At 40.0% G+C, this 144179-nt stretch overlaps 1 protein-coding gene across 2 annotated transcripts; it reads right to left on the bottom strand.

The window, feature by feature from the left end:
• Positions 1-30072: 30072 nt before the first annotated feature.
• fibcd1b (fibrinogen C domain containing 1b) lies at positions 30073-139233 on the bottom strand. 2 transcript variants are annotated; one of them, XM_063888872.1, is made up of 8 exons: positions 138530-139233; positions 107219-107302; positions 101876-102355; positions 91383-91542; positions 80933-81069; positions 60926-61022; positions 33808-33987; positions 30073-30454 (listed from the first exon to the last, which is right to left on the bottom strand). In XM_063888872.1, exons 1-8 carry the CDS (start codon positions 138575-138577, stop codon positions 30189-30191), a joined length of 1452 nt encoding a protein of 483 aa, XP_063744942.1. In that variant the 5' UTR covers positions 138578-139233; the 3' UTR covers positions 30073-30188. The 2 variants fall into 2 exon arrangements, with proteins under 2 accessions (XP_063744942.1, XP_063744943.1); XM_063888873.1 differs by lacking the exon at positions 107219-107302 and having other exon boundaries at positions 138530-138595.
• Positions 139234-144179: the final 4946 nt, after the last annotated feature.

The following is a 144179-nucleotide window of genomic DNA, read 5'->3' as shown; positions in this document are numbered from 1 at the left end:
AGAGAGAGAGTACATTTTTAATGCAGATGAAGACCCACTTATTGTGATAATCAAAGCAGCAATGGCTTCTTGCTGTGTGTGCTGCAAAATTAAACAGAGAAATACATTTGAAATGTAAGCTTGAATAAAATGAAATGTGATTCTCAGGATGTGCAACTTGGCTGACCTCTTTCTTTTACTCTAAAAAAACGTTTTCCACAGTGAGTTAAGCATGAAACAACCCCTACGTTTGGATCATGAAAAAGGCGTGCAAGAACTCTGCGAAATTAGGGTGAGGAAGATCTGTGGAGGGAACCATATGCGGTAAGACACTGTTGTTGACTGTGTTTTAAGAAAAATATATCGATTTTTGATGTGCTTTTATCACCGCTCATTCTCATTAGCGCCATTTTAGTAGCGGTCGAAAAACGAGTGTTGTCACTGAGGTATATCTTGTAGCGATGTTTGTGAAGATGATGAAGAAGTCTCCAGAGACACCAGCTTGTATATAATAAGGTTTATTACAACAGCATAGTATCATACACCAACACGGGCAATGCGGGGTTCCCAGAGCCAATTGTGGAAGTCCCCCGTTTGTGTATGCACAAAACGTTCTTTGTGCATACACTTTATAGGAGAAATGTGGGTGTGTGTCAAAATGCGATGTTCTATGAGGATGTGTACCCAAATAAGGTGAGATATACGTTGGTTTTTTGTCTTACTCATCCCTGGAGGTCTTCTGACGTAGTCCAGAGGTTTGTTCTACAACCTCCTGTTGTACCACATCACTTTCTGCACTCTCTATGTCCTCAGGGAGTAAACAACTGTATATGAAGTGATTTAATACACCACATCACCCTGCACAAACTCAACGACACAGCATACTCTAAATATATTTGAAGTGTAGTTTGTAGTTCACTATTTTATACTTTGTAGGCTATTTTGGGGCGTAAAATAGTGGACTGATAATCTTTTTTTTTTTTTACTTGACTTAAGTTTCTATACAAGATCATTCAGAATCTCTTTTTTCCATCCTCCCTTCACATAAGCTCCCAAAAAACAAGTGTGTTATATTTTTAAATTATAGCCACAGATTTTTTCTGCACACCACTCTGAGGAAGATTCACGCCTCGAGACAGTAGGTCACCATTAACATAAAGAATACACGATGAGAGAACTGAATAATAACTCCTACACCCTTTCGGACAACCAGTAATGTGCTGACTAAGGTACAGAGCACCAGTGGAAATACACATACTTTGAGCTCTTTAATGATCCCTGGTTACCATACATCTGATGTGAAAAGGGCTGCAGGGCCACGCAATGTAAAACGGTCCACTCCATTAATATCACATGAGCTGTAAAGCTGTCACTGCCACTCCATGCTCTTCCCACATAAAGCTGATTTGTGACGGCTCCAATCCGCCAGCCCTCAGTCTCCCTAATGATGGCGAGATCCATCACACTCATTTAATCAGAGCTGAAAGGAAAGCAAAGAAGATGGATGAAGCCATTGTGTGCCTCAATTGGTGCTTTATAAAGTCACTTTCGAACAACGTCCCACACCGCCCAGTCTGGAGGATCGTATAATCAGTAATTTAGAGATTGCAGTTGGAGCCGCTGTTTCTTTGCTTTTAATCACTCGCCTCAACTGTTGACGCTAATGAGCACAAACAAGTTGCACTCCCAAATTGATGGTTTCCTTTGATAAAATATCCATTCTTCCAAAAGGTGCTGATGCTATTTAAAAAAAAATAGATAAGAAAAAGAAAGAGAATGTGACTTATCAATCAACAAATCCTCCAAACGCAACAAAACAGGTTTGTTACTGCCTCCCAAACAGACCCTTATGATCGTTTCATGAATGATGAAGAGTGTTTTGACTGTTGTGGTGCAAAGGACTATTGGAAGTGCCATATGAATTTATGATGGTATTATTCCAGAGTGTTTCCTTATTTGCCAGCAGTATGGTTAAGGTAAGGTAAGGAAGGATCCAAAGGCAGTATAAAGGAGGACAGGCAGATTTAAAACGGAGCCCAACAAACATCATAAAACCTTAAAGAGAATGCTACGTAGAACAAAGGGAAAGTAGCAACACAAAAAATAGGGACAAACCAAATGGACATGGTAGATAGATAGATAGAATCGGAGGATGAAACCCTCTTTATTTGTCACATGCATGCACACAGCAGAGCACACACAGTGAAATTAGTCCTCTGCATTTAACCCATCCTAGTACTAGGAGCAGTGGGCAGCTATCGTGCAGCGCCCGGGGAGCAATGGGGAGGGGGGATTGGAGGTGTCCGGTGCCTTGCTCAAGGGCACCACAGCAGGGCCTAGGAGGTGAACTGGGTGGTGACACACAAGGAGCAAAATCCAAAGGTATTAAACGAGACAGGAAACATGGACACGAACCTTGACAAGAAGAACCAGATCAGGGGGAATGAAGATGAACTGACAGACACTAGGACAGACATATGTAGGGACAGGACTAATTACATTAACAAGACCCAGCTGGAGAGGGCAGGTAAAGACACAAGGCCAGCAACAAGATCCCACACAGGTGGAAAGAATCAGGGCAAACCATTACAAAAGGCAGGCAAACCTAATGACAGAAGGTAAAACACGACAAGACACAAATATAAAACTGAAAATATTAAACACAGAAACCCAGATCGTGACATTTCCCGAGTTGAGGAAAGAAAGCTGAGTGTGGTTTCATGGTTGAAAGTCAGATGTCACCTGTTACAAATCAGGTTGTGGCTGTTTTTGAAAGGTTAATATTGGCTCAAACACAAAAGGTTTCTTGCACGAAAAACTACAAAAATGGATGACTTCAAATATCTAAACAAAGGAAAAATTGGAAGAGGAAATACTTTCTTACAAAAAGTTACTAATTTCACAAGCACTAGTCATTGATATTTCTTGAATTTGTGTTTGTCCTTGCATGACCTCGTAGCTGTACCAATTCCTTGAGCAAGTCACTGAACCATAAACTGCTCTGGGTGACCCACCATTCCGACATCTGTCCACATTGATGTTGCCTGTGCATCTGTTCATCAAAAACAGGATAAAACTAAAATAATTTTCCAAAAGGACAAATAGAGTACATTGCAGAGACAAAGATTCTCTGTTAACATCCCTGTTCTTTCCCCACAGCAAGTATAACTTTGCAGCAAGCGTGCAATGCAGCTAAGTAGCAGAGACACAGGCTGAGGTGGTGGACTCGTGCCCCTGGAGACCCCGAGAGTTCACTGTGCAGTCAGCTGCAGAAAGTTAGAGGAGACAGTGTGGAAGTAGTGTTAAAAATATGGAAATAAGCCTGTAAAGCTCCGTCTGTAGGAAAGTCTGTTCATGACCGGATATGAATAATCTGTCATGGGACCTGTCCTTGCACACACACACACACACACACACACACACACACACACACACACACACACACACACACACACACACACACACACACACACACACACACACACACACACACACACACACACACACACTTGGTGTTGAAGTAGTAATGGCAGAAAGGATGGTAATAAAAAGAAAATCGACCTCCAAAAGCAACTGATTAGAGACAAGTGGATCAAATAAAACCCTAAAAAGTGAACATGGCAGAAGGTTGTTCAGTTCTTTCTTGACTTTTACTAATGATAAATGATTACTGTTTCTTTCCTCTCCTTTATGCTCCGTCACGGCCATTTCAGTTGCTTTTGGCCTTTACCTGTTCATGATTGCAGCCATTTCCACACCATCAAAGGCAACGGCTGCACTGTGTATGGACATTGCGTCTGCAATTCAGCAGAAACTTGACAATGTTTTGCTTTTGCCTAAAGCTATTGAACCATATCTGTCTGGGCACAGAAAGCCACTAAAGCATCTGGAGGTGTGTGTGTGTGTGTGTGTGTGTGTGTGTGTGTGTGTGTGTGTGTGTGTGTGTGTGTGTGTGTGTGTGTGTGTGTGTGTGTGTGTGTGTGTGTTTACCCTAGGGTGGAACGGTGGGTTGATATGTTGGGAAAACAAATGGGAGGACAGAGGTGGGGGTGGGAACAAGTGGAGGGGCAAAGGGGGAGTTGGAAGTGTGCAAGCAGCCAAACAAATAGCTGACTCTGTATTCCTCCAGGCAAAATGAGGTTACTTCTGCTGTGAAGCTGCCCAATAAACTCTGCAATGAGGTTAGGGTCATAGCAAGACCGAACTCAAAGATTATCACTTTATGCATGTGTGACTGTGTGTGCGACTGCGTGTGTGACTGTGTGTGTCACTGTGTGTGTGACTGTGTGTGTGACTGTGTGTGTGACTGTGTGTGACTGTGTGTCACTGTGTGTGTGACTGTGTGTGTGACTGTGTGTGTGACTGTGTGTGACTGTGTGTTTGAATGTGCTTTGCGAGCATCAGGGTTACTTTAAAAATGTAATCAGTTACAATAAATAGTTACATGTAAGAAAATGTATTCAGTAACGTAATATATGTATCACAATATTAAAGTAATGTAACCTGAGTACTTTATGTTACTTTTGGATTACCTAAATATCAAATGCAATGCACAATAAAACAAGAGAAAATAAACAACAATAAGACTGAAGTTGATGTAACAATGTAACCTTATCAACATATCAAACATGCATCAAAAATGTAGTTACAGTAATAGTTCACAAATGCTGTTTAAGCCTAATACATGAATCAAAAGCATAGACTGTATTATTGTTTAATACATCCATTTTTGTAACCTACTGCATTTTTTAAATGTATTTGAAAACAAAACAATTAAAGAAGCCCAAATTGAACCCATAAAGAAAATGCATTCAGTACCTATAATATAGCAACATGTATATCGAAATGTCTTGTAAGACTTCAATCCTGCTATAAAATATTTTTTTAGAAGCAAAAAAGTAACAGTAATCTGATTACTTTAAAACATTTTTTAATTGTAATCGAATAAGATTGCCTTTTTTTTGTATCCTGATTACGTAATCTAGTTATATGTATCCCAAGCCTGATGAGCATTAGTCAGTGCCAGAACCTGATGTGAGGAAGAAAAGGAAAAAGGCTGAGAGAAAGTAGAGCAGAATATAAAGGGGGAAAAAAAGAGGAGTCACACACTGAGTGAGACGCCTACCTTCCCTGTGTGAGAGAGCTCAGCCCAGTGGGACAGCCCTTACCACCATATTAGATTTTCTGCCTTATTGCCTCAGCCAAACTCTCTCGCCTCAGGTCACTTTACTGTACGAGGGGACGGCACATTACTCCAACCTCCTGGAAACCTCCCAGATATGTTGATCCAAGGCCAAAGCTTTAATATCAGCCGGCTAACCTCTCCACATCCACCCCAGGTTAATTTAATTCAAACAGCATTTAAGGCGAACATGTCAATATTGAAAATATTAACTTCAGTAACACATGTGGGTATTTCGACAGGCCCCGTCCTCAGAGACCAGGAGGATTCATCTTAATAGGGAGCTGCCTCAGCAGCCGCATCGGTACTCGTTTATTTAATAAATGATGAGGGGTGGGTTGCTAGACAAGCTTTCTTCATCCTTTTTCACTCGGTCATGGGCAGGATGAAAGCAATGCAAATGATCAGGGAGGGTAGCTGTAATCTGCAACTGAGACTGATGAGATCGCAGTGGTTTGAAATAAAGGGCACGCAATAAAATCTATATCAATACAGAACAAATGCAGCATTTCCTTCATCTCCATCTCTCTACTTCTACTTCTTCATTTGCCTTAACCTGAATTAATGATAAAATGTAAAACATCTGCAGGAACACACAAATGTCTAGAGTTCGACATCCCAAAACGATATTTTTTAACACTGAAACTCATCGCGACTTTACGATTAACATAGATTATTTCATGGGTTAAGCCAAAACTCAGGCCCACATTGAAATTATTTGGAAAGCAAATCAGTAATCTAATAACATCAGAGTTGAATGAAAAACAATAGCATTTTCAAATGTAGTTGTTGTCTTTCGTTATGTGTTGACAATTATATTTTATTGCAGGCGCTGGTGTGCTTTCTATGCGTCCGTATGACGTTAGAAAGCCCATTACGAATTGTTTGGATTGTCAATAGATGGGTGGACCCCTTCACCCTATGTGCTGTTATAGTAAATGGTTTGCATTTATATAGCGCTTTTGTAGTCTTTGCAATGTACAAGTCAGTATACACCCAGTCACACACATTCACACAGAGGCAGATGCTACCATTCAATGTGCCACCTGCTCAGGGGCACTAACACTCACACACATTTACACACCATTGGCCATGCCATCGAGAGCAATGTTGCATTTTTTATGGGTGTTTTGTTAATTTTCCTACATTTCAAGCGGTACTCTGTATCTTTAGTTACACTTCCAATCACTGTAAACATTGTTTCTGTTGATGTGTTGGCAGTTACTGTTCATTTAATGACTGTTAATGGTGCTGAAATGCATGCCCATGACAACTTTTTCCAAATATGAAAAGCTAAAAGTCATGTAGGCTATGAAGTTTATCCTGTGTCTGGGTAGCAATCAACTCCAGAACACCAACTGGCAGAAACATAAGAAACAAAACACAAGCGCTCTGGATATAAAATAAAAAAACACATCTCAAAGTGCTGCATTTGAATCTTTCCAGAAAGCATTTCTTCTCAGAAACACAGAGCTGGGTTAAAGCATGCCAATCATATTCTCATTATCTTCTTATGCAGATAACCTTCAGAACCACAGTCACATTCATTCAGCAAATGTGCTACAGAGGAAATGATACGGATGAACTCCTGACATTCAACAGCAGGCTACAGATGGAGAGTGGGCTCTTTGTGTGATTGGTGATGCCTGGAAACAAATGAGGAAATCATGAACACACTCCATATGACTCATCCATCATGTGAATGTGTGACATGGCTCAGCATGTGGAGGAATCTTCAAACCTTCCTCATACAAATTCATACACTGAGCCGTTTTCTTTTTTTCAAATCACATGTGAGCTGATCCATGAATGAAGATTTGCAGCAGCCTCATCCACATCACTGGGACAACTTGTCAGATTATTTGTCATTTTCAAAAGAGGAATCACCTGCATTGTGTTTGTTCTGTTTGAAGTCCATATGCTGAACATGTACCTGGATGAACTCAAAAGAAGACTAAACATAAAAATCCATTATTTTCCTGTCATTAGGATTTTCTTTAAACAGGAGCATATCACGCAGCAGAGGCAGTAAATAAATGGCTGAACTCTGCATGGCATGATATGCAGAGAAGCTGAAAGGACAAAGGCGTCTGAAAAGACATTTCTGTGGCAAATTAAATAGAGATAAGTGCTCTCAGAGAAGAGAAGAGGCATTTGCCAGAAATTGTGAAGTCTCACAGGAAGAAGGAAAACAAGATGAGGCTGCTTTTGAAGCTGTATCAGCTCCACTATTAAGAGCCCAGGGACCAGTAACAAGCCTTTTCTTCATACAGTCAATAGACCAATGGCGATGTCACCAGGTCTGAATTGATAGATAGTGTTTTCTGAACAGTAACAGATTAATGACTCGAAAAAGTAGCTGAAGGTAATGCCGCAGCATAGTTGTATGAAACAATTGGAGTCTGCATTCCTTAATGTAATTACTGCATATTCTAAGGTAATCTCAGACGGTGGACCTCAGACTTTTCCCGAATATCATGGAACTAGAAAAGCTATCAACGCTCCAAAACATACATTGGAAATATTTAACAGCTATGTTTCTTTCCAAAAATCAGAACCCAATTCCTCAAGATGATCCACAGACTTTATTGGGAGCACTTTCCCTTATGTACTATGTTTTTGCTATCGTCCAAAGGCCCTACTATATCGCCTTCCACAGCCCATAGTCTTCTAAGCCCCCCACACCTGCACCCTCCCACACACAGCTTCTCCTTTCGGCCTCTTACAGAGGGGGAGGTTTTAAAGGAACTGTCTGCTCTAGACCCCAAAAAATCAGCTGGGTCTGACAACCTTCCCGCATTTTTTATTAAAACTGCAGCTCCCATCATTGCAGCACCCATAACCAAACTCTTCAATCACTCATTCCATACGGCTGAAATACCCTTTGACTGGAAAGAAGCCATCGTCCTGCCCTTGTTTAAAGGTGGTGAGCAGTCAGATCCTAATAGCTACAGACCCATCTCCATCCTGCCCTGTGTGTCCAAGGTATTTGAGAAGCTTGTGAACAATCAGCTCACTAACTATCTTAATACTTTTGGTATACTCTCTGATGCACAGTCTGGGTTCCGCGCTGGGTATGGGTGCACAACAGCCACTTTAAAGGTATTAAATGACATTACATCCACGCTAGACACCAAACAACATTGTGCTGCTATTTTCATTGACCTTGCAAAGGCCTTTGACACTGTTGACCATCCCACCCTCATCAGCAGGCTGAGTAGTATTGGGGTCATAGGTCACTCGCTGGCTTGGTTCTCTCACTATCTATCTCACCGGGTGCAACGCGTAAGGTTCGATAACTCACTCTCTCACTCCCTCTCTGTCACAAAGGGTGTTCCTCAAGGTTCTATACTTGGCCCATCACTGTTTTCCATCTATATCAATAACATTCCCCTAGCTGCTGGCAATTCACTCATTCACCTTTATGCCGATGACACCATCTTATATGCCTCTGGTCCTTCTCCCTCCTCTGTCCAATCCACGCTCCAGGATAGCTTTCTCCAGGTACAACATGCCTTTACACAACTGAAACTGTCACTCAACACAACTAAGACAAAAGCCATGTGGTTTCATCGGAAGGGTGTACCCTCTCCGTCTCCCTTAAACATCTCCACCTGTGAGGGGGCAATCTTGGAGCAAGTCTCCACCTACAAATACCTGGGTATCTGGTTAGACACTACAATATGTTTTTCACATCACATCTCCCAGTTACAGTCTAAGGTGCGGGCTAAACTTGGTTTCCTTTACCGCCACCGCCACTCTTTCACTTCCTCTTCTAAACTCACGCTTATAAAAATGACTATTCTCCCCACACTTGATTTCGGTGACACTATCTATAGAACTGCCTCTAAGGGCAGTCTTGCAAAACTGGACACACTCTATCACTCTGCCATCCGTTTTGCTACAAACGCCCCCCTAAATACTCATCACTGCAGTCTTTACTCTCTGGTAAATTGGCCATCGCTTCATACTCGTCGTCATATTCACTGGCTCACTCTCATTTACAAGAGCATCCTTCATCAGACACCCCCCTATTTGTCCCGCCTGCTGCATCGTCTACCTACCACATATAACACTCGGTCCTCTCTTCGCATCCTGCTAACAACCCCTCAAACTAGATCCTCACTCGGCCTTGCATCATTCCAGTCAGCTGCTGCCACAGACTGGAACGCACTACAAACACACCTCAAACTGGTCACTTTCATTTCCATTCCGGCCTTCAAACACTCCATCTCACACCATCTCACTGATCCCTGCAAGTGTTTCCCCTCCGTCTAATCCTTCAGCTCAGTCTCCCATTTGTGCACCTAGGCCCGCTGATTTAATGGTTTTAATGATTTTGTATAACCAATCCTTGTTTTCTATGTCTTTGTATGTTTTTTAAGTGTCACCTATTTTTGTTTTATGTCAGGCCATCTTTGTAAATAAGAACTTGTTCTTAATGATCTGCCTGGTAAAATAAAGGTAAAATAAAATTTAAAAAAAAACACCCACTAATTTAACATCGAACAGAAGGATGCTACTCAGAGAGGCTCTTACTCTTGACAATGTGAGAGGCGAACAATGATGACATCTTTCTGATGGAGACCCTCTCTTCAATAAGTAGATGCACACTTGATAAGATTGGTAGGTGGATTACTGGAGGAAAAAAATAGTTCCTACATAAAACTCTTCATAAAAAGGTATATAGAATATCTTCAGTAACCAGGTGATGATTGGTGGAAAGAGAATCTGCGGTTGAGCAGGGTTACCATGCAAGGTGCTACCTGCTCAAGGAAGCTAACATTCACACCCACTCACATACCTGCCCAAGCATACATCAAACATGTGAGCGCTTCCTAAACTAACGAGTGTCATCTAGTTCCAATATATTGAAGAAAAGGAAGACATCTCTATGGCCGATATCTCAGAAATCCCACCAAAACAATCTAGATTGACAAAAAAAGACACCAGGTAAGAGGTCAAATATATCCCTTGCTCATGTGTGCTGCAGCACTAAGGTAATGTCAACTTGTTTTATCAGCCTCTTCAGATCAGCAAGAGGATGTAACGGATTTTCCTCAGATGCTCATGTGAAACCGTGCTCCAGGCACCTCTGGAAAATTCCTCGCTCCTTTGAACAACATTAAGAGATGATAATGATGACAGAGCTTGATCACATTCAGGGTCATGCATGGAAGGGGAGAAGTCAAATATGCAACCGCACGTCCTTCTTCATGTGCAGATGTTCAGGCTTCCTTCAAGAGCCGTGTTTAGAAATTCTGTTAAATCCATGTTGCCTGTAAAAAAGCTAAAATCAATAATACATTAAGCATATCTTCCATGCTTTTAAGGTTTTCTAGTATTCTTTGCCGCCAAGCCAACAAGAACCTTTACAATGCTGCACATTAGCCTCAAGACAACACAAAAAGCAATGACGGTTACATATCTGAACTCTGCAGGGTCAGCGGCAACAGTCAGAATAACTCCGGGTTTCTTGGACACTAAATGATTTGGCAGGCTGGAAAAGGTTTTTCTGCAATAACCAACGAATGGTTAAAGACAATGCTAAACATGTCTTGTTCCTTGAAAGAACACATGAGAAAGACAAGAGTAGGAGTTTAATTTCTAAAAGCTGCGTCTTTTCCTTTGTGATTGTATTAAATGGTGTAATTAAAGAGATGTGTTAGTGTCACCAGCTTCTTCCCCTTGTTTGGATACAGCTGACTTTGGAATTATGCTGCATTGACTCAAGTGAGAAATGGGTTCTCTGCAAATTTAAATGAGAAAGCCAATAAATGCTTACAAGGCTAAAGAAAACTGCCTCTAATAGGACAATTTCATCTATTACATTAATAATGGATTTATAGTTAATCAGGGATTCCTATACACATTGTCTTCTGAACTTTGTTGTATGTGACACATCAATTAAAACGGGGTTCCTCGACCATATCTGCCCAAAATAGGAATACAAAATCAATAAAAAAATCTCTGCACTCATGGTTTTGATACTCCTAAAAAAGTTCAAATATACTTCACTTTCAGCAGTGTGTGTTCTTTCAGCTAATTTGTGTTTTTTTGTTGTATTTTGTTTTGTTGTCATTGATGCAGATGTGAGGTATCTTGATGTAAAGCACCTGGAAACAACTGATCATTTTATTCATCCATTACAGCCTTTATACAGCATGTAGCTTCAATTTGAGAAACAGAAATTCGAAACTTCTATCATTTTTAACATTCACATGTTGGCGAACGAGTGGGGTGTGTGGGTATAAAATTGCCTTCGGCTTTACTATCCTCTCTCAGAATGACCCTTACATTTACGGTACTAAATGCCACCCTATAACATGGTACATCTACACGTACGAAGTATAAAGCGCTATCAATTTCCCACTAAATTCCCATGCTCAGTGCTTCATATGTAATTTCACACAGGGATACGGAAGACATCAGCGGTGATATAAATAAATGAAAGGCACAGGCTTGTAAATGTTCCTAGTCTGTGATTGGGTGGAATCCAAGAATGGGCAACAGGATCTAACATAATAAAAAATGCCACTAAAACCTTTATCTTCTTGGCATTTTAGCTGTCTTCACACGCATGCCGAAACACTCTTTTCTTTGTGAAACTGACCATGTGTAGAGTCAGCTGGAACTTCGAATGTCAGGCAATGCAATTCTCAAGGGAAGATCCCCATGCACACATTCTGATACGACATGACAGATCCTGGGTGGCACAAAGAAGCAGAACCCTGCCTTAAAACACAAGCCGAGGATTTTCTTTCTAGCTCAGGGTACCTTCTGTTCTAGTGAAAGATGGCAAGTATCAAGATAATAGACAACACCCTGGACTCACCAATATCTGCTGTAATGATGAGAGATTTCAAAAATATAAAGGGAGTCTTGATGCTGGGAATCTGCTGACAGATGCAAATGCTGCCACCATGTCTGTGAGGACTTTGATCAAAAAATCTACCACAAAAGATGATTCTGCCATGAAAAGAGCATTATACAGAGGTTTGGTCATTAAACTGTTTGAATCCATTTCCCACTCATCTGTTTCGGAACTTTTTCTTTATGTTGAGTCACTGGATAATCAGCGGAGCGGTGTTTATGTTGTCTGAACAGGATTAAAGCAACACTGTGCTGAGCATTTTGCAGCATATTGGAGGCTTCCAATTCAAAAATTGTGATTGACTGATTGTATCCTTATGCAACCGTGTTTTTTACCACACATAAATGCACACAAGCATACACACATAACCCTGACGGTACAAAGAGCAGCTCTGAGTGCAGTAAAAGCTCCATAATTACCGCCTAGCAGGGTGGTTTTTCGGTCCCATTTGTCTGTTTGCAGCATATTTAAAAAACAACTTAACACCTTTGAATAGAATTTGAGGCAATACTTGACAAAGCAGATGCAGGCATCATTTTCTAAATAATATACTATAATGTATATTAAGATATTTTAAAATAAAATATAGAATTTTTAAACGGAAATGTCCTTTTAAATAAATATTTCATCATTATGTTTATTCATCTCAGGGCACCTAGCTATTTAGAGCTCGAGAAAATTATCTTAAACAAATCTCAATTATTTTGTTTCCTTCGGAGCTACACAAGCACTTATTGACTTTTATGAATATACACACCAAAATCTGTGTCTTTGTTCTTTGCAGTCAATTAAGCTGATGCTTTTATTCAAAGCGATTTATAACAAGTGTATTTAACCATGAATAAAAACATTTAAAAAAAGCAAGAATTCTGCTTCTTTAAATCAGCCAAAGCTTTCTATTTCCTATGAGAAGAAGAGAGAATTCTTGATTTGCATTTATGATTTGTTCGAGTTAGTTATGTTATGGAATATGAGTATTAGCACTTTTTTGATTATTCTGAGAAAGAAAACCTTTATTTATTCCCATGAGGAAATTCAGTTGTTCACTGAGTTGTATTATGAACAGTACAAGACACACACATGCACAGGACAGGACCTGTACACGTTAGGCCTGAATACGTATATAAACAAATACAAACACATGCATCATTCTGTTACGGAGAGGTGTCAGAGAAAACAGGATGCTAGTTTTTCTGCCGCCAAGGAGCATTTGGGGGTTCTGTGACTTTTATGACCAGGAGGTGAACTGCCATCACTCCAGCTTCCAATCCACACTATGCATTTTTTTGGCCAGATCGGGACTTGAACCGGCAACCCTTCAGTTCCCAAGTCCCTAAGACTGAGCTCCTATCTCCTATTTGCTGTAACAAATGAAAATGTCCCCTCTTTGGGACGAATACAGGTATTCTGATTCTGATACTGGATCCAGGATCTGTCTAAAACTCAACAATTCAGTTCACTGAGGATCAGCCGGACAGGGGTGTGGAGGAGATGCTGATCCCAACGCCACAAAACAGATTTCAAGAATTGTACAGCCTCAGCAGAGATATTGCCCTTTTTACTGGGCTATTAAATAAATGTTTTACCTTATTCCATTGTAATGGAAGCTGTTGCAATATTCATCCCTAACATTTAAGCCATCCGTCCCCTTATCAGGGTCCTGCTGTCAGTGGCAGCATAGTAATAAGGGCAGCTCAGGCATCCTAATGCCAGAGCCTTTATGCTCTGAGCTCCTTCTAGGGGATCCTGAGGCATTCCCACACCAGTTGGAATATATAATCCCTCCCGAGTCTTCTGGGCTTCCTCCCAGTTAGACGTGCCCAGAATACCTCCACAGGGAGGCTTCAGGGAGAAGTCTTAATCAGATGCCCTCAGCACCTCAGCAGCCTCCGTTCAACATAAAGGAGAAAGGAGAACTGTTGCAAGAGAAGGTTATGAGCTTAGATGGAGTATCAGAGAATCTGAGCCCCCCAGCGTCCCTTTGCAAAGAAAACTAATTTCAGCGGTGTGTATCTGCAGTTTCATCCTTTTGGTCGCAAAACAAAGCTTGCGAGTTAAGGTGAGAGTTGGTGTGTCGATCAGCAGGTGAATCTCAAGCTTCTGCTTCAGGCTCCAAGAGAGGCCTGAAGGAAGCCAGGACGGCAAATTGAATTGAGAACAGAGAAACAAATATATAAAGAGACAATCACTGAGGTGGATAAACGAATGGAAACGCAGATAAAAAGTGAAGGAGAGAGAGACAAAGGAGGTGGTATTAATGTCCCATTTGCTACGAGCTGAGACACAGTTAAATGTTACTCATAATCAATTAGGCCTCAGACTAATCGGCAGTGCTAAATCTCTTATTCATTGTTTTATAAAAAGGACCAAACTTCATTTCGAGCTCAAATGGGACCAGTCATGCTGAGCGAAGAGACATTTGACTTACCAAACAAATGATTCAATTGTCACACATTGAAAAAAACTCGAGAGACTCAAGAGGAATAAAAATGAACTGCTGAATTAGCTGAGGTAAATGTCAGCACAAAGACAGCTTTTTTTTTCAGGAGATAACGTTGGGTGCATTTTTGGGTCGAGCATCACCAGCTACATATAGAACATTTGTGACAATATATGGAGCGATATCACAAGAGCGTTAGCAATAAATGAACACATTATTCCCCATCCACGCGGGGTAAGCAAGTTAAGCTATAAAGAACGCTTATTGTAATTCAGCCTGAAACACAAGGAAAGAACACTTTGAAATAAAAACTTTGCTGCTGTAGTGTGACTTTTGGCTATATTAACAATTCATTGTCTGGGTAACAGCCATTGAAAAGTGTGGCTGTGTTTGTTGGTGGAGGAGTGCGTTTTTAAATGTGTGAAGAGAAGTACGCTGGCCCAAAGTCAGGGGAAAGTAGACAAAGGGGTATTGTTTACAGAAAGTGATGAGTTTGGTGGGCACACAAGGGAATAATGAAGGCTCCAGTGAAATTGTATGCACATAGCTTTCCACTTAAACAACAGCAGCCGTGCTATATATTCCATTTATTTGAAAGGAAAACATTGTTTTATGAAAACTCTGTTGAATGAGCTGAGGTTTATATGGTGCTGATGTAGGGTCTGTGAAGCCTGTAAAGCTGCATCAGTTCCCAGCACAGTTAACACCCTGTGTCATGCTGTTCAAACTGAGGCTGTTCAGAAACTAGATGTTAACCAGTGGAGTCCAAATTGTTTATGCCTGGGGCCACATCAATCAATCAATCAACCAACCAACCAACCAATCAATCAATCAATCAATCAATCAATCAATCAATCAATCAATCAATCAATCAATCAATCAATCAATCAATCAATCAATCAATCAATCAATCAACCAATCAATCAATCAATCAATCAACCAACCAACCAACCAAACAATCGATCGATCAATCAATCAATCAATCAATCAATCAATCAATCAATCAATCCTTAAAGCCCCTTTCAGACAGGTAAGATGAGTTTAGAGAACTTCACAGATGACTGGCAAGCAAAATCAGACTTTAGTTCACCTGGAGTAAATTCAGCAGCTACCCTGCAGTATACAAAGCCATTCAAACTAGCTGCACCTTTACCAGCTCTGAGAACACTTTAATGATCAATCATTATAAAAGATATCAGAGATATTATTCTGAAATGGACCAATCAAACAATGACTACTTTTACTGTCGCTACTTTAAGTACATTTAGATGAGAGTACTTTCTACTTTTACTGGAGGAACATTTTGAATGATGGACTTTTACTGTGACAGAGTATTCCTACACTCTGGAACTTGAACTGAGACTTCTTCCACCTCTGAGTAAAAAACATATCTTGCTGGCCCTAAAGGAGAGGTAACAGGAGCGCCAAATGAAGTATCCTCATATCCTTTATACCCCGCGGATAAATGAATGTCTTGTCAATCCATCCAATATTTGTTTGGATATTTTAGTCTAAATGAAGGTGGTGACGCTATACAGTAATACACATAAAGAAAGTAATTGAACTCACATTGTCATTATGTTGTTGCATTATGTATTTTCGCCCCTATTAGGTTTTAGGATTTAGATTGCTAACTAACACACCTTTTTGCTATTAATACAGATTCAAATGACTGTTTACTACCAACACAGAAAGAAACAAGTCTACTCTACACTGACAAAAAAGAAGACAGAAAAGCTTTAGTAAGTACTGATTTTTATTTCTTGTGTCACTATTTTAAAGGTGTCCATCTCCACAGTCATGACGGATGCTCTTTTTACGCTCAAAAGACTTGTGTCAATATGTACCGTCTTTTATCCTGCGCTGGCACAGGACAGAGATGAGGTTTGATATTACATGTACACCTAGATAGTCCCGTGTATCCCAAAGCGTAAGCCAGATCCCTTTGTGTAATTTCAATAAAAGCCTGTGAGCCGTATCCTCACTCTCCGCTCCCCAACATCCTCCCATCACAGGCTCTCTTGGGGTCTGCCTGGTTATTAGCCACTGCTCCATATTTGTGAGGTGTCACCAGTAATAAGCAGGTATCAGGTTACCTCTGCCTCGGTCTGTCAGGTGGAATATTGGACCCACAGCCCCCAGTGGGACCTTCCACCTGCCAGCACCATCAATTAGCTTAACGCACAATACCGTCACATGCCACAGGGAGATGGAGCTCCTGCAGCCGGGAGACAGGAATACCTGGCCTGAAGAATTTCCCCTTCATCAATCAAAGAAGGGGAGCTGCAATGAGTTCCTGCACAGAGTTGCAAGATTTGATGTACAGTATACTGAATTATTTTGCCGTTCTTGCTCTAAAAACAGTGGTACATATTTAATAAAGAAACAATGTTGCAACACCATATAAGGAAGTCTTGGTGATAAGTGACTACTCTCTGACTGAATTAATACCACCATACACAACACCGCCATAGGAATTGAAAACACATTTTTTCAGTTTTAACTTCGACTGCTGCATTTTGGTAATTTCACATGAGAGATTTTTGTAAGGCCTTCTTTTTCTTTTTCAATAACTAGTTTCCCTTGCTTGAGGTGGGCAGTGGTAATTTAAATGCCAGCTGCATGCAGTTAAGCACCAGCCTGTAGACGTTTTCTAGCATATAGGGCAGCCTTTATGGCACTGCAGCACATTTTATCAGCTAGAAGGGAAGCCTTGAATTTATCATATGTTATCTCCCATAGGGGCCCTATAATGCCCTGCGGGGTTTTCCCTTTCATATAGTGTGTTATATAGGTTTTTGTGCATATAAATGGTCTGCAAAATCCCAACGTTCCCCCTTGGCCTGAATGCCTCCATTGGACTCCTTTGTTTACTTCCCTATCATAGTGACATCAAGGAACACTCGCGCTGCTATTGGCAAGCTATCCAACACATTGTAGGTGATAGGCTAAGAGGTGGGACATCTCTAAGCGGCCAATCACAACATAGCCAGCCAGCTAACCAATCAGAGCAAACTGGGCTCTGGTTTCAGACAGAGGGTGAAAAGAGGTGCTGCAGCACAGGCAGTATGAGAAAAATAAAGAGCTTTCTGGACATTAAAGCAGGGAGTCATGACCGAAAGAACGAGATTGCGGATACAAGCGGCCAAAATGGGATTTCTCCGCAGGGTGGCTGGCATCTCCCTTAGGGATAAGGTGAGAAGTTCAGTCATCCGGGAGGGACTCGGAGTAGAACCGCTGCTCCTTTGCGTTGAAAGGAGCCAGTTGAGGTGGTTCGGGCACCTAGTGAGGATGACACCTGGGCGCCTCCCTAGGGAGGTGTTCCAGGCACGTCCAGCTGGGAAGAGACCGAGGGGTAGACCTAGGACCAGGTGGAGGGATTATATCTCTTCTCTGGCCTGGGAGCGCCTTGGAATCCCCCAGTCAGAGCTGGTTGATGTGGCCAGGGAAAGGAAAGTTTGGGGCTCTCTGCTGGAGCTGTTACCTCCGCGACCCTGACGGAAAAGCGGGAGAAGATGGATGGATGGATAGACATGACCCAGGAGAGGCGCAGAATACAAATATGAACCTGGAAATGTTTAAGCCCTAATAAGGCTGGTTAACTGTTTACTACGTTATACACAGGTGAACGTCACATGAACAGACCATCTTTCACCTCCAGAGTCAGGTAAACATCCAGCAGACTCAGCCATTGCAGATAATGTAAAGACATGACAAAATCTGCCAAAATTCACAATATTTGCAAGATGAAATCTTGGTTTTGGACAACGGTGGAAACGTGCAAGTTGAAAATGTTTTAAAAAAAATCTATTTCAGAACCCAATACACATTCATCACCAGCAGTGTTGGTGTAACGTGTTACAAAAGTAACAGAGTTACAGTAATGTATTACCTTTTGCTGTAACGCAGTAATATAACGCATTACTTCTGAAATTTGGGTAATATAATACCCGTTACAATTCTCAGTAACGCAGTTACAACACAATAGATAGAATCGGAGGATGAAGCCCTCTTTATTAGTCACATATATGCACACAGCAGAGCACACACGGTGAAATTGGTCCTCTGCATTTAACCCATCCTAGTACTAGGAGCAGTGGGCAGCTATTGTGCAGCGCCCGGGGAATGGGGAAGGGGGATTGGAGGTGTCCGGTGCCTTGCTCAAGGGCACCACAGCAGGGCCTAGGAGGTGAACTGGGACCTCTCCAAGTAGTAGTCCACTTTCCTTATTTCAAGTCTGTTTGGGGACTTGAACCAGCGACCCTACGATTCTCAGTCCAAGCCCCTACTGACTGAGCCACTGCTGATGTGGTGTTTTGTTTTTAAGAATTCACAAACACTGCGAGACATTCCGACACCAGAGAAATAATTGTGCAGGTAGAACAGTAAGTCAGTAAGCATGTTTACTATTGGTTAAGAGGGCTGCAGAAACAGAAAGAAGACAGGAGTGCGCGCAGGCCGAATTTAACAGAAGGTCACTTTCTAGAAGAAGTTCAGAGACTCGTGGCGGAGTGTTGAAGAAATGCAATCTCGGTCAGCTGTGGAATCGCCGGCTTTCAGAAAGCTTGTCAGCCAAATCCCGTTAACACACCAATGACAAGGTGAGCGAACGTTGCCATAGAGACTCGTTCATATACAGCAGGTCACAGGGCCGTGCAGAGGCTCCACTAACATGTTATTAATAACACACAGAGACGTGATGTTACCGGTATCACATATTATTCAGCCCACTTAAACAGAGCATGAGTTTAATTTCAGCATACTGCCATAGATAGCTTTAATTAATGAGCTGCAATAAACTACATTTCAGCATTTAAAGCCAAACTTTTGCAGTTATTTTTGGTGAAAGTAACTCAAAGCAACGCAAAAGTAGTGTAACGCATTACAGTTCAGAGACAGTAATAATGTAATGTAACTTATTACTTTAAAAAGACAGTAATAAGTAATATGTACTGTATTACATGTGGGAAGTAACTTGCCCATCACTGTTCATCACACACACTCCTATATGACTTACCTCAGGTCGTCTCAGTCTGATTCGATCCTGGCTCTCTGGGACGTCAGTCTCAGTCCTTCAGTCCTTGGCCTTAAAGAGAGAAAGACGATCAGACTGAACCTGCAGTAACTTCACCTTCATCAACCTGCACAGAAACTAAGTTTATATTTAAGGCTGAAACAAGTTTCCATTGAGACAAGTTGATAAGGAGTTCAGATATAGTTTTGCCGGTAGAGAGATGTTTGTACTGTCTGAAGGTTGTGGGTTCACCTTCCTCCTGGACTCTTTGTGTTTTCCTTCCGTCAAACTTCATAGGACTGGTTCAATAAAGTGTCTAAAAGTATGAAAAACATGTCTTGAACGAGTGAAACAAACAGAACCGGCATCAGTCTGGTTCATAAAGTCGCTCAGAGCTGATCATAGCCTGCATTTATAAAAAAGTCATGACAACACAAGTTATATAGCAGCCCACGTACACACTCCATGGCTGTCACAACACCAGACAACTTCTCACATGCATCATGTGGAACTCTGCTCACCTTTCTCTGTGCGATCCCTCCTCCTGCATGGCTCTGCTCCTCTCTGTCCTTCTCCATGTCCGAGCACTCATTTGAAATGAATGACTCAGTTGCTCAGCCTGCCTCTCCATGTCACTGCTGCTGTGAGTGTTTTTCGGTTATAGTGTTTGTCCCTGTTGCTGCCAAAGCCGGACCCTGCGAAAGGTTCCTGATTGTGGTTGCATGTCTGATGGGACAGCGAGGGTCGGAGGCAGGCTGTCTCAGACTCCTTTGTTCGGGAGGTTCAGTTTGATGCTCATCTACAGGGTCAGGGTGGTTGGCTCTTTCTGCTGGGAACATTTAATGGACACAGGTGGAATGAATTCTTTGACAGAGAAAAACCTTTCTGCTGTTTTATAATTTGGTCTTTTGTGTTGTCAACAACTGAAGTCATTTACTTCAGGAGATAACTTCAGTGTGGTGCAAAGAACCATCATTAATCAGAGACAGACATTGAATTTCATGTCTACATAGTACCTTTCATTACAGTACAGTCTAATGGGAAAATGGATTTTCATAGTGTGATTCACATAATCGCCTGAATAGGTCTTGGATTTGAAACAGAATAAACATAAACTTGTTTGTAATACAATAAAAGAGAGATGACATACATCATATGCACAATAACAAAATTAAGCAGTGACATGGGTCAATACATCATTTATTTAATAAAATAATATTTTCATCAAATCTCTGAATTGCTGAAACTCTTCTAAGGCACACCCCAGCTGTGGATCTGCTTATCTATTATAATAATTTACACTCAAGGGAAACATTTTCTTAAAATGGTTAATAATCAGAATAACTGTTTGTTATTCATTTAAAGGGGCCCTAAAAAAAGCAATATCTGCTGCTGCACTATAGGAACGCAAATACATTGCTTGTTTATGCTATCTGTGAGATGTAAATGTGTACAGAGAGGGATAATTTAGTCTGATAAACAACTGATCAATCCCAAGTTTCATGAGTTAGAAATGCTAAAATGGTTTGGTAAGTGGCTTCAGGATTCAGGTTAGTTAAGTGGGAATGAGCTGATGTTATTGTGTTAGACTAGACATTTCTCAAACAGACAGCAACTCTTTACCATCATTTCCCATGTGTGCGGACGACAGATCCTTTTCTCTCCGTACACTATCAGCTGTCCAAGCAAGGCGGGTGACATGGAGCGATGGTGACACTTACATCAAGAAATACTAAAGAGGGGTCTCTGTGGCTCCAACTGCAAAACTACTGTAGATCCAGACAGAGTTGCAATATTAAAAGATAACAATACTTACAAGGAAGGTTTTAAAGGTCCCTATTATATTCAACAATACATTATAGGTCTCAGATATATAGAAAGCATGTCTCTGATCATTGTAGCATACCCCTCTGTTTCAGCCCTGTTCCAAAAGTGCTGATTCTGTGTCTGTAGCTTTGTGTTGTGTCCCTGTGTTGAGGGACAACAGATGGAAATTAGCATAGCAGCTAACTCTGGCTTATTTACAGCAATTTGTCTGTTAATCAATGAGCACTGTCCCTACCAATTAAATAAATAAATAAATACAAATGCTAATGAGCTGCTGCTGGCCACGCCCCTCTGTGAGAAGATTGGTTAAAAGAAACACAATGGTGCTCTAGGAGGAGATTCAGGTGATAAGGTGGGTGGGTGTTACCTTGGTTTGTTAGGGGCTAATGGTTGCACAACCCAAAAAACATTGTGACATCACAAAGTAGCCACAATCTGATGAGCTCATTTTCAGACAGGTTTTTATAAAGATGGATCAGAACAAAAAGAGAGAGGATATTTTATCCTCAAACTTTCCGTATCTCTTTACACAAATGGGACACATATGTAAGTACATCTGTTGTTGGTCCAGTTGTACATTCAATTCGTCCCAATTTTGCATAAATGTGGCTTAATTATTATTTTTTTTGTTTGCATGTTAAACTGCCTACAGTAGTACAGTGAAGATTGCTTACATCTGTGTTTGCTTAAAGAAAAGAAAAACAGAACACACATTTGTACTTTCTTTCTAAAAGGAAGAGAGTGGCTTGGAAGTAATATATGAGATATAATATATGAGTAAGATATGAGAACCACCTACAGAAAAATATTGACTTTTAGGGACGTGCATTATCTCTATTGAAATATGTCTGTACTACTGCAGTCACTTGAAGGACACACTGAAGCAGGTTGATATGGGTTACTTTCACGCACAGAGGAGAGTGTGATTAAATCAACCAATTCAATGAATGTCCCCTCAAAGTGACAATAAAGAACAAAGAAATGCGATGAATTGAGATTTTAGTGCAAACGCACAAACAGGTCCACACTTCAGGGACAGCAATAAATGTTCCGGTCCACACACACACATATCTCTGATGTTTTGCAAGTTCCTTCAAATCACTAAGGCAGTCATTGAGAGGTCATTACTCAATATGTTGGAAATGCACTTACTAATCACAAATAAAAAAGGAGAAAAGAAAAGCTGGCTTAGTCTTCTGTCGGCACTGTATTGTTTTAAGCACTTTACTGCATGATATGCATGACATATGTATGATCTTACACGTGCATATGCAGATCCTGAGGTTTTATGTGTGGTGTGGTGTGTGATGCAGCAGCTTTAAACACAACAAAAAACATATATCTCATTTTTAGGTTAGGTTTCGGGTTACCTTACTTACGGTTTAGGATTAAGTAAACTCCATCACTAACATGCCAGTCAATATACCAAACCCTCTAAAGCAACACACATTAACTCCATTTGATATTCATGTATCTGCAGTAAGCTGCCCCCTGCCTTCCCAAGCATGCAGCCAGGCTGTAATGCAAATCCCCCCACGGGTGTTCACAGAGCACAGCCAGCGCAACAACAGTACAGTGTTATCGGTGTCAGAGCCACTGGTTAGACTGTATCAGATAAAGACTGGGGGAGGTGGGAACAAGGATTTACTTTAGAGCTAAATGGGGTTACAGCGGTTTACAGAGCAACAATCAGTGAACAGCAAGTCATCTAAACACACGGATGGAGATTGGTGTGTGTAGGATTTAACTGATAGATTAGAAAAGCATGACATCTTGTGCTCTGCCTGAACTCCTACAATGCTTTCTTTCAGTCAGGTGTTTAGTTGGTTTTCACGGCTCTGCGGTAATCTGAAAGCTTCCCCTGCTGGCATGCTGAAAGGAAATGCTAATAAACCCAGAGGTGTGAGGCAGAGGTGGAGCAGAGGATTCTTACTCAGCATCCAACAAGTCTTCATACCTAAAACAAAATATGTTCATACAAGCCCGGCATCTCTTGAGTTTACCTGTGTTTTGGTGAGGTTTTCATCTACCAGTCTTGATCTAGCTTCCCTGTGGCAACCCTTATTTGGCAGATTTCTGCTAATCAGTAAGAAGCATAAAACACATCCCCAATCTGCATACAAATTAAAATATATTTACTTTAATCTCAAAAGTGTTTTCACAATGAAAACGATCCTATTTAATATTACAACAAATCCTCTTAAATAATATATAAATTTCTCATCAATGTTAGTGGGGTTTTGATTAAATTAATCAAATAACAACAAAAAGCCTGCGGGCGTTAGGTAAAACCTCTTGCATCAGTAGAACCAAAAATCTACCCTGAAGCATGGACTTGTAGAAAGCTGTTTCGGAAAATAATTACACCATCTAGGATTCAGTCAAATCAAACCCAATCAGAAAAGGAAAGACAGCTCAGAAGTCTCAGAAGAGCAAAAATAGTTTCTGGATGACGATATTTGCTGAAATTAGGTTGCATTAAGACAAGGAATGATCAGAAATCCCTTTGTGTTCAACACCCTGATTGGCCAAGAGGAGAAACACATCAAGCTCCTCTCAATTCGTAATCAGGAGCCAAAAAGTGATCTGAATCACCCTCCAATCAATTAAGCTGAAATATGACAATTAGCTTAAATGAATAACATAAAAGGGAAATAAGAAAAGGTAGCAAACAATGAGCAGCTGCCACATCCCCCCCTGCATTTTCTCTGCTGATAACATTCACGATTAAAGTCTGACATTTTAGGAAACACACTTATCTGCTTTCGTGTTGGATGAAGATATCCAAACTTTAACTGTAAGCTGGAGTTGAGAGTCAATTAGCATAGCATCTCAAGTTTACAGTAGGTTTGGAAACGAGTAAAGTAGACATGTATTTCAGTTTCCTTTCACAAACAGAGAACCTAAAGCTAGACAACATGCCTCTTAATACATGTAATTTCAAAAAGGAGTTTTCTGCATTGTGTGATACTTCAATCCAAGTGTGACCACCCCAGTGTGCCACAATTAGCTCTAAGTATAGGGCTGTTAGCGGGGGCTTGGGTGTATTAATATGTACTGGAATTATTTCTCCCCTAATGCAAGGACTCCCTGTTGTCAATGTGTCAAAATAGTCCTTTAACGCTGGAACAAACACAGGCTTAAATAACCTTGTTAAAATGAATCACTTACTAAATGAGTAATATATCGCACAGATAGTACACCGGTGATGTATCATACTTCCTTAACGGAAGTCTGTTTGAGGAGTTGGAATGGTATTTAAAAGCAATTGACACGTTCCACATAGCAAACAACATATTTGCGGCCAATTCTCCGCTTTGAAGTAGATCGCACACACACAGTGTCAGGAACACACTTTAATGCCTGGTGCATGTATTGGCTCTACAGAGATTGGAACTGAGTCACTGACATCATTTGCTGTCTCGTGAACTATGAGAGCTAGATCACACGGCTGGCACCCGTCCCCGATGTTAACTTTTACCCTCCTGACCATGACTGGCACTCCTTCCAGGCAATTAGCAGATGCACCATATTGGCTTGGCTTGTGGCCACATACAGACTATCCAAATTTGATCAGTGACAAGTTGCATTGTCTTGGACTTCGAAACGCCTACGAATCTTAAGAAGCATTGGGATTCATTTGAGTTACCCCGCAAGAGAAGACCTAACAGTGGTGTTCCTGGATAGTAGCTCGTAAAGCTAATTATCAGCCGGCTCTGAGATCTCTCTGGATTTACAACAGAGAGGTGTATTAAATATGAAAATAAGATGAAATCAGTCATCTGTATAGTTTGAGTAACAGTAAAAGCAGTTAGTATCAGTAAAATCAGTGAAGCAAGACTTAAAAAAGAGGGAGAATTATACCTTTTATACATACCAGAATAGGATGAGCATTTTCAACCTTTAGATGTGGAGAACATTCTAATACTAACATTTTCACAAAAACAATGAAAACACTTCAATGGTGAGTATACATTGTTAGTTAGTTGTTATGTTCCCTAAGTTTAGAGCACATTTTCATATCCGGCAGGACTCTGTGTGATGTTGAATATGTGTATTATTATCTTCATATCACAGGACACTTCACTACTTCACTTCATTACTTACTGAAACAATAGTGAGACAGCTTATCAGGTCTTTTGAAGTTGTTTAAAGAGTCTACAGTGATGAACGCAGTTCACAACATTGAACTGATCACTGCTGGGAGTCCTGAAGCAGCTGCCTTTGAAATTAATATCCAGCATCTCATTTCATTGAACATGTTTCCATTAATGATGAGTTCTACCGGCTACCTGCTATTTGTTAGCAACCCTGTCTGGAGTCAGGATGGAAAAGAAAATGTAAAGTTTATTATCCCTTAGATTTTTTTCGTAAAATGATGGAATATAAATAATTGATATCATTCTTACCCCCAGCACATTCTCTAAAGGCTTGCTTCAGGCTATTTCCATTGTAGATCACTGTTTTGAAATACTGTAGCAGTAATCCTTGATTCTGATTGGTGGGTTTCATATTGTACATAGTAACCAGAGACCTCTGATATGGGTTTATTTGCCATGTTGAGTTACAGCTCCAGCATTAAAGCTGAACTAATGCCATTTTTTCATTATTATCGAAGATCAAATGACCGCTTAGTTTTTGCATGTATGCTGAATGTCTTTCATTAGTTAACATCCTGTGATCCTCTGATCTTAATCCGCTCAGGGAAAGGTTAGTCATTATTATTTATGATATAGAAACATGCAAATAATCAAATAATAATAATCAAATGACAAAACGTGCAGCACTCACAAGCATCCAGTACCAATTGCGTCATTTTCTCAGTACTCTGTTTATGTATGGGCTGCATTCAAAATGCATTTAAATATCACTTTATACTTACCCTAAACTGCAATAAAAAAGCAGGCCCATAGAAACTCCACCCATGCTGCCATGCATCGGGGCCAAGGCACTATCTGTGGAAATTAAGATAGTACATGATTTAAGGTTGAGCTAATTAAAAGCTAATTAATTTGCTCTGGTATCTTCACCTACCTTATTAATAAGGCAATTCTATTTAAATATATTGCAGATTCCTAGGTGTGAAATGGCGCTGTATAATCTTGTTCATTGTGAACAGCACCTCACGGATAGATAAAGCAAAATGGGAAATAATTTAATTTCCTTAAAGATAATTTCTTTGGTGTTAATAAGAGAAAACGTTATACAGTGGGAGTCTACAGTAAAGTGGTATAAGGAAGTTAATGCTTTTCAAAATGGCATTTCTAAAAAAATGTTTGAGCTCCACAACTACAATTCAATTACTTCTATTGCTTTGGAGGCAGAAAACCTTAGGATTTTATCACAAAAACTTGGCAGATAAAACCTAGACTCTCATGGCCAATAAAAACCAAAATCATTTTTACATTATAGGTCTGCAAAGGCTGCCTTTCTCACCAGGCTGCATGTTCTTCTGTCTTTTATTTACCTTGATGCTATCTTTTCTACATGGAAAAGTCTATCAAATGTTCATTCCCTCAGCAAATACCAAACACACTGACATGACAGATGCACTGATAAAACCCCACACTCTTCAAGATGTTCCCCATTTATAAAATGTGAATGTTTATTAAATGTTGACAAGAACATTAAAACACAGTATCAAGATTCAGCAAAACAATCTATAGTACTTCACCAAAACTAAAAGAAAAAAAAGAAAAACAGAGTTAGTTCTGCGCTGGGACTGAGAGTGGGGTGAAAAAGCGGAGCAATAAAGAGGCAGGGAGTCGGGGGCTGGGAGCAGAATTTAGGAGCTTTGGAATGAGGAGGAATTGGCAGCAGAGGCTAAGGCAATTAAGGAGGTACACAGTAAGAAAGATAGGAGGTTTGGGAGACCGGGGGGATCGATCAGGGAGTGTTGATGCACTGTAATGAGCGGGATAACTGGGAATGATTAGAGCCTCTGATTTCACTTTTTTTGTCATCAACCTCCGTTGGAAACTTAGCAAGCCGCAGCAGAGTGACATTCACTCAACAGAAACACAGAAAGGGGGGCATGGCAAATTATATTTTTACATTTAAATAACAAGGAGGGGGGGGGGGGGGGGGGGGGGGACATAGCATCAACATATACAGTGGGCACAATGCTGCGTTGAGGTGGAAGGAGATTTCGGGAGTGGGTTCTCAGGGATTTTAAGGGTTTCGAGCGCAGTTCAACACAGTACCAGAAGGTGGTGTCCACTCTCATGGGTTCACAATCACAATAAGTAATAGTTCATTATAATTATGTGAATCTCTCTGTTATCAACACAAATAGCAAGGAGGGGGGGTTGTACATCAGCATCACATTACTTCAAAATTTCTACAGAGAGACGCACTCCCGCTCTGTCGTCTGGCTCATGCACCTTGGGCATGTACAAACCAAAGCATGTGCGTATATGTGTACACACAGAGACACTGTAGACACACACATGTGCACACACACACTCACACCCTCTGTCTAACACAGGGATACACACACTCTCACATTCATCCTCACACGTCATTCCCCTTCAGTGGCTTCAATCATTTGCAATTTGCTCTGACATTATCAAACCTCACACTCTGTGCCATAGTAACATCAGCGAGTATTTGTAGCATGAGTCTGTGCTTTTTGATGTTGAAGAGAGGCGGCTGAAGTCCTCAAGAGGCGTAGATCTGTATGCAAACAGCCGAGGTGCTGCAGAAACACACTCAGCATCGGGAGATCCTTTCCAGAACCGGTGATGGCGGATCAACCCGCAGCAGGTCCGGAGTCAGAGGCGCAGCAGTGCTCGCTTTAACTCACCGTCAGCTGGGGCAGCAGATAAAACTGTCTCCCGGTGCCACGGAAATGCCAAGATGTCAGAAGGATCATTTATGTCCAGCTGGCAGCAAAATCTCTCTCTTATTGTGCCTCAATAATATTTAGATTTGTGCTGCAGATTTGAACAGGTTGTTGCTTTAGGGATAATCAAATTCCTCCTTTTCAATCGAATCCGACCTTCAGAGCGGCACGGGCCACTCCCATTTGTGGATCAGGTCGAGAAAAGTTCTGTAAATACTCTTTTTTATTTTCTTTTAAACTGGTGGATTTCGTGAGGTCCATGTGCTTGAGTATTCTTTGTGTTTTAGCATAGTAAGAAAACAGTTTCACATGCTCTAAAAGTCATACACACTGTACAATAGAATCTACAGATTTTTTTAAAGCTTTTAGTACATCCAAATAAACTCGATGAAACAAAAAAAGGTTGATTAACCGACTTAAAAATAAAGATAGAGACAGGAAATCAGGATTGCACTATTTTTTGCCCACATTGCCTTTGTGTTTTTTAACTTTATGACATTTTTTTTTCATTTTTTCTATTATTATTCATTTTTTAAGTTTGCGGATTTTGTAACACATTGTAGGATTCCTACTCAGAAGACGGCGGTTGAGAGCGTCAAATCTTATTTTACAGCAACTGTCTCGACCTTTTTGCATGACAATAGCAACTGTGTCACGCAAGTAAATCCTATAAGAAGCAACAAAAAACAAAAAGACGACAAATAAAAAGGTGGGAATGGGATGGGTTGTGTCAAATATGTAATATTTCCTCAACAGGTCCAAGAAAATCAAATAAACTAGGGAAGGTCTGATACCGTTTTGATTCTTCTTACATTTTGTCATCCTTCTTGAAATGAGTTTTTCCTTTCTATAACATTACCCTACATTCCTGGCGTTATCTTACAAACACCCACCTTAATGAAGGGAGTGAGAGTGTGCCAGTCATGCGTCATGTTTACTCTGTCTGTGCTAAACATGTTTGGTGGAGACGCTCAACTGAGCATGTGACAGGAACTTGAAAATGTTAGAGAACTCTGTCGGTCGCTCCCTGTCGTAGAGACACACACACACACACACACACACACACACACACACACACACACACACACACACACACACACACACACACACACACACACACACACACACACACACACTGGGTTGCCATCTGTGAGTGCTGCATCAGTTGGCCAGTACTCAGCTGGCAGGCAGATCAGACAAAGTGCCCAATATGCTCCCTAATGGCCCAAGTCAGATGAATGAGATCCTGCGTTGTCTCTTTCTTTTTCCCATTTTCTTTCTGCACCTCCTCTCCTTCCACTTCCTCACTCGCCTCTGATTTACACCGCCCTTCCTTCATTTCGACTAATTTAACTCTTGTCAAATTGTTTCCCGGTTCTCCGTCTCTGTCTCTTTCTAATTATCTGAGTTGCCGCACTTGTTCCCTCTAACCCTGCTGGGTCTCATTCACACGGGTCAGGGATGTGAATGTGACATAGTATACCACTGCGCTGCTTATTTTCACTGTTGGAGGATCTTGTATCTGCTATTTCACTTTTTGTTGTGAAGGGTTTGTTAGTTTCTACTATGTTTGGAGCGTTCACAGATTATACAGCAATGGGCAGTGAGACTGAACCACAATTGAAGTGCCATGTCAGCGCAGATGGGAGGTCAGAGCCACATGTCAGGAGCGAATTACTGGTGTGTGATCCTGCCGGCGATGCTTGGACCGCCATGTCAGACTGAGTAAAGCTAGCTCACTGGACTGTGGATTTCAGAGCTCTGGTATGTCGCTTTTGTGAGCTGAGCGATCAGAAATATGCATGATGATGGTTATTTTTTCAACAGAGGGACCATGAGGAAAGATAATGGTAGCCTGCATGACACTAGTAGCTGAGTGATGGGGGTGCAAAAAGGAAGCGAGACAAAGGGAGGGATAAAACTCACAGAGGTATGTTTTAGTGAATAAACTATATCGAGAAACTCCGCCTAGCTGTCAGAATTTGTGGTTGCAAATGTTTCAAAATAAACATTTTCCTGTTGTTTTTCTCATTTTTTATCTTGGTCACGGGTAGGTCGTATTTTCATCTCAGAGAACTTGAGGGAGTACTGCCACCCGGTCCAGGTGGACCACTCGATGCCGTCAGCGTAGGAGGTGTGCTGGCCGCGCAGGTACTGCCCATTTAGGTTGGAGGTGTGGCAGTTGCGGTACCACCAGGCCCCGTGGTAGAAAGAGGCACAGTTGTTCTCCGAGTGGTCGTTATCCCGGTCTTTGGTGGTGAATTTCATCCCATTGTGCTTCAGCAGAGCGTCACCTGGGGGGGGAAACATTTAATTGTCAGTACATAGTGTATTTAAAAGAATAGGCTAAAGGCTTTATTCATTGTATGAAACAAGTCGCTTGGTTCAAACGTTACCAGCCGATTAATAGACCATATCCATTGGGTAAGATAGCGGGCTGTTGGACAAACTAGAAAGTTTTAAAATCTACTCACAAGCTTGATGAGAAAAAGATCAAATACAAAAGACATAGCTGTAGCTATAACAGGAGCTAAGGCGGAAATGAAAATACATCAATAGTTTCAGTCACATGTCATTTTTTCACATTAGGTTTCATTTTCACTTCTCAAATGTTGTCGTTTTAACCCAAACCATCATCATTTAGGATGAGCATAACGTTTTCATCACTACTTTAGGTACAGTTGGGCCCATCTGGCGTATAAGAATAGCAGTGATAACCACTGATAACTTCTATTTATCAGGCTGATGAATCAAAATGTGAAAAGCTCTCATAAAAGTTTTAAGCAGCAGTTATGCATCTCTTTGTTTCTTATAATTACATGTATTTCATTCCGCAATCAATAATAGAGACAATAGGAAAACAATGTTTTTTATAATAGAAAATAAAGGCAATAACTTAAACACCAGAGTTAACAAACACATCATCAATCCTACGAGATCCTTTGTGTCTTCCACAAACACTTTCTTGGATCTGATACCAGAAACCAGTAATCCTTCAATAAATAATTTCTATAATAAAGCAGGGAATGATCATCTCCTTCATAAATAACACACATAAAAACTTGTCTCCACAGTTCTCCAGAGTATTGCCACTTATTATCTATTGCAGGAGGTCAAATGGCTTTAAAGCCAATTTATCAAAGGTTATCTTTTTAATACCACACTCCCAATGATTTCATAAGGGATGCTGTTCAGGGATTAGGTTTATGGAAAGACAACCTGTTAATTAAAAGTCCACATATATTAGATTTATATATATATATATATATATATATATATATATATATATATATAAGGGAGCTTACTGCGAAATGTTAAACATAATTCATGTAGATGTAGTGGTCAGAGATCTTTGGGAAGAGCCTACATGATGTATTTATAGAATCATTGTGTTTAGCAGCCCTGTCACCTTTACAGTTTAACAACTAGCCCCGTCCCCTGGGAATATCCCCGTTTCTCCTGATCAGTCACTGCCGCATCCCCATTGTGGTGAAAAAATCTGTTCAGATTATCCAGAGTTTTCGCTGGCAGTTCACTACATCAATAACCAATTTGCGAGCATTTACCTTAAGAGTTTAACAAGTAAAACAAAACCAACTTCACATAATGCGCTAAAAAGTTCAATGTTTAAATCAGATTATAATGTTTAAAAAGCTCTACATAACCAAACCCCCCCACCCCCCACCACACTCGCCGTCCTTTCCTTTGTTTCTAAAGCAGGCTTCACACTGTGCCCAGAAGTGGATGAAGGATGGAGCTGAGAGCGGAATGAAAGCGCTCTCACCAGCCATCAGATGCTAGCTAACAGCTTGTGAGGGCATCAAACAGCCCTTAATTGCTTGGGATGTGGCCGCCGAGCCCCTGACTCTCTCACTCTCCCCTATACTCTGCTCTCCATTTAGTATTACCATGGTAACCAGTCACTGGAAAAATAATCTGCTAGGCCCGTCTGATATTCATGTTGTGTGCTGCTGCACGTTAGGAGAAAGAAGAGACGCGGGGAAGAACAGAAAGGAGACGCTCAATGGCATTGATGGTGAGATGATATCCGGGGGATTTAGAAAAGAAGAAAAGGGAGAAAAATACCGAAAACAGAACAGAAGCACTTAAAGGCTCATTTACGCCGCGCTGGTTGTCACCTTGGTGGTTGGGGGCCGGCAGCCTCCATTGATGCCCATTAAGATCCAGCTGCTCCCAGCCCAAATGAGCACCTGTCAGCTGATCGGAAAATAGCCACGGCAGAGCAAAATACTACAAATAATAATAATAACAATAACAGTAACTCTGCCTAAAGGGAGTCCGAGGTGAAAGTATCCAGAGAGAGTTTGAAGACTCTTCATTTGACTGGATTGTCCAACAGGCAGATGAGTTCAAGGTCAGGCTGTGCTGAGGATAAACCTATTACAGGACACCATATCTGTGGAAAGAGTTGTGCCACATCTCTGAGTCTTCTGCCCTCCTCTTTCCCTTCCTACCTCTATCCTATTTTTTATCTTCTGTTACTCTTTTCCTTTGCACCTGTCCCCCCCCCCTTCTTCCTCTATCCCAGTTTCTCCTAACCTTTCCTCCTTCCCTTTCCCCTTTTTCCTCTTGCGCCATCCCTCATATCTGTCCCCATTCTCTCGTTGTGTTCCTGCACCAGGTTTTTAAATTGCTTCTTCATTTCCACAGCGGGTTTTCTGTTTACGCTGCAGGTCAACCAGTGCAATTAATTGGCGGTAATCTAATAAAGGTGACAGGAAGCTGGCTCAGATGTGATGTTTGGGGGGCAGAGGTAAAGACACACCTTTTCCCTGTGCAACAGTCTTCATGGTTTAAGTGGAAACGCCTCACTGTAATAAAGAACATACAGTTTTGTGTACTACAGTCTCCTTATGTAACCTCAGTGAAGAAGAAAGCAAGATACTCAGTATGAAAAAGATGTCCTCTCCTGATTTCCTTTATAGGAAAACCTGCCTTTTATTAAGCACATTCAGGCAGGGGCCTATACACCAACAATGAAAGCACCAGTTTGAAAGAGCAGAGATCAAATCTGAGCTGACAGAAAATGCTCCATTTTGGTTTAATACACACATTTAAGCTCACACACACTTTATGAACATTTTGGTAACATATATTTCTTTGCACCCAGCCATGTGTTTATTTATTTTCTTATTTTTTAGTCCCTATTTGTGTTACTGTTTTCCTTTTGTCCCCCCCTACGGCCCCTCATTCTACTTATATAGCGTCCTTGGGCTTCGTGAAAGGTGCTATATCAATCCAAGTTATTATTTTTATTATAATAATTATTATTATTCTAAAGGTTCACCTACTGAATTAAAAACATAACAAATGATCCAAAGAAAGTGAAAACCCTAAAGCAGATTCAGACAGTAGGCGTATAGATTCATACTTAAGGTATTAGCTTACAGAACAGAACATTTTACAGGAAAGAATCAATCTGATCCTTACACTATATGCTCCTTTTAGTTTTTAGGTAACATTTAAATTCTACCAGTAATCCCATTTTTGTTGTACCTGTAAGGGAATACAGTTACCTTTGTTCTGTATCCTGATTATGTAATCCCGTTACATGTAATCTGGTACTCCCCAAACCTGCTATTCAACCAGAGGCAGGAAGTGTAACTAGCTCACTGCGCATACATACCTGCATTGCCAGAATAGTCTCCCACAGTCAAAGGATAACCGTCATCATCAGGGTCGACGGAGAAGAGGCCCACTCCAAAGGTTCCATACTGGGCGTAAGCGGTGCTATTTTCAAAGTCCTCCAAGTCGATACGCAGCTCGTAGTTCCCCTGGATGGACAGAGCATGGATCTGCTTCAGCCCTGCAGGGAAAAAGAGAGCGAGACACAGACCAAAACAATCCATTACAAAGTAGTACCGCTGTTCTCTGCAAACAATTTAAAGCTATTTCAGCAGCCTCTCAACGCCGTACATTTTCTGGAAATAAGATGTAACATGGTTTTTGGCCCATTTAGAGGCTTCCTGTGCATGTGTAGGGTTTCTTTCCAAAAACAAGATTAGAGTTTTTTTTTACAAAAGTGCACACTGCTCTCAGAACTGTTTGCCAAGAGGATGGAAAGACCAGTTTAATCTGCTGAAAGCGTTCCCAATGACATTCTCTATGGATTTTCCAAGCAACACATTTTTATAAGAAAACCTGCACAAACATTGTAAAATAACTCTTATGTATTAACCATGTTTCAAAGATATATTTGTATCTATATTTTATCAGGAATAACCTAATTTTGAACCTCAGTTTCAGTAGTCCTGGGTTAGATGTTAACCACTTCCCATTCTTACTGTAAGAGATTGGGAATCTGTAATGGCTTTAAGACACGGTTAAGTTTCCTCGATAAAGGAGATACATTGAACCTGGCCGTGAACTACAAGTAATGTGTTGTTTTGTCCAAAAATATATTTTTTAGAGCATACTAGCTAAATGGTGTATTGATGCAAAGGTTTCAGAAACTTTTTCCAGGAATGTGAAAATTAATTTGAACAACCTAATTCTTTTAAAACGGGTTATCATTTTGATATTAAAGATGGAAATTTACCAGCAGGGTCAACAACATCTTTGGCCTCCTGGTAATAAAACATGCACAGTATTCTGAAGTCAATTGCTCACGGTGCTTACATAAATTACAGGTTTGAAAGGGACCTCAGCTTAATTCAAAAACACACAGCTCTCAAAGCAGATCTAATTTGTTCACTGGTTGCCAGAATCTGCTTCAAGGTACTGGCCTACTGAGCTATGTGGGGATCAGCCCCTTCCTACTTCCAGGGCCAGGTTAAACCATACACTCCAGCCCGTGCACTTTGCTTGGCGTCAGCCAATCGGCTTGCACCTACATCACTGCGAGTGGGACCCAGGTATCCCTCAAATACACGCCTGTTTGCTATCCTGGCTCCTAAATGGTGGAATGAGCTCCCCATTGACATCAGGACAGCAGGAACTCTGCAAATCACGACAAACTGAAAATGCATCTGTTTCTAAAATTAAATTCTTGCACAAAAGCACTTACAATGGCATGACTTGCTTGAAGTGAATATATCTGCACTTTCCTTGCTGTTCGGAGTTTGAATTCCTATGTTTTTTGCGCTTATTGTAAGTCGCCTTGGATTAAAGTGTCAGTCAATTAAATGTAGCGTAATGTTTATTATTGTGCCCTTCAGTTCAGCTCTGACCAGAAAAGAAACGACAGTTGTCTCTCATTGTTGTTAAACATATAAAAGCTCAATAGGCTAACATGATGCATTGCTGGAGGAGACATTAACACGCAGCACGAAGACTTAAATGTGGTTAGAGTTAGTGCAGCAATTAAGCATAAATAGGTTGTTTTGTTAAGTTGTGCCAAAGAGTTTTCTTTTTTGTAAATAGAAACAATCGTATTATCTCCCTGCCGGTTCAATTCCTATCTTGGTTGGTTTGATAGTTAGATAGATAGATAGAATTGGAGGATGAAACCCTCTTTATTAGTCACATACATGCACACAGCAGAGCACACACAGTGAAATTGGTCCTCTGCATTTAACCCATCCTAGTACTAGGAGCAGTGGGCAGCTATTGTGCAGCGCCCGGGGAGCAAGGGGGAGGGGGGATTGAAGGTGTCCGGTGCCTTGCTCAAGGGCACCACAGCAGCGCCTAGGAGGTGAACTGGGACCTCTCCAAGTAGCAGTCCACTTTCCATATTTCAAGTCTGTTCGGGGACTTGAACTGGCGACCCTACGATTCCCAGTCCAAGCCCCTACTGACTGAGCCACTGCTGGACAGTTTGTTTGTCAGAAGGATGAATTCAAATATATAAGCCTGATTTTATATTAAACTTGCTGTAATATTGTAATATGGGCGGAGGAAGAACCCATTACATTTCAGATCTACACGGGGAAGATACATTTATTATTTTTCACTTCACAGCCTTGGCGAAGTAAAAAATGTCTTATGTAACTTTTAATTTCACACACATTATAGAGCATCAGTTATAAGCTCATTAATGCACAGCCTTAAATAAAAGGAACCCCCCTTGAATCTGATGTTGTTTGCATAAAAGTATGATTTTCCCTTGAAACCCCCACCCCCATGTCATAACTCCGCCAATCTGAAAGTTAAACTGTCTGTTTTTGTTGTAAGACTGTGTTTGTATAGTGTGACCTTTGTTTTAAAAAGCGCATAAATCCTCGATGTGTGCATGAAGTCACCACTCATACAATCCCTTCTGAATCCCATTTCATTAATCAAAGACATACAACTTGTTCACATCCACCTGTCTCAGCAATTTCCAACTCCATCCTGCCACCGCTTCATCAGATGCCCCGAACTACTCTTTTAATTGTTGCTCAAACCTTTGGAGAGAAATGTGTAAGACAGAAAGTGCCAGAAGAAAAAAGGATTTCCATCCCTTCTTCCTTGCCCCCTCCTGCTCTATGTGCCCCCCCCCCCCCCGCTGCGTTGGAGTGATGGTGTGTCCCTAGGCATGTTTTCCTCTCCTGAGTTGATCAAAGGCATGAGATGAGTAGTGTGTCAGGCGGAGAGGAGCAGGAGGAGCTCAACCTGGGTCCCTCGAACACAAAATTGAAGGGAGGAAGACAAACAAAAGTGAACTCAGCCTCAAGACTGGAAGAGTTAAGCAGCCTTCCTCCATGCCTATAAACACACTCTATACAGTGTTTATTTGGGAGACAAAAAGAGAAGAAATAACATTTGAAAGCCACACTGATAACAGGGCTTCAAAGACTTTGTGGTTCATTCCGTTGGAATTAGAGCATGTAGGGGAAGCTGTATGCTGGTTTAAGGTTTGTTTTTCTGTAACGTGAATCACCATGAAAGCAGCTGCACCACAGGAAGCAAGGTGTCTTTATGAACTTAAACACTGTCATTTTACCTCCTGCTGCAATCATCACCTTCACAAATGAAACTCATTCTCCTTTTTAATGCTTAAAAACCTCAAACTGACTTTGCCTAATTTGAATTCCGTCGTTGAGAATTGCACTCTGCGAGCGGCTCGCCTGAAGTAGAGAGCTAATTTGATGACAAACACAGCTGAAAGAACCCATTATTATTCAGAGAGAGGAGCTTGCAGGCTGGGCCCTGGCACTTAGTTAGGATTTAATCTAGCCCAATGGGAGTTGATCCTGCTCTTTTCTTTTTCACAGCGGATCAGTAGAATTGGAGGTGGAAAATCAGTGATTAATACATTAATGGACAGGTAACTTCACGCACGCCGTTATTTTCCGTTAACTCCTAAAATATATATACACTCAAAGTGTTGTGGGAGAAAACACAAATCAAATGCAACACATCTTGACGCATTCAAAGGAACAGAGATGGCTCATTTGCAGAAAGTTTTCTTGTCGCAGTCCTTTGAGAAAAAGTATCAATCCACACAAACACCTAAGGGAAAAGCACCAGAGTCATTCCACAAACTTCAAAAGACTAAGGATGTTTTCTCTTTCGGAAAAAATTAAATAAAAAAATAAAGTACCAGATGCAACACAACTCTATTTAAAGACTATGCAGCTTCCAAGTGTATTTACATAACTTTAATTCAGTCACTAATTAAAGCCCCAGAGAATCTCCTCGAGACTCAGAATCAGAATAATTAAAGGGAAAGACAAACGCAACAACAACAGAGACTTCTTTGGTTAGAATCTAAATGCTCAGGTGTACCTCGCTGTTAATTAAACCCATTGTTAGGTTATTTAAAATGAGCTCTGATACAAGGGAGAATTTGGAGGTGTTTTGCTTCAGTATTAACATGCTGATTGCTCCGTTGGGGAAAACCCTTCTCTCTTGTCACTGATTTGCCGTTTATGGGAAGCTTAGCAGGAGAGTCCAAAAACTTCTGCCCTCCCACACGCTTTAGAAGTGCAATTAGGGTTTTCTTTCGTTATTACTGCTTTTAAACCAGGCCATATTAAGGCACACTGTTTTTAATTGCTGATTGTTTCTATTGGACATTTATAATAGTAAATAAAGTATTACTGTTATTATAATATTAATATTATTTTCTATTTCTTTTTTTTAAAGAAAAGAAGGTCTTTCTTTGAAGTATGACAAATCCCCCGAGGATACTTTCCCCTTAAGTGTGTGTGGTTTGATACTATTTCTGAAACGACTACAACAAAAATTCCTGAAATGAGCCATTTTGGTTCATCTGAAAGAGTGTTAAAGGCAGCGTATGTTTTATATATTTTTTGTGTGTGTGTCTCTAAAGCCATGCTTGTTCTGTATCTGGGCACAGTGAGACTCAAACGCTAAATTTAGCATGCTAACGTAGTGACAAAAACAGCGGTAACATGCTGTTGTTAGCAGGTATAGTGATTACTAATGTTATCATCTAAGTTTAGCATTTTAGCATGCTAACATTTGCTAATAAGTACAGAAGCGGAGGTTATTTGATCATTAAACAATTTATTGGATAAATTACAGAAATGCTCTAATGATGGATACAGGCTAAAGAGGACATGTTATGCTCATTTTCAGGTTTCATAATGAAAATATATAACACCGCCCCTTAGACTATCATGAACAATGTGTTGGAACACTAGCCAATTGAAGTGCAAGTGTTACGTAGTGATGTCACTTTGTAATGGAAGTAAACCAAGGATCCAATGGAGCGGTTTTAGGCAGGAAGGAGAGTGTGTGGGAGAGAAACTCCCTCTGGAGGGAACACAGGGATTTTAGCCTTTGCAAACCATTTACACGCAAAAAAACCCCAAAACGTATAGAACTACAGGAAAAGGAAAACCACAAAAAGCAAAAATAAAGCCTCTCCAAAAGTAAGGACCCAGCGTATGTTGCCCATGCTCCAACACAACATAACAAACTGTTATTGGGCAAGCAATCTTTTTGGAAGTTCTTTCTCCACATTAATCTCCACAATTCACAAGCAACAGGAATATTTATCTGATGTAATGTAAGAAGGAGATAAATAATGCTGGCACAATCAGCATCTCATTTTGAACAATCAATGTGTTTACTCATAGGGAATCTCATTTAGCGTGTGACTGATTAACAAACACGTCGATGGGACAAAAATCTTTACGCATTCTTTGGCGTTAAATCACCCATGTCATTACAGTCTCCTTTACAATGTCTGCTACAGTGACAACAGCAGAGACCTGAGAGGCTCAAAAAACGCAGCACCAGCCACATAATGCGAACCATTTTCTTAATCATGGCCATTAATATGATGATTAGCACTTCAGGTCGTAAAAACACAAGATTATTCTCCATCTAGGTGAAAAAAAGAATGTTATACAGACCAAATATTGGTTTTCTTTGGTAATAAATCTATGAAAGGTGACAATAAAAATGATATATATCTGCAATTACCTCATTAAACTAGGCCGTGGTAATCCATAACTCATTTTCACAGCTCTGAGGTTCATGGGAAAGAGGACACATTTAGCTTGTTTAGAACGAGAAGATAGTAATTTTATTCGTTCTGTGAAGGCATGTTGTGCTAGCTAGAAAAAAAGAAAGCTCGAGCCCCCATGACATTAATTATACTATTACCACGAAAGGATCCTGCGATTTAACGTGTTTTTACAGTTAATGAGACTGACATCAATGACTAGATTATGTAGAAGACCTCTGTCAGATGTGTCTGTGATTCTGCTAAAAGACCCAAATATTAATGATTTATCTGCTTTTATTTGAAAAGTGTGTAGAGGAATGTATTGGATGCTTTTAGGGGATGGGTTAGAGTCTCCGCGCAGTGCAGCACTACAGGGCATAAAAGAAATATAAAAAACAGATCTCTAAAGCCAACAGAGGAATGATTACACTTCTCTCTGCAGCTTCTGACATTTCTCAAATTTAATTATTCATCATGCTTTACTCCCTCTGCTGCTGGGGGGCAGCTCCTGAGACTGTTTCAGCTGAAAAGGAGAAAAGGAGCAGCACTCTTCCGTCTCCTCCTCCGCGCTTCCTCCCACCATAACTCAAGCCCTCCCTCGTTTTGTCGTACTTTTCTCTTCTTACTACTTCCCTCCCTCTTGCTTAATCTTCCTGTCAAACGTTTTTCCTCGCACTCAGCGGATGGGGAGGAGTTTGAAGAAAGGGCGGGCTATTTCCATAGCCACGAGGACAGTCGCGTTGCACTTTGGCACCGAGGTCTGTGAGCACGCATCTGCTGAAAGGATGCTGTCCTCGGAAGAGAAAAGGCTTGCTTCGGCCGTCTTTCCATGACTTGTCTTGTCGTGAAAAGAGAGGAGCACGGGCAGAAAAACAGAGACAGGTGTGTGCTGAACTCTTGCTGCTCCCCCGGAGCCAACAGTGACATTTGGTGCGACAGAAAGGGAAATAATTTCGACATTTACTGTCATAGCTCTGCCATGTCGACGCCTGTTTGGTTTGCAAATTCCCACTTTAAAATTCCCCTTAAAAACAGTTCCTTTTGATAGGGACTTCATGTTGTTCGTCATGAAAAAATATACAATATCTAAGCGTTATGTAAACTCTGGAAGGGTTTTTAATGTTGGCTATAGGGAGGGATATACTAGTTTTAATACGTTTTTAAGCTACAAGCTTTGCAGGGTAAGCTGCTGATTCCCCTAAAACACACACACACACACACACACACACACACACACACACACACACACACACACACACACACACACACACAGAGAACTTGTAAAGTGCAAATCTGTTAACCCTACCCACTCACTTCTCCCTTCTGAATGGTTTGTGTTCAGATCAGTTGAAATATGGCCCATTATGGGCGCTAAGATGGTCCAAATTCCTTCTTGCATATTGACGAATATAAAAAGAGCATGTAGGCTGCACTTTTTCACTTGTTTGGTTTTACTCATGCACATGCAAATGCCCCACATTTGACTATCAGAACAAGGGCATACAGTATGCTGCAGATTCCACTATATTCAAAAGCATTTCACACAGAATCTTTAACTTAATGATCATTCGGCGGCTCTATTTGTTCAGCACACGGCTCTGTTCCCCAGGCTGAGTCTAACTTGGGAATAATGATCTTGGGAATGTTTGTTCACTTTGCCCACAGCGCCCTCATTACTGCTCTCAGGAGTCAATTGCTTCATCTGTGAAGATAGGTACATTTAGCAATATATTATTAATACATATTGTTTCCTTTGCATCCTCACGGGTTACGGAACAGACCAACCCTCGCTCTGACGCATTTTTCTGACCTGCAGCCTTTTCACTGAATTAAATCCAGCAGTCTCAGTGGAAATTGGTAGCATGACTATAGGTGTGAAGAGTCGCTGCTTTAGATCTGATGAAAGATATGAGGGACGGATTATATGTCTTTTTTATTTTGCTACCTCCTGAACACAGATATTTTAAAACTATAATCATGAGAGAAGTAAGACATTTCTACATCAGACTCTAAGCGCGGGCTACTGTTCATTATTATTTTTTGGTCAAGGGTTGCGTTTTAAGTGGGCCGTGTTTGCACATAAAGCTATACAAAGGCAGACAGCGACTGAAAGCAAAGCTGTTTTTGTGAAAGATTTTTAAATGACAGAAAGAGACAAAGATAAAGTTATTATTAGCGAGGTATAATTAAATGTTAATCCACCCCCCAAAAAAGTTGTGAAATTGTGCAATGTGATTTAAAATTCTCCCCTTTTCTATCGGGGAAAGCTCATTAAATTATTTGCAAATTGCAGGATGTATTTCATTGTTTTCGTATTGGCAATAAAATACAATAGGTTAGCAGCCTCATGGCATCAAATGAGGGCTACTTAAATCAGCAGGGGTTTAGTTAAAGTAATCAATATCAGTTTCTTCCCTGTTACCTCACTGATAATAATGAGGAGTGTGAGGCCGCTCCTCATCTCTGCTCATCTAAAATTGAACTCTGATCGACTTTTTTTCCTGTCGCAAGAATCACTCCTCCAGCTGACACCTCCTTCTCTGTTGCATCAGATCTCCGGGATCTCATTTGAAATGAATGAGGTGACCACTTTTTCTGTTGTTGTTTTTCACCAGTGTAAGCTCGCTGCTCAAAAGGAAGTGACATGTTTGCTCAAGCTACTAGCAATGTAGCTTAAACAATTTAATTCCATGTTTTTACTGCATGGTTCAACAGCTGCTAGTTAGCTTGATTTGAAGCTCCTCTCAAAAAAAAAATCATCCTCCCTCATGTTTTTCTCTGCCATGACTATTATTAATGAGCGGGTATATCATTCTAATAGAGGGGGACAGGCAGAGGTTGTTGAAACGTACACGATGCAAAGCTAATTAGCAGGTCATGATGTATAATCGCGATGAGTCTTGATTAAAATTAATGAATTTGCCCCTCCTGATAACATTTTACCAGTTTAACCAAGCAAACACGCCGATCAATTAAACATAGAGAACACACACATACACACACTTATTCCACTTATGCTCTGAGTCTGAATTTTTCCTTCTCATCGTCTCAACTTTTCACCGGTAAGATCCATGCCGGATTTCCTTGTGTATCGAGGTCCGGGTATTACATTTTATGCACATAACATTGCCTTTGCTTCAAAAACAATTCAAGCAGACGTTGTTAATGTTTCAATACCTACTGCGCATGTGCGAGGGGCGGGAGTTGTGTAGTGTTATTTCCGGAGGTGTAACAGTTGTTAAAATGAGCAAGAGGAAAGTCTTTAAACGTGCAGTTGTCGTTCGAATTATTTGAGTAACAGACGTACGAGGAGCACGGAAGAGGAAGTCATGAAGCCTGCAATGACTATGCAGCTGACATTGAGTATGGAAGGTTTGGGTTCACATTTTGTCACTGGAAAACGCACTGCACTTGTAGTTTTGTATTAGCTAGAATGTCTCAGAGTACTTCACTGTAGCATCTTAGGTCTTTTTTGAGAGTATTTTATTAAAATAGAGATGCTCTTCAGAAATCATTACAAATGCTACTGAAGTACACGACACATCCAGCTATCCTTGCTTGTGTATCCCACTTGAACTGGATTGATTTATTGGTGATCGGAAGGGCAGCTGAGACACAGGCGACACAACAAATTAACTTCTCCGAGGTCATGCAGATTTCAATGTCAGCTCACGTCACGTTAGATTAATCTATGCGAGGCAAGAAAGCTCAGGTTGATGTCAGTATTAGATTTCAAGTTCGCTTTCAACCTCTCGCCTTTGTACAACTAAATGCCTCAAAATGCCATCCACAGGGCAAAATAAAGGAAGGGATTTAACTCAAGTGGCAGGATTTCTGTCATAAAACGGTGAGAGAGAAGAATGAGAGCCAACAAAGCTTCACGTTTGATATCATCAGATATTAACCTTCGGGGTGGAAAGACTGAGCCAAGTGAGGGGAGATACAGAGAGAGAAAAGAGAGGCAGGGAGACAAATGCTGAGAGAGTTGGCATGCCTGTAGGGCTGTAATTCAGGGAGAAGACCACATTAATATTTAGAGGAGCTCTCAGGTAAAACAAAATGAACAGAGCAGGCCCAGCTTGACAGGAGGGGATGGCAACAGTCAGGCACGAAGATCCGCTGGGTGTGCCACCGCCTCACACACATAGAGCTTCAAGGTTTTGTGGTCAAAACACATTTGTGTTAGGAAAGCACATTTGCATAAAATGATTTCTACTTAACAGATACTGGGCAGAGCACAAGACAGGTAGAGATCCATCCAAATGGTGTCATCAGGTATAACATTTTGAAGCTGATCAGAAACAGAGCCCTGTAGAACGTGCATGAATAAAGTAAGAAAAACACAATCAATAAAGACAGTCAAAATAAAATAATAATCCAGTTTTGAGTGAAATCTATTAAATATTTTTTGTATTTCTTTTTATATATTATCTTTTGATTGCTTGTAGGTCAAGACCACGCCTAGGCTAACAACTGGAGCACGCATGCATGTTCCCCCCAAGATGAAACTCAATCATACTGGTGATCCATTCAATTTTAGTTACAATATCACCTCCAAAACTTTAGTTAAAGAACAAATACCTACAAAACGAAAGAGAAAGTTAGGCTCAGCTGTGTTTTGTGCTAACTGATAAATCTCAGTAAGCTAACATGCTAAACTGATATGAAGACCATAGTCATCTCTTTCTGTAAGGTGCCGTAGTAGATTACTACTGTGTTGTTACTATGTACTACCTACAAGCTGTTCGAGCTACTTCTTAGCCGACTATCCCCTCAGACAGACTGTAAGCTAATCTTGGCACAGGATGTTGCAAGGCATCCATGAAGAAATGGAAAACAACAACTTCCGATGCATGTGTGTGTTAGGCTTATCACAAACAACGGAGCACATCAAGAGAAAAAGCCATGGCCCACCATGTTCCGCAGATGACCTTGAAGAACTAAATGCTGCTACGCTTGCCTGCGCCAACCACTGGAAAGACGTGATATAAAAGATGGCTGGATATGACGAAGAAGAAGCCCTAGCTAGATTATATGCATAGCTTGATATCGGACGGAAACCTTTTTGGCATGTGCCTCCGCGTATTCCCCCTTGTCCAGTCTTTTTACTATCAGCTTTCCTATGAAGGAAACATATCAGCATGACATTCCTATTTCCACGTAATGGTTGACACAAATATTCTTGCTGTAAATATTTCCATCTGTCTCTTGAAATGATTCCAACACCACATGAATGGAGCAGATAGAGAATCCACTTAGATCCACCCGGGACCCCAGACCCACGGCAATAGAACTGGAGCTGATAGACTGAATAGCATTTGGTTCTGCTCTTGGTAGCAATCAAGAGAACCCGTAAAGAATATTAGAGAGCATACGATAAGTCCTTTGGTGGATAAAATGGTTACAAAGAAAAGGATTGCTGAGCAGAGAGAATGTGTCGGGTGAGGAGAGACACTGACAGAGAGGGAAAGAGAAGACTGAGCTAGGCATGATGAGCATGCATGATAGAGTAGCACACGGAAATGCCATGAAGGCTTTGATCATGGGCAAGACACCAATAAAGCTCAGCAAGGGCAGTGTGATAGTCTTGTTAAGCCCCTCCTATGCCAGGGTCAAAGTAATGAGGGGCTTGAAAGAGAGAGAGTGTCCGAGGGGAGACACATCTTCAGGCCCTTCAACGCCATTTGCACGTAATAAGGTTACTAAGAGTTCAGCGCTAATTAAGCACCATGTATGATTAAAATGCCATAATATTTTTGAAAAAGGCATGATACTCTGCTTCACATATTAATATGATCAACAGACAGGCTTTCTTTACATTCACAAATTCCCCGACTAATGCAATAAAATGAGGCAGAAATAGAAGCCAGATTGCAGTACAAAGAATCAAATATTCGATATGATGCTATATATACTCCCAGGAAAAAGTGAAACAAGAGCTTTCCCAAAGAGGTAGCAACCACTTTCAAACATTACAGTAGCAGCAGGGTGAGAGAAGTGAGAGTCACCCTGGCCTCACCCCTTATTCAGAGTCCTCAGAGTGCAGTAGCACTAAACAGGCATGCCATCCCACAGTAATACGTGCTTATCTCAGAGGAGTTGAGACAGTGTTAGAAATGATGAATTATTAAACTACATTGTTCTGTTGTCTAATGTCTGACCAGGCATGAACAATGTGGAACTGCCACGTACAAAGCACTGAAAAAAGTGTCATTATCTTTTAATTGAAGCCACATATGAATTGAATTATGACGAGTAACCAAGTGAAAAGGGACTTGTGTGGGTCTTTGCATAAAGATTTTCCTGCCAGTGTCATTAGGAGATCTGTTCAATCATCCCTTAGTCCAACTTTCAGTCAGCCCATCTGTGCTCGCTCAAAACGCCTTTATGAGAAGATTCTGCTCATCAATTTTAACATCTTCAGGCAAATAAAATCTTCCCATTTCAAAGAGTCTTTTTCCTAGCTTGAGCCAAACCAGACTTTGGCAGCAGCACAAGTAGTAGGAAGAGAGGTGCAGGAATTTACCTGTAGGCTTGGGATGAGGCATCGAATAAAGTACCCGGGCCTTGTGGAGAGGGCTAAAAAAGCTGCTCTGCTGCTCATACATATCGAAATTACTGGCAGAATTGCTGCAAATTGCAGCTATCTCCACTCCAGCAGTGCAATCTAGTGCAGATGGAGTGTCTGCCAGGGTACAGCCACACCAATCAGAGGCAGCAAACCCTCCTGAAGAAGGCAGAGGCCGAGCCCGGGGCTGAGGCATCATCGTGTCAGCATCAGCGCTGATTGGCAAGACCTCAGCTGGCCGACCGACCGGATCCCCGGATGGCCAGCTCCAGTGAGTTGGACTGACAGAGGAGGAATCACACTGCTGAATAATTGATTGGATATGAATGCAGTATTGGAGGAGCTTTAACTGAAAACACTTACATGAGCTCTAAATAATAGATTGCCAGGGATTGAAGTCCTGGGAGTTGATATTTTTCCTTTGTCATGCAGGAGATGGTATCATATCATATAGCGTGTATTTCCGAACAGCTGGGTTTGACAATCAGCTCCCATGATGCATTTTTGCTCTGTAGCTTGTGATGGTACTTCCATCAAAATATGTATATGATTCTACAAATGTAACCACACACAGTGATTCCACAATGCCATATAGTGCAGTTTTGTTCTGGATTCTGTTTAAATGTAATATTATTATGACTGTATATCTAATATCCATTTCCTAGTTTAACGTGTGTAAAGACTTATAATGCGATGATGTCAGTAGAAAAAAAAAGCTTCTGAAATGTAAAATCTTGTTTCAAAGATAAAATCTTCACTCATCCTACGCTGACATTGAGAGTATTGAGAGAATTGCCTCAGAGAGATATTTGTTCTGGTTTATGCAGCTATAGAGTACCTTTCTGTGGATTTTACTAGTCTCTCCAAGTATTAAGCAAATAGTCAGGGACCATTATAATACATAAGCTTCATACAGCCCTTTTCATGGGGACCGTTTTATTACGGCAGCAATTGAATGAAACGCTCTAGCTGGAAACACTCTTAAAATTTTACACCGTCATAGTATGGGATTAAACATAGCGTTAGCAAACTGCTGTGGTTGTCCTTCCCCTAGAAATGGTTTTCTGAATTATAATTATCAGTGGGTACAGCTGGAGGGGAATCCGCAGGCAGCATGAGCCTCACGGTACAGTGTGTGGGCGACACTGACTGCAAAGAGCAGCATACGGCACTAAAAAAACAATTGTTTTCCTGACGTTGGGGTCATCTTTAGGTGAGAACATTGTTTCCTAAAGTGCAATATGTGAAATATTTGACACATATGGAATTATAGTGTTTCTAAAGGCACTATTAAAAAGCGGCTGTGTGTTGTGTTATAGAGACAGTATCATTAAAGGATTTGACGAATACATTAGGGAATTATTATAGCTCGGATGATTATTTGTCCGGAGGTGAACTTTTTGGCAATAAGCAAGGCAATTAAAATATTCAAAAGCATAATTAATATCATACAGAAACGTTGCCATAAAATCCCTAGGGGAAATAGTGTTTGTTTTTGCTAATATTATACTTTTCTTCCGCTTAATTGCTCATAAGACAATCAGTGTTGGTACATGTATATTACTAAGATGACATAGCAGGTGTAGGCTAATCATTGCTTAATTGCTGCATCCAAAAATGTCAAAATGGAGTTGAAAAAAATGTTCAATTTTGAATGAAAACCAGTTTGAATTGATGGAATAAACATTGTTGCTCTACAGTATGATGAAATCCTATTCAGAAACCACGTTAAGAGATGTAGTTGACTTGTTGTGTAAGCCCCTATGGAGTAATTATATCAATGCCTACAGCTGTAACATGAAAACACGAGTGGTTAATGAGTCATAAATGAGTACCAACTTAACACTCTATTATTGTGTTGATGGAGGACACTGCAGGTTGCAGGATATGTTAACTGACAACTTGTGAAGTCAGGGGGGGATCTTATATCACCTGCTGTAAACACACATTAGGTTTAATATAGTATTTGTTTCCTCATGCAGAAATAAATCACCAAAGGGAGGTTCTAAATTGGATAAAAGACACAAATTAAATGTGTATTGTGAGATAATTCCAAATGACCAATATTTTTTAAAATATTATTGCAACGTAACGGAGGAAACACAATGGAAGTTAGTGATGAGGGTGGATGGTGAGCACCTAAATAATGAGGCTATTTATCCCCTCTAAAGGGAAGGTTAGAGCGTTCGGGGGGAAAAGTGCGGAGACTTGTGGGGAGTTTCTTTACACTGTGACCTTCCTGAAAGCTAGCAGCCTTTATTGACGTGATGCACACTGTGGCGAAGCGTGTATATAAGCTTGGGCATATTCAGTTGTTTTTAAATCTTATTTAAAGAAAAAGAAGAATCAGGAATGGTATGCTACTTTGACATTGCAAAACAAATATATGTACTTTTCCCTTATTTTTATAACGAAGCCCTTTCACTCTGCTTCCATTTATGCACATTTCTGTGATGGCTTATTTGATACCACAATCCTGGCTAAATTTGCCTATTTATTAACTCTTCATGACCTCACCAATCACTATGAACCCATCAACTCTCCCAATTTCCCACCTGTCCTTTGTGTCGTTTATGTGCACCATTGCGTATTCAAAGAAGTGCAAAAAAAGTGACCCCAAAACAGAATGACCCAGCTGCAGAGATTAAAATAGTATGATTATATAACATAAATAAATTGCAAGACATACTGTGCAACGAACAGAATCAGAGTCAATGAGGGAATGATGAAAGATTTTGCAATATCTGCGACTATATACAGAGATTATATTTGACGACTATGTTTCTCTTGCAGGATAACACTTCAAAATGGTACGGTCCTGTCTCCAAAATATGAGCTATCCAGCAATTATATAAATGTTAGCTTAAGGGGACGGTATTTTCCCGGACTGCATGGGCATGGACATTGGCAAGCTGTGCAGCTGCTTCTAAATGAGTTAGAAGCAGCACCCATAAGGACCGGGGCAATAAATCTCAGAGAGAACAATCGATCAGCACTCTATCCCACTCTGTTCACTAACCTGTGAGTAGTGAGAAGCACTGACCTTTGACCTTGATGCTGTCAGTGGTGCTGCTGTCCAGCAGAGAGAAGAGGCAGCAACAAATGATGGGAGAGTTTGGCAGATGTTTTTACAGATAAGCCATTGACAGGGTCAAGGCATGTCTGGTGCATTGTTTTATCAGTTTTTTACTCCTCTCTCCCTCAGACATGCACTTTAAAGGTCCCTATTATGCTATATTTGAACAATATATTGTGGGGCAATATCTATAAAAAACATGTCTGTGAAGTGTTTTGCTCAAAATACCAAACAGATCCCCCATTGTACCATGTCATAACCGAAGCAAATCTGGATCAGCTCGTTTGTACCCCCGTTTTTAGAAATGTGGGTAAGGAGGAAAAGAGAGAGGGTTGTATTTTCTGACACTTTGTGAGTCTCCTTACACACCTGGGACACATATTTATGTATAGAAGACTCAAAGTTAATTTTGTATAATAGGGGACCTTTAAGGGTAATCACTGCTGCTGTCTATCATGGATTTTTCTGAAGGTCTGTGACGCAATTCCTTCTAGGACTTCTGGGTGGACAGAAGGAGGAGGTTTATGAATACTGAGATTGAATGTTTATTTCAATGCTCGGCCCATTCTTTCCTGGCCATGCCGACCTTGTCTGGCGTATTTCAGTTGCACAAAACTAAGTGTCCACAGAGAGAGTAATTGAAAAAAAATACAAAAAGAAAGGCAAAATGGGCCATCATTCTCGCAGGAATTGTGATGTTCTTTGATTTGTGCTTTCTTTTGTAGATACTGTTCTCTTTAGATTTTCCACTGTGTGACAAAAATACAAATACAAGCCTCAGGATGCTGCATTGTGGCGGAGGAAGGCAGTGGAGGATAAGTGTGTGTAAGGATGTGTTTATGCTTCTGTCCCTGGGAAGGAAAAAGATCAGGAGGAATGGAATAATAAAAAAAAAAAGGGAAACTGGTTGAATAAGGTAAACATATGGAGTTATATATGGTGATGAATGCATGTGTATCGAAAATGTCACCTTCATTTTGAGAAATAGATTGCAGCATTTGACCATTAGGAACAAAATAGAGAAAAGTCGTGACAATGCAGGAATTAAAATAACGGCAGTAGGAAATCAAATGATGAAAAATATCTGAAAAAACTTGATGGATTATGCAGTATGACATTTCAGACTGTCTGTTATGCATTATTGTAAGGATGGTTGCATCAGATCTGTGCGGAGTGATGGGGAGACACTTTTTTACACTGTTTTACATTTGTTACGTCTTTTTCAGCCTTAGTGGAGTTGCATGAATCATTTACGTCATCATTTATTCCCCCATTATATTCCCGACAATCCCATTTTGCCCCGATACATACACCAATTTTTCCAGCCTTTTGCAAATTTGCCGATTTTTCGGACTCCCTCTCAATTTACAGGCAGGTTTTTTAAACACACATTGAAATGTACATAAGAAAAGAGAGATGGAAAGCCCATTTACTAGTGGCTTCATCTACTTAGGCTGTCCATTTTTCTATTCCTCCCAAGACACCGACAATTTAACAGAATAACATGTGAATCAACAAAGACCATTTGCATATCACATCCATTTGGAGAACATTATTTGACTGCAATGAAAAAAAAATCTCTCTTCAAGCTGTTTTGACCATTTTTCATCACATGTATTTCTTCAGTCTTTTTGTACGTGTGTGTGTGAGGACAGTATGTTCTTCTCTGCAGACTGAAGATGAATGTGCTCCCCTGCTGTGTGTGGCTCCTCTGCTTCTCTAAGCTCCGAGTACTTCTACAGCCTGGGAGTTAATTGCCAAAGACTCTTCTGATACACATTGATCTGAGGATCATGGTCTCTTTTACAGAAAACAGAAAAGCTACCAGGGATAGGAAGAGATGAATTCCAACGTGCATTTGTGTGTGATTGCAGATAGGTGTAGACGTGTTAATTTCGTGGCATCTCTTTTAACATTGTTGCTACGTGAGCATCATTCAAAACAAATTTACCAAAGCTATGTGGTTACATTTATTGAACACCTTGCCTTAACATTTCCCTGACTGTTGCTTTACACTGTTGTCCCTCTTCTTTCTTACCAGGCTGCCCTTTTGATGTGAAGTGGCCCTCACTTGCCAGAAAGCCAAGTCTGTCAAACACACATCGCCAAATTATAGTCATCCCCCCTGCCTGCCCTCCCATCTGTACCCTCACTTTCACATAAACACACACAAAACACGCAATGTCTAACATTATTTGGCCTCCCTGTAATCACATGAGCTTACAATGCTCAGGGCAGACTAAGAGCTCAATTATACCACTCAAATATGTCGCGCTCATTAAAGGTGAGCGGTGTGCAAAGTGGTTAACACTGCAATTTTCTGCAGGATTCCGTGCAATTTAAGTGACAAGCAGGATGAAAGCATTAAGGGGAAGGAAACGAGGGTTCACTTTTACCTCTGAAAGGCAGCTTTGAGTCTGTCTTTAATGAAGCAAACATGTGATCAAAGTTACATCACAGCAAGACATTGATCAAAATGAGAACAATTTCAGAACAGCAGTTAATACACAAGGGTCTTATTACAATGTTTCCCTTCTGATGCTATTAGGGGACCACCACAAACATGCCATGCACTGAGCATCTTCAGTAAAAACATAATCACTAAATACTTGAAGATGAAAATGACTCTTTTGCTGGAATAACAGAGAAATAATTAGTTGTTTTGACTATTGGGTTGTCCCTTTCCTTTACAACATACAAAAGATAATGCTTTTTTTTAACATCATACATCCACAGATTTTTTAAACACATTTATTTTACTAGATTGAGTGCACCGTTATTGTTAAAATTAGTGATTGTTAAATATGTGTTCTGCTAATCTAAGTATTGTCAGTGTCTTGCAGCTCACCTGCCTATGTACAGTAGATGTGCCTGGCTTATTGGAATGTGCCATTCCCTAAAACCTTTAAGGGTGTTTAAAGAGGTCACTTTATCTAAGCCAGCCTTCTTAAGAGTCTCCTGCACTCAACAATGGACTGGCCAGCATTGGTATGAATTCCTACAGTGTGGAAAGGAAGTAGTTGCTCTTGGGAAGAAGCACCCATTTTGTTAAAGTGTTGTTCATTTAATGCTATATTCTGAATTGTATCTGCTATATATATTATAAATAATTCAACTGTTTTTCCATACTAATTGATTTTGTTACCTAATCCTAAAAACTGTATATATATTTGGGGTAAATAAGATCCTTCTTTTTTCAACCTTTACCTGCATTCCCAGCTTTTGCGTACGCTGGTCATTCCCACCCACAATCCGCCAAACCATTAACAGGTCTAGTAATGACATGGCTTCGATGTAGTAAGAAACTGTATCTACAGGAAGTAGGAGTACAAAAAGGGTCTGAATAAAAAATGATCTGTGTATCAATAATATTACAGTAACAGCGATTTGTATGCAGGTGGGAAAATGGCAGCTGCAAATGAACTGTTATGTACAGGTAAGATGGCGCTACACAGCTTCTGAGCAAGCATTATTTTAGTTATCTGTTCATTACTGTAATTAAATGCAGAGAGAAATTGTTTCTGTGTGTTCTAATATTGATGATGTGAATTAAATGGCTGCAATAGTAACACAAGCAGTCATTATGACAGGATGAGCATGGGATCAAAGACCACACTCTAAAATATGAGTGCCTCCAAATATAACAGCAAATAAAGTTTCAGTTTAGTTGCTGTCGTTAATGTATTCACTCTCCTTGACTCTCTTTGTACGAAAGCCGTGCAGCTGGATTCATACATTTTGTTAAAACATGAAAAAGCCTAAATCAAATCTGCTCTGAAACAAAAACACTATCACTGCTGCTCTGAAGGCATACTAAAGCATCTGGTTTGCCTCTTTTGCAATTGGAAATGCGAAACTGTCAGAGAAACAAGAACACAAACCATAACATTGTCGTCCACTTTTAGTCCCCTCTGCCTCAGGCTGAAGTTGTTTTTCTTTTTTTCAAGACATTTAATTAGGCTTATTTTCAGTTAATGTCTTCTACAGCTGGCTTATTTAACAGCTGAGTAACTGTATTAGCATTTTTTGTTTTAGATTAAAACAATCCATGAGGGCTACACATGTCGTGTTTCCCCTGAGGCGTAGAGCGGACAGCTTTTCAATAAAAGATGAGATTGTGGATGACGGTGATTTGGATCAGAAAAACTGCCAGAAGTGTGTAGGTGAATAATTCCAGGCCAGGGTTAAAGGGGTCAGAAAAACATGTTTGCTAGGAATAAAAATCCTGGAGGGAAAGCAGGTTGGGGCCAGTGATCTTTTTATCAGTTTGGACCATCTGTTGCAGCATGCTCTTTTCCTGTGTTGTGGCAAAAACCAAAGTATACAAACAGCAATCCCAGATCAGCGCAGAACTTCCTTTCCTGGCACAGGAAGAAACCCCTCTATTTACAAAACCACTTATTAACCCTAGTAGGCCTGAAAGGTGAAGCCTTAATCTACATTATTTCTAATAATCAGCTACAAAAAACAAGTCCAATTTCATAGAAGACTATGAGGAAATGTCTGTATATCTCACTTGATTTATTATTACAGTAAACATTTTCCTTATAAGTTGATGATCTCTTGCGCAGTATTACATATTTTTAGTGCCTCGTTATGTCAATTCAAGTCCCACTAAGAAAAAAATAGATGATAAAGTAGGGTATTCTTTAGGATGGGGCAACCTCCACTATGTTGTTTTCAGTAAATTAAAGTTAAATGTAACCTAAGATTGTCTTATTAGGTGTTCAGAGTAATAGCAAAGGAGTCTCGGGACAAAAACAAGAATTATTGCAAACAATAACTCTCTATTAAAAATGTTGCAGGATGGTGTGCAGTGCCATAATGGTTGCTTCATTAAGCCAACCTACATTTGCCCTGTAGTCAGACTGCAGGGGCTCCAGCAGGGGGCCGTGATTCACTTTTGTGTGGGCCAACACTGATTTTTCAAAGAATTCTGTGGCCACAGATGTGCAGAAAAAACATGCCTTTAGACATTGCTCCCGTCACGCAGGCTTTACAGGCATCAGCACGGTAATGGACCTTTTGAGGAAAGCGAGTGATCGGCTCAAGATGTGTGTGAAGACAAGAGACAGTTGGTCACCACAGGCTTTCAGGCAGAAGTGTGAGACGCCATCTGGGCATGGGGCATTCCTGGTCCTTCACTGAAGGAGATGCAAGACATACTCATCACTGGAGCAGCATGCAGGTTGAATGGCAAGAGTGGTGGGTGATGGGAAATCATTAGGGATTGTGGTTCTGTAGTGAGTGAGTTGAGGCCAGGAAGATGTGAAAGCTTTGTTTTTTTGTAGGGATTTTGAGTCTTGCTTTTATGTCTGCTCTAATTTCTTGTTCAGTGTTGTGGAACTCATCCTTGGACTGAGGAAGCTGCCTGACTTTGGCCGTATATCTGTTTTTATTGCTGTTTTAAAACAAGTCTTGGCGGGAACACATGTTCGATCCATCTGCACTGACATTTCATTATCAGTAATCTCCATCAGATCATTTTCCCATCTTCCAACAATGTTTTACCACTGGCTCTCTGGATTATCTGTGCACATTGGGAGACTATAACTGAACAAAGGTTCCAGAAGCAGTACAGTGGGGCAGAACAGGGAGCATTTCCTAATACTGTGCGACAGTGTGGTTGTGTCCCCGATGGGATACAACCGTCTGTGCGGTTCAAGGCTCAGGTTTGCTCAAAATCCCCTAGAATAATGAGAAAGGAGTCTGGGTGTTCTTGCTCCATACTGGTTAGCTGTTCAGTGAAGCATAGCAGCGCCTCGCTCACACAGGCTGGAGGCGCGATGTAAACAATGGCCAGTATAAAGGGGGATAACTCCTGCGGTGAATAAATCGGCTTACCGTTAATGAAAAGAGCTTGAAGGTGAGGGCAACAGATTTTCTTTAACACTGTGACACTAATACACCAACCTTCACTGATATAAAAGCAGATTTTGTCTCTCCTAATTTAAATGAAACACTGGCTCTGGTACGCGGTCCACCATTCAGAGTGGAAAAAGGCCGATATAACGCAATGTCCTGGGTGGATTCACCTCACAGGGTTTATGAGGCTCAAAGTGCAACAGAACGTCAGCAGACCTCGCTGGTTCTGAGGTAGCAGTTTGTCTCTTATTATCCAGAAAGCAAAGACTCATCAGGCGTTGACTCGTGAGCTGACTCTGAAAAGGCCCTTTCTGAGTTTTAGCAGTACTAGAGTGCTTCCTATTTGCTGAACGGGATTGCTGATCCTTAAACTAGAATATCCATTAAATGTGCAGTATGTGAAAAACATAGTGTGGAAATGATGATGTTGGATCAAGAGATGTTTATTTTATTTAAATAGAAAATGCTTCAGTGCAGTGTTGCTGAGAGAATTATAGAACTATAATGACTTATGACATATGATGTAAAAATGAATGAACTGAATGAATAGCGAAGACACAAATGAATTCCCATTTAAAAGAATAATGGTGACATGGTGATTTCTTGAGGGTACACAAAGACTAGATTCCATGAGAGGTTTTGATTCAATAATTATTGCTTCAATGATTGAGGATTTAGAACTGCTCGGGAATCGGAAGTGTTGCTGTTATTCTTTATATGGAAATGGTGAACAAAAACTACCACTTGAGTCTATAATTCTAAAACCTTTTGGTTTAATTGAAACAAAACAGATGGATATTGATTTTAAACTCACATTTAACCCTATATTCAAACATGTTTCCTCAGTTTTTATACATAAACCCAACACTGTGATCTTAAATGACAGCTAAACTTACAACCAACCTTTCTGACAATGTGCCTTGGAAACACTTTGGAAACATTTCTTGTGAATGTTACTCCCCAGACAATAGTTTTCATAAAAGGAAAGAAATAAATGTTACGGGCAAATGTTTTTTGTAAACTTAGGATTGATATTGCATTATTCTACACTACACACTAGCTTAAGTGGCATCTTTGAGTTGTTGTTTTAATCTTTTGTTTATAAAAGCATGAATTATAGCAGCAGTTTATGGGCGTGAAGCAAGAAGAGAGGACGTGAATATGACAATAATAAATGTGTCTATCCTCTTGCTGCTTTCAACACTATACAGACTAAAGTATGTTATTGTAATAGGACATCTGGAAAACTGGGGTAGTCTCTTTGGGACAGCAATAAATTGTTTCAGGACCTACATTACAGGTAGAAAAGACTACATCAGCCTCTCAGACCAGGTGTCTAATAGATTTGATGACAACAATGGAGTTGCTTGACCCAGTTTAAAGCGTTTTGTACGTACTCTTGGGAACAGATTATTCAGCAAAATGTTAGTTTTTGTTTTCATACACACAGCATGCAGAAATTATGTCGGACCCACAGGACCCATGTTTCTTTTGCTGTCTGCTTGCTTGATGCTAACCGTTTCCAAACATTAACAGCAGATGTATTATGCATTCAATTTAAGGCCAAATTCAAATAAAACGGCCCTTTAAATAAAGACTCATGCTTTATGTCAAGTTGTTTATGTCACTATGTAATAGAAGTAATCAGAGGAGTCCAATTGAGGTGTTTCAGCCCCCCCCCCCCCCCCCCCCCCCCGCACCTGAAACACATTGGTTTAATATTATATTATTGCAATTACTTGAATTGACACTGTTATTTAAATATTTAGGCATTTCAATTAATTAACACCTCAGCTTACCAACATATCTCATTTCATACCTCATGCATGTGATAGAATATGTGCTAGAACCTTTTCTGGTGTCAGTCCCTGATGCTGATGAGTGTATCTTAAGGAACATTCAGTGCTTTTTCTATCTTTTTACTTGTTTGTGCAAGCCAATGAGCTCTTCTCTGAACTTTTTGGACCATTCTTTTGACTTTCTTTATTGTAAACAGCTGAGAAATTGTATGCTTTGCCAATGACCCTAATGTGCAATGGGGGTTGAATAATTTCAACTGCAACTGGGAGTCAGGCACACATCTCTCAGGAACTACTTTATGGAGGGAACAAAGTTGTGTTTCAAAAAGAATGCACTATTGGTTTTTGGCTTTATGTTTTTCCTTTTTCTCACCATGTTCTGATCACTTTTACTGCAATCAAAATAAAAGAAGCTCAAAACAATGCAAACATCTTGAACTAAATCTAATTGCATTTTATGAAAAAGAGAAGTGTACAGAGGCTGCGGGTGGCATTAGTGAGCAATTCTTGGCTTTCGCAGGTAACTGCAATTTCTTCCTATAGGCTGCAGGCAAGCATGGATCCATTTTTCATTTATGCCCTGAGGATAATCGATGATGGGGGTGATGAGACAACAGCACACGCTGAATGAGCAAGGGTATTCTGAAAGGTTCAAAGTTGCCTGCTGGCTCATTGGAATTCAGTGTACTAAATCCCGAGCTTTCTATATTCCCACCATGTTCCTGCAGCGTACCATGGGGAGATCTCGCTGGCACACTAACCACGTTCTTTATTATGTGCTGCACTTTGCAATGGCCTCAGGTCAGCAAAGAGACCTACATATCCATTAATTCACATAACCTCTGCAAACGCCATTCAGTCTATGCAAGTATTTCTATCTGTCTACAGGGTAAAGGGTGGTGAAGGTGGAGTCTAACCCAAAAGCATGCAGGCCTACTTAGTATTATACAGATGCAGGGAGAGCTGCAGCACCAAATGTTTCTGAACTGCTTTAAAAACTTTAATGCTCATATCCAAAGTTTAATGTTCACATTATGATTCATTAATTTGATGTTAAATTATTTAATATTACAATTTTAAAATACAAGTAGATTCTTAATTCTCAAATCTGTTTATACAAAAATAAATAACTGCTGCTGTGCAACACTTTGCCTGTAGGTGGCACAAGTGTTAAAACTGCATTATCTGTTACTTTCCTTTCCTGTAGGTGGCGCAGGTTAGGGGTAAATGGTATCTGAGTGCATTGCCGACTTAAAATCATATACTGTGATTACAATTCAATTGCGTGTTTGCTTTATTTATATAGACTGATATTGCCTAACAGGAACATTTGATTGAATTGGTGTAATACACATTAATAAGCAATACTTCAACACCTGTCATAATTAATTTACAGTAATTAGCAAATCCACAAATGAGTGAAAACTTTGAAAACATTTTTAAGTGTTAATCGTAGACAATGATAATGGGAAAGAATGGATTTATACTTTCAGACAGAACATTTAATTTTTATATATTTATCGTTGTTCATGCTTTTGGACAGAAATCAAGGAGGAATTGATGAATACATTTTAGAAGAGGCCGGCTTTTTCAATGTGATTCACTTAAGACCTGATGCAATACATTAGTTATTTAGCCAATTAAAGCACATCATTACAGTCAGACTTAATAAACAAGAGATGCGCCCTGAGCAGGCATTGCACTCAAATGTCCCCCTTTGGTGTCGGGCCATATTTAGCAAGAAAAACTGAGCTCCCAGCAGATGCTTGTTAATGACCACAGTCATGCTCCTGATGTGTATGTGTGTGAACATGTGCTTTGATGTAGAGCGCTCATTGGAGAGTATCTCTGCTGTGGTTTGGCAAGTCCATAACCTTGACCATCACTGTGATTTTGTTTTTACAGAAATAGATTTCTTCAAGCTCCACTTCCTCCACCAGTCGGATCGTGTGCAAACAGCGAGGATAGGTTTTAAAGACACACACAGACGAAGCATGGCGATAGCTCATTAACACTGCAGCTCAATCCAAATGTCCTCAGGAAACAACATTTCTGCAAATGTTTGGGGCTTTTGGGACTGGTGTTTTTGTGTAAGCGATATGGTGATCAGTAACGTGCCCGCAAGAATACAAAACAGCTTACTATCCCAATATTTATCCCCTTGATTGCTGATTGGGTGATATACTTTCTTGTTTAAGTTCATAAGCTAAGTGGTTCTCAAATCAACTTTGTTTGATGTGATGAATCATCACTTGGGCATCTGGCAAGCTTCAGACTGTTGGCAACGTCACATTTTCACTGCTTTAGTTTGAAAGTAATCACAGGGCAGTCACAGTATGTACGACAGCTGGTAAAAGGTACATCAGAAGCCCTGAAGCGTCTGGGATCAGGACTTTAAGTGCTTGAATGGGGGGTAAAGGATCAGAAATGATGCATTCAAGTGCATGGCCGCCTTAGGTCTAGTTCTCTACATTATTTAAAGGGACCATATTAAGCAAATGTTCAGGTTCGTATTTGTATTTAGTGCCTCTACTGGGACATGTCTCCATGCTTTAATGTTCAAAAAGCTCTTTATTTTTCTGATACTGCCTGTGCTGCAGCACCTCTTTTCACCCTCTGTCTGAAACCAGAGCCCAGTCTGCTCTGATTGGTTAGCTGAGATGTCCTGCCCCTTAGCCTATCACATACAATGTGTTGGACTGCTAGCCAATAGAAGCGCAAGTGTTATGTTCCGGGAGTAAACAAAGGAAGCAAATGTAATCGTTTCAGGCGGTAGGGGAATATGTGGGAGAGAAAATCCCTCTAGAGGGAACACAGGGATTTAAGCCTTTGCAGACCATTTACAGGCACAAAAACCTATATCACACACTACAGGAAAGGGAAAACCCCAAAAGCAATATAGGGCCTCTTTAAAATCAAAGGTTTCCATATCAATGTGTAACCTTCGTGAGCCATTAAGGCATAGGTATACAGGGATAACAGTTGAGATAATGTTGTCCACTACAGTTGGAGACATAAAACATGTTGATTATGTGATTATATTTCAACACAGTCCCTCTGGTTGAATCACTTGTCCTGTGTTCGCCTTCATATGAGCTTTCCTGATTTTCAGTCTCAACACCTGATGTGAGAAATTTGCTTTCAGGCTCTGTCTCTCCCGCTACCTGAACAAATGTCAGACCAATTAAAAGGAAGCTACAAAGGCCACTCCATGATGGAAGAAGCAGATGTCTATTTAAGGGATGCGTAGTCTGTATGAATGTGAACAGATTCAAAAATAAATACAACATGTGGAATGAATTTGTTAGCAGCTTTGAGCCACAAACTTGGTGGAAGCTGAGCGTATTCACCCCTATAATAATTATTTTGTAACATATAATGAGAAGGGGTGTGAAGACAAATAATTTGGCCTTAGAAAAGTTGAAAATTCACAGTCGAATGAATTCTTTGTTGGCATTCTCTTCCTGTCAAATCTGAGTGGAGGCATAGACTAATGTGTCACGCTGCCAGCAGGAAATAAAAGGATTTGGACAAGCACACTCTGAAAAATACAAATTATAAGAAGGCGAGCTGTGAAGTAAAACAAAAAATATAAATTATACTGTTGTTTGTTTTTTCCATGTGAAAACAAAAATATTGTAATTGAAGTGCGGTTCTTTTGGCTTGTGTTGTTATATTGTGGAACCGAACAGACTTCCATAATAAAGTGCACTTTACACGTCTTTTATTTTCGATGCAATCGTCTTTATCACACAGGTGGTTTTCATTACTCAATTCTTTATGATGATCATCTTATCTCTCCCTGTCTGCTTTTCTATGGCTGTCTATTTATGTTTGCTCAATCACTCGTCAATTGCAGTGTTTGACGTCCTTTCTTCTTTCAGTGCTTTGCTTGTGTGTTTATCTCAAAGTGGCCGCCATAGTGTTGTTAATAAGGGTTAAGGTTTTATAAGCTCTCATAATCAAGATAACAGTTCATCTAATGGACCGACGTGTGTACATTTCTATTTCCAGGGTTTCACCTTGCATTACAGGCCACAGTACCCATATGCATGAGTAGTAAACACACACTCACACACACTCTTAGTCACTTACCGAGCCAGTGTTCACCGGTGATCTTGCCAAATCCCTCACGATAGGACTCCCATGCTCTGAAGAAGTTGACCGAGCCATCCTCCCTGCGCTGGATCACCTACACAAGCAAAACATCAAGACATGAGGTTAAAGGTCAGAAAAGATTAATCTCTCGGTGGTTCATCCTCCTCTGTTATGAGTCATTAAAATTCCCACTGTTCCTCTCCGAGTCCATCTAAAACTACACTGAATGAACTCATAAATGCTTGCTCTTTCACAAATGAGTAATGCAAATGCTTTTTCCTCTCCTTAAAAAGGCAACTTGTCGGAAGCTAATAAAAGGAATCCCTTAAATCTTGACCGACTTTGAATCAAATCGTCGTGGAATCTGCATCATTAATTGAAAGCTTGGGAAAGAGAACAATAATTAAACCTAAATATACACAGAGTATTTCTCTTCTTTCTACCGTTCCGTGATGAATGAAATTCTAGGAAGCATTGATTTTTGTGAAGTTGAGTGGTGTTTTTTTAATCAGTATGATGACAAAGGAGTTTTTGCAAATAGCAGCAATTTAGCTCAGCTGTGTGTGTGTGTGTGTGTGTGTGTGTGTGTGTGTGTGTGTGTGTGTTAGTGTGCACATGTGAAGTATCTCTATCCTCCAATGAAATACTCTATGCATTAAAAATGTGCTGACATACCAAGTGCCAGGTTGAGGATGAAAGGAAATTGGAAATATGCCCCTGAAGAGGAAATGCATGCAGATGGAAAATAGACTAGAGCTCGCTGTTGGGAGGCGGTGGCTATGTTAAAACGACAAAGGAAATTCCCTGAGACAATTTATGTTCAGAGAGACTAATCCCCTGACATACCATAAGGTACCAGATGGCACCAGCAGCCATATTTGCTTTTAACATCAGTGCCAACAAAAAAATAAAATCCTGCAGAGCAATGGGCAAAATCTTCCTTCACATAATTTTCATCCTCATAATTGTCTGCGTTGTGATCATATTAATCATCATTACTGCGTCATCATCACTTATCAACACCATATAGGAATTACAGTGATGTTCCTGCCCATCCCTTCCAATGCAGAGCTCTCTGAATTCCTCCATGTATTGTTTTTCTGCTTATGACATTATTCCCAGAGATATGATCATCTTCAGACCTGCATTCTTCGTTTTGATTCATCCCAACTGTTCAGCAGTGTTTCTTTTACAAACCGAGATTTTCAGAATAAAGGTTTTGGGTGTCCTCCCTGAACCTTTGTAGCCTATACTTTCAAAATAAACAATGTAGCAGCCATAAATCCTGACTAAAGCAGCAGGGCACTGTATGGTTTAGGACATTTAACTAAAATAGGAGCAAATAGTGCATTTGCAAGGATCTATTTTTCAGCTGTGGATTGATATGTGTTTGAGGCACTACTTTATTTAGCTTCTATCCCACATACACAATCATACAACTGTAAAATACATTATAGAATATATAGTATTACATAAAAATACGCCATGCGAGCAAGTGTAATGGCATTTCTTAATTAGGATTACTTAAGGAACATTACGATATATCCCTAAGCAGCATTTGCTTATAGGCCATACAGTACCTGTGCTTCTATTTAATTTGTTGAGAATACAAAATAAAGCAGTTCTTTCTGGTTCAACTGAAACATAAAATGTATAATTGTTACTTCTGCGTCTGAACATCCCATGCATATATTGCAACCCTAAGACATTTTCAGAAGGACCTGTACTGAGCTTACAGTTTGCTGCATGAAGCCGTCATACACACACAAGAAACAAAAAGGGATTTGTATCAGACGTTGCATAAGACCCTCACAGTCACAGTGCATTACTCCATCAGACGAGTGTCCCAGTTATCTGTAATGATGTCAGTGATTATACGTCTTAACTTCCTTAAGCTGACAGAAATATAACCCAACCGTTCTGCAGGATTCAAATCCTTATATCAAATCGAGGTCAAACATATTAATGTGGTGTGAGTGACTGTTATTAGTGGGAGTCATGATTTAATGTAGTCCTCATTTACTAATTATTATACAGTAGAAACACTGGCCCCTTGAATAAAGGGGCCACTGTTTTCAGGTTCAAATTTATATTTAGTGTCTCTACAGTGACATGCCTCCATGCTTTAATTTTCAAAAAGCTCTTTATTCTTTTCATACTGCCTGTGCTGCAGCACCTCTTTCACCCTCTGTCTGAAATCAGAGACCAGTCTGCTCCGATTGGATAGCTGGCCGGCTCTGTTGTGATTGGTCAACCACTTAGAGATTTTGCGCCACTTTGTGACAGGCGAGAAACTCCCTCTGGAAAATAACTTGTGGATTTCAGCCTTTGCAGACCATTGACATGCACACAAACCTATATAACACATTACAGGGAAGGGAAAACCCCAAAAGCACAATAGGGCCTCTTTAAATGAGGAACCATTGTGTGGTTTGACACTGCTGCATAGCAATAAACACCATATTCTGTATCTATCAGACTGATAGGTAGAATACTATACCTGCAGATTTCAGTATTAATGCATGGTATAAAGTATATTGAAATAATGTTATCAATTATTTATACAGAGGGCTGGAGATTTACTCACTTTCACATTCCAAGTTCAAGGCTTCAGAACACCCTTTTGCACAGATGCAGTGGTGCCAACTTCACTGTCATTCAGAAAATAAAACACTACTTATGTTCTATTGTATTGTAAGGTCTTACAGAGCGTTATACTTAACATATGGCATCCAATGCACTCAGTCACAAACGTTACAGCTGTTTGACCATAAGATAAAAGCAAAAAGATCTCTAGGATTGCAGGGGTATTCCAGACATATGTAGTGGGAACTGAAGTCACTTGAAAATACACCTATAAGGAAAAAAAAAAAATAATGTTCCCTAGGTATAATTGGACAAGATAGGCAATAGTATAAAGAAAGACACTTAGTTAAATATGAAATAATGAAATAGACAATAATTAAAGAAGACACAAATAAATCATAAGAATCTTATATTTCATGGAAGAAATTTCAAAGACTCAATTTACTTCTGGATTTTGTACGTGTAAAATGTGTGATAATTGTGTAAAAACATTGATATCTAAAAAAATTGGCCTTGTTTTCTTTCATTTAGTATTTAAAATAATTTATCGAGACACATTCATTCATTTTAAAGTCCTTGTGCAAATTTCCATGCCCATTTTTTGGTCAATCAGTTTAACTTCCTCAGTGCTGTCTGCAGGATATTTTAATCCCATAGTTTAACACCTGCCTATAATAAACATGCTACTGATGCATTCACATATTCACCTCAATGAAATCTGTTCACGGTGATACTAAATGATATTATGTTTGACCCCTTGGGGCCAATATCCCCTTAATAATGCTGTTACGGCAATGATGTCCTGATTAGACTAATCAAAAGACCTTGGGAAAAAAAGGCTTTGGCTTTTGGCAGAGCAAACAAATGCACCGTCATCATGTTACTGATATGGCAGCGGGGCACTCAAGGACTGAGAGGGAGCCGACCCCCCACTGTGTTTTCTTCTGAATGTCGGGGTTAACTGCTGATATTGATGTCAAACTCTGTGATAAAAGCACTGCAGTAAAGCACAACTGTTTGCAGAAATGACAACATTCATGTCACTAAATTCTCCTTGAAATAATGACCTGCCTGCTTCCTTATCTGACTCCCTCCCTCCTCATTTCAACATTCAAATTAGAAGGAATAGAGGAGACTGCAAATTGATAACGCTATGTTAAAAATGAGCTTCCTTTTCATCCATCCCTAATGGGTTTTTTTTAAATATCCCTCGGCACTCACTGTATTAGCAGCACTTTAGGAGGCACGAAAAATCCAAAAAAAGTGCCCCCTTGACTAATAAATCATAAAAAAAATACTTTTTCTTTTAATTTAACACAAAAGAAAGTCAAACTGATGTATCAGACTACAGTCAGTCTTTGTGGAAAGATTTGAACAATTACTGCTCAAGCCCTTAATTTCTTTTCATATAGTCTATGGCCTTTCAGAACAATTTATCGCCCAAATTATCACAGCTTTGTAGAAATCAAAGCCTGTCTGGTTAAATACATAGTGTAGAGCCACCTGACATATGACAAAGACATCTGCCAGAGCTGAAATGGGAAGAATAGACAATAAATAGCAGTATGCTTTTATACTAGCATTGTTCTATTGACGCATATATAGACCTTTATCTCTGATTTTTTACGCAACACTCAATTGGGGGACAATCTCCTTATGAAAAACGTAGGATTTGGCCTTTCATTTGACACCAGAGAACCAGCAGTGTTTGCTAATGTGAGTCACTGCAGCAGTAAGAACTTGACCAGTGTTACATCAAAATAAGTTTTTTGAGTAGGTTAACTGGCAGGTAGTTTGGTTCAGATAAGGGTTAACACTCTTGTGTTTTTGGCCCTGCCTCCCGTAATGTCCAGCAGCCTGGAGAGCCCCTCTGAGATTAAATTGCATGTTGACCCTCTAGGTCAGTATCTATGTGTGTTCCCTGAAGACATGGAGCTCAAAAAGACTCCAATCTTATTCTTTCAAATGTTTCAACACAGTGGTCAACATTGGATTGCTATTGGACATGTTTCTGTTCATTGTTAGTACGCACTATGTCGATGGAGACATCTACATGCATGCCTGAAGTGTGCAGGTGTCTGGATGTGTTTTTATGGAAAGCCGTAAAGGTCATATCACCTGAATTTCTGTATTTTTCTAAAGCTGTTAAATAAATGCATGTTCCACATTTGAGTCCAAGCACAGCTGCTTTTCTGTGTGTGCTGTTCATGTGGGGTTGTATAAGTGAGTGGGTGTTAATATTAATGTTGAAGTTTGTGGGCATCGTGAAAAAAAAAAGTTATGTTGCTTCTGGCCTGTTTTATCACTGAAAACATGCAAGTGAAGAACATGCGGGGATATGCAGCCAAGAGGCAGATAAGCAGACGGTACATCTGCTCTGACTCTTACGTTAAGCTTGCTCACAAAGAACTTGCCCCCCAGCACTGGTCATCGCAGTGGCACGAAGAAAAGGGCAAAGAATATTTTAAAAGATCATTAGTGCAACAACAAAAACAGCTTTTCTTTTTCACCTTTCAAAGAAGTCTCTGGAGCATTTCAGAGGGATATATTCCCAGACATGTTTAATGTAGATGTTGGTGTCTCGTATATTGAATTTTAACAAAGAAGTCAGTCAGAGGGCGGCTTTTATCATCTTCAAATCTGAGCCAAATTAAATCAGTTCTTATCCCATCATGACCTGGAAACAGTCATTCATTCCAGCTTGATTATTCTTATTCCCTGTATATGGTGGGCCAATTCAAACTTTTCTCAAATCCAAATGGTTCGAACTGCAGGTGTTAGACTTTTGAAGAGGTACATATTCTGCTTTTTAGGGGGTTCTCTTTCCTGTAGTGTGCTCTATAGGTTTTTGTGCATGTAAATGGTCTGCAAAGGCTAAAATCCCTGTGATCCCTCCAGCGGGAGTTTCTCTCCCACACACTCCCCCGTCTGAAACGTCAACATTGGACTTAGATCCGGAAGACAGTGATATCACTATGCAACACTCGTGCTTCTACTGGCTGGCGCTCAAACACATTGTACGTGATAGGCTAAGGGACGTGACATCTCCAAGCGGTTGACTAATCACAACAGAGCCAGCCAGCTAACCAATCAGAGCAGACCGGGCTCTGGTTTCAGACAGAGGGTGAAAAGAGGTGCTGCAGCACAGGCAGTATGAGAAAAGTAAAGAGCTTTCTGAACATTAAAGCATGGAAATAGTCACAGTAGAGGCACTAAATAGAAGAATTAACTGGAGATTGAGCAGAATATGTCCTCTTTTACTTCACATAATCTCTGATCTGGCTCACCTGCAATGGTAACCAGTGAAATACTCTAATGATTAAAAACGTTACTTAAAAAAAAAAAAAAAAGCTTGTATGGATTATCTCCACAGAAAATAAAATAAAAAATACTAACCTGTTAACTCCATCTTTTGCCCCCAGGTCATCCCTCTATTCCCTCCCTCATGCCTCAACTGAAACTAACAAGCCTTACTTGCTGCTCTACTCCTCCGAAATAGCCTTGCTTTCCACATCAAGCTCTGTTCAACCATTGACAATTTAAAACAAATGTAAACACTGTCTTTTTTTGCTTGCTTTTAGTTCAGTCTAAGGATACCTCTTGGCTTTTGTCAAGTCCACTTTTAACTGTATTCTAATGTCCTCATGCTTTTTAATTTGATGTTTTTTCTTCCATTTCTCCTAAACCATTGATATGATTTTACCATTATTTCAATTTCTGAATCTTTGAAGTTTATATACCTTTCATGGTGTTTATTCTTGCCCATACTAACCCCTCCACTTCTGTTGTTTTTAAACATCTTTTATAAATAAACTGTGGCTCAAATGCTGTTTTTTAGAGTCCTGGCTAAGTTGTCACCTCACCACAACGTCCACACACAAACACAAACACAAACACAAACACAAACACGGTTTCCACTGTGACGCAGCTTAACATCCCAACTGACAAATCCTTACAAACAATGTCTGGCCGGAGGGCAGAGCCTGACATCAAAGTTGTTTCTGTCAAGGTCAGAAGCTGAAAGAATTGTTCTATTTGGGTGTGGGGAAGGTGATGTTTGTGCCATACACACACTGAGGACTGCAGTGGAGACACAGCAGACATTTTAGAGAAAAGGGATGAGCAAGGTCTCACAACATAAACAATAAATCCTGGAAAAACGGACCTACAGAATCAACAGTGACTACAGCCTGTTTTTGCATTAGTACAATGGCAGCACACATTTATTGGGTTGTAGATATTGAAAAAGGTTTTTAAAAAATGCTTATGCAGGCTCTTCCACTGCATTTTTGCTGCCATCTATGCGTTGTGTTTCCGTATGAAGATGGAGGAGAAGAGGATAATTGCTGCCTTGCCAGCCACAGGGATATATTGTCTCAAAGGTTAAAGAAGGAAAGAAAAGTTTTATTATAGCAAAATGTGACAGAAATGGATTATTGCTGAAATATGACCCTATTACATGAATGCATTGGTTACATTTGGAATCCTTCCGGGTGTATTTGCATTTCGCTGCACATTCAAGTGAAAATTGTGTCAACAATGATGGAAAATATAAATGGTTACACCTATGGTGGCGATGGGTTGTTTGACAGTGCTACGTCTTACCTGTTGGGTACTACTCAGCTGTATCTACACACATTTTAAATTGAGTTGGAAAGAATAGAAGAAGAGATGAAAATCTTAAGGGAATATTTTAACAAAGGATATACTGTACATATGAAGTAACCGTCGACATGCCGCCAACCCATCACAACATCAACATGTTCCTTAGAATCCTGAAATCTTGGTTGAAAGAATTTAGTATTTTGCGACAGGAAAGATGTTGCCCTGCCAAACAACCAATCACAGCAGTGTTTCTCTGGGTAGCTCTGTCCAATCACAAACAAGGAGTGTTCACCCTAAAGGAATATTCTTTCCGTTATCTTTGCAATGTTGTAGTGTTTTATGAAACACTGTGTTGACTTGCACTTCAGGGCCACCGTATACAACAGTGAGTTACTTTGAATTCTGAAATGTATGTATAGATTTCTCAGCGACAATTAAAATGTTCCATGCACAAACACATTGTGCAGAACACCCAGGTAACAGCTTCTATATGCAGCTGTGGCTTTTGTGTTATTTCTAAAGAAGACTTGATTAGAATGGGCCATAATTGTGTCTGTTGACCGCTTTTCATGCTCTTTGCTACCTGGTGACTGTTTTTGCCTGAGATCTTTTGTATGTAAAGCACACAAGCACACTGAGCCTTTCCAACAAATGCAACAGAGGGAAACGTCATCTCTTCAGCTTCATCAAATACAGGAGTTGCTTTCTTCCAGTTTTATTGTTATTAATAATTGAATCTAGCAAAGTAACAGTTTGGGACCAGGCGCATCAATATTGGTCTCAAGTTGCTCAAGGAAATACGGTGTGTACGATAAAATAGGCTATGGCATTCAATGTGTCAGATGCATATTTCATCATGAAGTCGATATACTGCCAGATTGGACTCAACAAATACCGAATATCTGAACAAACATGCAACATTCGACGCTTTACAAAGCTTAATTTATTGTGTTGTATCGCAAAGTATATTCTTTTTGTACTTAGTATTTGTACATAATCATAACGGATGAATCAGGGACAGTTATATTTCCTATACTCTTGTAGCTCTGGGACTCTCTCTATCAGGCTTTTTCCATTGCAGTGTATTTACTTTATCCTTTCTGCTTGCAGCTCTTAGGTAATTAATTCTTTATACATGCTGTTCTACATGCTCCACAAAGCCTGAACCGCCCATCTCTCGGTGGCAACTTCTTTCCGAAATACCTCAATCATTTCTGCAGCAAGCACATATTTACAGTTAGAAAACTGTCAATATGAGACATTTGCATTGTAGTTTACAAAAGAGTGATGGCTGTGTACCAGTTAGTAAAGACATCAATCGTAACTAAGCAGCAGACAATCAGTAATTACTAAATATATACCCTTTAGTCTTGCCTTCTGTTTATCTTTCACTTCATTACCTCTACTGTCTTTATTCAAGCTTATGCACAAACATTAAACTGGGTAAGCATACTTTTTGTTTTTTTCTTTTAATGCTGAAAAGATGCATCAAAGTGTCTCTTTTCAAACTTAAATTACACTCAATTCTCAGACACCACTCAATGTGAAAGTTGTGTACAGCTAAAGTTGAGGAATCGGAAAAGCTGTCGTTCACCCTGCTCATACTTTCTGCACCAGCATTTCTTATTGATGCATTGTAAGATAGCACAGCACAAAGGCAGACAGGCCGTTCAGATGAAGGAAAGTACCTTGGAGGGGGAGAGTGGTTGCCGTAACATATTTTGTCAGATTTTCTGTGTCAGCAAGGCGCCATAAACTAAGTATTGACAGCTCAAAGTCTCATGTACTCTTCCTCCCCAGTCAAGGGAACTCTGTGACAGTTTGTCAGAAAAGTGAGACCTCTGTTCCAGGACTGCAACGCCAGTGCAAGGAAGAATAAAAATAAATAAAAGGTACTAGAAAAACAGTGCGGCATGAAAATGCATACGAAAACAACATAAAACGCAACGCTGTACATGGTAAGCGGTGAGTTTTTGATATACTGTAGGCAGAAAAAGCACTTAGATCTCAAATATAACTCTGTAACAAGTACAAATCCTGCATAAAATATGTTACTCAAGTAACTACAAAAGTATTACCATCACAATATGCTTGAAGTAGCAACATTTCATTCATAAAGCAGATTGGTCCAGAATACAAGTATTATATGTTTTGATAAACAAAATAATAATGCATTATTTTGTTTATCACAGCTGGTAAATGTGGAGCTAAGTCTATTTTGTATAATGCTTATTTAAAAGGGCCCTATTTTCGGTTTCATACCTGTATTTAGTGTCTGTACTGTGACATGTCTCCATGCTTTAATGTTCAAAAAAACTCTTTATTTGTCTCATACTGCCTGTGCTTCAGCACCTCTTTTCACCCTCGGTCTTAAAACAGAGCCCAGTCTGCTCTGATTGATTAGCTGGCCGGCTCTGTTGTGATTGATCAACCATTTAGAGATGTCCCACCCTTTATCCTACCACATACAATGTGTTTGAGTGCTAGCCAGTAGAAGCAGGAGTGTTGCATAGTGATGTCACTATCTTCTAGATCTAAATAAAGTCCAATGTTGGACGTACAGTGTTACGTAGTGATGCCACTATTAAAAAAAAAGAGTCCAGTGGAGGCGTTTCAGGCAGTGTGTGGGAGAGAAACTTCCTCTGGAGGAAACTTGGGGATTTTAGTGCAGATTATATTTGATATCATTAATCCAAATCTGCAAAGTAGCTAAAGGTAGTAAATAAAAGTAGTGGACTGAAAGTATACAATAAAGTAAAGTACAGGTGTCTCAAAATAAGTAGAGTACTTGGGGTAAATGCAGGCACTTTACACCACTGGTTACAGGTTGATGAGCTCAATCCACAAACAAACAAACATTCACACACAAATGTCAAGTGCAACAGTGTTAACAAGTACATCTGTGGTGCTTAACCACCTCACCCAACACTTGGTAAAGGGCTGTTGCATTGGCATGATCACATTAAGCTCCCTGTAATCTCTCCAGGAGATGAAGGCAACTTAACCAGCAGTCTTAAGCTCTTCAGCAGGCTTTCTGTCAACCACTGGGAGCTCACAGCGGTCACAGACGGACACCCTGACTGACAGACCAGAACCCAGGGTAGAATCAACACGAGCACTCTGGAGCTGATTGTGGGAGATTTACAATCTGGCATGTGACTGGGTGGAAAATAGGAAAAGTGCCAATAGCTTGTTAGCTCCTGGCATGTACACACTGTGCACACACTATGTTTATATGTTTGGCAGCAGATGTCACTTAGTACCGCTGCTGTATACCGACTAACTGGAGATAATTTGCTACATCTTCAGAGAGTGATTAATACATTTGCCATGAGTGACAAAATAACATGGGGGGGAAACATTAAATGGGAAAATATAAATAAAGGAAACCAAGTGTGTTGATGCCACTCAAAAAGCTGTCTCCTTTCATAGATTTGTGATAGATCAAAACAGACAGGCAGATGAATTGCTAACAATTTGATTACATTGTTAAGAATATTGATGACATGGTGACACATTCAACACTGCCTGATGAAAGCACTCATAAATCCACAGCAGTCTGCAGAATTGCTATCTTCAAAGAGGACTGAGAACATCTGTTGGTGAATGTTTTATAATCCTATCAGAAAGACAGATGTGTTCCGAACACAGCAGCAGCAAACAAGAGCAGAAGGAGAAACAGTCACCCACAAAAAGTCCTCCTCTTACTCTCACTCCCTCTCAACACAATTTCTGCATTTATATGTGCTCAAGTGAAAAGATTTTTCCTGGCCTCCAGCAGTAACCTGATTTTCTAAAACACAAATATACAAGAAACCAACTCTTCCTTACAAAATAAAGGGATTAGGAGAAACCAGATTACCATAGGTAGGGTGTCTGAAAAAGGCTTCTTATACTTTTATTTTATTATTTTATTGCAATGTGCATGACAAAGACCAACTGCAGAGGAAGACATAAGCCTTTAGTGTGGCAGGACACACGGGAACATCTAGGCGTAAGAAAACAATTATCTCTTGAAATAAACAACTGAAACCAGGTCATTTTCAAATGTTTTAAATTGAAAGTCTACAGCAGCTAGCAGCTCTTTGAGGGTGTACCCAAGCACAGCTCTAAGGGACCCTATTATGCTTTAGGGGTTTTTCCTATCTTGTGGTGTGTTTTTTTGCATGTAAATGGTCTGCAAAGGCTAAAATCCCTGTTTTCCCTCCGGAGGAAGTTTCTCTCCCACACACTATCCCCCCTGCCTGAAACGCCTCATTTGGACTCCTTTGTTTACTTCCTAAACATAGTGACATCACTTTGTAACACTCTGACTTGTATTGGTTAGCACTCTAACACACTGTACGTAATAGGCTAAGGGGAGGGACATCTCTAAACAGTAAATCAATAACAACAGAGCTAACCAATCAGAGCAGACTGGGCTCTGGTTTCAGACGAATGGTGTAAAGAGGTGCTGCATAAAGCATGGAGACATGTCACAGTAGAGACACTAAATACTAATATGAACCTGAAAATGATCCGAAAATCCTAATTTACTGACTAACCCCAACATAGAAACATGTTCTAACTGCAGCATGGGATCAATTCAAAATTGCAGTCATGCAGTGCAAGAGGTCGTACAGTATGCGGTTTTTCTGGGAACCTGCTGTGATTACAGATGCCTTAAGAATATCTATCTGCAAAGGTCTCATCAAAGTTTTATCACAAGAGATCTTTCACGCAGACCTGTTTGAAAATCATTTTTATTTTTTCATTTAGAAGATATAACAGCAATTAGTCACATCTAAGTGAGGATGTCATAGGTAGATTGCTTAAAGGAAAATGAATAAGCAGACTGCACTCGGGTTTCAGACAGAGGGTGAAAAGAGGTGCTGCAGCACAGCTAGTATGAGAAAAATAAATAGCTTTTTGAACATAAAATCAGGGAAACATGTCCCAGTAGAGGCAGAAAATACAAATATGAACCTGAGAATGATCAAAATTGTTCAAGATAAAAGCTATTAACAGCAGATTTCTGTAAATCCATGTTGCAGATTGCTCAGTCAGGTCCAGCGTAGTAGAAAAAACAATATAAAATTGGCATCCCAATATCTCTAACATGGCAAAAGAACAACTGTAGAACAATAATCAAATGCACATTTCAACCAAAATGTGCATTTACCGTTTAAAAAATCTGGATTATTATATTATAAATATGTTCAAGAGGAATCTGACTATTCTTGCACATTCATGCCTACACTGATTCTAACCATTATAAAAACAATTGTGTTTTGAAGGAAAGTTAGATTGCACTCTGAAGTTTTCAATTTCCCTTCCTTACAAACACATTTACAGATAATAATACACAACTGCAAAAACATCTTTCCTCTTTTTATTCCGAACCAATAAACCAACAGAGATGAAATATTGAACAGCCTGTGAGCCAGATACAGATAGTGAAAAGCTTATTCAGTACACTATGAAATGCTCAAAGAGCACTCGGAGCCTCTAAGGGAGTGACACAACATGCACACAATCGTACATTCAATCTAAAACTTTTACATTTCAGTTCTTAGCTGAATTGTATATTTGAGAGTGATTGCAGTACTCCTGATAAAAGCACCATTTGATAATGCACTCGGTTATATCTACTCTCATTTATTATATATAACATGGTCATTTTTAGTCCCTTCCTTTTAACAAATAAAATAGTAATAATAAAAGACATTAGCCTGAGCAGTGAGGCAGTGTTTGAATGGCATTTCAAATATCTCGCTGCAGAAACAGGTAGAGCGCAAACCCAGAGGATTACTCTATCTGGGGCTAGTGTGTATACATATTTTAGTAGTGTTTATTGTATGTCCACATGTATGTCTCTTTGATTATATAGATGTTTTTGCTATAATCTAATGTACGCTATCTGTTAAGGTAGGCAAATGTGCTTGTGTGTGTGTAGGTGTGTTTTGAAGGGGCTCGGGGCCTAGTAATGACTGCTCTTTTCTTTTATGTCCTATCTGCCATCATCCCTCCTGCCTCTGTGGTCAGACAGTCTGCAGGGCATGAGTTATGTCCGTGGAGAAATACTGACCAATTCCCTCTGACAACTATCCACATCAGCCCTTACTAATGTCTCTCTCCTCCTATTACTGTATCGAAAAATACCCTATAAGACATAACAGTCTGATGATTGTATTGAAGTAAAGATAATGCCCCCGTTCTCTCTGGCAAAATCCACAGTATTGCAAAAGCTACTGTTTCGTTTAGATATTTTAAGAAACCTTACTGAACAACAGCCACTGAGGCCACAAGACTTCCTTTAAATGGTGAATGGACTGAATTTATATGCCTCATTTCCAGTTTTTCAACCCATTAAAGTGCTTTAAAGAAACAAAAACATCATTCACTCATTCACACACATTCATAAAGTGGTGATATTCAAGGTGCCACAGGGAGACAAACACTCACTCATTCACACGCAATTGGCTATGCTATTGAGACCAACTTGGGTTTTTTGGAAGAAGACTCCGACATTTTAAGCTCCTGATTGGAGGGCAACCAATCAATCTCACAGTCACACCCGCCCCCTCAAATTCTAAAAGGAAGGAAACTAAGGTGGGGTGCAACAGGACCATTGTTTTGTGTGTTAATTCAGTGTTTACATACACTGAATTAAACAGGGAAGGGCTCCCAAACTATTGCTATATTTTCACTCTTATTATAGATTTCTTAAATTATATATCAGTGTTTTAAATGTTTCAATGTATGCACCAATAACACAATGATAAATTCCTTGTATGTGTTACACTACTTGGAAATAAACCTGTTTCTGATTGTGATTCTAAAATATACAAGTCAAAGAGTGTTATTAAAAATATTAATATCGCAGCATCGGTCTAAAGTTTGCTAACAGAAGCCATCACAAGCTGCAGGTCTTACAATCCAAGTGGTGGTGTAGTAGCAGTATAAATTCATTGACAAATGATCAATTTTCTCCCTTATGAATGACATTTCTCCTTTGAATCAGGGAAATTATGTACTTTTCCACTACAGCGTGACATAATCTAGCATAAAAATGTTTTATTTTGAGTCATGTTGACAAGATGCTTTTTTAGCCAATTACAGTCACGTAGCTGCAGTGATTACTCTGCTCAGGATGCACAGCTGTGCCCAAACATTTCCTGAATCCAACAGCTGACAAAAAGATGGATTAAATCAATCAATCAAAGGTTCAAAGGTTTTATTTGTCATATGCACAGGAGATACAGCGTATATGTTGGCAATGAAAATCTTATATCCCATGCTCCTCCAACAACTCAACATACATGGTGCAAATAAGATAAATAAAATTGTGCAAAAATTCCACAAGAAAATATATACAATAACAACAATAAGGATGTAAAGATGTAAAATATGGCAGCTCTGTCCTGGTGATGTGCTGAGCAGTTTTCACCACCCTCTGTAGAGTCTTACGGTTGAGGGCGGTGCAACTGCCATACCAGGCGGTGATGCAGCCAGTCAGGATACTCTCGATGGTGCACCTGTAGAAGTTGCAGAGTATCCTGGAGTCCATGTTGAACTTCCGCAGCCTGCGGAGGAAGAAGAGCCGCTGTCGAGCCGTCTTGGATATGACCCTGGTGTGATGTGTCCATGTTAGGTCCTCACTGATGTTTACCCCGAGGAACCTGAAGCTGCTGACTCTCTCCACAGGAGTCCCATCGATGGTGATGGGTGTGTGTGCCTCTCTCTATCTCTTCCTGTAGTCCACAATCAGCTCCTTTGTTTTGCTGACGTTGAGTAGAGGAGAGGGCTGAGCACACAACCCTGAGGGGCTTCGGTGTTGAGGGTCAAGGTGGAAGATGTGATGTTCCCTATCCGCACTGCCTGGGATCTGTCAGGAAGCTCAGGATCCAGTCACAGAGGGTGCTGTTGAGACCGAGGTCCCTGAGCTTAATGATGAGCTTGGAGGGCACAATAGTGTTGAATGCTGAATATCTATACTTTACTACATCCTATGGCATTTACCGTCTCCGTGTTGATGCAATGTCTAGATATTTGCAGCAAACACTGTGCTCTAAGCTAAATAGGTGATCTAGCTCACTTTATAGGTCTAAAATGAACACCTGGCCCTGTTTTGAAGTAGCTAGATAGAAACCCACGGTGCTGTTTTTGTCTGGATTCTTCACATAAGGGGAAAACATGACTGTTTGAAACATTTATGTGATCTATGAGTCATTATGCTCCAGAGGATGCTTCTCCATATGGTCTTGTGATTCAAGGTTTGTCAGCAGCACCTCCTATTATATATATATTGTATCCATACAGCATGGGTAGAAGGATACACTCATTACTGCAGATTTGTCCATTGTACCATCCTGCTATACAACACCTCAGAACTATGCCATTGTGTACTTTTCATATCCTTTCCCTGTCTTTTGTTTACTGAAAAAACCTAACAGGCATGGTAAATATCATGTATGGTTCCATCTTATCTATTTTTTCTCTGAACCCTGGGGGAAACAATTATTTATCACTTGAAATATTCTGCAAAACATATTCATTAAGCAGCAATGCCATTTATGTGGTCAGCATTAAGATATGTATATTATGTGTGGTATTTCCCTATGTACTATACAGTTTCACATCGAAATTGCCTGGCTTTTGAAATGTTTTCATGAATAAAGTCTGATGGAAATTCTGTCGATAAACTAACAAAGAGTTGTCCTTCTGTTTAATCTTTGCAAGAGAGGCAAACAGCATTCAGAGCACAAGGACTCTACAGCCGAGTACAACTAGTCATACTTACTGTATCAGACTGCTCTTACACACTATACATACATGCTCATTCATGAGATCATTTAACAATTTTATTTACCATCAATGGTCACCACTTGAGAGGTCACATGGTACCGTCTGACCGGTCATCTAACAAAGGGACGATATTTGAACTACATTGATGTAATATCTTTTGTCATGTACTGCTTCCAGAATATTAATATTTACAAGGCATTCCGTTCACTTGATAATCATGTATTACAGTAAAAAGTTATAAACTGCGGCACGTGACGGTTGCCAGTTTGATTTTGAAATCATTTCTTTGATTTTTTTTAAACAGCTGATGGATTTTGGGACATAAATATTTAAGGCATTGAAAATATATATTGATATATTTGCATTTCTGTTCACTTGATCCTCATAATTTCCAATACAAAAGTTTTAAACTGTGGCATGTGATGGTGGCCAGGTAGGGTTGGGTTGTTTGATCATACGTAACAATATTCAGGGAAAAATAACAGAAACTGTTTCTTTTTTAAAACCTGATGGCATATGAAGTATTTTTTGCAGCATGTTCTAAAGTAAATCTTTAAAGCAAACATTTTGGGCTTGGAAAATAACCTTCCTGTAGTCATTCTGACTCAAACAAATCTCTGTTGAGCTCCAGTAAATTCTGATTGCTGTATATGTAGACATGTGAACAGACATATGAACAAACATCCTCCGAAAGGTCATGCCTGACTGACGCTACAGTTCTGCTGAGTGACATCTAAATCCAGAGTCCTGTTCCTCCTGTCATCATTACTTAAGACTGCTGCATTATCCCGGAGGCTCTCTCTGGCTTACCTTTTTACTGAAAATATAATAGAACAGAGAGATTTTTTATCGCAAGCCACATCTGAATGAATGCATTTCAGAGTATAGAGGGAGAAAAGGAAATTGCCGCTCCCTTATTGTGTTATTATCTGTATATCTCACTCTCCACATCAGAAATGTGTTTTTTATATCAGGCCGTCTCTTCTTTGTGTCTCCTGAATCACACCCTTCCCGCTCCCTTTTAAGTAACCTGCTCCTCTCTGCAGCAACCTCTTCAACACTGCTACGGTATATGTCAAAGTATGCTAATGAGGTGGCGGCATATGGCTCATTCCTTATTTAAACTCAGACAGACAGTAAGCCACTCAACTCACCAAGCATCCCTTCTCCCTTCCTGCCCCGGTTGGATCACACCACTGCGATCTCTTAATGAGGATCTCAGGCATAATCACGATCAGCTCAACACTCCAGGAAGGATCAGTAACGGCTGCATTATATCTCCAATCTGAGCTGCTGTGTAAATCACATTATGGGACAATATGTTATGTTACTTAACACTTGAGAAGGAAGCTAAGCCGAAAGCATGATCAAGAGTTATTTCTAGATAGGTGCACGCACATTAATTCATGCACATGCACACACACACACACACACACACACACACACACACACACACACACACACACACACACACACACACACACACACACACACACACACACACACACACACACACACACACACACACACACACACACACACACACACACACACAGTCTGCTATGTAGCTCTATTCCATCCCGCTGTGCTCAGCACTCTGTCACTCTGACAGCTTTGTTTTATTTGATGATCGGAGGGTACAACCCTGCCTACCTCACGCAGTTAGTCACCGATTTACAAGCACACACACAGCTCACTGCCAGGACCTGAAGTTTGATATCTGCTGTATGTGTTTTTAGTGAGTGTGAGGTAGAACGTTGGCAGAGATGGCTGAAAATACACAAACTCATTTTCTTTTAAGTGTAATTATTATGATAACTGATTATCTTTTCATGGTGTTACATATAAAAATAGTACAAATACATTTGCATGTTTGCATTCAGAGATTCGAAAGCTGTTGACAGGTCTGAGAAAAACTTTTTACATAAAATATATGGAGACATCTTCATTTCGTCTTCACACATTCATGGGAGGAAGATTTAACACGTCCTTTCTAAGTAGTCTAAAATTACCCGTGGACATTATGTCAACAAGATAGCAACACATTTACACACTGAGGGAAGATAGCAGATTTAATATAGGCAGTAAATGTATTTAATACACTTTTTTTTTTATGCAGCCTTGCATCACTTTGTACTACATTAAAGAAACATATGTTATTTCCACAGCAGTTAATAGTATAGATTTGGCAAATAGACCTCTAAATAGCTAAATCAGACCCTTGATGCTTTCATACATGCATCACAACGTCTGAAATAAACAAGTTGTGAGGGTTTCATGTCGCTGAAATTTCATGTGTAACAAGGCCTCAGTTCTGTATTAGAAACTGCTCCTCCTTCCCTAAGGACAGCTACAGTATACTTCAGAACAAAGACAAATAAATGGCTCTAACCAGTAAGTGTGTGTGTGTGTGTGCCCTCGCAGTAAAATACATCTAAACCACACTTCCAAATATAACTTCAAACAGCTCAGTGTCAATGTTTGTTCACCTCGCTGTCTCTCATTCCCAAAAGACACAGTGCTTCCAGTATACACTCTCACTTAAACAACTGTTTACTTTCGCAACTGACAGATGTTTGATCAAGGGAAAAAAGCATTTAAAGAAACTGTAAGTGTCCTCTTTTTTCTTGTTACCTTTATAGAATCTAAATCCTCTCAGAATGTTTTTACAGAAAGACAAACCGACATGTAAACAGGTCAGACACCAGCTGTAATGTTAACATATTCTTGTTTCTGAATTAAAAAGCAATATGACAACTTTGTTTGCACATGCAAAATGGAGGCTGGATTTTAATGAGCATTTGTCTTGCTTTTACAGTACTGTAAACAATCCTGTCTTTGTCAGGAAACATATTTAAGCATCAGCACACTGATTAGATTCCCATGATATTGTTATGTTATGTGATCCTTTGTCAAGGGAGCAGCTTACCTGTGTGATCATGGCAGCATTTACCCAACCCATAAACACATCATGACTCTTCAGATATATAATTTCCGTGCTGTTGCTCTGCTTCATTGTCTCACCATGCTTTGTCTTCCTTTAAGCAATCTACCTATGACATCCTCACTTAGATGAGAGTAATTGCTGTTATATCTTCTAAATGAAAAAATAAAAATGATTTTCAAACAGGTCTGCGTGAAAGATCTCTTGTGATAAAACTTTGATGAGACCTTTGCAGATAGATGCACGATATTCTTAAGACGGTACATCTGTAATCACAGCAGGTTCCCAGAAAAAACGCATACTGTACGACCTCTTGCACTGCATGACTGCAATTTTGAATTGATCCCATGCTGCAGTTAGAACATATTTCTATGTTGAGGTTAGTCAGTAAATTAGGATTTTCGGATCATTTTCAGGTTCATATTAGTATTTAGTGTCTCTACTGCGACATGTCTCCATGCTTTATGTTCAAAAAGCTCTTTATTTTTCTCATGCTGTCTCTGCTGCAGCACCTCTTTTCACCATCTGTCTGAAACCAGAGCCCAGTCTGCTCTGATTGGTTAGCTGGCCGGCTCTGTTGTGATTGGTCAACCACTTAGTAATTTCCCACGTAAAATGTGTTGGAGCGCTAGCCAATAAAAGGGCTCAAAAGTGTTATGTAGTGATGTCATCATGTTACAGGAGTAAACACAGGAGTCCAATGGAGGCGTTTCAGGCAAGAAGGGGGGAGGTTATGGGAGAGAAACTCCCTCTGGAGGGATCACAGGGATTTTAGCTTTCACAGACCATTTACATGCACTAAAACCTATAGGACACACTACAGGAAAGAGAAAACCTGAAAAGCACATAGGGCCTCTATAAAGCAGACATTCCTTCAGGCCTTCTTCCCCCTGTTTTCATTTTGATTATAACCCTGGTTTAAACGTAGGGGCTGTTTCTATTTGAGGCAGATACTCATACAGCTTGTGAGGGTTGTGTGTGTGTGTGGTGTGTGTGTGTGTGTGTGTGTGTGTGTGTGTGTGTGTGTGTGTGTGTGTATGTGTGTGTGTGTGTGTGTGTGGGTGTGTTCTCCTCTGACTCACCGTCCAGCCTCCTCCGTCTGTGGTCATGTCGCAGTAGACCTGGAAGCCTGAAGGGTGGTGCACAGGGAACACGGAGTAGATGCCGTCCTCTCGCTGGCCACTGGCGTACAGATCACCGCAGTCACGGGGACGTGAGCCTAGGGAGAGGTGAGAGTAGGAGACATGAAATAAATTAGCTCCAATATGGCTCTTGCACAGGGAGAGATCGCTAGGAGCGGTGAAGGGAAATCAGTAATATGGAGAGGATGAGGAAAACATGATATAACACTTCCAACACTCTGACCTCTATCTGCAGCCGGGGAAACAGAGGCACATGAGTTAATTAGATATTAAAGTATACTAAAGAGCAGTTCTGGTTCTATGTTGGGATGCAGGCTACTTCAATATGATAATTAACTGTCTTTCAATGGAATTCTGATGCAATAATATATCAACACAGGATACACAATTAAATCGACCAAATTGAAATAACAAGCAGATACAGTAATAGATATTCAGAGCAGGAAAGTATTTCCTCATCTTCCTACATCTGGACATGTTAATGTGTGTTGTATGTGTACATCATTATTTATTTGTTACGGAATTTGTTTGCGTATTTTTATATATTTCTTTATTTTTGTTTTGGCGTATTAATCATTTTTCAAGCTTGGAAGTATATTCAATTAAATGTAATAATAACTCAAATTTCTCACATGATTTTATGTGAAGACGGGGGTTTTGTTTGACAACACATTTCACATTTTCATTGATTTTATAAAATAGACAAAAAGCGCATACATGGGCATATTTTTTTTCTGATTTTATTGTCTCTATAATTTCCCCTGAAACTGTTATGTTAATTTTCTACTAAGCTCTGAATTAAATGGTAAATCAACCAGAACATAACATTTTTCAAGTGCTTAATTCAAGTGAAACATTATATATTGTGATAAATGTTGCTATGGAGATATGAGAAGACCTATGCCATGAAAGAAGACTTAGATCATGTGGCCCAGTCCTATTAAATAAAAACCTCAAAGCCTCGGGTTAGTCAATCATTTTCTGATAGATTGATTTAAAAAGAACAATGTTAGAGTACGGCTGTATGGAGAACATAGACTTAAGAAAGATGGATGGTGAGATGGATGGGGCAGGGTGATAGATGACACCGTGGGACAATGGAGTCTAAGTGCGGCGAAGATCAAAAAGCGAAAAAAAAGACGGAAAGCAAGTAGGTCGAAATGAAGACATAAAGGGTGGAGTGTGGACGTGATCCTGCAAGCAGATTTATAGCACGGAGGCAGATTCCAGATAACACATGTCGTAGGAAGAAACAAAACACATAATGGAGGATGGAGAGGAGGAAATGTGGTAACATTAGACATGTTTGAGGAAAACAACACAGAATCAGGGAGAGTGGAGAGAGTATAGAACACAGACAGACGGATTGACAGATTCAGGAAAAGTTAGAGCAGAGAAGAAGAGACATCGACAGGAAGCTTGGAAGCTACAGCAAAGCAGAACAGTAACACCTTTTTGTGGGACTGACACTGGGATATATATTCCCCAGGAATTGTTGACATTTTAAAACAGCTAGAGCATTTGGAAAGGCCACACAAGATGTTCTCACAGGCCCAACACGATATCAAATGTTTGGTCTCCGTGTTAGCCTCCACTACTCTGACTTTCATCATCGTCACAGATAAATGCTAACATTTCCCAGTTCTCCTTTTCATTACAGGACGCTGAAGCTGTCTGGCTTCCAAGGGAATTCACTAAAAAGAGACTACCATTATTAGTCAGGAATGTGGTTCTCTGTGAGTTTCAAAGTTTGCAGTTTAATGATCCCTGACAGCAAAAAAAGTATTCCCAACGCAGACCCCTTTTACGATAATACTGACACTCCACAACTACTTCAGCTTCCAAGCTTTTGATTTACACAGGATGTTTGGTCTTCTTTTGTCAGCTAATTGATTCACAATCCATACCTATCTATTGCAGTGACAACATATATTGACATGAGGTTTCAGAAAAAGCTTGTATAGGTGCATCCTTAGCTTCTGGTCATGGCTCTAACCAGCTTTAATTGTGACTTCTATCAATTTAGTTGTCAGTATGTCAGTCACTAATAGTTTCTGTCATGTCAGAGCCTGCTATCCCCTCCCTCTCTGGAGCCGGAATAATTCACCAGTGTTTCCTTCGATGAGTCATCACCTGATTTCCATTTTCACCTGTGCCTCTCTTACCAAATGTCTCTCCTGTTGCCTAATGTGAACAGTGTTGGCTTGGGTAAAGTAGACAAAGGATTATGTTCATTACTGATCAATTTTATTGTTATTTTGTCCATTAATAGTTTGTTCTGTGTCAAAACAATTGTCAATTCCAGGTTCTCAAAGGGCAAGGTGATGGCAATTCAATTTTCATGTACTGCGAGTCCAAAACCCAAATATTTTGCTCTAAATAAAACAGAAAAGCAGAAGTCTAAAATTAGGAAATGTTTCCAATTGTAAAAAAATGCTTAATTAATCATCAAAAAATATTGCAAATTATTTTTCTTTGGGTCAAAACTTTGTAAAACATATCTTTGCTGCTCTATTGTGTACTTTTTGGATTCAAAACCAACACTGTCTCCGTCTGTCAAATACTTCCTGAAACACTGAACTTTCTGGTTCCGACTGAAATGTATATAAAAGAAACAAGAGACAATTGAAATCAGAAACGAGGAAGATGTTCATTTGTTTGAGATTGTTTCAGCTGTTGATTCGGTTCACTATTAAGCATCTATGGCAGCAGGATGTGGGATCAACTCAAAGACGCATTAGTGTTTATGCCAATAAGGAACATGTGGTGTGGCTAATTGATTCATTTTTAATAGCTTTTGGACATCAATAAAGGTCTATGGCAGTAACAAGTTAGTAGTTCATAGTTTATCGTGCTTTGTCAACACAGATTATAATTTGGAATTAGGATCATGTGTTGACAATACAAAATACAAAGTGTTTTAAAGTACATTGAGTTTCTGATGATGTTTGTAGAGTTTGGGAAGGTGGGTGTACATTTGCTAGTGAGAACCTTTGAAGAAAATTCCGGTTTTGAATCTCATCTGTTGGTTTCAAAGTCACATAAACCCTTCAAAGTAAATCACAGTGACATGGCAGGCTCTGCTCAGTGGGAATGAACTCATTGTAATGCACTCTGTCCTCACATCTCCCGCTCACACCGCTCATCTGTGGAAGATATTCAAGTATTTTCCAAACAAGCACGTGTCCTGAATCCATCTTTTTGGTTAGATTTGATCTTACTCTTTATTTTTATTTCTACAACACAACACGCATAAAGTTGAATAATGAATGTGGCAGCAAGAAAATCCAAATAAAGAAGTCTACCAGATGCAGTGGTGTTATGTATTGGAGAAATCAAGGATTGTAGTAGATTTTGGGGCAATGTACTACAATCTTGGGATCTTGATCATCCTGAAGGGTGTTCTTTTTTTCAATAATGACCACCAATTGAAACCCAATATTAATTGAAATCATTGTATTAACTAAATGATCCTATTGTTTCCACTAAGAAAAAAAAATAAAAAACTTGGTTCCACTGCACACAAACGGCTGGAACTCCCACAACAACAACTTCATTTAAAATGAAGGCAGCGCTGATAGATGTTTTCTGTGACTGTCCAAGGCTGATCACAGTTTCTGTTCCACAACAAGTCCTTAAATACTACAGAGGCCAAACCGTGTTGCTGTTAGTGTTTACTTCCTGTCTATCTGCTTCTGTTCATTTATCTGACATCCAGTGATCCGCCTTTTAACCCCTTTCCTATTTTTCTCTTCATCCTCCTAAGCAACGGTAATCATAGGGCTTAACAGCGGTCTGTACTCGGCCATATTAACCTCTAAAATGTCTGAATTCATCAATCAGAATCGAGTATTATATAAGTAGCTCCTCTTTTACCAGATGTGATGAATGCATTTTTGTTAAAAAAGTAATAATCCAGTAATGTCATGTATAATATCCTGAATAAACAACAAAAACAACAACAACAACAACAATAAAAATAATAATAATACTAATAATAATACATTTTATTTATAGAGCGCTTTCCTAAAAAATCAAAGAAAAGGGACACTACACACAATAAGTACACCGGAACCGTAAGTATATTTTGATTCCAATACTTTTGTACTAGGTATGATTGTGAATGCAGTTATTTTACACACATGTATTTCTACTTTTGCTTAAGTAAAGTTCCTCTATTCTGCAAATGCATTTTTTGCTGTCTTTCATACATAAATATGTGTCCCCGGTGTGTAAGGAGACTCACAAAGTGTCAGAAAATACAACCCTCTCTCTTTTCCTCCTTACCCACATCTCTAAAAACGGGGGTTCAAACGAGCTGATCCAGATTTGCTTCAGTTATGACGCCATAACCGAAATGTGGGCTGGCTTTACATTGAACTCCTGGCAACGTCCCGCCCACGTGACATGTCCCAACCTATCGCCCCCATATACAGTCAGCGAGCTGAATACCTCTGTGTGTGTGTGTGTTCAGCAGGATGTCTGCAGGAGGGACTTAGAGTTGTTGTATATATAATACATATAATGCCTCTGTTGTAGCGGTCTGACAAAAGGAATGAAATTTGACTTGTGAATCTTCTCGTAAGTCACTGTGCAGCTAAGGCAGGCGGCCCATGAAGTGAAAGGAGGACTTCTACAGTGGTTTAATGCGAGTACAAACTCTGCTACAGTCAGAGCTGAGAAGGGCTTCACGTCTGCCGTGTTGGGCTTCATTTAACTTTGAAAATCGAATATGCTCTTATGGGAATCCAATGCAAAGAGCACAGGGATGAGGAATTCAAATATCCACAGGCACAGGAGTACAGACAGGCAGTCAACAATACTCCTGCTTGGGTTTAACTCTAAACCACATATGCACACAGCAGGCATTCAATATTGAGCTGTTCTGTATGTATATGCATCTCAGTTAGACCATTATTATGTTAATATATGAGATGGTCAACACCTGGTACACTGACCCTATGTCAGAATTCACAAATTGATACATATGCGCTGGAGACATATGGTATTGTGTGTTTCTAGTGTAGCATACCATTTAGGTATCCTTATAAACAGATAGCCAAAAGCAAAATATCCCACAAAATAATACCATAATAATAATAATAATAATAATAAAAAATATATATCATATAATAATAAATAAAAACAGGGGCATTTTGAGGAAGGTACAGTTTGTGTTGAGGATCAATTTAGAGCAGCACTGATGCTTTTTGTTGTTTCTCTGGCTGTTTTCTCGTTCACTGTGGATGTCTTTGATGAAATGTCAAGGCTGCGCTGCACAGAAACACAGACTTGCCGCCGGCTGCTTTGTTAATCCTGACTGCAGCTCTGAAGAGAAAAAGATAACCTGCGTAGAAATATATTTCAACTGGGTGGACATGATGTAGGATATAACATAACATAATATTTTTCTATGCGTGTGCCATACTCATTAGATTTTCTACATGTTTGATTTCATTATGCTATAACTCATAGAGACGGTGAGCACTTTCAACTCTGTGCCGCAGAGTAAACCTTGAGCAGAGAATATGTGAAGCGCTGTCCATGGTGCTGAACCTTGGTAGGTCAGTGAATCCGAGTACTGCAGAGCTTTACTCCTTAAATTTACATGTGTCTTTAATAGCTATGGTTTACATTATTAAGCTCTCTAAGAATGAAAGATGTGGAGTTCAGTTATAAACTTTATATCAGGAATATGCCGAGAAACCTGTCAAAGCAAAATAGTTATTAGAGCATACTTTGGAGCAAATGTATTTTCTTTTATTTAAAGCAGCTCCTGGTTCTATATATATTGGAGCTTTTTAAGAGTGTGCTGTCAATGCATCTGCTTTGTAAGATGCATAATAATGAATATGCATGTCAGTAAATATCATCCCAGATTATCTAACAATGTTTGTACATTTAAAGGTCTCCTATCATTCTATATTTGAACCATATATTGTAGTTCAATATCTATACAAAACTTGTCTGTGAAGTGTTTTGCTCAAAATACCAAACAGATCCCCATTGTAGCATGCCTCATCCCCCTCTATTTCAGCCCTGTTCCTGAAGTGCTGATTCTGTGACTGTTGCTTTAAATTTGACCTGAGCTGAAGCTGGCCACGCCCCTTTGTCATGCAGCTCTCTGTCTGAAGAGAGACGTTTCTAACTGAGAAACTCAGCTAAATGCTGCCATGATTAAACCCCATATGATGTTCCAAACCACATCAAGCATTATTCCTGAAACACTTCTCAGAGTTTACCGCTACAACAGAGACATTATATGTATTATATATACAACAACTCTAAGTCCCTCCTGCATACATCCTGCTGAACACACAGACACACAGAGGTGCTGCGGGGGGAATCAGCATGGGGGACGATAGGTTGGGACGTATCACGTGGGCGGGACGTTGCCAGGAGTTCAATTTTAAGCCAGACCACAATTTGGTTATTACGTCATAGAGATGTGGGTAAGGAGGAAAAGAGAGAGGGTTGTATTTTCTGATACTTTGTGAGTCTCCTTATACACCGGGGACACATAATTATGTATAAAAGACAGCAAAAAGTGCACTTTGCATAATAGGGGACCTTTAAATGTGGATTATAGTGTAAATCTCACTGGAAAAACGCATTTAGGTAACATTATTTTCCTATAAAGGGTTGTAAATGAACTGCTCATGTAAGAAAAATATGAATAATGAGCTGTAATCTCTGACAGACAGCTGACTGCAGGAGAGTCTATAGGATATAATGACAACAGGAGCAGCAAACAAGCGAAACTCCAGCAGGAACAACACTGATGTAATCATCATAACAACATGAACTGCCTGCTGACTTAACCATGTTGTACAGGAATGGATATTAAAAATACACAGAGCTCATGCATAATTATCCCTCATTATGAAGACTTTAGCAGACATTTTCCCTAATAACATAACACAAACACGTGTATAATCTAATGCAATGCAAAACAATAGCCTTGCAATACATATTGCCGTGTTACATTCATTCTACATCAGAGTTTTTTAGAACAGTGGAGTTACTTCACCCCCTGTTGCATCAGATTCTTCATGTTCTTGTAATTGCGTTCTCCTTATACACTGTGCATACAGGGGGGAGGGATCATGATGATTGCCTTAACAATGATGTTTCAGTCTCTGTCGCTGTATTCATTTATACACAGCCAGGAGACAAAACATTTAAAATCAAGCTTGAAGAAATGTATTCCACAATATAGCTATGCCTGCTGTGAGATAACGATTATGCTAAGATCTAAAGAAGTCTTTTTTTTACCAATACATTATAATTCATTGCCACCAAGGATACTGACATGTTACAACTTACTGTTTACTGATTGCCTCAGATATTGTTTAGCAAAGAACATTATGGTAGATGGTGTAAAACTGTGTAATGGTGCAAAACTGTGTAAATCAGACGACTGAGTCACCAGTAAAGAGAACTTCAGCACCATGGACAGAGCTTCAACCAGTTGATCCATGCTGGCCAATGAGAGCCAAATATCTCTAAATATTCTCCTGCTGCTTTACCACTTTTCAAAGAAAAAGGTGGCAAATCATCTGCCTTTCAAAAAAAAGGAATTGTTGTTTTTAGAGTTTATTTAGGAAATGCCTAAACACATAAACAAACACTTAATGTGTTGGTTAATCTAAAATAAATGAATAAAAAAACAATAACATCGGAGATGCAATATCTCACAAAAGTGAGTACACCCCTCACATTTTTGTAAATATTCAATTATATCTTTCCATGGGACAACACTGAAGATATGACACTTTGATACAATAAACAGTAGTACAGTAGAGTAGTCAGTGTACAGCTTGTATAACAGTGTACATTTGCTGTGCCCTCAAAATAACTCAACACACAGCCATTAATGTCTAAACCGCTGGCTACAAAAGTGAGTACACCCCTAAATGAAAATGGCCAAATTGTGCCCAAAGTGTCAATATTTTGTGTGGCCACCATTCTTTTCCAGAACTGCCTTAACTCTCTTGGGCATAGAGTTTACTAGAGCTTCACAGGTTGCCACTGGAATCCTCTTCCACTCCTCCATGACGACATCACGGAGCTGGTGGATGTTATGAGACCTTGCACTCCTCCGCCTTCCGTTTGAGGATGCCCCACAGATGCTCAATAGGGTTTAGGTCTCGAGACATGCTTGGCCAGTCCATCAACTTTACCCTCAGTTGATGGACTGGGCGGTGGTGGCAAAGTCCATAGGGGCTTGGCCTGGGAACTGGAAGGTCACCAGTTCAAGTCCCCGAAAGACCTAGTGCCACCGTGGTGTCCCTGAGCAAGACACTGGTTACCTACACTGCTCCCCGGGCGCCGTACATAATGGCGGCCCACTGCTCCTAACACTAGGATGGGTCAAATGCAGAGACCGCATTTCGTTGTCCTAGTACTTGTACTCTGTGCAATGACAATAAAGTTGAATCTTTTTTTTTTTTTTTTTTTTTTATTATTATTTTTTTTTAGCAAGGCAGTGGTCATCTTGGAGGTGTGTTGGGGTCGTTGCCACCACCATGCTTGACTGTAGGCAAAACACACTTGTCTTTGTACTCCTCACCTGGTCGCCGCCACACACGCTTGACACCATCTGAACCAAATACATTTATCTTGGTCTCATCAGACCACAGGACATGGTTCCAGTAATTCATGTCCTTAGTCTGCTTGTCTTCAGCAAACTGTTTGCGGGCTTTCTTGTGCATCATCTTTAGAAGAGGCTTCTTTCTGGGACGATAGCCATGCAGACCAATTTGACAGTGTGCGGCGTATGGTCTGAGCACTGACAAACTGACCCCCCACCCCTTTAACCTCTGCAGCAATGCTGGCAGTAGTCATACGTTTATTTTCAAGAGACAACCTCTGGATATGACGCTGAGCACGTGCACTCAACCTCTTTGGTGGACCATGACGAGGCCTGTTCTGAATGGAACCTGTCCTGTTAAACCGCTGTATGGTTTTGGTCACCGTGCTGCAGCTCAGTTTCAAGGTGTTGGCAATCTTTTTATAGCCTAGGCCATCTTTATGTAGAGCAACAGTTCTTTTTTTCAGATCCTCAGAGAGTTCTTTGCCATGAGGTGCCATGTTGAACTTCCAGTGACCAGTATTTGAGTGTGAGAGCGATAACACCAAATGTAACACACCTGCTCCCCATTCACACCTAAGACCTTGTAACACTAACGAGTCACATGACACTGGGGAGGGAAAATGGCTAATTGTGCACAATTTGGCCATTTTGACAGGGGTGTACTCACTTTTGTAGCCAGCGGTTTAGACATTAATGGCTGTGTGTTGAGTTATTTTGAGGGCACAGCAAATGTACACTGTTATACAAGCTGTACACTGACTACTTTACAGTGTATCAAAGTGTCATATCTTCAGTGTTGTCCCATGAAAAGATATAATAAAATATTTACAAAAATGTGAGGGGTGTACTCTTTTGTGAGATTTTGTATCTAGTTTTAATCGGACATAAAGACATTTGATGCTTTTGATAAGTTTTTACTTAACTTTAAATAGACTTTAGATAGAAGTGTGCTTTAAATAACAATATTTGTTGTACATCAGATTTAATTATTATATTGGAGTATTCAGTAAATACACTAAAGGAAACTTCCCAGCTTAAAAATGTATGAATTGTCACTAAACCCAGGAGATTCACTGATATTTGAAACACATCGTCGTCACAGGCACACTTAAGTTCTCACACTAACTTTGAAACCCTCATCAGGTGCAGCTAAGATTTTTATGACAGCTGATGTTAGCAGGTGTTCCAGCTCATTGCTCAGCCTCACCAGTTTGTAAGATTGCATGATGTTTAATAATACACCCAGCGGGTCATGCTCTTCAGCTCCTTGAAGCAAAAGTAAAAGTCCCTGCCTATTTCCTCATGTTTGCAGATTTTCGAGACATCCTCCACATATCGTATGCTGTGTGCTAAACATGAGCAGCCTTCGCTCCGCGCTCCTCGGCTACCTATGAGAGGGGAATCCAACAGGGGAATGCCAACGGGTATACTGCGCCTGGTTAAAAGCCTTCCAATGGGATGATGCCTCGGGCCATTCTCTGCCTCTCAGTAACACAGCCCAGTGGATACTCAGTCATTTCTCATGTACAGTAAAACATTCCACATCTATACCAAGGCCACTGGGTAATGTGGAGGAGACGTAGCCCAGGGACACATATCGATATCACCAGGAGAGGCTGAGGTGAATGAATATGAGGTAAAAAAAAAAAAATAGCAGACAAAAGCAGGATACAGTTGGGTGACACATACAGTATAGACACAGAGGGACAAACTGAGTATCAGACAAACAAATCTAGGAGGAAAAATCCAAGACAGACGGGTAAATATAGTTGACCCGAGCCTTATTTCTCTTACCGTTGGCACAGCCCTTGAAACGGGCCCCTCTGACGGGGGCCCTCTGCAGATCGGCCTTGACGCGTGCCTTCAGCCCCACGTTCTCCTTCTGCATGGCGTTCAGAGCATCACTCACCGAATTCACCACCTTCACCATGTTGATCTGACTGTCCGACAGCAGCTGGGAAACACATTACAGCTTTGTTTATTAACAATGGAATAATACGTAGTACTAAAACAATGTTTTTATAACCTTCCAGAGATGGGTTTCTATTTATTTAACAAGACTGTAAAATAAATTCCATCAGCCAGAGTGTAAAACTTTCACATTATAAGCAGCAATCGATTCCAACTATGTCGATTCAAACAATATTAAACACAATATTGTATGCTATTTATGGAGGGTATTTATTCGACTATAGCCAGGCACTGTGTTTGAATGGTGTTTGATGCACAGAAAACAGTGAATGCATGTACTGGACACATTTGTATGTCATTTTTGCATGCTATACTTTCATACAAATAAAGAAATGTCATAATGGCCAAATAAAAATCCTCATATACGAGTCACTCTGTCAGTTGTTTTTAAGATGGAGTTGCTCTTCAGAGTACATTTGTGGCGCCGAGTCATTTGGAACTAAACTCTGGGATTTGTATTGTTAACAACTTCTTATCATTATCTCTACTTAACATAGGTGTTACAAAATCCACCATAACAGGAAGCTCACGGATTATGACTTAAAGATAAGCAATCCAAAATGTTTTATTGCAATTGATTTTGTCAGAGTTACATCACATTTGCTTAGCAATGCACCAGCAGGAAGGGAATTATTTTCTGGGGAGCTCAAGGATGAACAACTATCTGACATTTTAGAGCACAGTGCCCAAGAAAATTACATTTAAACAAGGTCACTACAAAACGATCTCACTATGTCCATGTTTGCATAATGCATGCCTCCTGGATTTGATTCCTTGTTTATAGCAAGTGGATGCAGCAATCCTCAGCAGCAACTCAAATTTTAGAGTAACCTTGAACACACAAGCAAGGACAGTTTTCAGAGTAGATTCCCCTGCATGTCTATGCGATGGTAGAAATGACATTGGAGGAAAGAGTTCTGTGTATCGAAAATCAAAACCAAGGGCTGGCTCAAAGGAAGAAAGTTAGGCTCAAAAGTTTGGGTTTTCTATAGGTATTGGTAGAAATTGAAAATAAGGCTGCACAATTTGGAAAAAAATAACTAATTGTGATTATTTTTGACTGGTGTTGCAATTGTGATGATTTGATGATTACGATATAGGGGGGGGGGTATTCATTTTTTAAATCTGTATTGAAGACAATATTCTGCACATTCTCAGGTTCATATTTGTATTTCTTGCCTCTACTGGGACATGTCTTCCTGCTTTAATGTTCAAAAAGCTCTTTATTTTTCTCATACTGCCTGTGCTGCAACAACTCTTTTCACCCTCTGTCTGAAACCAGAGCCCAGTCTGCTCTGGTTGGTTAGCTGGCCGGCTCTGTTGTGATTGGTCAACCGCTTAGAGATGTCTCGCCCCTTACCCTATCACGTACAATGGGTTGGAGCGCTGGCCAAAAGAAGTACCACTATTATATAACGATGTCACTATGTTACAGAAGTAAACAAAGGAGTCCAATGGAGGTGTTTCAGGCAGTGGGTGGGGGGGGGGGGGGGGATCCTGATTGCTTTTTTGGAGGATCTGTACCAAACACATTGGTTAAGTCTGTAGTCTTTACTTCTTTGTAGCAGCACCATACTGCATTCAGTTATTTTCAAATATTTTCCTTAACCAAACTCTGCATTTACATAGCATAGATATGTCCCAAATCATGTTGTGTACTGTATAACCACTGATGCAGCAAAGTCCTTTAAGGACCTTTAGAAACAACAAGAGTGCCATATGTAGCAAAGACACCACATGGTACTGTATCCCATAATAACCCCTGGTGAATGCTGTGAGATACAAAGCCTCCACTGGGAGCACTGGTGATGAATGTATGCGTTTGGCCTTGCAGAGAGCAGGGTAACCTCTCTCATCTGCTGTGGTCACTTCCCTACCTGCAGCCCTATATCTGTGGCTGTTCAATGAGGAAAGGTCGTTTTTACATATTGCCCCTGCAGTTGGCCATCATCTTATACAGTATGTACACTTACTTCACTTTTGAAGGTATGAAGAACCTTTACCCTTCCTTAACATACACATACCTACCTTTTCTCCCTTTAATTTTCTTTTAAAATGTCCTGCACTCTCTCTTCCACACTGAAGTGCAGAGCTGAAAGTCATATATTCAGGTTGCAGAGACCTCTATAAGGCGTGTCTGTGCAGCCATATTCAGGTGTTAAAACTGAGTTAGACAGAAAGCCTGGTGGCCTCTCCCTGGCCGCAATAACTATGCAATGCACCTCTGAGGCCCAGCAGGCTGCACTGCAATCATATTACATGGGCACTGGGGCTTCAACCAACAAACAAAGCCATAAAGAACAAAACCATATTTAAGGATCCGCATAGTGCAATGAAAACCACACACACAACTTAAACACGTCTGCATACACAGAACAAATCTACTCAGCAACTAGGCAGGACTAGGCGAGTAAAGCTGGGGGTATCGCAAGGTTTTTACAGAAGATTTAAAAACATTGAACATTTATTTTGCCAGTTTTTTTTGTAATGTCCAAACTGTGGTATACACTGCCTGTTGTGCATGTGTTAAAGTGAGAGACAAAACCAACAGTCCTAATTCTCCGTCTTGACTGACACATCAATTAAGATCATGATGTAATTAGCTCTCATCAGGAAGCATTTGCATTGGCTCACAAATCAGTCACACCACAGCACTTAACACAGGGAGCTTTGTTTTTGTCAGTCATCCTTTAAACCCCAGCAATTTATTTTTTCCTTTCTGTGGCAGACTCATACTTTTTGTTTGGGAATGAATTACCATTTTAGAATATGTTTTCCAAATAATATGTGAAACACTTGTACTTAAAACCAAGCAATTTGTCTGTTGAAACTCGGAATGGATTGGATTGAATGGTTTTGTTGGCCCTAAATGAGATCTTTCATACATCATGTGGTATTTCCCTTTGGGGTAAAGTCACAGAAAAGAGAGGAGTTTCAAGGGTGGAACTTGCGAGTTTAAAAAGTCTTTCAGTCGCTATCTGCCCATTACCACATCTTCACCTCACAGACAGCGGCTGTCCAGTCAACTGGAGCCTGGATGAGCAAATGAGAGGAGAGAGAGCCATCCAAAAAAGTTGCCCACTCTTTCCTCTTCACTGCTGTAGCTCTTTGCAAGTTGAAAATAATTTAAACCCCCAAGCACATTTGAAGTATTCCAATGCTTCACTTATAAAGGTTTGAAATGAAACGAGAAAAACTTCAAACAGCTGCAGACATGTGCCAATCAGTTTGGGAGGACTGGAAAACATAATGATGTTTAATGAGGTGACAGCATGGAGTGTACTGCTTACTTCATCCCCATCTTTTTTCATTGTTGGCAGCTTTTGGTGGATAATTGATGAACCTGTCTCTTTTTTTCCTGATGCCAAAGTGGTACAACTCAAGATTAAAAAAAATACAAAAACACATCTGGATGCAGAAAGTTAATTTGAGATACCATTCATGCCAAACAAAGTGTTCTTTATTCACATACAGATAACTCTCTGCTCCATAGCTTCACTGTGATAACTGGACCACACTGTACATTTTACATTTATATCCTATTTAATGTTCCATACCTTACACACTTAATGTATATATACCATCCTGCTTTATATTTGGTTTTTGTTTATATTTTGTGTGCATTTTTAGTCTAACATGTATACATATATATATATATATTCTTTTTTTTAAATTAGTTTTTATTTAATGCTATTTTATTTCTATTGTAATGTATAATGCCTTGTCTTTTTGTTGCTGCAAAGCAAAACATTCCCAAATTGGTTCAATAAAGGAATGTTTTCATACGGCATATCTTACAGTCTCTGGTCTTTGATCAGGCTTTTGGTTTGTCCCTGTGCGGCATGGTAATGGGTAAAGAAGTTAGTATCAGTGTTTTGAATCATTGTTTTTCAAATTATTAAACGGGAACACGGCTCAACTTTTAGTTTTGCTCTATAGCAAGTCAACAGAGAACAGAGAATCCACTTAGATATAGCTTGTGTTCACACACTAAAAGCTAAAGTCCTATCCTATAATGTACAGTACAAATATATTTGCTTATTCCAGGATACAAAAAATAAAATATTCTAGTATATTTTAATTTTTTCTAGTTAAAACTTTAAGTCTTAAGAGAGGCAAAGAGCTGGCTTGGCTCATGTTCAGTAAGTTCTGTAGAGTATGCAGCTCTGGAACAAGTCAAGTTAATAGGAATATTGAGAATTTAGTTAGATAAATATACTGTTTCCAAACAAATGACTTGAAACGTCAGTCCCTCCAGGTTCAGTTGCAACTGACTAAGAGCTCAAATAAACTGAGAAATGCAAGGATCGTTTCGGCAGACATTCAGTTTATTATTATTTATTTATAATTAAAAGAGATTATATTGAATTAAACCTTTGTGGATTACACAAGACTAGGGCGGTTTTGATGTGGACCTATTTATAAATTAAAATAAAGTGGCTTGATAGCCCTTTAACATTTGAGTGCACTGATCGGTTAACCAAACCTTGCTGTTACATTGGCCGCCTGATATGACACATCTTATTACGCTTCCATAATATAGACAAAACAATCTCAGTCATTTATATTGCAGTACATTGTAAGCAATCACTAAAGAACATTGTGGATTTTCTAGCCTACCAGCTTACTCATTTTTCCCGCTTGAATCTCTGTGATAAGAGACATTTTCAGGCAATACTTTATTAAGATGAAAATTGGAAAACATTGGTTATCTTTATTCCTTTTAATTGGTGAGTTGTATTTTTTAAGCTACTCATTTGCCCTATTGAATTATATTTCCGCATGGTATTTGACTTTTATCGTTATCCACTGTTGTTGAGGTTGTGAATTTATTTGTTTCATCTCCCTGGCTGAAATGCTGCAAAAAAGATGAAAAAAAAGCACTTTGTGAATTTTAATTTTTCAGGTCCTCGAAGGACTGTGTGACGACTAGAATTAAGATCTTGAGGCAATATGGTTTTCTATTCTCCAGCAGGCGAAGTCCGCCCCTAGATTCTTAACAGAGGTTGTGGGTGTCACTATTCAAAATACATTAATATTCCAAAGGCGTATAGTTCATTTTAAACCGTGACCTGTGGTTCAAGGAAATCAGTAAGTCTTGCTCTTCCTCGCAGCCTTGCACTCTTTTTTTGGCAGTCAGACATTGTGCACAACTGAATGTCAAGTCAGTTGAATATGTGAACTACATTTTATGTCATTTCAACTTCTGCTATGGGGAATTTAGCCTTTCCATTTTTTTTTTACAACACTGAAGGGGTGCATGAGTGCAGGTCACAAAACCCCTAGCTAGTCTGCATTATGCATGGTTGACTGCATTGCCTATGCACAGGGCTGGTCAGAGCCTAAAAATACATTTATATTTCATAACCCTAACCTTGGATAAAAGTTTCCATGAAAAGCATCAATGGAGACAGTACCCTGAGAGCCTATGACACTGCAATGAGAACACTTAAACATGCTTGCTATGAGAAGGTAAGGCTGGATGTTCTTTTGGAATTTGAATTTTGTTTTGGAAGTTTTTATGCAGAAGGGACTAGAGAGAGGCGTTTGATGGGATGGCTGTGTGTGTTTTTGTTTGTTGCATAATATAATATTGTATTATTTGTACTAACATCCCCTTTTATATTACCATTATTACCACTAACATGCACGTTGTTCTTTGGCATTGTTTCATTTATTTTGTAAAGTCATGCTGAGAATGAACCTTTACTGGCTTCAATGTTACTACTTTTTTTTTTCTGTCCATTGACATTTATGGTCTATTAGAATTTCATAAATTTGGGTTTTAGCTATGTATGTCAACTTATTTTAGTTGTTAATGTAATTGGATTTTCTAACAATATTCAACCTGCATGATGAAAAAGACATCACTAAATAAAAAAGTTACTTGATATCTATATCCGTCTTTTTGGAACATAACTTGGTCAGGTCAGGTTGTATTTAGAAACCATGGGCTAGGTTGTATTCAGTAGCATTCATTCATTTGATCAAGACATGAAAAGTGCCCCAGGGATCAACTCTAGGGCCCTTTATATTCAGAGGTAACTGAAGGAGAAAATACAAAGCCAGTCTCATAACAAAACATTTGATTTACACTAACAGCAGCCTGCACCTTGTCCATAACCCTGAAAGCTGACTATCAGTTAAATGTATTGTTGATTTACTTTATTTTACTGCTCCCATCAGAGTATACTATTTGAGGCTGGAAGCAGTGACTGTAAAACATGAATGTCGGGTTGTGCAAAACCCTCACCCATCGCTCCTTAAACTCAGTGAAATAAGACGTCCCTGCTTATCTCCGTGTGGGCATGTGAAAGGGTTTCTCTCTGTTTGGCAGGGTGAAACTGTTCTTCAGGGGGATGCGGTGCACAGCACACAGAGCCATTACTAACACAGGCACAGTCAGCCCAGTGTCATCGTATAAATCTGGAGCCCTAGCCACAGGTGGCCCATTGATCATGCAGTCACACCACGGTGTCAGGCAGGAACAGCGGATGTGCACACCACATGCCTAGCCTCCAAAGAGGGCATCAATCACCTGCAGTGTCTGGGATGCCAGCACCACCTCCACTTACTGTAGCCCTATGACCACAACGCTATACCACCTACACCCAAGAACCCAGGAAGGGTTGAAGAACGTTCTTGGAGTGGCCAAACTGTGGTACTACTTTTTCATTTCAATCTGTAAGGTCTCAGAAACACTTCTTTCCATTGACTTGCATTGGGAAAAAGACCTATAGAAATTTGAAAATAACTTTTATCAAGTCAATTTTTCAGGACTAACACTTAGCCCTCAGGTTCAGCTTCAGGTCATTTATTTATTTGTACCAGTAGGGGTTTTGGTTTGCACTAAAAAGACAAGGTATCCATCATGACACGTTTCAAAAAACAAATCATTAGAAAGTACCCAAGGCTCCAGCACATTAAAACCACTAGAACAACAAGAACAAAGACATAAATAAATAAATACATAAATAAATAACCTGAACTTGGACATTTGCTGAATACAAATAGAATAGAAATGTTGGGGCTAGTACATGTCATTACTGTTTAAGGTTACAACCAGAGCTGCAAGTAATGCACAGGTGTTTAATTCATATTTTGGGGGAACTAAAGGCCCTCATGAATAACTCCCTACATTTGGCCAGCACAAAACTGCCATCAGATTGTTGTGCTGCAGCTAGTCCATGTTGTGATGAATTCCAAAATGCTGAAGCTTCTCTCATTCCTATCTACTGCCTGCCCTCGCCTTAGCACATACTGGACGGATATCTTACAAACTCTAGCCTAGGTGTTCAGTACTGAACTGGAACCAAATCCTCTGCCTGCCCTATTTGGGGTTAAAGGAATGGCGGAGCATTTAACTGCAGAGCAGTGTCGATCTCTGTCCTTTGGTCCCCTCCTAGCTCGTTGAGCAATCCTGCTTAAGTGGAGAGACAGTGTCCCCCCCACTCGATTACAGTGGTTGACAGACGTAATGACCTGCATGAAACCCAAGAAACGTGATATCCACTTCTATACTCACACAGGACATTTCAGGAAGCCTGGGGATCTTTTTAGATGCATTCCTTACTCGATAAAATGATCTGTGATTGGTTTAGCTTATCTGCAGCATATGTATGTGTGTATGTGTATGTTGCATGTATGTATATGCATATGTATTAATTTAAAAACATTTCTGGTGCATACTCATCTGTATGAGGCTTACTGGCAGTGAATGTAGGAGATCACTTTAGCCGTTGTAATTGTTTGTTTGTTTTTTTGTGTGTGTTTTTTCTCTCTTTTTACATATGATCAGGGCAACCTATTGTCTCATTTGTATGTGCTTGTATTTTGCACTTGATTGTTGCTGTAAATGATACCATATTGCCATTGTTCATGCATTTCATTAAGTTATAAAGTAAAAACCTTGGTTAGGAACTGTTGAAACTTCGTAAAAATGTTGGAACAAAGCTATTGGTATACCCTTTATGCCCTTATTTAAATCATGAGAGTCTCAAAGTTATATAATGCACAAAAAAGCCGAAACAGGAGTTAGTAAGTTTACCTGTCAAATCATTTGGCTTTGACAGAGGAAATTGGAGGCAGGACTTAAGGAGAACTTAAGAACACATGCTCTCCGTTTTCTATGAATGCAGAAGATTGACAAAAGATCCAAGATGGGTTTTTGTTCTGAAAAATCAGGGCATTTTGGCTTCATGGCCCCCTGAGGAATTGTCATAGAAATGAACAGGGCCCCACCTCTACCCTGTATCCAGTTCTCTTCATACATCCAGGGACAATAACTCTTTCTGCCTCCATTGTTCTACCATCAACACCCATGTGTTTCCCTGAGCCCTCCAAGGCAATGTAGATTTCCAGTGATTTCTAAACAATGTTGAACCCTGAGCTAAAGAGACTTAAAGAACGGATTGGCAGAAGCAGAAAGCATGCAGCTGTTTGAGCTGTATGGCTGGCAGCTATGAAATCTATTTTCTGCAGAGTACAGAGAATGAGCCTGATGCGCCAAAATTAAAAGAGAATGTAGTGTGAAGATTTTCCACAGACATTTAGAAAAATGCATTGTCAATAAATCAATGTGGACAGAGCAAAACCAAAGGGGGGTTAATCATGTTTTCCTCCAATGTGGAGTCTGTCTTACACACTATGTTACCTTGTTGAGTGTGTGTGCAAGTTGTTCAGTTTTCTTGGACGGGATCTCATTTTCTAACACTCGACAAAATGAATTCTTACTCAGAGGAACATGAGCCCTATTTGCACTTTAATCTAGAACTTATTGAGCTTGTACAGTTCAAAGAGAAATGAGCATGGTCAAGTTGGAATTAGATTAGTGAATGATGGTGTTTTGCAGTCAGGACAAGGAAAAGGCTTAAATGAGAATTTCATGTCCAATGAAGTGTTACACCTAGTTTCCCAATCAATAGATATTGATAGGTGCTCCACAATCCAGTCCTTTAGCACCCCGGTACAGTACTTAAAGGCACGACTGTAGGAGTGAGTCTCGCACACTGGATTCGGTTCCTGTGTTTACTGCTTAACCAATCACCGTAATGCTCAACTACAAGAAAACTGATAGAGAAAAAAACAAAACATGGAGACTTGTTTTTTCTTACTGAATATCTAGTTATTACAAAAGAATTGCCTGTAAGTTAGTGGTGCATGACTTTTTTCTCTCCAAGGCAGAGACACAGCTTTAAAACAGCTGCTAACAGAGTGGTAACCATGGCGGAGGATGGGATAAAAACTGGAGGTAATATACGCTCATTATCACAGATCATTTATAGGCATGAATTTTCAAACACTTACATTAACAATTGAATATAACATACTACTTCACAAGGAATAAGGACAAGGTTACTATTGATGCTATGATTTGAATACCTTTATTTTAAAGAATCATAAAAATGCCTCCTTTCTCCTGTGTAATATACATAGGTCTGTCCTCCACTAAAGAAACTCATACTTGACACAAATTAGCAACGTCTTTGGAATAAAGGATTAGTACTGATCAGTAAAACTGAGTTTGTCCACAAAGAGTCATGCTATAGCACTACATTAAATGTTGTGTAGAAAGTTATGAAGTTTCTACACATGGAGAAAATAAAGTGTACTTTGGGCGGCTCCACTTGTACATTTACATGGCAACCATTTTTAACGTACATGAAAGGTTTGAAGCTGTGTACTCTTCCCTAACTGATTCATCATTTGTTATCTATAAACATAATAATTAACTGAAATAGAATACAGATGTACTATAGTCAACCATGACTAACATTTATCTCAACCTTTTTACTTTTGATTTGTTTGGTTTTAGTTTTTTGTGCTGAGATATCAACCGTTTGTTTGTCTATCATACTAAAGGTTTTTATCTTATTCCTGGGGGGGGGGGGGTTAAACAAATAATTGCAAACCTGTTTTTCTGTCTTTGACACTGTATTTGTTGTTTTAAACAAAGGAAAATAAAGTAGAAAAAAGGTTGTGTTCATCAGAAATGAGTTTATATTTTTGTTGGAAAATGTCATTCAGAATAAATAAAGAATAAAAAAAACAGAAATGCCTTAAATAACCTTATTGACATACAAAGTACAAATTACTTGACTCATACGTATTTAAGAGGGATGCCCAGTCTTGTGTCCCATCACGCTGTAAAACACTGGATAAATCAACACTCTGGGGCAGGTGGTGAATGCTTTATGACTTTACAATAACAAAGCATGTCCACTGTGTGTGAGTGTGAGTGTGAGTGTGCCTGTGAGTGTGAGTGTGTGTGTGTGTGTGTGTGTGTGTGTGAGTGTGTGTGTGTGTGTGTGTCTCACCTGTATGAGGCGGCCCTGCTCCGTCTGGAGTGTGTTGAGGTCTTGCCCCAGGCTGCCCTGCCCCCTGCGCAGGGATTCGTAGTCCATTTTCAGCTGTCCCGCGTGGGCCGACAGCTTGGCCACCTCCTCAGCCAGACTGACGAGAAGAGCTCGGTCCTGGCCCTTCACCGACTTCAGGTCAGAGTCGTGGTCGGTTAGCGAGTGCAGCAGTGACGTCTGCACGCCCTCCAGGCGCAAAAAGTTACTGTTGTAGTCGGGACAGTTGGGGTCGATGAAGATGTTGATGCGAGAGCCGTCGCCTCGTTCAACGGTGACCAGGGCGTTTGCTTCATCCTGATTAGTGGAGATGTGTGGCAGGCCATCGGACATTGGCGGAGCCTGGTAGTGATTCATAAAAAGTATGGTGCCAGTTACAGTGACGGCAAGCAGCACAGCCACGAAGAGCAGGATGGTGCAGAGCAGGTAGCTGCAGCTCATCCTCTGTTAGAAAAAAGGAGAAAAAAGCAAGTGTTAGATCAACAGTTGTTAAAACAGCAAGAGTCACGGCAAAAACCTGTCTTAGTCAAAAAGTAATGACTTTCATTCATCATTTGGGATATGTTGAATGCCAGATACTCAGTACGCAGCAATATAAACATAATGCCATCTGTCAGAGTGTAGTTTGAATGATTTATGTAGCTGCATAAGCTAGATTTATTCAAATGCCATTCATTTTTAAAGCTCCCTGTATGTCATTAGAGTATTGGAGCTGCAGTAGAGGAAGGATGATAGCCTGAGACACCTCTGGTCAAAGCACAAATGGTCAATTGTCAGGGGCAGAAAGGACAATAAAAACCTGAAACAACAGTAGCCAGGAAGAGAAAGTAAAAGTGAAGACTCTCAGACAGCCAATAGAATTTAAATGAATGAGCAGAGAGGTCCTCTTAGAGGAAAGAGGCAGACCTCTACCAGTAACATGGTCTCCATTAACTGGATCATAAAGGCCAGTATGATGGCCCTTTATGATCTGATCCACTTTCCCCACTCAGGTCAAGAAAGCTAGCAATGAATATAAGATGGCCCAACTATGCATGATTAACAAAGCCCGGCTCTTCCTCTGAATGACTCAGCAACTGCACTGTAGTTTGAGCTCTCTGTGAGAATATGTGGGCAGGTGTGTGAGTGTGTGTTTGTTGTCTGTTTGCATATGGAAGTGCGAGTGTGTGCAAGCTCATTAATATGTAAATTGGCTGTACAAGAACAGTGAAGCACACCAATAGACAGCTAATGGTCTGCTTTACAGAAGAAGTTTGCGGTTTCTTTATTGTGAGGAAAATCAATCGTGTCCAGGAAACTCTCAAATCCAGTGTTTACCCACAATAAAAAAGTTGCAGCTCCCCTGACAACTTGTCCGTGTATGAGCAAAAATATAGGCTCTGTGTACAATAAGCCTGCATGGCATACACTCAATGAAAACCATATTAGTTTCACCAATTGTTAGCACAACAGAAAGTGTCCTTTAAGAGGTCTCAGGATGATTTCTCTAATGGGCAACATTCCAAACCCTCTGGCTTCATTCACAACTCACATGGGGAGACACATATGGAGCCTGGAACCAGAGGACACATTTGGAAAGGCCTTATGAGTCCCTACTGGAGTCATTTGCCCTTATGCTCTACAAAAAAGAAGACATTAGCGGTGATTTTAAAAATCTAACCCACAAAGGAAAGCAAACAGGGACTTGGTTTTAAAGACATTTTATTTATTGGATTGAATAGGTTCAAACTAGATCTGCAGCAATTAGTCGATGGACACAAAAATAAATCACCAAGTCCTTTCATTACGATTTAATTGTTTATGCAAAAATGGTATAGAACTCTGTTTTCAGTTTCATCTGTGTAGGATGAACGCATTATGGTTTTCCTGCAAGGGCACACAGTAATGTGGCGGCTGTTTTTTGGACACCGCTGGCATCAATGAAAGCACTGTCCCTGCAAACAGCCCCCAGGCTCTGTTTGTCCAAATGGGTTGCAAACTGCGTACACAATCACACACACACACACACCTCGCTACAGTCCTTTTTCTGCCAAATACTTGCAAGAGACATGCAAGCACATGCACATGAAATAAACGGGATTACTTTGTCAGACCCTCCCCACTTCTTGATGTTTTTTACACCCAAATACATCATCACAGAAAAAAGCTCAAGGGAGGTATTGCCACACGAAACCTTTTTTCTTTGCTGTTACTCGAGGATTTAGACGTCGACATGATGAAATCTCTCTTTGCATTGTCTAACAGTGTTTTTTTTGTGTACCCCGAGTGTTTTGGTGCAGGTGCAGCTGAGTGATTATAACTGGGCTCTGGTTGTGAAGATGTGTGTGTGTGCTGTACATAATGTGTGTAATGGCTTCACGCTGCTGAATGGTTGCAGTGTAACATTATAACTGAGCTCTATCGCCAGCGGGCTAAGGTATCAGTGGGAACCATCATTGGCATGGCGCTAAATATTCATTGCCAGCATACTGATGGTTAATTTAACAGAATATATACCGTGTCCCATGATGTGCTCACAGAGCCGACAGCTATATAATGAAAAACACACAGAGATAAGCAACGCATGCAATGAAACATTTTGCAGGTATACCCTTACAGGTGCATAAGAATCACGCAATGTTAAGCTTTTAAGCAACAAGGTAGTAGTAGTTATTTATAGTTTAAGGTAGACATTTCTACCAATGGGTGCAATGTACCAAACCCCCCCTTTCAAATCTTTCTCTACCACAACAGTCCTTTTAGTCAAATCAAAGAGTCCTACTGTGAGCCCGAAAATGTTGAAACCACAAAGTTTCATGTTAAAAATGTGAAGTAAGTGTCCCCAGCACATAGAAATGGCCAGATGCTAACTTGCACATGTTGGGCAATGTTCACAATTGGGATAAATTGCATTAATTAGCATGAGTTAGATAGTTTAGTAGTTTAGATAATTAGACATATGCAGACAATAGTTAAATAATAACTTGGCTGATTTGGACAATATTCAATATCTAACATTTTCAGGATCAAAGTGCCAGTTTTATCCAGAACGTGGACATACAGTACAGTATGTATACTCCTGTTGAACTGATTTTGATGAATTTTAGGTCGATTTTGGAGTTTTACGGGACTAAAAACCGCACATTTTGATAATTTTATTGTGGTTTTGGGGATTATTGAGGATGTTGGATCAATTTCTGAAATGTTTATGATCAAAATTGGCCATTATTATCTGCATATGCTAATTAATGCTATATAATGTAACTTGTGCTTAGTGTGCATCGTTTGTATGTGCTCTGGACCCCGTACTATACATTTCTAACTCTGGGGTACTCAACATTTCCGTTCCATACTGCTGGCAAGTGGACTATAAAAAGGGACTGGATGCATATTAAAATCATTAAAAAATGGAATGGAGGTAACTAAATGTAGTAAAGGTAGCACATTTGTTATGACACCTAGGTGCCACTGGAGAAAATATATTTTGTATTTAGGGTTACCAAAATGGACTCTTCACTGTCGCAGTGACAAGCTTGGTAGAGATCCATTTCACTTTTTCTGAAGACTGAAATCAAGTCAGAGGGAAGGAAGAAAAAGTCAGCATGGCAATAAGTAGTGGAGGTTTTTGCTGCTGCCTTATTAGTTTTTCTACGATCAATAAAAATAAAACAGCTATGTCCCAACAAAAAAAAACTATCTATCAACTCAGCTCAAGGGTTGCAGTAGGGTAATGACACTGAAATAGTAAGCAGGCAGCCTCCAAACACAGTTACATTTTCTCAATCTCGCAGCAAGAGCTCTCTCTGTAATTAGGGGCCGACTTTCAGATCCTCTCACGTCTCTACTCATGCCTCGCCATGGGATTTGAGAGAGGACTACAGGGGGATTCTGATGGAAAGATATATGTATAGGCAGAGAATGAGAGAGAATTCTTCCCTATGAAAATGATGTTTTCCTCCCACACAGGAACATTGGCAGACAGTTCTTAGACCATAGGCTTTGTCTGCTCATTAGATAAGCAGAAAACCAGCAGGAGTCTCGCATGCTCTCCCTTCCTCACTTTATATCTCTCAAACACAAATATATACACACATACAATATATGCTGGCAGTGATGTATACATAGAAAAATATCTAATTTCTCTACCCAGCTAGCGTACATATAAACACACCTTTAGTAGCTAAATTGGCCCAAGAACACAAAATCATTTGGAGAAAAAGTGTTTTTTCACCAACTCCAATTCCATTTTATTTCCTGGCAGCTTGAAAAACACTTTGCCATTGCTATTCAATTCATACGTTTTTCTTCCTCCCTCCAACATATCCCATCCAATCAAATCTCTTACTGGTGCAGCCAAGAACACCCCGCAGAGTTCAAAGAATCTGCGGGGCTTAATCCCCTTTAAAACTTGTGTTTGGGTGCTACAGCTGAGGTTGTCCCATTGCTGCTGCGAGGTGGCCAAATGTAAGCTGTAATGTGCAATAATCCTACGCACTGCCATCAGCAAAGCAGCGAGAATAGGGGATTGCGATGAAAATTGCCGTCAATGATAGCTAATCCCCTCTGCAGGTGAGCATGCCACTATTCAAAGTCTGCCCTGGTTATTATTGGAAGGAGGGTGGGATGTATACAGTGCACACAAAGAAATACAGTGTACAGATTATATGTACAGGACATTTCCTTTCATTTGTTTTAATCTTCTTTTTAAATACTGTTCAATGTTTGAGGGAACTTAAACTTACATACCATATTCAGTTTTTTCCAATAAATCAAGTGGGATTTTTTGCGTCAATCATTTTGGTATTTTTTCAATCAAAATTACATAAATTCACATGTTTCTGCTTCTCATATCTGAATATGCTCTTCTTGTTAGTCTGCTATGATATACATTTTAATATATGTTGGGTGTTTAGCTGCCCAAACAAGCTATTTGAAGATGAAACATCGACTTTTTCACAATTTTCAGTCCTTATTGAATGGGGAAATAATCTGCAGATGAATGGATGATGAAAATAATTGCAGCCTTACTCAGATTTAAGAAGTGAGCAGCTTATGTATAAGCCGATGTTTAGTTTTCTAAGAGAAAAAATCTAATAGTATATATTTTTTTCTCAACATTGTGATGCATTATTATGAATAAAGGCCCCCTATGTTGCTGTGTGTGTGTGTGTGTGTGTGTGTGTGTGTGTGTGTGTGTGTGTGTGTGTGTGTGTGTGTGTGTGTGTGTGTGTGTGTGTGTGTGTGTGTGTGTGTGTGTGTGTGTGTGTGTGTGTGTTCATGCATATCTGCCTACATGTACACAGTATGTGGTGGGTGACAGGGCCTTACCTTGGCCGGAGTCTCCCTGGCACTTTCTGAGTCTGACCAGCGGTGTTTGAGCTGGGAGGAGCTGGGCACACACTCACAGAAATTCTGCATGGGACAAACAGACAGGGCCACCAGTGTTGGCGTTTGTTCAAGTCACATGTGCAATAAAGCATGCAAGCACATGCGCACAAACACACACACGCACACGCACACGCATGCAAAAACAAACATAAAAAGAGGGTTTAAAATAGTGGGAAGAGAACATATTTCTAGGCCTCAATTCTAGTTAAAAAAATGTATTGTTGAGAAATAAATGGAGCAAACCTTCAACAACCCACACATTGCATATATAAACAGATCTGAACTCTGTACATCTCAAAGCTATCATTGAATTCAACAGTTGTTATAGGCTCAATGCCTTTTCGTAGAGATGTGCTTTCCAGTACACAGTTTCCTTGGACTCCAAAAGCAGAAGGAAAAACAAAAAGTGATAATGGCAAGTCCATTGGATGAGAGTGGGTACAGCATGTGCATATCACATTGTTTGTGGGTGTTTTATACGATATCTGAATGCTACATGCTTCATTATATGTGCCTCTTATGCTCGTATTCGTCTGGGAGTAGTTCGAGCTGCTCCACAGATAAAAAGAGGAGTAATTATGAAAGTGAGGGGCTTTTTTTAAACTGCTCCGGGAGGACACGTCGTTCCGTGACCGTAAAGATCGCTGCTCCCACTGTGGAATTGCTCAATTAGCTTGGGACAATCACACTGACACACACACGCACACACAGATGCCTACTTAAGAAGGGATGTGGCAAAAAATGAGCAATTAATGTATCAGAATGTGTTCTCCACCCAAGCATGGTGTGGTACGTGAGGATGTGTGGATGTTTGTGACTGAGACAAAATCTGCTTTTTCACAGTTGCTATGAAACTTTACTAACAACAGGAGTGTGATAAAATGACTTTAAATCAGCATTAAATTATTTTTAACCACTAAGAGGCAGAATATTTTTTAAAGGAACTCAATTACGAGGATACTAACACTGGTTTGGTTAACAGTTTAGAAAAACAATTACCTACTTTCACACCCAACACAGATAAAGCAACTTTATTCATTCAAAACATTGATATTACTCTCAAAATATCTGGCTTTTTTGTTCAATTTGTTAGCCAATTGTGTCTGACATCTGTTTTTTGCTAACAGGTTGTGCAATGGGTTTATTAGAGCTTTTCTTATATAGGTTTTATTTAGAGCAGCTCAAACTTTGCTACATAATAATTGTCTGCACCTTAACAAAATAATACACTTTTAAAGAGGCTTAAAACTCTTTGGTTTATAATTCCCTGATTAAGAGTGTCAGATTTCACAGAGTCATATGAGTGGATGTTAATCTTAACTTTGGACGTGCACATTTTCCGGTAGGTGTGTGTATACGCTTGCAGTTGTGTCGCATTTGTGCATGATTTGGCACTTGTCAGTGGGTGTGAATTGCCGTATGCGGCTTGCTGAGACATTGTTATGATGGCTGACCAATAATTCACCCCCTTTGCTCTAAGCATTCTCTTCCAAAGTGTAAGACAGCTAGAGGAAAAAAAGGCAGCAATAGAGGAAGAAGTGAAGGGTGGGGGAATGAGAGAGGGGGATGGAGGGAAATTTGGGAGAGGTGTGCTGAATTCTAATGAGCAGCCTTAGGGTCAGCGATAGAAATCTGTCTGTTCTGCCTTAAACATCACAGCTGTCTGTGCCTGCCATACACAGAGGAGCTACACAGCTGCTAAATAAACAGACTCCACACTGACACTGCTAAACAAACTGAGTCAGTTACACATTAAGGTAAATTGAAATATATTAAATGTTCAAATCTAACAAATAAGTGCAGAAATTTTGTGTGGTTGCCAAGTTCCAAGTGGGCACAGAGGTTATCTCCTGCTTCCTTGAATGCCGGCCAATAGATAGAGAGACATGAACGAGTGCATGAACACGTGCACTACAAATGAACAAAGGTTGCGTGTCACAGCTGCAGTCGACCCTAACACAGCCTTCCCATTAAACCGCAGTCTCAGAGCTTCAGTTTGTTCGTCCCCCGGCATGTTAATGCTCATATCGGGGTACTTTACTGACGGTACACACACAGGGACAGGGCAATATCTGCGGGGCTTCTGTTTGGCAGTGGTCCCAGTGTGGGCATGACTGCTTGGCACTGTTTGTCTTGCCCTAATCTGACTCCACAAGCTCCACCAGTGGAGAGGATTTGCACTCAATATAATATTTGGGCTTTTTATTGGTTGGACTGCATTCAGAATCCAATATGATTGGGTCACGTCTTAGAAGACAGGTAGATTTGTCCTCGGTGTGCACTCTTTTAGGATGCGTTTGCTTATGTGTTTGCAAGAAACCAAGCAAATATCTAATAATGGATAATCAAATTGGTTGTTCCCAGGGTTTACTTGCTCACTTTACCTGTGTGTGTGTGTGTGTGTGTGTGTGTGTGTGTGTGTGTGTGTGTGTGTGTGTGTGTGTGTGTGTGTGTGTGTGTGTGTGTGTGTGTGTGTGTGTGTGTGTGTGTGTGTGTGTGTGTGTGTGTGTGTGTGTGTGTGTGTGTGTGTGTGTGTGTGTGTGTGTGTGTGTGTGTCAGGGGTTTAAGCAAGGTGTGCTCATACCTCGCTGCTCACTAAGCCGATGCATGGGAAGACGCTTTGCATATATTCACTTGTGAGCTTACTAATCATTTAACAGGACTTGCGGACTGCCAAGGGAAAGACACTGACAGAGTAATGGTGTAATAGAAGTAAAAAGAGGAAAAGAAGGAGGCAGAATAAATCGCACAAGGACATGTTGTTCTCAGTTCAACACAGGTACATATAGAAGATTATCTTGCTCAGTGAGTATTGTCGGAAGATATTGCTAGGCATTCTCTAATCCACTAAGAGAGAAGGGTTAACAGCGAAAGGATGAACTAATAGAACTGAAACATCTTGAGAGCAGAAACTGTGAACATATTCCAACTGCCATTATAAATAAAGAAGACAGTCAAGATAAATGATGGAGGAACTTCAAATTCACAAGAATGATGCGTCATATTGCCGTGACGTTGCAAACACAAGGTGCTTTGTATAGCCTCGCTTAACTCCAATTGAAAACTACATTGCAAAAAGATGTGGTTATTACCAAGTGACTGTTCATTTAAGTTGAGAGATAAGAAAATGATTTGAGGATTTCTGTCTCTTACATTATTCATGAACTAATGAACTATAATGATCTCATAAATCCTAAATTAATGACGCATTACCAATAAAAAGTCTTGCCTACTTGTAAGTGGATTAAGTTGATGTGCTATTTCACTTGAGGGGGCCATGAAGATAGTACTCGTATATAATTTGAAGTGTATGCAATTAGGAAATAATTAGTTATTGGTTATGTGTTATTTAGCAGCTGATAGTTTATCTGGAATGAAATTTGGATATTTTAAAACTACATGTAGAAACTCATTCAATGGTAGATCATTGAGATAAGTCTCAAATTACTCGCCATTATCATTAGCTAAAACATATTTTCTAACTCAGGGTAATTCAAGAGCTACTTATTGATCGGCAGTTAGTCTCTGATGGGTCTCTTAATTGATAATTACTCAAGATTTTGTGAACCATTTAGGAGGGTTTCACTTTAACGATTTAGCAAACCGAAAGAAAAAATGCAGATCCATCACCAACAAAAAGTATGGCGAGTATTCCTTTATGTTTTTCATTTACATCTAAAAATACACATAACTATAAACAACATGGAAATCTTGCAGCTCTTACTCACATACTCAAGCTCCTTGAAGAGGTCTTTGGAGACCTTCATGCCATCCAAATAATTAATTAAACCAAACAACAATCCAAACTATCCTTTTTTGCAAATCTTATCTTATGTCCTATATGTTGGGCGACCTCAGAGTCTCAAGTACTTTTGTAATTGTCCATTGGAATATTGATAATAAGTTGGAAAAGAGCAGCATTGGAGGTTTGGAGGTTTTGGAGGAGGATTGTAAGTGTAAGCCAAATTTGTAACTTGTTACTTTTGAGAAAACTATTTCCTGACAAAAAATTGGGATGTCACTATATACACTTTCAGAAAGAGGACTGTGATATGTCTCCATGCTTTAATGTTCAGAAAGCTCTTTATGTTTCTCATACTGCCTGTGCTGCAACACCTCTTTTCACCCTCTGTCTGAAACCAGAGCCCAGTCTGCTCCGATTGGTTAGCTGGCCGGCTCTGTTATGATTGTTTAACCACAAATGTCCCGCCCCTAAGCCTATCACGTACTATGTGTTGGAGTGCTAGCCAGTAAAGTGCGAGCCTTACAGAGTAATGTCACTATGTTCTGGAAGTAAACGAAGGAGTTTCAGGGGGGGGGACCACAGGGATTTGAGCCTTTGCAGACCATTTACATGCACACAAACCTATATAACACACTACAGGAAATGAAACACCCAGAAAACATAAAAGGACCCCTTTAAATTCGACTAGAATGGGGCAGCCCTTTGGCATAGCAAACACAAAATGTAACTTGCAGGTAAGGTTTGCATAAACTGATAAAACAAACAAAAGGAAAACACAAACTAAGACATGTTGTACCCTTCCCCTCATTTTTCATAAACAGAATTCAGTGGCAAACAGGATATTTTTGCATGGACTGCAGAATGTGACGAGAGCATTGTTTACCTCTTCAGAGCCTACAGTATATTGTATTCTGCAGACTGCAGAGATTTGGGTCCGGCTATTTTAGAGGACACTGCCATAGTGGCAGCAGAGCAGCTTTTACAGACTTCAAAGGGACGATTCCCTGTCCTGCTGATGGCTGATGACAGTGCTGGGCATTTTTATTTCTGGACTACTTTGCCACTGGCACATAAATAATGGTTATACAGGATATTAGGAAGGACACTGCTGTGATCTGGTAGCAATACTAAGTATATGAGGCGATATGAGGCATCCTGCGGGATAATGGCAGATCAATCATCGGTCTCTATCATGCCTTCTCTCCAAATAAGATTTCAGTTTATTTTTCACCTAATAGAGTGAATCTCTAGGAAAGAGCTGTCCATGTTTGTTTCTGACTCTTGTCTGATTGACTGCATCTGCTCAGAGACAGAGGTGTAAACTAAATATTATTTCAATATCAAGACTGCTCTCTGGCCAAAAGAAACAAACAAACATTAAAACACGCCAGACAGTCAATTAGGAGACTTGCATCGGTGTAAAAATGTAATGTGATGTAAGGGTCCTCTTTATTTTAAAATATAAAAGATATATACACAGATTGAAACTTTATGTCAACTAAAAACTCAGCTCCATTGTCTGAAATAGCACGATGAAAAGGCTGAAAGATAATGGCTCACTTTATAGCCTATCTACAGTATAAATCTGTGCAGACGTGTCCTTGAGTGTAACATAAACTGTGCAAATTCATAAAACACAAATCAACTGCATCAGCTGAAACGGATGCATGCAAACACTGAGAGGAATGCTCTTCACCTTCAAAAGAAGACAGCATGCAGAGACGGGAGAGGGAGGAGTGGCCTGCGGGAGACCGGGGGAGATGAGTTCAATCCTAAGAGACAAATCACCCGCTCTACCCTCCACTGCTTGTCCTTGGCACTAACGCTGCAATCGGCCACACACAGAGAGTGAGTCTGTCACCCGTCGTCCCTGAGGCGCATACACGCACCAGAATGCAAAAACATATCAGCGCACGTCTATTATAAAGCACACAATCACTGAGGGGTCAGAACAGCTGCTTCGAGAGCGTGAAGTGAAACAACGAGATTGAAAGCGGTCTTTCAATTTGTAATGGGTGTTAATGGTTTATAGTGTACCCTCTCTTTCTCAGGACACAGATGATCTGAGCTCACTCTTGCTTTTGTTCCCTTATCTGCTACTTCATTCATAAAGAGCTTTAATATATTGTAACAACAGGAATCAAAAAGTGTGAAAGCTCAACCATCTAAAAGATATATTTCTAGCAATTGTTACATTTCTTTTTTCTTTCCTTTTCTATTACTGCCTTTTTCTCAGCTTCTGGTCCATCCCCAGCTATCTTAAGATAGGAGATCTGTCTTTGAATTTCCTGTCCTGCAACTTTGAATAATGTCTTATATTGTTACTTTTCTTTCTCAGGACACAGATGATCTCAGCCTCATTGCAGCAGCATAAAAACAAGGCAAAGTAATTACAATAAAATAGCATTTAAAAGACAGTAAAAAAATATACAATTTGGACAACATTTTTTACAGAAAATATAGACCAAAACAAAATATAAAGCCGGATATAATGTGTACAATTCATGTGAAAGGTGAGGAATATTAAATAGAATAAATATAGAATCTACAGTATGGTTTAAGCGTTCTTATATTTTACTTGCCCTATTCTGCTTTTATTCAAGTTCATATTAGTATTTAGTGTCTCTACTGGGACATGTCTTCTGCTTTAATGTTGAAAAGCTCTTTATTGTTCTCATACTGCCTGTGCTGCAGCACCCCTTTTCACCCTCTGTCTGAAACCAGAGCCCAGTGTGCTCTAATTGGTTTGCTGGCTCTGAAGTCAACCACTAAGAGATGTCACGCCCCTTAGCCTATCACGCCTAAAGTGAGATAGGGCTCCACAAATAAACTTGACGCAGCTAACCTCCTTACTCCTTGCAGACATAAGGAGCATACATAAAGATAACACGGACTGACGAGCAAACAAACCTACAAATCCAACTGAAATGTCCTCTATTAATAATTCAAAAAATGCAAAGGCGGCATTTCTGCGACAGGTTAACATTATTATTGCACTGTGAGAGACCTTAACTGGCCCCCTTGCTGCTGCTGCTGCTGCTGCTGCTGCTGCTGCTGCTGGTGCAAACACAGAGATATATTTGGAAGAAAACAAAGTCTTGAAGGAAATAGCAAGGAGGCGATGATTGCGGTATCTACCTTTGTCTAGAATAATCAAAAATGATTCTCAAGAAGGACGCCTCACATTTGAACTTCACAGCCACCCTACATCTCTTTCTACCTTCCTTCCAGTCCCTACTTCAATTTGGCATTCTGAAATCGCAGGCCACTTACAGTCCTGATTGCAGTCTCAGGCACAAGTAAGTGCATCGGCCCAATCACGCATGGGATCCACACACACACACACACACACACACACACACACACACACACACACACACACACACCCACACACACACACACACACACACACACACACACAAAGCCATTAAAGGAAAAGATGGATCTCCGCCCTTCAGCCTTGCTATTTTAATAACAGTGGTGATAAGAAGGCAGACACTTCTTGTAACAGGCAGAAATAAAGAGCCTCCTCTCCTTAATGCATACATTTGCATACATGTGCACGGCGCTCAGGCACTCATAAATAATACATGCCTGTTATAGATACCAGTGTCTTCACTTCATGGCACAGCTACCTTGCAGAATGACTTATGGATGTAGCTCAAGTAGCACAAAAGGGAGGGCTCATGTGTGTGTGTGTGTGTGTGTGTGTGTGTGTGTGTGTGTGTGTGTGTGTGCGCCTGTACCTGTCTGTCTTTTTGCGTCAACCGATCTCTTTGTGTGACTGTGTTTGTACGCAGGGGATACCCTAAATTTGTTTGAACTTGGCAACACAAACATTTGATAGGTCATGGCAAATGGAAGCTTTTTCTTTTGATATCAAGCAGCAAAAACATTGTTAAATGACGTTTGAGTTTGTTTTTCGATGTGGAAACGATATCTCGTATAGTTATATGTATGTGTGTGTCGAAGGCTCCTTAATTTAGGTAAAAAACTGAAGGTAATAGTATCGGTGGGTGTGTGTGAGTGAGTGTGTGTGTGCGTGCGTGACTGAAGGATACGTTGGTTAAGTGCTATTGGGTATCACTTATGAGACCAAGATATTAATAAAGGAATATGTATATTTAAAAACATTTTATAGTAACTGTTTTTTGTTAAATGCTTAACATTTGGATCATCTGTAACTTATCTCTAAAATGGAAACTTTTTCTTTCATATCAAGCAACGAAAAAGTTGCACAATGACTTTAAGCGGAAACAATATATCGAATAGGTCTAACTGTGTGTGTAGAAGGCTCCTTAATTTAGGTAAAAAAATGAAGGTAATAGTATCCGTGTGTACGTGACTGAAGGATACGTTGGTTAAGTGCTATTGGGTGGTAAGTGCTGCGTGTTGTTCCTCCCCCCGAGGGGAGGATGCGCAGCAGTGGACATTGGTCTCATAAGGACATGGACTTCTAGAAATAAAATCAACTTTCCCATCATGCAACCAATTTATCTTTCAAAAAAAACAACTACTAACAAAACAGTTCCCTTTCAAGTGCAATATCTCACCTCTATATGCTTTCGGTCCTGAAGAAGATGGAAGTAGATGAAATAAAATGACAGATTTGTGCTCACTCCCTTCACAGCAGGGTTAGAAGACTCGTCAATAAAAATACTTTTTTTCCTGAAGTCTAAAAATCCAACTTCCTATCCGATGTGAAAGTATTGTGTCCGGCTGCAGTCTAGTAAGCAGTTAGAAGGCATGCCAACAGTGTGGGGCTACTGCTTGAAGTGGCACTTCTCGTAAATACAAAAGCAATTTTCTCAGAAGGGCCTCCACTATAATAGAAGCGTTCTAAATTTCTGTGCAAAAATAACCCTTCAGAAGCTGTGGTCAAGAGAAAAGTGCACGCCGCAGAATGGGCCCCTTGATGCTGAGTGTGGGGGGTTTGATCCCTGCCTTTTGGGAGTTGAATCAGCAACAGGAAATGGAAGTTGAGAAATCAGTGAATCAGTAAACATATTGTTTTGAAATTGGAAGACAAACAAATGTACAGCACAGCAGCCTCTTATTTACTTGACATTGTGTAGTAATGCCGTTGTAATTGGTAAAATAATATATAAATAAAGTAAAACAAGGGATTTAAATACAACACTGCTACCAGATAATACATGAAATAAAAGACTTGTGCAGGCATCATTTGCTTTGTCTTTATTTCATTAGAAAAAGCAATGGAAAGCCACCTTAGTGGAAACCATTAATGCCAAAAAGACTGTGAAATGAAGTGAAAGGCAGTTACACACACAGCAGAATGAATTTCCTTGTTTGTTTCCCACAAAGACGGACAAAAACGTGTCATTGTCTGGCCCATAAATTGGAAGAAACGCCATCAAGCTCTTAAACAAATAGGTGAAGACACATTAAAAAAAGGGTATCACCCTGACCTGTGGTTCCTTTTTTAAAAACTAATGGTGAATTAAATAACATCTTCAGTTTGTTAAGATGTAAGCTTCACTTGGAACTTGTATGTGTCATATTTTACTTGAACACTGTTGTCCAAATAAGAGATGAACTGAAACAGCTGTGAAATAAGAGAAATGTTAGGCGAGGGATGGGATGTTAAACAAAAGTAGACTTTATTCTAAAAAGCTAGGATCTTATGTCAACAGCCTGAATCCTCAAGGCTCAGGAGCTGCAAATATAATATCAGAAGCAGTCGCTCTAGCTGTTTGTAAAATGAACTGCCACATTTGTCAGTTTCCCATGAACGCACTGAAGAAAATATAATCCAAAGGAAAAATCTGAAGAAGGTGAGCTCTCAATCAAATAAGCGGCTGCATAAATAAACCAGTTGAGTGTGGTTAGCTGATGCTCAAACATCAGTCACCTTCTGGAAGTATCCAAAAACCCATTCTCTATGTTAATCTTACATTGTAAAACTTTGCTGTTCCTTTATGGCGATTGCTCAACAGTAATGTACAGTAAAGTGTCTTTACATTAGACAGTTGTGTACTGTAGTTAGCAAAGCATTTGTTGAAAAAAGGGGTGTGCTGTTGCAGAGAGGTTATCGGAGCTGGATAGATTGAAGAGGAACAGGCAGAGTCATTTCAATCTAACCTGTTCCATCGAAGGCTGTTCGTTAACTTCATTTTGCATCTGAAAAGAGATAAAAGTGGGAAATTATTTCTGAAACGCGAGGGGACTTTCTAAGAAATATGAAGAGTTTTTCAAGAGGATAAGCTGGTGCCACTTCAGAGGACATTTGCTTCACAACAACAAAAAGTCCTGCTTTTCCGCTTCCATCAGACATCTAAAAATCAGACGGAAATAAAAATAACCTTATTTACATGTATGCTAAGTAACTTATTCACTAAGGTAGCTTCACAAAAATATCGAGCTAACTGTTCACTAATGGGTATGTGATTTTAAAGGGCCCCTATTGTGCAAAATGCACTTTTTGCTGTCTTATACATAAATATGTGTCCCCGGTGTTTAAGGAGACTCACAAAGTTTCAGAAAACACAACCCTTTCTCTTTTCCTCCTTACCCACACCTCTTAAAATGGGGTTGCAAACGAGCTGATCCAGATTTAATTCGGTTATGACATCATATCGGAAATGTGGGCTGGCTTTACATTGAACTCCTGACAACGTCCCCCCCACGTGACACCTGCCAACCTATCGTCCCCCATATACAGTTGGTGAGCTGAATCCCCTCCACAGCACCTCTGTGTGTCTGTGTGTTCAGCAGGATGTCTGCAGGAGGGACTTAGAGTTGTTGTATACATATAATGTCTCTGTTGTAGTGGTAAACTCTGAGAAGTGTTTCAGGAATAATGCTTGATGTGGTTTGGAACATATTATGGGGTTTAATCACGGCAGCGTTTAGCTGAGTATCTTCTCCCGGTAGAAAACTTTCTCAGAGGAGAGAGAGCTGCATGATGCTCCAAAGGGGCGTGGCCAGCTTCAGCTCAGCTCAAATTTAAAGAATCAGCACTTCAGGAACAGGGCTGAAATAGAGGGAGATGTGGCATGCTACAATTAGTGATCTGTTTAGTATTTTGAGCAAAACACTTCACAGACATGTTTTGTATAGATATGGCCTACAATATATGGTTCAAATATAGCATAACAGGAGACCTTTAAATCACTTAAGTCACTTATATACAAAGATATTCATAAAGGATTATGTATGTTAAACAACATTTTACAGTAACAGTTTGTGATAAATGCTTACCGTTTTGGAACATCTGTAACTTTGTTTAAGGTTGGTAGATGTTGTTGCTTGTTAGTTAGCTAATGTTAGCTGATAGCCTTTGTTAATTAGCTGTGTTTACTGCATAAGAACACTGAACAAAGTTGACAGTAGGAATGAGGATGGGATAACTTCAAATAGAAACTTGGAGAAAAAGCTGACAGTGTTAGTGTTTGCGTTACATTCAAAATCGTTCCACCTTCTTTTGGCATACAAGTCCTCCTTTTGAAAGAGACCAGGTGGTAAGGCAGGTTGACCACTTTGTTGCAGCAGGTGATTTGGTGTCAAGGCTTCAAGGTCATTAGGATCGCTGGAGACAGTCGTGTTGGACGACGATCATCGCTCCCACACACCTCCATGGTGGGATGCAGAGGGTGGGTTGGGGGGTGGGCATTGGTGACAGTTTGGAATGAGAGAAAACGGGACAGAGTAACACGGCGATTATCTCTCATATATATATATATATATATATTTTGTTTTGTTTTGTTTTGAAGACCTTAGTTAAGGCGGCAGGCATGCGTTGCTTAGGCGGCCGCCTAAGCTGTAAAGTGCTGGCAGGAAACCCTGGGTTTACTCTGACTTGATGGAAAATACCCTCAATGTCCGTCATTACAGCGATGGTCTCTTGGCAAAATCTCAGCAGAACACCTAGAAGGGTGTTTGAGAGGTCTGGGCCTTGCAGCAGCTCTTTGTTAAGAGAAGTGCACTTGAATGAGGCTGCATAGTCAAATAAGACTCTTATGGATTTCTTTCTTGGATGGTAGACACCATGATGTGCGATGTATCATACTCTTCCATCCTTTCCAGGCAGTTGGACCTTTAACACCTTTTCTGCTTAACCTTTGTCTATGACATCTGCCATAAATCCCTCATAATGGTTGTGAAAGGCGTTGTCTCTTTCAAATTTCTTCTTAAGATGGACAGTCTGTTGCTCTGCTATGTGGCGATTTTGTGGCATAGTTACATCTTCCTTCCAGAAAGGTAGCTGAAGGTGATAATGTCCATCTTTAAGAATTGCTGAGTTGGACGTTATGTTGAGGAACTTTTTATCTTCCACAGAGAATTCTGTTTTTGCACTGTGCTCTGGGAAGTCCATGTTATACTGCTTAAGCAGTAGGTCTTCCAAGTTGTCCATGACTATTCTGTTCACTGATATACGTGCTGCTTCCTGTTTGATTATGTGAACTGCTACTGCCAAGTGGACCATTGTCCACCCATCCAATAACAGTTTTTACTGCATAGGGCCCAGAGTGTAGGCTACTAATGAATTGCCATGGTTCCAATATCTTGGGGGCATTACACCTATGAGCAGTCCGACATTTGCAACAATACTTAGTAGGCATACTTCCTTCAAATAGGCCCATTCCTTAATGTCATCTTGTGAGGGAATTCTTTCTCTTGTTACAGGACTTTCACATTGGGTGTACATTTCTGGAAGTTCCATGAAAGTGGTGGACTCAAGACCACATACCTCCAGTCCGTTTATCTTGTAACTGCCTATGGGTTTCTCCTGTCCCATCGTTTCAAGAGAATCTGTGTCCTTTTTCCCCTGATATTGAGGTCTGACATAAGCTGCTCAGTGAGGAGTGTTGCAGAACTACCTCGATCCAAGAATTCATAGGTTTGTATAATTTTATTTCCTTTTGTGTGTTTGGTTTGTACAGGCAAGATGGCGAGGTTAACCTTGCTGCCGGCCCAAGAGTGGTCAATGCAGGTAAGAGAAACCATATTACTGTTCACAGTCTCCTAAATTTTTTATCCACCAGGATCTCTGGGAGAACAAACGATGTTTTCCTCCATCCTATGCAACAAACAAGGATGCCTTTTCTGACAGGTGCTGCAGGTAAGTCTCCGTTTGCAATCTCTATTCATGTGACCTCTCATAAGGCATCCAAAACAAAGACCCTTTGTCCAAAGAAGCCCCACCTTTTCCTGATGTGGCATTTTGCTGATCTTTTTGCATTCCTCCATTGAATGGTCACCTGAGCAGAACATGCATTTTTGTTATTAAACCAAAATTAATGTGCAGCTAAATCTAAATCCAGAAGATACAGTATGATGTGATAGTTGTTTGTCATGTCTGTTATCATGTGTTTTTGTACATCTATGATATGTTCATATGTGTGTGTTCAACATGTGTGTTCTTGTAGGGCTGCACGAATTGGAAAAAAAAATAACAACTTGAGATTATTTTAACTTATTTTGCAATTGCAATATGATTGACAACTTTGAAGGGAATGATCTTTTGTTGCATCATTATTCTAGAACAATTATGTTGATCCTAGTGTGAATTTTAAAAAGGATCTGTACAAGACAATTATTTTGTTAAGTCTTCAGTAAACAACTTGTAGGCTGGATTATCTCTGCAGCTCCACAATACTTTATATCAATATAATGTTTTAACACATATTAAGCCTTTAACAAATATTATGCTTCCTTTCATTTGAATATTGTACTGGTCCATTGTGATTTTGCAAACATTTTTAATGAATTGTGCAGCCTAAAAAGTGCCTTAGGTTGCAGAGTGTATTTCTGTATAAACTGTATCGCAGCAACAGAGGAGCAGTATTATTGAGAGTCCCTCGAGGGATTACACGATAATATATTCAAAATGGTGACAGATTAGATGTGTGGGGACTGGAAGAGTTGAGTAAAGTTAAACAAATGAGGGAAATCAAAGTGCTGGCAAACTTCTCAAAGCGACAAACTGCATTTGTTTCATGTGGACTAATCAACACATTTCCTCGATTTCTATGCAAATCCTAACACTATTCCACATGAGCCACGGAAAGCAAGTAAGAGCTGATTGCAAACATGTTAAAAATGTTATTAGAAAAAAAGTGTGGACGAATACACACATGAGGACTTAATTAATGCAGTTCCTCTGGAGTTAGCAGATTAAACCACTTCATTAGTGTCTGGAGAGACAACAGACAGGAGATGACAAAGGCAGAGCTTGGGGAGAGCGGAGCAGGGAGAAGAGAAAGAGCCTGCTTTGTTAGTGTTTCGAAAGAGACACTTTCAAGGCAGTAATTATGACACAGAAAGAATGTAATTATTTTTCCCAGAATGCCACAGGGCTCCGAGTGTCTCCTAATAGTGATGGGTGACAATCTAATAGACTTGAGATGTAAGTAGTGTATGGGGCTTAATTGGTGTTTAAACGTAAGTAGCTTGTCTGAACACATCCAGCTCTTTCCTAAATGTGCCGGCAGTGTCTCCACCCTGTGATCCTGCCTGGCATGATGTGACAAACTTGATCAGAGTAAAGCGGTGTCACCATGCATCTCAAACGACCTGACAGCTCGCAGTAATAAGCCGGAGGTAGCGTGAGTATTTTAAAAAGTGTCACGTTTCAAACTTCCCCTCGGGATCTTCTAAACTGTTCCATACAAAATCCACAATTAGAGCGAGAGGCTGGATCTGAATAGAGATTGCCACGGGGTGACTTGAGGATGTTTTGTTGCAGATTGAGTGTGTCTACACCATGAGAATGACATGAAAAACAGTAGATGACAAAAAAAATCACAGCTGTTTCCCCTGACATCATTCTAAAAAGTGGTTTTGAACGGTGGTTTTGGCATTTTCTGCTCTCCGAGATGGTAAATAGTGAAAAGGGGTCACTCAAAATCACTTTTTCGCACATAAACAAGAGTGACAGAATAAATGATTCACTCTAATGGGTAAACCACTTTGCACCTTGTTGCTTCTTTTCCCAGGGCAGTAGCGTGAACACAGCTTTATGGGAAATGAAGCTTTCTCTGTATAACTCCGGCGGGACAGCTGCAGTGATGAGTTAAAATGTCTGGTCTCCTAATGGAAGTCGTGAGAATAACCACAAAGGTTTTTCTTTTTTTTATCTCTCCTGTCAGCTCACATTTTCGCCAGCTCGCAGTCATTTCCTTTCCGTTCTACCCAGCCGAAACGTTGATACATGTGGCTCAGTATTTCTGATTGAAATCATAAATCCATTTTATCCATTTACAGATTTTCATTTTGTAAGATATATTATTGAAGAAAAAAGGGAGTATTGAAAGCTCAAAAACAGACAGTGGCATTTACACAAAGTGATGCAGCTGGTAGCATCGGATCTGAGCGGTTGTGTGGTAGCGCTCCATGCGACAGATGCTACTTTATTCGAATAAAACATGAAGGGCGGGGTTAACACCCTCAAATGCTCTGATCAGAGTTCGACCCATGAACCCAGCTCACAGCCAACTTCTAATTGTGACAAGTCACATATGGCGGATAATTATTCAGAATAATCTGTTGCCATGGTGACTGCTGACCCTGATGGCCAGTAATGCACCCTCTTCATGTCCCGCTCTGAGCTTTGAGGCATTTTTTTTGTTGCCCTCTCAAAGTGCTGCGGATTAGAGATGTACATTATCACTTTAATCTCCTCTTTAACCTCTTCAATCGGCCCCCGCAGTGAGGGGGGGGGGGGGAGCCACTCTGCTACATATGGCAGGGGATGGACGTATGTTTTACTGCACGAGTGTTTTTATGAAAGCCTAACACAAACAGGATTTCATTCCCTCAGTGGTGCGTGCTAATCCACTCCAATCCTCATCTCCATCAGCGCCCTTCAGTGTCTTTAAGTGTGTGCCCATGATATAAATACACCCGGCTACTATTGAGCTCCTACTAACTCCGACTCCCCCTCCGACAGTCTTCTTTTTCCAAATCGGATAAACAAGCTTTTCACTGTTGACATGTTTAAAATTGAAAACAAAATTTACAGTTGAGGCATTCTTCCAGATATGCCCCCAGAGCTGTGTGAGCATGAAATATGAAATTGCTCTGAGTCATAAGTGAGTGGCATCGGCATGATAATTTGTTTTCAATGATGAAAAAAAATAAAGTGACTTCAACAAATACCAAGTCAAAAAACCATTACAAAATGCACTAGGTAGAAATTACCACTCTAATATGGCAATCATTTCCTTCAGAAAGCTGATTGTTATCCATTAAAAGATGCTGTTGTATCCATGAATCACTGGTACATTTGAAAAAAGTGTCCGATGTTCAAGTGGATTATAACACAAACGTGACTCACACACTATATCAATAGTATCAACCAGCAAGATGGGAGGAAGGCTTAATGCACGGAGAAGAATGTCAGTTTGACAGGTTAGTTTACTGACAGAGTTGAATGGGAATCCGAGCCAATGCCATTTTGTGACCCCTGACCCCACCCCCCCACTCGCTACAGGCGGACAGCAGCTGTCATGCTCCACATACTGGAAGAACCACAGGCACAGCAAACACAACACCGACTATCTGAAATAAAAAAAAACACATTATCATCATTTTCTCTGCCCGGCTGCCTGATGAGAGACAGCGCGATGACCCCGAGGTGAACAATGTCAGCCTATCAAAACAAAGGTCAAAACACCCAGACCCATCCCCCTTTCCCCTCGCTCCTCCCCCTCACACTTCATCTCAAACCAGTCACTGTCCCCTCATCCTTCTCCCATACATCCTCTCCCCTTGACCGACCGGCCCCTCAGTGCTAAAGAGTTTCTCTCTTCATCTTCAACACATTTGCAATAAATCAATGTGAGCTGACGGGCTGTAGAAATACTGCAAGTCTGATTGATTTGTTATGTTAGCACATTACAGAAGCATGTGAGTGTCCTGCCAGTTCCCCATTCCCAGAGTGAGAGAATCTGAGAAATTAAAGAAAGACACTGTATGAACCAAAACACAGCTGAAGAACAATTATCCAGATGTGGCAGACATTACTGTTTTCCATTCAGGCTGCATGAGACAGATTTACTTCCTCCAAACCCTGGACATCACACTTCTTCATTTTCTTTTTTCAAATAAGTTTTCTCACACTCTCTGTAGTCCAGCTCCATCTCTTGCAAACTGCATCTATTAGTCATTGCATTGGGAAGGGAGATTTGACTAAAGGTGGCAGACAAATGGCTAAGACTGTGCTGTTCTGACAGGCTTGTTATAATACCAGGCCTACTTAGAATGGAACTAGAAGTACCTGATTGATCTGACAACACACCTCGAGAAAATTCCACTTAAGATGTCCAATGGAAAGTAAAAGGGTAAGTTTGTCATAAAGAAAAAAGGGGAGTGTAAGCTTTATTTTAACTGTTGCTCTCGGTGTGATTTTACTAAATATCTCACTGGCTGAAAATGATTCCAGGAACACAAGGATGCACAGATGGAGGGATGATCATGAGCCTGGTTGTAACGACATTAATGAAACCTGGCAGTGAATGGGAGCTCATATTCATATGCATATCATGATGCGATAATATTGCCAAGGATGGAGGTGAAACTGTATATGTGATGATATTCATAAATGTGAAAGCTCCAGTTATGACTGTAGTGTGATTAAATCTGTACTTATGTCAGCCATGAAAGAGGACATATGGTGCTCAATTTTGATTCATATTTGTATTTTGTGCCTCTACTGGGACGTCCCTATGCTTTAATGTTCAAAAAGCTATTTATTTTTCTCATACTGCCTGTGCTGCAGCACCTCCTTTCACTATCGGTTTCATGTCCCGTTCCTTAGCCTATCAGATACAAGGTGTTGAAGCACTAACCAATAGATGTGCGAGTGTTTCAGGCACCGTAAACTTTGATACATTTCCCTTTTTACGAAACATCTTTATAAATACAAGTGCTATCAGGACGTTACAAAGCAGTTAGTGGTTCATATTAAGTACAAAAAACTTCAAAATGTTGACATGAATGAAAGTCATACAATTCATACATACATTTTCAAAAGCTAATACTAGCTTGTTAGCTGCATTCACATTAGCTTTAGCTACATTAGCACAAGTAGCAAGGCAGTACATAGCATGTGGGAGAGCAACTTTGGGATTTTAGCATTTGCAGACCATTTTCAGCTTGGTTTTTTTTTGTAGAAAAATATTGTATAAGGGCGCTGGCGTAATTTCCGGTCCAAATTACAGCCACACTCACTTTCCAGCAAAAATAATGTATTAGAGGAAAAAATGATAGTTTCTTCATGTCTTTAAAGCTGCTGAGTCATATATTGCACTTCAAACAACAAATAAGTGTGATGTAACAGTTTCTTTACTTCCTCTACAGAAACAAGGAGAGTAAGAGAAACGATGTAATTCAGAAATTTCAGTTTCAGTGTAAGCCTGCTGCCTGCTGCCTGCCACTCCGGACATCCATCCCCTATTTATTCTCCGTAAAAACAAAGCTGTCACTGCTGTCTGACGCTCTATTCGACACAATTTTCATATTTCTGGAGTAATTATACAGTTTTTGACAAACAGAAATATTGTTTTCGGCATCAATTTAAAAAACCTACTGGGAAAATCAGCATGTTGGTATGAGGACGCATTACCCTTGTTACCAAGTTTAGACAAAACCCTGATTCACATGCACAAAAACCTATACAACACACTATAGGAAAAGCTTAATTAGCCTTTCCTCGCCTTGAATTCCTTCGATAAAACTAGGTAATAAAACAATGTTGGGATTATATGTCTTATATACTCCACCAGTTTATAATGTCTTTCTTCCTTCCTATTTAGGCTTTACTGTATACTGAATCTTGACCCACTTCCTATATTGCAAGCCATTGTTTTAGACACTGCTTCTGGAAAGCATCTTAGCCAAGAAGCAAATGATCTTTGTAATTTCTTGGCTTCTTCAAATCTAATCTGACACCTCCATGTTAGAGACACGTTTATCCCAACCAAGTATGAGGGAACAGGAAATACTGTTATTATACAGTGTGTACTTGTTATTTATTAATTTTACCCCCTTAACATATAGGCTTGGATACAAAAAAAAAAGAGATGGAAGTCAATGGAAAGCTCTTCAGAATTGACAAATCTTCAATCAACTTCAACTGCTAACTGCTCCTTCATACTTTCACTCAGAAACCTCATTCAAACATTAAAATGTTACAAATCCTTCAGAAATTATTCAGATTAGATCACTTTTAAACCAGATTTAGACTTTTTGAAAATATATCACTTTGTTTGGAGCTTGGTGAAGAGGCCTTTTTCTGATTTGAACATTATTCCCTATTGTCCAAATATTTGCTTTCTTCCACATTATAGCCAGCCCTTCAGCTCAGTGTAAACCTTTCAGCATACACTATACACACACCGCTATTTCTTTAGGAATTGCATTCTCTGGTTGTTTATGATATGCAGTATACAACAGTACAACAGTTAAGAGAAAAATATATCTAATAAGTGAAATTGTTGCCTGCAAGTTCCCCATTTAGCTTCCACTTTTTGCCCAGTTGGCACACTCCACTTTAAATATTACCTGTGGTTGCTTTTGCTGTAATGTGCTACATTAACTAAAGGGTCTGTGTGTGCATATGTGCCATGTTCCGTGTGTCTGCTTGCACTGAGGTATCTGTATGCACGAGTGTTTGTTTCTCTGAGGAATATGTCCTGTTCTCCACAGTTCCACAGCATCAGCAGAAACTACTGGTCTGCAGTACGCTACATTCCATATCCAATCTCATTCAGAATTAAGTATTGCGGAGAAGTGCAGAATTTCAACAGAGGAAACATGGCGGTGAAGAGTTTCACCAGAGGAAACATGGCAAATCAACTATTGTGAATGTGTGAGATTCCACAGGAGCCAAAGCAAGGAGGTGGAAACTGCATAGAAATGTGATGCAACTTGAAACGTGCAAAAAAAACAACACATTTCTCTCTCTTTCTAATGAAAAAACCGTCACTGCTTACAGTTTGATAAGCCTGCTTTCATATCAAATGGGCCAGGAACAATAAAACTTTCTCCCCAATGATATAATAAATCCATGTGGGCTCAAGATGGTATTTTCATTTCAATATCAATCCATCGCCTGAATTTTTTTGATTGATTTAACATTTGAATAATTTAAACGGGAGGGTTTTGGAACAACAACAAGCCACGGGAGTGAGTCCTATTCCTCATTTATTCAAATGTGCCACTTTCCCTCAGCACATCTGAATAATGGCACACAGTCTGCCAGATTGAATTTTTGATGATGAATAAATAATGTATGTTGGTGGATAAGTATGTTAATATATTAGCCATGAGTTTGTCATAACTGTTTAATAGGAGAGCTGCAATAAATACATCTGTGTCTCTTTGTGCCTCCCTCTCTGCCTGTCGGAATATCATTCAATTTTTTATCTCCAAATGCTTTTTCTTACTTATACCTGCCACAGAGCCTCTTTCATGGTTTTTTTCCAGCATTTAAAAGAAGAATTGTACTTGTTATTTTATCTGGTGAAGGATCTCAACAGTCACATGTTTGGATTATTAAAAGCAAAGCACCTGTCTGCGAAGCTTAAAATATATCCTGTCAAAACGATGCAGCCATTTAGGTTTATTTGGCATCGGATAAGAAGGCAATCTTGAATATTTGTTTGCATCCAATTCAAGGATCAAGAATTCTATTTAATAGGGACAACAAGGATTGCTGAGCCCTCATCCTTCATGCTGCTATTAACCTTGAGACACCTGATGGTGCATGGCCCATAATGATGCCATAATGTTTCCAGCGTTGGCTTAAGCAAGTCATTAGTAGGTATATATATGAAGTCAGTTTGCTAAGTAAATGACTCAATTTGGCGCAGAGGAAAACCAATAATGTGATTTCCCTGAGACTAAGAGAGAGTAAGAGAGCGCCCCTGCTCAATCAGCGGCACATTGTCAGTTTAACACGGAGATAAAGGGCCCTCTGTATTCTAGCAGGGAAACAGATGCAGCGCATAGCATCACTGTTTTAGCAATCAGCTCGGGCTAAATTAAACATTAAGCGCATAAAGGGATGCCGATGGCGACAGAGAGCGGTATAAATGATAAGTTACGAGATGTTGTTGAGAGTGGTTTCAAGAATTTATAAACTCTTAAGACTCTCTAGCTCTGAGTAACTCAACAACAAAACTGTGCTGCAAGGAAGGGAAGGGAACCCCTTTACGCAGCCAATGGGCAAAGAAAAGGAAATGATACAAATGAAATTGCATATAGGAGCAATATTACTTAAGCACAATGTCAGAACATTTATTTGGACATTGTTGGTAAGGCGTGGAAAAGAGTCAAACTGTCCTGCAGTGAACTTCCTCTTTTCCCGTCGAGTTGCAAAATGTTCTGCTCTACAGCTCTGAAAAAAATTAAGAGACCACTTCAGCGTTATCAGTTTCTTTGGTTTTACTATTTATAGATATGTCTTTGAGTTAAATTCATTTGTATTATTTTGATTGTATTCTATAAACTACTGACAACATTTCTCGGTTTTGGAATTCCACAGACACTGGAATGGCTGCCACACATATAGAGATAAATATTTAAGAAAACAATTGGAGTGGTCTCTTCCTTTTTGTCCGGGGCTGTATATTGTATATACTAAGTGTCAAAAATGATGTGTTATCTATAGGTACAATTATATTTGTAGCACAAGGTTTTCTTCATGGTCAAGGGGAAGTTGGAACAAATGGGAATCCCAAGATGTCAGATGGTTGGGTTATGGAGTTAATAGGGATGTTGCCACATTAAGACACCTTGAACAGGGCCTAAAGGGATTGTGGAAGGTCATATTTGAACTGTTTAATGGATAATGTTTAAAAAGGTGTTTCCCCTACATCTCCCCCCATACACACACCTAAAACAAATCAAAGCAGCTCCAGTTTTGTTGCGTATTCGTACAAATGCTGAAAGTTATATTTAGTTTGATTTACAGCATAAACTGGGCCTGAGAGTACCTGCAGCCAACTCTGATCCTGTGATATGTTAATCTATATTACAAAGACTTTGATCCAGCTTGAAATACAAGAGGAATCCTGCTGCAGAAAAATGTGAATATTGTGTTGAGGCACATTTTGGCGTTATATTCGTTTGTTTGCTCTTGCCCAACATTGTTCTTGCGTTCTTTGCATGTCTTTTCCGTGTGTGTATAAGGAGTTGAATCAAGTTTGCCAAATATAATGTGGAATATATAAGAAAACAATTATCTTTGGGAAGCTCACTGACATTCTCTGCAGAACAGCCAATTTGACTGATTGTGCATTTCAATGGTTTATGTTGAGTTAAAAGTGCATTCTCATCCTCTCCCCTGTAATATTCTTCTGCTCCAGATGCGATGGGCAGCGTAGATTGATTGCTTGATTAAACTTCTCCATTTATCATAAATTATTCACTGGATTTTCAGAGTCTAATTAATTCCCATATTATTTACTGTTCCGTCTGCAGTGGAAGTCAGACACGTAACCCATCACAAAAGGGGAACTTCTCTTGTGTGTGCGTACGTGATTTGTTGTGCTTGCATGATTGCTGATTAATGATGCGCAGAGAGAACAAAGAGAGGGACAGCCGTGGGAAGTGAAAAACAGGCCTCTCATCTCATATCTCTGTTTGATCCAAAATTGTTGCGCCACACAAACAGAGCTCTTTAACTCTTCGATTGAGACCGCCACGAAGAAATTGGGACACTTCTCACTGCAAATATGGAGATGGAGCCCTATCTGTCAGTGGAATGGGCCGGGTTAGTTGTCCATCAAAATGACTAACCTTCCACTCTCATCCCTTACTCTGCCTAATTTCCAGCCCACTCTTTTCCCTCCACCTGCACACCTCTCATCTGCCTCTCACTGGTGATTTTAAATGCATTTTTAATGATGATTTAGCAGGGAAGTGAGTGATAAATTTCAGAATGGCCATATCGCAGTCTTCCAGGGTAAAATAATGGGGTGAATATACACATTTATCTTTCCTCTGGAGTGTGTTTTTTTTTCCTCCACACCTTAATGACCCTTCCTTGGCACACACTCACAAACACGCACAAGGGGCAAAATCCTGCAGATGGAAATCTAATGCCCCCGCCTGCCTCGTCTCCCCCTCTCTCACACTTTTAGCTCTTCTACTGTGAAACCTTGCACATCAGGTCAGCTTGCTGACACATCTGTCAATACATACCCTGGGAGGGATAACCTTGCCCCGCGGTATCTTTCTAATGTTCCTCTTCAGCACTGTTTTCTTCAAATCCAGTCAAAGGCACAAATAAGAAAATCATCAGTGAGCACGATGTACGATAAATGCTCGCCCACACACAAGTACAAACATATTAATACATGTGAGCGTTACCCACACACATGTTCACACACAAAATCAACACAATTACCAAGACTCACGGATGGATTAAGTGCAATTACTTTCTATTGCAGCTGTTGTGATGGATGCTAAAGAGCCCTGGGTGATGCTTAGGGGCTTCAGTGATGAGACCTGCAACTGTAAGATTTCTTCCCTCCAACAGTAGGAGGGACTGTGAGAACAGTCCTTTTTTGGAGGTATGTGGGATTTTGAGCAGCTGGAATAAATGTGCGTCATCTTGCAAAAGGTACATGTGCCCGCAGCCAGCCTTCTGCCTGCTCAACACTGATCTGGGACCTATTATGATTCATGCTTTCCAGCCCTCCTGTGTCCTTTCTACTTTACTCTGGGTTACTCGTTTTATTGCTCTACTCAGGCTCTGCTTTTTTTTCAACACCTGTTTTCATTCTTGCTCCTCTTTTTCCTCTCCCAAGGTCTTTTGGCCACCTTGCAGCTCCTGATATCTGATATTAAAATGTCCTGTCCCTCGGTGTCAGCAAGAAGAGATATAGACAGGAGGAAAATGAGGAAAAAAAGCATAGAAGAGCATTGAGGGTCAGATGAGAGAGGCAGATAGAGGAGCAAAAAGCACATGGGACAGCTGCCATCATGTATAACCTTTAGACGAGTAAAGCCGCTTGTTTCACGGGGCTACTGTGCCTGCATGTCTACAGCTGTAAACCTAAAAAAAAAACAACACGCAGCTCCATAGATGCACTAAATCACTTCCCATGCAAAAGCACTCTTCATTTACGTAACAACCTGACAGTAATGGCTCGTTACCTCTTTGATCCACCAACACACACACTCCTCTCACACATTCATACCTTTTTTTTCTTCTTCTAACAATAGGCCAACACTGCAGCGAAACCACTTAGGTTTTTATCCCACAATACAACTATACAAAGCCTATAGAGCACACAGTGTCCAAAGCTAAAAGAGACGATAAAGTTATGCAAACGATAATGATCAAAAGGAGAGAGGTGATTAAAAAGGAATTTCTTTGGGAGGTGAAGGTGCCCACTGGCAGATTAAAAAGCACACCGCAACATTAAAGCTTTGAAATGCTTTAGGGTGCATGCCAATAGAAAAGGCAGTATTGTTATGAAGAGCAGTACAAAGTAAAATCAATGAGGGATTGTTGTTTTTTCTGATAAATTGAATAACTCTGCCTTCACTCGCACCCACAAAAGGAACAATGGATTGATGCGATCACACAACAACATGCACAAACACAAACTGCGAGGCGACTTGACCTAATTGGATCAACTTCTTTTAACAGCGACTTGCTCTACAGATACATTCACAATATTTATACAGTCGAACAAAAATCCCTGCAATGCTGTCAAGCTGTCAGATTCCACGTGTTAAAAACTATTCACAATACAAGTCTATTCGCAAAAGTGTTTACATATGTGCATACGAAGGCACTGAGAAAGAAAGTTTATGTAAATAAAAGAGTGACCTTTTTCACATGCTGAACTTGGGATTTGTTCAGAGGTGGAATAAGTACTCAAGTAAAAATAAAAGTACCAGAGTGTAGAAATATCCTATTACAAATAAAAGTTCTGCAATCAAAATGTTACTTATTAGAATATACTGGTACCAAAAGTAAAGTAAAGTATTTCACATCATTAATCCAAATGTGCAAAGTAAATGAAGATATTTAATAAATATAAAGGTGGAGTAAAAGTAAAATGTTAACTTCTGAATTGTAGTGGAGAAGAAGAACAAAGTAGCAACATCTTCAAATATTCAAGTAGAATACATGTACCTCAAAACTATACTTAAGTAAATGTACTTTGTTACTTTACACCACTGGGTTTGTACATATCGATGCGTCTGCCAGCTGTGTGTTCTGGTAAGTGATCTGACAAATGGATGAAGCCCTTTTGGCGCGCGGGATGAGGGTTGTTAGAGTTGCACTGCTGCCATAGCAGGACCCCCTACAGGGAAATCACAGGCCCACTGAACCAGGGAAGTCTCCCGGCTTCGCTCTGCTCCAGTCCACCCTGCCTCCTCCACCTCCAGCCAGCTCAGCAGCTTCATTAGATTCAACAAGGATCCCCAGAAAACCAGCCAGCCAATCATCTTGACTACAGAGCTACAGGCTTTTCCTCTTCACTAATGGTTCCACTGTGAACCAAAAGTTATCTCACATTTTAGTTGAACCAAGCCTTAAAAAATATCTTTCATACTACAAGTTAGCTGTACAATCTGAGAAAATAAAAGTTATTAAAAAAACAAGTCTGAGCTTACATGAAATAAATATAAAAGTTGCAGTATTACAATCATTATAGCTGCCATATTTTTTTTAATCAACATACCTGCCTAAAGAAAAAAAGTTGGCTTTGGTTGATTTTGTTAGGTATAATTAGGGCTGCACCAGTTGGAAAATTACTAATTGCCTAATATTGCATTGCCACCATGAATCATATTATGGGAAGGATTTATAATGTTGCAAAGAATAATAATTATTTGTAGGTTACAGTGCAAAAATATTTAATTCAAAATGGTATTTAATATCTAACAAATATTGTGCTTCCTGCATTGTGGATATTGCCCTACGCCATATTGTGATCACTTTTATTAATTGTGCAGCTCTAATGAAATCATGAACATGTTCTCTATTATAATTAATTAACGTTAATTCCTTGTGTTGGCGAAAGAGCAAAAACAAATATTGGCTGTGGTGTACAGCTCTGGAAAAAATCAAGAAACCACTCTCGAATTTTCTTAAATCTCAATCTCTACATGTATGGCAGCCATTCCAGTGTCTTTTGAATTCCAACACAGAGACACTCAGTCAGTGGTTTATAGAATAAAATAAAATAACAGTCATTCAACTCAAACACATACCTATAAATAGTAAAACCAGAGACATTGATAATGCTGCAGTGGTTTAAATGTTTTCCATAGTATGTTCATAGTTGGTATGCTGGTTTCTGTCCATTTCAAGTTTTCCAAAGGATGAGGAAACTGGTTTTACTGTCTTTTATGAGTTATCTATAAATCTGGACCTCCAAATTTAAGACCTGTTCTCGAGTCTGTGAAGCTCGCCGTAGCCTAAAGGTGCCATAGAATGGAAAACTGTATTTCCCTTGGCATAGTTGAATAAGGAGAGTTCGGTACATTGAACTGACATACCGTGAACCTCAAACACCATTGTTTCCTCCTTCACATGCAAATCATGAATATGCATATCACAGCGGTAAAACAGGAAAATTACAACAACCCCTGTGTGTGATGTCACACACGGTATTCCAGCCCCAACATTTGCATACACCAGCTGCTGGAAACACTAACGGTAACACTTACCACTCCGTAACGATGCTCTCCAATCTCCGACCAACTGGCTGTTCTTCAAATTCATCGGTTTCCTCCTCCGATAAAGGCTCAAACATGTAAGGTTGGATGCCGATAGCCTCCATGCTTCATCTCTCACAGTTTAGCGAACTTCACTTACTTCTCTGGGCTCTGAGGCAGCCATGGAGTGCTCCTTGTAAACCGGCCAATCAGAGCAGAGCTCGTCATAGTTATTTAAATGAGCCCCCAAATAACGCCATTCAGCTTGTTTCATTCTAGGACCAAATCATAGAGTTGTAAATGGGCCTGTAAAACCACATCTGGACATTTTTTGGATCAACCAAAGTTATATACCTTCTTTGTAGACATCAGAGAACAATCTAAAAGACCAGGTAGATGCTTTCTATGGCACCTTTAAGCAGAGTGAAGTGCTTCAGTCTGATACCAAAAACCCTTCCAGTTGCAACTTACCAGCAATTTATCATTCACTTAGTGGCTATACTATAAAGCAGTTTCTGAAAGATACAAAGCCACTTTGAAAATCATGGTTATATTTGATTACTTTTGAGCAATGTCAAGTATACCACTTGGGTATTATGCACCTCATAAATCAAAGCAAGAAAAGTGGTCATTTTTTTCTTTAGAGCACAAGTCAACTTTTCCAAATGGTAAAAAGAACATCCTCCAAATCAAACAACTTCAGAATTCCATTTGATTATTTTCAATGATGTATTTATTACAATAAATACATTTAAAGATGAATTATTATTCATGAATGAATGAGCATTATTGTTTTCAACTTTTTATAGATATTGCGATGATGTCGTGATTTATTTTGGCCCTGATAATTATCTAGGGAAAATCTGCATTTATACAATCTTGTTCAATTTATAAGAGATAATCCAAATTTCTATTGAAATATTGGTCATAAAAACAGCATTCTGATATTGTTAATGACCTGTTCGGCTCCTAATTATAAGATATTAAGGAAGATGTATGCATGGAGGGTGATCAAGACCTCTCTTTGCTGCCTGATATGGCACAGTTACCACATGCGGGGGCGAGGATATTAGAGTGAGTTAGTGCAGAATGATAAATCCTGGCAGAGAGGGTCGTGTGTGTGAGCCATGGCTGTCATGCAAGCCTGATATCATTTCAGAGCTGGGTCGCTGCCGAGTGTTTTTGATAGATGTGGGTCTGCAGTGTGTTTGCGTGTGTGTGTGTGTGTGTGTGTGTGTGTGTGTGTGTGTGTGTATGTGTGTGTGTGTGTGTGTGCGTGCGTGCGTGCGTGCGACTGTTTGCAGTCAGGCTAAGGGCGGCAGTGGTCTAGTCTGTAGTGACTTGGACTCTGGACTGAAGGTCCACTGGTTCTAGTCCCAATCAGAACAAGGAAGACGGAGTGTGGACTGATACTGGAGAGGAGCCAGATCACCTCCTGGGCCACTGATGAGGTACCCTTGAGCAACCGCTCAACTGTTCCCTGGCGCTGGCTACACTGGCTGCCTCTCGGCTCTGGATCCTGTCGTTGCATGTGCATTTGTCCATATAAATGTGTTTGAATTGTAGGTGAATATACAACGGTGTGTGCGTGTGTGTGTGTAAAACTGAATTTCCCTTTCGGGGGATTAATACAAGGTCCATCTTTTTTTCTTTAACCATCATGCTTTTTACAGCTTTGTGTTGAATGTGAGAGATACATAAACATCCTGTCTATAGTTGGTGATTTGATAACTTATCGATATTTATTTTTCTATAGAAATGCAAGTTAACGTCTCTGACTGCTTTAAATAAAACAACATAATTCAATGTGATTATTAGTAACAATATTATTTTTTTAGCACAATAAACAAAGCTGAACTTGACTGATAGCATTATTGTGTTTACTTTTCTGTAGATATTGCAATAATATCATGAAATATTGTGGCCCTGGTTATGGTCTAGTGAGGAGCTGATGTCATACAATTTTGTTTAAGTTATAAAGGATAATCCAAATTTAAATGGGAATCTTGTTCAGGCTAGCCTTCGTGCCTTTTTGCAGCTTTGTGTCGAATATGTTGGAGATACATCCTCACTATAGTTACTGAATAACATATTGATGTGCTTTTGTGTCTTTGATACGTTTGTTATGTTCATGGTTTAGAAAAGTAGCTTGGGTAATAAAAATCCCCCAAAAATGTCTGCAAAATATTTATCACTTTAGTTAAATGTGTGCATTTTAATGTGCTAGCTCAAGAGGCACAGCAGATGCTCTCATATACAAACAGTCCTCTCAGTGCTTTGGAAAGTTTCAAGTTCTCAGAGTGGTATTGATTGCCTCCAATCTGAGTGGGCAACCCAATTGGGCCTCACTGACTTCTGTGTGTGTGTGTGTGTGTGTGTGTGTGTGTGTGTGTGTGTGTGTGTGTGTGTGTGTGTGTGTGTGTGTGTGTGTGTGTGTGTGTGTGTGTGTGTGTGTGTGTGTGTGTGTGTGACACTGTATATTGCTACCATGGAAACAGCAATAACAAATGCACATAAGAAATCTAGGATAACCCCAAAAAATAAAAATCAGTATTGGTGTTTTTAAAGCACAACATGTTATCCTGGTGTTTGTGTTTCTTCAATAGCATACAAATAAATCCAGAACACTCTCAGAGAAATAAAAGTGTATCAATCAATTCAATGAAAACTTAATGAGAAGATGTTTTCCCCTCATATTGATATTGGCATGCATCACTGTGACTTATCTCAGCTTTATTTCAGTAGAGAAACTCTGGAGGGATGTTACAGTCTCTACTCTCATACTGTAAAAACAAGGTGGCCATTTTGTTTCTTACAAACATCTCATTTCTATTTACACAAGTCAAGAGCACATCTGACCAGGCAGCCTCGCTCTTTGCTGTGTTTATCAAGTGAATTAAGTTCAAGGTTGATTTTAAGCTGCACTTGATCTGTGTAATCTGTGTTTTACTCTAACTGGCCCCCATCTGAATAAAAAAAAGGCTGTGAGTGACAGCACACCTACAGCAGCAAGTCAAATATGCAGAGTAACCAGACAAATACTGGGCTTTGTTTTGTAATATCAAAATAAACAAGAGACCGCAAGAGCTCTCTATTACCCAAGCCCCTCCCCGCTGGGTCTGAAATGACTGTGTCAATAGCACCAAGGCTGGAGATAAAGGTTTGGTGTTACTACTCAAGATTACAGAGAGAGACAGGCTGACACACAGAGCGGGGAACGAGTATTTATGTGTCTGTGTGTGATAGCAAAATAACAAGTGCAGGGGAAGGAGAGAGATAGATGTAGGGAGGAGAGGGACAGATAGCAGCATTAGCCAGCCCCATTTCCCCCACCCTCTCATCTCATCCAACACCCCCCACCCCCCTACCCCACTGATGCTGTCTGATCCGGAGTGTTGGGGTTGTGGGACATGCTTTGCATTTTCATCCTCGAGGCTTACCATTCAGCATATTAAAGCTTCATTTAGTCATTCCAGGCTTTTTTTTTTTTCCTTCAAGAACACAGAAATGAATAAGTCTCATCGGGTATCATTCGGAGATATTTTTTTCCTAAGCTAGTTTGCTGCTCTTAGAAAGAAATTCCAGTAGGAGAGGACATGCAATCAACCAATTTAAATCTCTGAACAATTTGCTATATACATGACTTTTAAGTGGATATAGAAGGGGATTATATACAAAAGGTTGATGGAATCTTCTTCATTGATCAGCACCACCAACTACAGCCTTGTATTAATAGACAGTTATAGCTTAAAGAGGACTAATGACATTTACTGAAGCATATGACATGAAGCCACATACTGGCTGACACCTGTCAAGCTTTGTACAGTACATACCAGCCCATAAGCATTTTCCATGTCAATTTATAGCTTCTGATTGACGTTCACATTTCCATTTGATTAGTTTGAAATGTATGGATGTATGGATTGATTTGCTAAGTGAAAAAAGGGTGGGAAGTACTGTACAACTCCTGATACCTTTTTTCCATCATAGGTAAATTAATTTGGACCAAAAGTGTAAGGTTTGTTAGCCACACATGTCTAATGCCATTTGCTTTTCCTGTGTGTGACAAAATATTTAGCAATGGCTCAGAGGAAGTTCTCACATCAGTGTTTTTCATTTTTGAGTAATGTCGCATAATAGCTAAATCCATCCTCATCAGGTAAGGGGATAGGAGGGGTGAATCATGCCTTTCCAAAAAGGCGCCAGGCTCTCTCACTGCCCCGAAATCTGATTCCGTGTTCCACGGGAGCCCTCTCTCCCTCATGGGCTGTCAATAGCCCTCCACTGACCTTGTGAAACATTGACTATTCCCCAAAGTGAGCTTGCCTGGCTGAAACACAACACAGGTCCACTCCTGTCTCAGTCCATCCGAGGGGAGACTACAGCCTGGAGAGATCTGGAGTGCTAATATCAATTGAAGGGATGCCTGTGTGTTTCAGCACTAAAAACAACACAAATATGATGATGGGAGACATTCAAACAGTACAGAACAGGCGTGCGAGGAGGGGAATATTTAGTGAAGAGGCGGAAAAAGATGCGCAAACAACTATCATCCTTTGCACATGAATCTGCTAGTCAATTCGTCTCCAAAGTAGCATAAGTAACACGTTGTGTCCGCTTAACACAAGTATAGCCAGAGGGACAGTGTGATCTGCGGGTTGGTTTGGACATTATGACAAGAACACAAGTGCCAGTGCCCGGGGAGTGGAGGAAAGCTCCTGGGCAGATCCAGTTTCTACAGTGCAGAGATTCACCCGTGAGCCACATTATCAAACTCGGGGTGGTAACACTGCGCCAAAAACAGATGCACCACTCCTCATAAGCCCATAGCGCAACAGTAGGTAGTGTGAACGTACCTGGTTTTTATGCCGAGTCCCATCTTCGAGTTCTGAAGAGCTGTTCATGATTCCCCATTGGTCATTTACCACATACTACGGAGAATCTGCGCATCAGAGCCGCCTGTTTGTTCCAGGCGAAACAGAATAAACACGCTCCTTTTTAAGTCTTTACCTGTGATTCAGACTACTCCATGGAAAAAATGGGGTATTAAATTAGGAAAAAATAAGGGAGGCACAACTACTTCTGCGGCTCAGCATCCGCACATATCGCCCAAATTACGCACCAAAAATTCCCCCCGAGAGTCTCCTGGTTATCTGGCCGTTATTCCAATTAAAAAATAATGGAAAGCAGTGTTCACAGGCTCCAGGGTTTGTAATATGACTCACAATCGCGCCACAATTATGCTGGATTTAAGAAAAAACAAAAAAAATCAACCCCAAAATGATCCCGAAAGAAACTCGCAGTCCTTTTACTCCACAAAAAGAAACCGAGAAAAATCTTCTCAGATTGCAAAGTGCAACCTGACCTTTTAGTCCATCCACTCCCGCTTCCAGGGGACTTTAGAACGCCAGGTTAGGGTCCAGAACAGGTAACTCGAGGATGGGATAGCAGCCGCGTTCCTTTTCCTGCTTTATTTAGGAGTCTCCGAGTCCGAGGGGAAACAGCCTCCCTTATTTGCGCCAGACTGCTCTGGCTGGTGTTGCACAGAGTTGCCTTTGACGAAGCTGGTGCTGGAAGGGAAAGATTTGCGAGCTCCGCTAGTGTGCCGCACGGGGCGCTCAGTTCCTCCGACTGTCAATCAGCGCGTCCCAGCGGTGCGCACGCCGCGCTCCAAGGCAGCATTCCCTCCCTTTGCCGTCCTCCTCAGCTGCTGCTGCACCACCCCGCCTGCTGCTCCGCTCTCAATGCACCGCGGACCTTCTTGTTCCACTGCAACTCAAGCGGGAGCACATTGATGTTGCATGTGTAGACTGCACAGACGGTGTAATGGGTTAATGTAACATAATCCCTGACAGCAGATTGCTGATAAAATCCTGCTGCAGGAAGGAAAACCTGTGCAGATCTCTTAAAGCTTTCAACACGTTCCACATAGTGTCTCCCCACATTGTGTGCTTACCAGATAAGGTTTAGTGATTATCTCGAAGTCAGAATGACAGTGTGACAACCCCAAACACTTGTGAGTTGAGGGACAGCTTTTGGAAATGAAGCTATACTTCCTTAGTAGTTTAAAGCAGAGCAACGTCAGTATAAGTAAGATAAACGTACAGATCCATAAACGTATTTATTATTTAGCCTTTCTATATTGTATTGCACACAATCCAACTGAAAACCACGAGACCTTTCCAAGCACAAGTCAGCCCTGAGATCATTGTATGTTATGGGCAAAAACTGCAAAAGAGCTGTGCGGGATATACAGGAGACACTCTGAACATATCACAGCGCATGATTGAAAAATAATGAGCAACAATAGGCTAATGAAAGTAGGAAGATGCACCAAGCTAATTTAGAGTCTTGGGTCTCTGATTTCCAAACAGGAAACGCTCTCACTGTATTAAACCACTGATTAGTATAAAGGGTTATCACAGGGCACTTGAAGAACCCAGCTGGGTTAACATGAGAGCTCTTATGTTTGAACTCCAGATTAATCAACAGGTTCCTTCAGAAATCAATTCCCTCATGGACAGTTTTCAGTGAGCGGTGTTGACAGGAAGCACAGCAGCACACAATTACCCCCATCCCCCCTCTTATACACGGTCATTACTGTCAATAATGTGGTCCAACAGAATGGTCACGTTTTTGCTCAGCTAAATAACAGATAATGAGAGATCTGATCATTGGTGCAGGGTCGGAGGCATGTGTAAGGTTATTGATCCCTGTGATAAACCTGTACTCACCAGTAGGAGGGGGGGAATGCAAAATAGGGTCACTGCTGCACAATGTGAGTTGTCAGCAGGTCTTACATCCCCACGTGGGATGAGGGTATGTAAATAAGGGGAGTACTTTGTCATGGATGACAGGATCTGGAAAAAATAGCAAGTTAAATGTTATGATATACTGCATAACCTTTTTTTGTGTTCTGGGACTTTATCTTTTGCTTAAACATTTGAATACTTGTGTTGTGAATCATTGTTAGTAACCCCCTTATGGGCACAGGGGGTAAATGGGTGTCTATTATTCATAAGGTCCTTGGTTTGATCCCAACCCTCCGCAGTCAACATGTTGAAGAGTCCTTGTCAAACTCATATTGCTGCTGTATGTCTGTGGTATTTAAGTGTATGAAGGTCGCTTTGGATAAAAGTGTCATCTATATGACATGTATTGTCATGTAACCATGCACCTCTGTCGTATTAATACTGCTAAAGGTATTATTTGAAGCATTTATCTGTTAAGTATAATGTTTAATAGTGCATAAGCAACACTTTAAGTCAAATTAAAGGATAACATTACCCCTTTCTGCCATTTTAACACAATTTGATTAGCTAAGAAAATGTGTTTTATCAGTAATGACAGGGTTGGGTTTGATCAGATTTGATTGACAGCAGTGGGACAATATAAAGGAACAACCCTGTCTGTTACCTATCAACTCTATCTCCATTTAAGGGAAGTTAAACTAAGACCATGAAACATTGAAAACGTGTTAAAACAAATGTTGAATACGAAAACTTTCATAAAAGACGTTGGAGCTTAATCCTGATTGGACCAGGGAAGTGATATCTGTTGTGTCTCGTCAAAAATGTTAGTCGTGTCAAATTTCTTGTTTGGGTCCTCATGCCCCAGGTCTATGGTTGGTCATGTTTTATTTAGTCATTTTTATCTTGTCTCCCACTTCCTGTTTTGTTTTGGTACTCAGCTTCTGTGTCTCGTTCCAGCTCTCTTGACTCCCTGTTACCTCGTGTTTAAATAGTCCTGTCTCCCCCTGTCTTGTGCCAGTTTGTTTTGTCCTGTCTGTGAGTCAGTAACCAGCGTACCAGCATTGTGTTTATTAATCCTCCATGTAAGAGTTCTTGTTTTTGCATTTTTGGGAAATAAAGTATTTTTTAATACTTTAACTCTGTCTCCTGGGGTCGTGCATTTGAGTCCTACTACCTTGTGTTTAAAGTTTGTGACAATATCACATGTTTCAAACTGAGCTCCACCTACTTCCCAATAGTAAAAGTTGCACAAAAATAAAGAGATTTACTACCATTTGAAACAAGCTTAACAGTTCTATGTTCATGCAGGACTGCATGCTTCAAAAATGAATTTGATATAGAAAATGTCTTCAGGGCCTTTAAGCCACTGATCTGCTATGAATTCTCCATTTCCAAACCATCTCGAAAAGCCAGAGTGCTGAAACGATTTCAGCAAAGTTTTTTCATGCATTTCCAAAGGGCATAGCAGCAAGAATAACTGAGAATTATTGTCAGTGACACATATTCCTTCAATAAGGCATCATTAGTCGAACAAATGAATCCATTTCCGGAACATAAGAAAACATAAGAAGTCAATCGAAAGTAACACACAGGGTTGGAAAGGAAAGAAACGCCTCAAGTTTTTGATTAAATACAGCTTATACAATTTGTATACATGAATTATGTATGTCTTTCTAATCATATTCAGAGTGCATAAAGAATTGTGTCTGCACGTGGTAGGGTTCACAAATAATAACATGTGTACACGTAATTGTCATGTGTGCACATAGTAAATGTATGATTGCAAGTGAATGTGTGTGTGCATCAACAAAACTATAGGTTTGAGTATTGTTTATGTAGATTTTTTTTTTCAAAACATCTCAAAATCAGGAAAAGTTCTCCTGCCAGTACATTTTTGCATGAATCACCAATTTTACTGATTTCTTTTGACCTGATTTGTAATTATTGTGAATTGACTTGGATTTCTTTGTAAGAATCTATAAAAAAGTCAAAACGAATGTGTCATGGATCATGTGTAAAAACTGACACATTGATTTGTGCTCACTGGAACAAAAAGCAGTTAACATCAAATGTCTTTACGCCCCAAGGTGGAGATTAATTTTTGATGAAAAAAAGAGAAAATTTGCAAACATTGCACATTTGCTGACAAAGGAGAGCAGTATTGAGTTTAGTCTAACCTTCCGGGCGTTTGACAAATTTTGTAATAATATAGCGATTTCCTTCAGAATGAATGAGCCATGACTTTAATATCAAAGGGAAGAGAGGACTGCCAAATATACAGCAGGGAAAACCATTGTTGGTAAAACGGTCGCACTGACATGTCTTTGTTTGAAGATGTGTGTGCTTGCAGGTGCGTGTGTGTGTGTTCAGTTCTGGCCCCATGTTTGAATGTCACTGAAACCTGATCAGCCAAAGACATTCAGAGAAAGAGGAGAAGTCTCCAAGGAAGAGCTGTTTATCTCTACAATTAGCCCAAACAATACAGCCATGTATTGGCCCTGCCTTTATCCTGATATCCAAACAAGCATGTGTGTGTGCATTGTATTTGTTATGCTCTGCAAAGCCTTGCCTTTTTTATTCAATGTTGCTGTATGAGATTGTTCTCCCCTTGGGCTGTGTTTTTTTTTCAGAATGTTCACGCTTGGAGTGGCAGCAGGACAAATGCACACAACTGTGAAGAACCAACAGGGTGAACTGCCCTTCCCAAAATGCCAAGCCTATAATTTGCAAAACGACGAGTTGCAAAAGGGAGAAAGGAAAAAAAGGAAGAAAAATGTGTGTGAAGGTAGAAAGTAAAAGAAAGAAATACGAGCAAAAACAGAATGCCATTGAGTTGGTTATCGGATGATATTTTCAGGAAACCGACAGCAGCTTAAATCTAGTAGAAGTTTCAGTTTATACACAAATGAATTTATTGTACAGTGGCACACAGGCACAAACATACAAGTGCACATCCAAACACACATCAAATAACGGTAAACATAATCAAAGTGTCATTCCCTATACTCTCATCAAAGAATCAGGAGAATCAATAGGGGGCACAAACAGAGGCAGTGTGGGCCGAGGGAGAACTCTCTGCTGTTATTAATGTATAAGGATGGTCTTTCTCAAGATTCTCCAGAGGAGGGGCAAAACACTCGCACCTCTGAAGTGCAAAGTCAAAGGCAGTGTTGCATCTCTCCCTGGCCGCTCTGTTAATTCCCTAACTTAGCCCGAGGTTAGCCATAGGTGTGGGACATGATTGAGGTTACTGATACATGAGATTCTTTGCAGAGCTCTTCGCACTGCCCTCTCCCTCTTTCAGTTAGAATATCAACCCTGTGGGGCAAAGCTATTTCATCAAACGCAAACACATATGCAAACACACACTGTTGAGGGTCGAGTGAATACACTGAGTCTGGTTGCACACTCGTAGAGGTGACATTTACTAATGAGGGTATTAGACGCAAATCTGGGAAATGGAATTCCATAAGCTGTGGTGGTGCTTGATGATGATCACAAAAGTGATTGTAATGATTATGAGTGTCAAAATATGGTAGTGCGTTTCCAACACTTTATGATCAGCTTGCTCTCTTTTTTTCATGGTTTCATTACTGCCTCCAAGCTATACTAAGCATGGGTATTTTCTCGATTCCATTATAGAACGGATCATATTCTGAGCTCTGCGGTTGTCTTCTCCTTCTCGGCTTCCATCATCGTCAGTTCTTTACTTGGTTGCTTCTGCAACTCCGATCCATGTTTTCCAATCAGGTAG

Source organism: Eleginops maclovinus, chromosome 8 (assembly GCF_036324505.1).
Source record: "Eleginops maclovinus isolate JMC-PN-2008 ecotype Puerto Natales chromosome 8, JC_Emac_rtc_rv5, whole genome shotgun sequence".
Lineage (NCBI taxonomy): Eukaryota > Metazoa > Chordata > Actinopteri > Perciformes > Eleginopidae > Eleginops > Eleginops maclovinus.
The sequence above is the reverse complement of the archived record's forward strand: the minus strand, read 5'-3'. Positions and strand labels throughout refer to the sequence as shown.

What these genes read in the sequence shown, in the direction of transcription:
- fibcd1b (XM_063888872.1), bottom strand. Translation starts at nt 138,577, where the DNA reads ATGAACAGCTCTTCAGAACTCGAAGATGGGACTCGGCATAAAAACCAG. An exon ending in TTTCAAGGGCTGTGCCAACG is followed by an intron (nt 81,070 to 91,382) that starts GTAAGAGAAATA and finishes ACCTCTCCCTAG; the next exon opens with GCTCACGTCCCCGTGACTGC. An exon ending in CAGACGGAGGAGGCTGGACG is followed by an intron (nt 61,023 to 80,932) that starts GTGAGTCAGAGG and finishes TTGCTTGTGTAG; the next exon opens with GTGATCCAGCGCAGGGAGGA.